The sequence below is a fragment of the Haemorhous mexicanus genome, chromosome 2, assembly GCF_027477595.1.
Source record: "Haemorhous mexicanus isolate bHaeMex1 chromosome 2, bHaeMex1.pri, whole genome shotgun sequence".
In the NCBI taxonomy this organism is placed as follows: domain Eukaryota; kingdom Metazoa; phylum Chordata; class Aves; order Passeriformes; family Fringillidae; genus Haemorhous; species Haemorhous mexicanus.
The window spans coordinates 82,965,064-83,096,076 of NC_082342.1; the positions used below are offsets into that span (position 1 = coordinate 82,965,064).

The following is a 131,013-nucleotide window of genomic DNA, read 5'->3' on the forward strand; positions in this document are numbered from 1 at the left end:
CTAAAAAATGTTAAGGAGAAACTATTGTGGTGGTTGGATGCTGCAAAATCTGAACTTCAGACACGGCTTCTACCACAGCCTAGGTGACTTGTCTTCGTACAAATGAAGAAAGCCTGTTATAGCTGTGATTTTCATTTTCATAAAACTGTTTTCAGGTGGCAAAGAGTTGGCAGAATGCCCTTATCATGCCCCATCAGAGTACCCTGAGAGCAACATAGTCAGAGACCATCTTGGCTATGGCAATAGCCAGGAGTATGTTAGAAGGGGTGTGAGCTTGTTTGGGTTTATGCTGAGTCCTGGAGAGCTACATTTGCATTCTTGATGAAGCTGCAAATTTCCAGTAACCTTGGGATCCCACCATAGGCTTTGCATGTGACTTCCATGGGGCAAAGGCCTCAGTAGATTAGGTGGCTTGGTTCTGTTTTCAAAACAATGCAGACACTGAAGTTAGGGTACATACAATTCACCATCTAAATAGTTGCCTAAACCCCATCACGTAGATAAAAGGCAGCAACAAGTGTCTCCAGAGAGACTTTGTTGGATCTACTTCAGCTGTCTGCCTTGGACATGAGCTGCTCTCTGCAGGTGTTCCTTTCTGACCATCAGTGCTAAAGGAAGCCAAATGCAACTGGTATAGATATGGACATCCATCTTTTAGATACCTAACTTTCCTCCCCTCTGCTCTCCTATATGAGATTCCCTCCCAGGCTGTAGCCTGAGGGGGACAAAAGTGTGAAACTAAAACAGGGATACTGATAGGACATGCTCATATCATACAATCAAAATGAATTTTAAAATCACAGGGTAGCTCCTCTTTTTGATAAAGTTGTGTCAATGAAGGCAGGACAGTGCATGTAACCTGTGCTCCTTACAAAACAAACATAGGATTGTGATCTGAACTACTCCATTGTAGTAATTTCCTTTGGCACTTTAAATTGATTTTTTCTGTGCTTTCCATTCGGAGATGCCCAATGGAATAAACTTTCTTCTGTTTTATACTCAGAAATACACATGAACATCACACCCTTGCCGTGTAGTCTTTGGGAGTCCTTAGATCAGGCCTGGATTTCATACATTTTTAGAAAGGAAGGGGGAAGAAAAAAATGTAGGAAAGTTACTCAAGCTAGTATTGAATTAATAGAATTCTGTGGATTGTTGACATATTTTCTACAGTTTAATATCATTAGGGTCTAAAGTATTTTACGTGTACTTCAATTATTTGACTGGTAAAATGAAACAGGGCTTCATATAATACAGTTTGTTGTCAATAAGCTTTTAACAGAAGTGTCAAAGAATGACTTTACTCAGAACTAGTTCTGATTCTAATATATAAAAATTTTACAGCACTTCAATTTACAGTTTTTAACATAAGATGGGAAAATAAACTGTAAGTTATCACATAAATTAATGAGAGGTCATATAATGTTCACTGACATCTAGCAGAATCAATGATTTGATTACTGTTAAAGTATATCTAAAGAGTATTGCCAGTTTTATTTGCCATAAGAAGCAATGTGCTTCTGAAAAGCCCCCTTAAAATGAAAATTTTTGTTGGAAAATATGGTAAGAATCCTAAAACCTGAAAAGTTTGGGTATTAAAATTGCTAGCAGAACCAGACTTGAGTTAACATTTTATGTACAAATATAAAACAAATAAGCTGTTCAAACACTCTCTTACCAACAGATGATGCGCTGTAGTCATCAGACACCAAAGATATGCAAAATGCATATTCAGTTTAATTTCTCTAGATATCAAAAGCACAATGATTTTTTTTAAAAGAACTGTTTTCTGTAGACAGGATGGTTGGCATACAGTGGACACTGACACTAAATTTCAGGGGATATGTGCTGTGATAAGAACAGCTACTATTCGTACTGGAGAACTGGTTAAGTGTAAGCTGGTTTAGGAGTCAAATTAAATATATGCTTAATTCTGTCAAAATAATTTCTTTCAGGCTGACCAAGCCTTTGCTTATACCCTTATATCTAGCTTTAATGATGCTTTTCTAACCTTGCCCTTCTCAGTGACATTCTTCCTTTTGAAAGTCTTCATTACCCTCAGTACACTTTCTCCCTTCTCATTGATTCAGCTGCTCTTAGGGTTGCCATAACTGTGGCAGTTCAATTACTTTATTTCTGCCTACCTATCTCCTTTTCTCCTTAAAGCTGAGCATGCATCTTTGAGAAGGAGCTGTTGCAGCACACTCCATGTAAGAAGGTACTCAGAGGTATGAATGAAACAGCTGACAGTGGTGATAGTCCTTGTGAAAGCTCTGCTTTGATGCCTGAAAGGCTGCAATGGCTTCCTATTTGTCACCACTTGTATATTGGCTTGTTGCAATTGGATCTTTAAAGTGCTATGTGGTCTGGATCCTGTTATTTACAATGCTACTTCCATCCCAGTGACAGCTGAGACAATCACATCTGCTTTGGTTAGCAGCTCTGATATTAGTAGGTGACTAAAATGGTAAAAATAGAAAAGGAAAAAAAAGCAAGAAAGGCCACCTCCAGACAGGTGTCAGGTCCTTGACTCAGCAGTTGATACAACAGAGTCCAAGGGTATGTCAAAGAAATGAATGTAAGTGTGGTTTAAAATGTTTGCTGTCATACTTGTGATAGCATGAGTTTCGACAGGGCTTCATGGGACAAATAGTTTTGTTTCAGGCAACATTGGACAGAAGCCAGGGCTGGTCACATCCACAACCAGATGAGGTCAGAAAAAAAATCCAAAAGAGTTATTTTGCTTTTCTTGCAATAACTGTGAGTCTTTGAAATGCTCTCTACAGATTCCATTCTTGGGATGCACGGTGACTCACAAAGGCCACGTTTATCCACTGTGCCTTGTAGGATGTGTGTGGATTGTCTACTCAGCATGAATGAAGACTGAGCCTGGCCAACTCAGTGCCTTGGGCTGCAGGGCCAGTCTGGATGGCTACAGGGCTACAGGGCCTGCATGGGTTAGATACACAGTGCACAACTCATGGTTGGCTGAATTGCGGGTCTGACTTGTGCACTTTATCCACTTAGGTGCAGAAGCTGCTTACTGACAGTCCCCAAGAGTTGCCAGCTGCTATGAAATACAGGAAATGCCACATCTTGCACAGAGCAATGCCAGAGATCCTGTGAAGTCTGCAGCAATCCTAGCCCTGGCTGAGTAGTATCACTGAGGGCTTGGGCCTGCCAACGTTACTGTAGTCTCACCAATCTTGATAAAAGCACCTTTCTCGTGGCAGGCATTTTATGCATTTCCCTCTTGCCAGAAGTAATCCTGTGGTTTCCCAATTTTGGAGTCAGTCCCTGGATGCCAGCCCTCTTGCCCACCCCCAGCTTTGCAGATGCTTGCAAAGCCATCAGCAGCAAGTAGGTAAATTCCCTCCAGGAATCTGTGGTCAGTCTTGCCGAGGTTACTGAACATTTCTGTTCAACTAGCCTGGCTCCCAATTCACCTAGACAGAGAGTGAACAACAAAAATCCATAGACACACCACTAGTCTCCTGCTTAAGGCCTTTCAGTGTTGCAGTCCTTGTTGCAAGGAGAGGGACTTGGATTTGCTACTACCATCCTATAGTCCTGGCTGAGTCTCTGACAGGCCACTCTCCTCAAGGTTGTGCCTCCCTCTTATTGATGACCAGCTAGCCAGGGTGTGGGCAGATTTTTTTCCCTTGCCAACCTTTTACTGCTGGAGATGTTCCCAAGTAGCAGTGGCCTTTGGTATCACACTGGCTCACACACCTGAGTGCAAATATCCCATTTGTTCTCCGAACAAAGCTTCCTTCTTTCCTCCCTTGCTCTGCTCACTCATTCATTCCCCTGGCATGCTGTACAGCACAAAGCATTCCTGTGAGCCAGCAGGGCTGCTGTCATCCCTCAGAGCTTGCTGAGAGCAACCTGCCACTGCTGGCAAGCTCTTGCTGAGTGATGTAATCCTGGGCAGAACTTACGCCACCATCCTGATGCCAGATATTGTGCTGGCTCGAGTTGTTTGTTACAATGTGTATGGCTCCTTAATTTTTTTTCCCCCCAAAGGCTTTGAAATTTGATTCATGTTTGTCTTTCTGATTCTTGGTTTTTCTGTTGGAGAGCTCTGAAATTTCTGTGTCTGGCATCTGTGGAAGGCTCTTGTCCTTCTATTTGTATGCTCCAGCTGGGCTAGGTAATTTCCTCTGTTTTACAAATTCTAGTTGTTTTGTTAGCATTTAACCCAAGACTTCCAGCTTTCCAGTCTTATGTTCCTGATCCAAATAGCCTTCTTTTGTTTGAGTCAACTGTTCAAAACAGTCAGCCTGAGATCAGTCAACTTTCTGTCTTTTACCCTCTTTACCTACCTCCTGATGAAAAGAGGGTTTTTAAAATGCTTAACTCCTGCATTTTTACATTCTGTAATACCCTTTCACGATTCATCCCCCTGGTTTCATGGAACAGTATCAAAGGTACAAAGTGCTTCAGCTCTTGCCAGAAACAAAGCCAGGACCTGGCTGGTTTCCATTTTGCTGCAGCTGTTAAATTGTTACAATCATTATCTTTCAAGTACCTGGGTGAGATAAATTTGTAACAAGAAAGGTAAAATGCCTCTCATTAATATGACTTTTTTACATATACCTCTCTGGTTTCTCCACTCAGATGAAGGTTAAAAATGTCCCTGCTTATCCTCTACATTTCCTGACATTTCAGCATTTAGGGACAATGTGCAGCTTCTCTGTCCTGCTCAGACATTTTCCTGGTTTCTTCTCTTCACTACAGTGAGTGTTTGTTTGCTCAGTGATGACTCAGAACAGAAAACTATGAAAGAGGTAAACCTATTCATTTCCCTCCCATCTCCTAAAGGTGCAGTTATCCACCCCAACAGGAAATTCAAGACTTTGTGAATGGATGTTCCAGAGTTATAGCAGCAAGAGAAGTCACTGTGCCATAGCCTGGCATGTATGCAAGGTGACTTGCATAAACCAAATAAATTAGATTAATTGAGTGGAAGTAAAAATCTTCCCTGAATTAAATACACTGAAAAGAGAAATAAAAACAGACTGTGCTGCGAGGAACCCCAAAAGATTTTTCTCCTCCTCCCGTCCCCTAAAACCTGTGCACTGACTCCAGGAAGGAGCTCACACAGGAATTCTCTCACCAGGTCCATACTAAACCCTAATAGGTTAGAAAGGTGTTGTTTTCAGGCTTTAAGTGTTACTAAATGCGACAATACTAACAATATTACAACTTGGTAGTTGCTTTGTAACATGGGAAAACAGAGACCTTCCAGCTGTGTTTTTAAGACATCTCACACACAGCAAGGCCTGAACAGTGAGGCACGCTGCAGAAATTACTGGAATCTCCCTAATCTGTCAAAATGCATGTGGATTGGGATCAGCAGAGCTCATTGAAGCAGATGTGTGCATTTCAGGATTTTACATATGCCCTTTGACTGCAAGGTTACAGTGTTGACTCAACCTCCAGTTTACTTCCTCTCGGATTTCCCCATCTTCAGATTTTGTTTCCTCTGTCTATTGTAGGAGGGCAATGTTACAAAACAGGCATTGAGATATAAAAATAAACATTGCTTTTGAGTAAAATTATGGATTAACAAAGCATTTTAAAATGATTATAAAATGATTAAAATCAGTTTTATTGGTTATTAGTTGGCAATAACTGAGACACGAATCTTTTTTTTGAGGATTGACCCTGATTTCTTGTTCATGGATGGAAGACATATAAGATCTTCATTCTGTGCTATTGACAGCTCTTTGACAACATTCTCTTCAGGATCATGCACTTACCATCAATATTCCTTTCTTGCAATCTGCTTCATGATTCATTAGAGTAACAAAAGTCAGAATTGTTTGACATCCAAGGAGCAGCCACTGGAGAAGTGATGAGTTTCTGTTTCCTCACTCCTGGATGAGATATGGAGAATGGTGAAAGAAAATTTGGAGCAGCTTTAATATGGAACAGCCAGGAGAAGAACGACTTGGGGGTGCGGATGAATGAGAATCTCAACATGGGCATTGTGTGCTTGTAGCCCAGAAGGGCAACCATATCCTGGGCTGCATCAAAAGCAGCATGGCCAGCAGAGCCAGGGAGGTGATTCTGCCCCTCTACTCTGCTCTGGTCAGATCCCAGCTGGAATGCTGCATCCAGCTCTGGGTCCCCAAGGTAAGGAGGGTGTTGGAGCCAGGAGAGAGGAGTACTACAAATGGAATCAAATAGCTGGAGCATCTTCTGTGAAGACAGGCTGAGAGAGTTGGAGCTGCTCAGCCTGGAGGACAAAAGGCTCCGGAGAGACCATGTAGTGGCCTTCCAGTACCTAAAAGGGGGTTCAAGAGAGCTGGAGAGGGACTTCTTACAAGGGCCTGTAGTTATAGGACAAAGGTGAATGGCTTTAAACTGGAGGAGAAGGGTAGATTTAGATTAGAGAATGAAATTCTTCTTTCTGATGCTGGTGAGGCACTGGAACAGATTGCCCAGAGACATTGTGGATACCCCGTTCCTGGGAATATTCAAGGTCAGACTGGATGGGACTCTGAGCAACCTGGTCTAGCCAAAGGTATCTCTGCTCTTGTCAGGGCATTGAAACTTGATGATCTTTAAGGTCACTTCCAACCAAAGCTATTCTATGATTCTAATATTCACAAATACCAAAATCACATTTTGAGGGTTTCAGCTGCTTTGTCTACTTAATTAATAAATCCTTACGTGACTGCAACTGAGTGACAATCATGTGGGGAAGGAGAGGCAGAGCAACTTGCCTGTGGCAGCACAAGTCATGGGTGGAATGAGGATGATGAGACAGGATTTCCTGCCTCCCAAATCTCTTCAGGTTCTTCCAGATCAGGCTGCCTCCCAAGCAGGTAATTACATGCATATCAGTCATGCCTCTTATAATGTTCTTATCTTTATTTATGAGCTGTGATTCTCCCACTTAACTCAATTGTACTTCACTGCATTAATTAGCTGTGCTTAACAAAACAACTCGGAGAAGTATTTAGTTAGTGTGTTCATGAAGTCAGTTCCAAGAGAGGTAACTAAGCTTTTAACAAGGCTAGACAAAAAAAAAAAAAAAAACCAAAAAAAAAAACCAAAAAAAAAAACCAAGCCCAATTACAATATATTTGAAAGTGCTTATTTCTCTGCCAATCAAATGTGGTAAAGACACTTAATCACCCACAACTCTGAGGGTGAATTAGTTGCAAGGAAAATTATAGCTGCACATATTGTTTGTGTTCAGGAAAGAGATTTGCATGCCTAAACAAAATGAACTTTAACACAGTTAAAAAACTCACACATTTTGTGAGATGGTTTTTGTATAAAATGATAAGAGGAAGCTCTATCTTTTCTCAGTTTTGGAGGAGGGAGAGGGCAAATCCTCAACTGCAATAAAATGATTTTTGTTTAAGGCAATGAATGGAGGGAGCTAGATTTTTTTAATCCATCTAATGATCTACATTATATGGATGACATAATATATGACACTTTCAACTCTGAAATTCATTTTGACAGGTGGGGAGAGAATGGCTGCTTTGAAAGAAATCTTGCCTACATATTAAAGAGACTGTTGGCCAATTTCATTAGATTTGTTGTTTTGTTTCATTTTCCATGTCATTGAACAATTCTGCTCTCTGTTCCAGCCATGAAGTATTTTGTCCTGTGAGGTTGGTGGGTTTGTTTTAAAAGTACCTCATCCTTTTGATATTTTATCCAAACTGAATTGCTTCACAGAATCACAGAAAGAATTATAGAATATTCTGAGTCGGCAAGGATCCAGAAGGATCCTTTAGTTCAACTCTTAAGTGAACAGCCCCTATGGGCAGCTTCATTGTTTCTGAAGAGTTCTTGCCTCTCTGTCTCCATTTAAGAAGGGGCACACGAAAAGCAGGATGTCAGCTGTGCACACCAAGACAATGGCTAGATGATATTGCCCAGAATACCTAGAGAAGTGAACATGAAGTCTGAGCACAGAGTTTCTGCATACATAGGCTACTTTTAATGTACACAGCCACAATTAATTTCTTATAATTAATAATTTTCTGGTCTGCTGCTTCTGACTTCTTCTGATGTCTCCAAAGAAGAGCAGTGTCAGTTAGCTGTGTTTGAACATCATTATCAGTTTGCCCAAGAATTTCAACAGAACAAAACAGAATCATCGCTCTATCCTTTGCATAGCTGGTCTGACTGAGAGAGCATTGCTACTTTTACAAAATAAGGGTAATAATGCTTTATAATTATTATTTTTGGTACAACCACGTGCATAGGTGAAGTAGGGCGGAGGTGACCCTACAAAATACTGCTAATTGCATTTTCCAAAACACATGAGTAAGCCTCCAGAGATAATAAAGTGCCTTTTACTAGCTTTGGTGTTTTCTTTCTGAATCTCTGGGCCAAACTTGAACCACATTTTTCAAATCTTTCTTTGCAATGTCAAGGCCTCAAAAGCCTTTCCTTTGGAAACATAAAAGCAGGAATTCTCTGAAAATATCTGGATTTCACATGAAAGAAGATCACAGAAGGTACTAAATCTCATAATAAAGGGATGCTGTAATACATCTGGGCTGCTTTTCCATTTTGCAGTGCCTGCAGTACTGAGGTAGAATGGCAAAGGCAGGTACTGAAACACATACTGCTACCAGCTAGTTTGTACATGTTCTCCAAACAAATATTTCTATGCTTCAGGGCTCTAAGCTGAGATGAGCAAAATACATGCATATGCGTATATGTGTGTGTATATATATACACACACACACACACACACGTATCAAAACAAAATCTAAAATCAAATTAACAAGAGAGGAGAATCAAACCTTTACCTTTGTATAATTTTTGAGTACTTGTCTACACAAGGGACAGCCAAAACTGAAAAGGAGGTACAATCAGCACATAAGCTAGTCATCTGAGTGCTACATTCATGGATCGTGTAAGACATGGAATAGCAGAGCAGGAGAGCACCACAGTGTTTGACTCCTATGCAGGGTAATGCTTCTCTTGGAGGTGGTATTGATGGAGGTCATGGTGGGCTGGGTGAGTGAGCACTTTAGCCCCATATTTGATTTCTACTTGTAAACTTGGGCTGGAGAGCAGCCTCTCTACCATCACTGCCTTGTTCCCAGCAACTTCTCGGTTGGTGAGCACAAGTTATGAAAAATTCTTTAAATGTGTTTACATGAAGAAAATTCTGAAAAAAACAAGTGCCTAGAAAGATGCTGTGCACCAAGTGATAGTACTGAGTCTCTTGCTGGCGTTTTGTGTGTGCAAAAGTTATTCTGTGATAATGCTAAACCTCAAGACAACTTTTCTTGTAAAATAGGAAAGTCTATGCAGAGGGCAGATATTAAATGATTCTTAAACTCTAATTATGTCTCATAGCTATTACACAAGAGTTTCCACACAGGAAGTCTTGAAAAAAAGTCACTTGACATGGAAGGAGAGTGGATGAGTTATTTTGCCCCTGGCATTTAAGTCATAGAGCATAGACTCATAGAATCATGGAATCATAGAATCATAGAATGGTTCAGGTTGAAGAAAAGCTCCAAGATCCTTGAGTCCAAGTATTAACCCAGCACTGCCAAGTCCACCAGTAAACCACGTCCCTAAGTGCCATGTCTACCTGTCTTTTAAACAACTCCAGGGATGGTGACTCAACCACTTCCCTGAGTAGCCTATTCCAATGCTTGACAACCCCTTCTGTGGAGAAAATTTTCCTAATAGCCAACCTGCATGTTTCTTCTACCAGCTGTGCTGTGGTGCTGGCAGCCATCACCAGAGAGATTGTAACAACCTGCTGCAGGGGAGCAAGGGAGAACAGTAATAATAGTTAAGTAATAGCCCATGATGGCACTCAGGATGAACTGTTCCATGACCTTCCTCAGCACTGAGGTCAGGCCTGTAGCTCCCCAGATCCTGCTTCCAGCCCTGCTTGCAGATGGGTGTTACATTTAGTAATTAGGGCATTCATTTGCTGACATCCAGTTAACCAGAACCTCTCCCCTGAGCCAGAGCTGCTGGTGAATGGTGGAAAATAGCTTGGTGACAAGTTCCACCAAATCCCTCGGTGCCCTTGGGTGGATCCCATCCGGCCCCATGAATTTATGTGTGTCTAAAGCAGTATCAGCATCTGAGGTCACACCTCCATTTTCATTCTTTCGAGCCCACACAGTTTAATTAGGATTCCCTGTTGCCAGAGAGCAGCATGGCTGATTGAAAGACCAGGTACCTGTGCAAAGAAACTGTGACAGAGCCGTATTAGCAGCCTGCTCCCTCATTTTTGGGCAGTGGGAATATGCAGCATCAATTAGTCAAATTATGAGAACTGTCACAGCAGGAAAGGATTAAATAATCCCTGTTGGGTCTGAAGACAGTTTGATTATGAAAGCTGTTGGCAAAGATTCCTAGGCCTAGAAGTGATCTATCAGTCAGGCTACCCCATTTTGTTATCATGCTGTGAAGACACTCATTTGTACACTGTGATTTAAGGGGGCAGGGTTATTGGTCAATAAAGCTTTATAGGAGACAAAACTTTATTGTTCTTTAATCATCTTCTCAAATAGGCCAAAATCTAGAGATCTAGAGTTCCTTTTAAACATACTTACTTTTTTTTTTCTTGGTTAAATTATTATTTGTAAATCTATTCAATTCTCTTTCATTCCTCAGATCTGTGGGAATGCCAGTCAGGGTGCTGACAGAGGGACCACAATTGCTGTGGTTTAGCCAAGACAATATTAGCACCTGGACTTTGGCAACGTTGTCTGTTTTTTTTCATGAATTCAGCTTACCTCTTAAATGTGACAACCCAGGAAAAAGAAAATAGTCCACCTTTACCTCTACCCACTGTGAAAGTCTATATGAATTTTTTTCTCCACACTCTAATTAAATCCTTGAAGTTCTTAATTCTGCAGTGACTAATCTACTACCCCTTTGGATCTCTATTCTGTTCTCAAAGTCTGAAGCATTCTTATCTTGAATTCAGGCCAATGTCTTTTTAATTATGGCTATGTCTGAGAAGATCATCTTTGTTGTTACTATATCAGCAAGACAAAATGAAGAAATCTAATATGTGATGAAAGACACACACCTTTTCTAATTTTCCACATCAATAGTGTTTCTCAGGCCCCACCCCACATTCTTACCATAGCTGGTTGCACAATGTCACTTGAATTAAGTGATCCACTTACTGATTTTCTTCCTTGTGCTTCTTTCAGAGAAGGGAGAAGCCAAGTTTCATGCTCCCTGGATTTAGAAAGTATTTGCCTCTTACTTGCAAAGAACTTTGAAACTTCCTTAAGAGTGCTAGTAGTAATCACTCAAACACCAGTGAGTCATCAAATTTCAGTTCAAAGTCTATAAAATCGAGTTTTAAATTATGTTAGGATTTTTTTCTTACATACCACAATGGGATCTTGTCCCATTTTCTGCTCACATCAGGGAAGGGTTCATTCTCATAGGCTGAAGCTGCTGATAGGACTTTTTAGCATGTGCCATTACTATGATATAGTCACTGATCAGCCCAGGTTTTCATTAAGTGTTTTCTATGACCGAAGTACCAACAGTAGACAAAATTACTTTTTAAACTGTAGGGGTTTTTGCTAGAGAAGTACCCTGATCTCTTTAGCAGCCTCCCAGCACCTCCTTAGTTTAGCTCGCAGATTATGGATTGTGTGTACTGTAGTTCTGTGTGCACACACATGAAACTTTTTTTGGCAAGTACTCTCCAAGAAAACTTACTTACCTGCACATTACTTGGAGGGTTTTGGTGTGTGTTGCCTACACCCACACTCACAAGGTCCCATAATACTTGCATTTTACACAGGAAAGACAGTTTTTGCACTTCTTTTGTACCTCCTGTGGAATGTGAAGTTACTCAGAATACAGAACACCCTAGTTAGTGCAGCTCAGAAAACCCTTTTGTTGCATCACTCACAGAAAAGAAGGAGACACCATGTGGATACCACTTACAAAGCAACCGGAGTTCTTCAACATAATTCAGTAATACTGCTTTTAGTATTTTTCTTTATCTCGTTTTCTTTTTCATCTTTTCTTTCTCTTTTTTTTTAAGTCATCATGCCACCCTGCACAGACCACGGGCTCCATGCTATTGGTGTTACCTTTCCTGTCAATCCCCCCTACCACTTCTCCTCCTCGGAGCTTTTTATGGATTCCTCCTCCGCCTGTGTCAGGGGTTAAGACCTGCCAAATTGCATAACCCCAAGTGCGCCTCTGTTTTTTTCTCCTGTCTCTTGCTCCACCCTGTGCTAATTCCGCACATTCCACCCAGCCTTCCTCTCGAACCGCTCCCTTCCTCTCTCTCTTTTTGTTCTCGCCTCACTATCTCCATTCATGCCATCGCCATCCATGTAGAGCAAAGGCGGCCTCCCACTGGATGTCAGCTCCGTGTCCTCCCGCTCCCCTCTCAGAACAAAGCCGGAGCGCGGCTGAGCCCATCTGCTCCCTGAATCATCCCGGCTGTGACGGCCACTTTCCATCTGCCCCAGCTTGCTGCTGCACTGGCTGCGGTTTGGAAGTTTAAAGTGCACCCATCTGAGCCTGAGTCTGCTGAAAACATAGCAGGCTTCTGGCTGATGAATTCAGGGCACTGTGAATCAGGCCATAAATCACCTGGGGCTGACATGATCTTTTTTTGTTGCCTTTTTTTTTTCTTTCCTGTTTTACAGCAAAATGTACTGACGCATCTCAAGTGTTGCATCAAATGCAGATACTTAAGCCCCAGATTGGTGCTTTTCCTGGGCATGGTGTCAGTCCACACAACGACCTTCAGAAGAAAGCAATTAACTTACAAGCAAGCAAAATTTCCGGGGTTTGTGTGAGGCAGCCTAGGATACAAAGGGTTAATTTTTGCCCCCAAATGTATGTGTCACCAGCAAAATCATTAGTGCTGAATTCAACTGAAAAGCTGCTTCTCCTGTATACACAAACATATCAGCTCTTACTCATATTGACCGCACAGTAAGTTCAAATAATTTTTCATTGAGACTTCAACCATGCTGTTGTGGAAGGACTAACTAACGTGAAATCTGGAATCAAAACCATAGGAGAATGGCTGAGAAAACTTTCTTCACAATTTACATTCACACTCAAAATTAATCAACAGCAGTGTCCCATCTAGTACTCATGAAGTATGTGTACTAACCCTTTCTTGTCACCTGTGTAACCTGGCTTATGTGGAAAATATATAGTTACTAGTATGAATACTCAGCAAATACATACCTAAGGAACAAATGCTGCAGTGAATGCATGTCTGGTATGTATAAATCAGTGTATTGACTTTGCTGGTTCATTTTTCTCCCACTTGAAAAGTTTGCTAGCTTAGTTTACAGTAGGGACAAAGCAATAAACTTGAGCTTTAGTATGAGCAGATTTAGTATTTCATTACTATTTCTTAAGGGCCAAAAACGGCTTCAACCCTTAGCACAACTGCCAGATCAACATATGAGCCAGGAGGACATGTCTGGGCTCCAGTTACCCAGCTACCCAACACTGCCTGTGCTCCCAGAGGAGTCTGTGGCAAGAGCTCCAACACATGTAAAATAGAAAATATTAAAATACTGAAGGAAAATACTCTTCAAATAGGGCCTTCCAGTTCCTCCTCTTGCAATGAATTCCCAATTGCTGTCTCATTTTTCCTCAGTGCAGCTGCATTTGCTTAGAGGAGCCACCCCAGAGCAGTGAGGCTTGCAGCCCAGACTGGTCTGTCCAGGCTGAAGGCCATGTAGGAAGATCCCCTGGAAGCTTCATCACCCAGACATTTTGGGGTGTACTTTGAAAATTGTGGTGACACGAATTGTTTTCTGCTTTAACACCCCAGTCAAGTCTGTCCTGGGAGCTCAGTGGCAAACCACTCTCACTCTGGTGCCAGCTGACCTGAAAGTGACACGGTCCCACCTCCTGGGTGAGGTGAGGAAGAGCCCAGAATGGCAGCTCAGTGAGTCATCATGCCAGGAAAGACTTCTTTGCCACTGTTGGTGATTTCTACTACAACTAGCCCCACAACCACAGATTTTTATAGTACCCCAACTTATAAAGCACTGTAGGGATTTTAGAAATGAATTAGGTATAATAAATTGTGTTCAGCAAGTCAAGCAAGAAATACTTCCTATGTGCAGAGAAGGCAATTATGCAGTAAGAATGCCAATTTTTGCATTTAATGAGTTTTATATTTCAGTCTCTGACTAGATCCAGTCTTCAGTTTTAGAAATGTACCTAGCAATGTCGGTAGCAACAAATAGATAATGGTCCATACTGAAAAGAACATAGCAAAGAATTAAGAATAATTGTAATAAACCATATTTTCTGTGTTTTAATAGCCCTACTATACCTAAACATTATTTATGAAGACACTGTTTTTTACACATTGTTTTTACAGTAGTTCCTCTTTCTGATGATGAAAAGCAGTTTGGTTTTCTGACGGCGATTTAAAGGATACAGCTGGGCAAAATTTTACACTTTTGTATGCTAAAGCTTTTTTACACCTAACTTTGCCATTACCAACATTTATGGAGGAGAAAAGAAAACCTGGGAATGCTTATTATCTGTAGGTGTACATATTTCTATTGCAAATATTGTGCAAGAATATTGCTGGGATGAACATCCTTTATTCTTTTGCAAGGTCTTCTGAGACATCACTGTATTTCAATAAAATTATATGAACACAAACATCTTCTGATTTCAGTAATTAGATGAAAAAAAGACAGGACTATTCCTTCACGTTCAAATTTAACTCAAACACAAATGAGATAATGAGAACTGCTTAAAGCTTTATTAGTTTTTTTAATCTCTTAGCAGTGTTATGCTACAGGCCTGATAACATCACGATGTGGCTCATCAGGCATTCCCTTAAACACAGATTTGCCTCCAAGTGTAAACATAGGTGATTAATAATCTTTGCACTGTGTGGAGATACACAGATAGCGTTACAATATGGATGTGAAGCAAGAGGGTGAGGATATCTGAGAAATATGGGTAGCTAGCAGGGAGAAGGAATGCCTTTAAAAACCTTGTAAATATCTTCTAACACCTAATTTTCAGAATAGGCAATTTCAGCACAGTTGTACCTGTGTGGAGCTATGCAAATAATTTTCTGCATCTTAAAGGCTCTAGTGTTTTTGCTATTACTGATAGTTATCTTGGGTAATTTAGCATATGCTCCAGATCTCAAAGGTACTCGTTGACATAAATTCAGTCTGAAATAGATGACTGTTGCTTGATCTCTTGTACGGATCAGAGAACACAGATATGCAAAGTACATTGTGTTATGCAATGCTATACATAATTATTTGCCCTCCTAATGGATTCCTTAATTGGATCTTCTGAGCACTATGCTTAAACATTATCATTTTGCTAATGCTTACTATGTTTCACAATTTACTTTGCAGTAAATTATTGGCCTTCAAATGAGTGATGTAAAATGCAGCGACAGCTGCTCAAACAAGGGCAGCCAGACCAGTGCATTTTTAATTCTCACAAGAAGTCTCATCTAAATGAAATAAAACATTAACATAGGCAGATTGATTCTGATGCTTCTTAATTGTTGATTTTAATCTGAGTTTTTAATATTCTATCTTAACCTTGCTTTCCCAATATGTTTGTATTAGGATCTGGCTCCTGGTTATGCCTGCCATATGTTCTTGTTTTTCACAGGATCTCAACCTTTACTGAAATAAATTTATTGAAAATAAATGTGACATAGAATTTAAGTACCTTTAGGCAGTGTTTTACAAGTACTTAGAGACCTAGCTGCTGATCAAGTGCTTGATGCTGCACCTTGAACACAGAGATGCCAACATCTGGGTGCATTTGGTGCTTAGGATCACATGACTGACGGTTAAAAGGGAAGTGATGGTTCAGACCTGCAGTGTAAAAGTGCATGTGGCTCAGCTCCAGATAAGCCAGTACCTTAAACAGTTACTGCTCTGTCATTGACTGCCATTCAGGGGGTCCAGCTGAAAAACAAGACCGTGATGTGCTTGAGTTACTGAAGTAATAGCTGCCTACATTCATGTTACCAGATGCTGACATGGCATTCGGGTTTAACATGGCATTTTAAGCTTTCCAAAAAATCTCATGGCTACCACCTTAAATAATGGAACATGTTTGAGTATTCTAAAATTTTTTATAATAGGGTGATGCAAAATCAATTGTAATAATAACCGACAAAGCCCAATATTCCTTCAGCCTATTCCATTGCTCCTTACTAATGGTACACCCACCAGCTCTACATGGAAAAAACTGAGCTAGAAAACATTCTGTATCTTCTAGCTCCAGTAAAAAACCCCAGAACTATGTAATAAAGTGATCACACTAGACTTTAAGAGGACAGGAGGTCTGCCACAGTATAAAGTCTTGTTCACTTCTGAAGGAGTGAAGAAATTCACTAATTTTGGAAAGATACAGGTCAAATCAGTCTGATTTCAGCTGAGTGAGTCTCTGCCTTCTGTCCTTCTTCCTGTTCCTACGCAAGCTGCTATCAGCAAGCTGCACTGCTGCTGAATTTTCCACTGCAGGGCATGTGTGCTGCACAGCTGTTTTCCTTAACATCTTCTGTAACTGAACACAAAGGTTAGAAACTGTAGGGAGAAGTTACTGAAATCATTAAATTTAGCATTAACCTCTCTATGTATCTGTCAATATTTCAGGTAATTGTAATAACTGCAAGAGCTACTATGAATGCCATGGAAACCCTAGCTTTCAAAGAGACAGAGAACATTTGCAATTAACCTGCAGAATAATTAACCTGCATTGAGTTTAGTCAGAAAATTCCTAAGCAAGGTGTTACATTTCCATCCTGTTTTACTCTGCTGCTGACCTTCAGTCTATACGCCAGAGGAGCATCTAACTGTAGGAGATTGATTAGTAATTAAGAATTGCTTCAGAAACACCACAAGTTCAGAGAAGAAAGCAACCTAATCATATTAGAAAATAGTTAGAAATCTAAATTCCAGTCTCCTGGGATTTTCTTTTGAGCAGGAAATTTAAATAACTTTCTTTTGACCATACCACATTGACCCCATTAACTAGATGTAATAAACAAATGGGAGATATTCAAGCTGACATTTGAGCAGTGTCAAAGCCTTCTAAGCTTGTTCTGAGTAGATTAGTTGATAAGTGCTAGCCTTCCTATTCTGGGATATGTTCCAAGGCAAGCATGAGGACTGATGATTTCATTTAACTCCAAAGTAGTCAACACTGTATACTTCAACAATGCAAATAATTTGCTTCATTCTTATGACACTCTACCAGTTGACAGCGATTTTTATCATGGGTGTTGTGATAAAAATACCTCTCTGCTTGGCACTCTATCTGAGGGCAAAAACTACATTTCCTCTACTATTCAATCAGTATGTGAAACTATAATTATTAGCAAGGGGTGTGCAGCTTTCTCAAAAATACATAGTGGATCTCATCTGCTGTAATCTCAGAAATATTGACATAAGGATTTTTAAAAAAAAACAAGGGATAAAAATGTCAGGGATTTCACAGACTCTGTAATGTATTTGTAGACATTTACAGGATAGCAGCAAATAGATTGAGAGCCAGCTGCCTGTATTCCAGCAGTATTGACAAATCTGCAAGGGTTTTGGTTCGCTGTTGGGAGAAGTTTGCCAGCTATTGCTACTCATCCAGCTTCGCTGTATCTGTCAATGATAACAAGTCCACAGAGCTGCTTTCAAAACGGCCCTTAAACGTTTCACAAATGTATCCTCATTGAGTGGAATACATGCCTAAGTCTCTAGTATGTTCAGTGATTATGACTTGAATCCAATTCCAGCGCCTGACGTTACAGAGGAGAATCCCTCTAATATGATTACCTTGCAGGACATCAATCTAGTGAAGTCTTCAAAAACAGAGCCTATAAAACAGAAAAATACTAGGTCTTGGCTCTTAGGACTGTAAACTTCTAAATAATGATTGCTCTGTCACTCGATTCTGTGAGACTGTGAAAAGAAAAAAAAGCAAGTTTTATCTTCAGCACTGAAAGAACATTTCTAAACCTATTACACAGGCAATACTGGAAAAATTCTCAGGTTTTATCCTCACCTATAGTAAAGCCAGATCCACAAAAAGGCTTAATTACTTTAAGTGGAGGTTAGTCAAAAAAGTTCAAAATGGTAATTAATTAAGCCAGGAGTACCTCAATTAGATCCCTAAAGCTTCAGGAGACACCCAAGCTTTTCCCAAAGAGGTTTCATGCTGGAGTTACTACAAGCTTTGCAGGCTTTGCACCTCCTTATTTACCTTCCATTCCTTAGAAATGAGGGTTGCCTGTCACTTTTGTGTGGTTACAGGCATTCAGCAGTGCACTGGTAAGACAGTTTGCATATGTAGCATGCACCAGCCAGAGTCATTTGCATTTAAAAGAGAGAAGGAAAATTTCTGTAGCAAATAATTTCTTCCAGCTGCGCTTTAACAGCAGAGAGTAAGCTGGTTGTCTGTAGCCAAAGACACAAAGTATGGATGGGTTTCATGCTGTGAATCCAATTTAGATTCTTTTCAGAGGAAAGAACCTCAGCTTGGGATAAGTCAGGATTTCCAATGTGCCATCTCTTTGTCTCTTCCTCCTGGCTGGTTTAGACATACCTCCTGCTCTGTGAGCGGATTGTGAGTCCCAGTCCCACCCGTCTGATGCAGGCCTTGTACAGAGAGGACAAGCGAGCAACAGAAATCTCAAGTTAGTGCTGGAAACTGGCCATTTTAAAAAGACGTGCTGATATGCTGATCTTAGCTGAAGCCTTTGTGAACCAAAGCAAAAGGTCTTTTTATGTCCCCTTGGCAGTGTTTAAAAGATTATGTTTACAAAGATTCAGGAACTCAGCATTTCTGAATGCTGGCTAATAATTGCTTTTGAATGCAAATATTAAAATGCATTTTTATGGTATATAGCAAAATGTATGGAATATAAGAAATATACGATTTACCTAAAATTTCTTACTATTGGTTGCCTACTTAAAAATTGTTACCTAGCTGACAAGTCACATTTTGCAGTTCCAGAGTGGCATTTGTTTTCAGTCTTGCTCTGCGGTAAGGTAAATGCAACTTTGAGGCCCACAGTTCCATCACCACTGTCATCACACGAACACAAAGCGCACACACTTTGTGCTGCAAAGCACTGTCACCTTTTTAAATGCCTAGCATGACTTATTTCAGTAAAGTCTGAGTTCTACATTTTCATTGAACATGTCGGTGAAATTTGTTGCCCTAATAGTTTCAGCATTATGCCACCTTACCTCCTATGAAATCAGGAATCCAGCTCACCTCGTATTGTGTGCCTGCCATGCTGTTAGAGTGCTGATGTGCCATCAGAGCTCATGGTGATCTCTTCAATGCAGTCCCTTGGTGGAGCCTGGGGAGGAATTAACTGGATCCAAAAGCAGACACCTTCATTCAGCCACCTGAAAAGCTCTCCAAACTCTGCTGTCTGTATTGGCTCTGTCTCTGTTAGCCGCAATGACAGCTCACCCACGGCTCCTAATGAGACATTTACCGGCTGGACTCCCCAAATCAGGGTGAGCCTCGAGGGCCAGAGTTTTCCCAAGGGTAAGGAGTCAGGCTTCCTCAAGGCACCTACGAATTTAAAATTTAAATCGTGTTGAACCACGAAATCACAGAGTAGTTAGGGCTGGAAGCGGCTTCTGGAGGGCGATTAGTCCAACGCCCCAGCCAAGGCAAGGTCACCTGGAGCAGGTGACACACCCAGGTGGGTTTTGAATGCCTCCAGAGAGGGAGACCCCACGCCCTCCCTGGGCAGCCTGTCCCAGTGCTCTGCCACCCTCAGTGGAGAGAAGTTATTCCCATTCCTGCAGACAGGAGTAATTACAGATAACACCCTCACACCGAAGCGCCGCCCGCGCCCCAGCTCGCCCGGCGGGCCCGGCAGGGGGCGCCGCCCGGTCGCCTGGCGGCGGCGTTTGGCCCATCGCGGCCGCCTTAGCCCTCCCCACCCCGGCCCCGGCCCCGGCCCGCCGCGGCTCCTCAGGGGCTGCCCGACCTCGGGGGCTCCGCCAGCCGCGCCCGCCGGCCGGGCCGGGCCGGGCCGCTGCCATGTTCACCAGCACCGGCTCCAACGGGTTCTGTGAGTACCGGCCCCGCCGCGGTCCGGGGAGGGCGGCGGCCAGGGGTGGGAGCGCGGGCGGCGCTGCCGCCGTCGGCCCCGGGGGAGCCGCTGGCTTCGGTCCTCTCTTGGCTGGACTTTTAAACTACGTGACGGCGGGAGGAGCCGCGGGTGTGTCTGTGTATGTCTGCGTGTGTATGTGTGTGCGTGTGTATGTGTCTGCCTCTCCGTGTATGTCTGTATCTCTCTGTGTGTTTATATGTATTTGCATACATCGATATAGTTCTCCGTGCCAAGATACGTATCAGAAAAAGCAATCAACCCCTCTTTTCTACATGTGAAATTAAACTTGTTTTTTAAAATCAATTTATTGATAAGGCAAACGTAAGGACTAGCGTGCCCCTAGCTCTGCTTAGCTTTATTTTTTCGCACAGCACATGTAAATAATTTCATGTCCCTGCCACCTGAACTGACTTCGCAGGTATCTGGGGTTGGCTCTGAGCTTGTTTTACAGGACACAGAATCTGCAACGTCTGGAAGCAGTAGTGAGGAGCTGACCTGGCTGTGGTGTGGACTTGGGCACCACAGTCCTAAGAGCAGGCGAGGACAAATGCTAAGTCAAAGCTTTGCTGACTAACTGCGTGCTCCTTACAGAATGGGAGGGAGTGTCCGTCTGCTGAAGGGCAGGAGTGCTCTGCAGAGCTCTCTGAACAGGCTGGATCAATGGGCCGAGACCCAGCAGCATGAGGTTCAAAAAGGTCAGGTGACAACTCCTGCACTTGGGTCTCAACCACCCCAGGCAGCACTACAGATCTGGAGAAGAGTGGCTGGAAAACTGCCCAGGGGAAAACGATCTGGTGCAGGTTGACAGCCAGCTGAACATGAGTCAGTGTGCCCAGGTGGCCAAGAAGGCCAGCGGCATCCTGGCCTGTATCAGCAATAGTGTGGCCAGCAGGACCAGGGCAGCAATTGTCCCTCTGGTGAGGCTACATCTCAGGTACTGTCTCCAGTTCTGTGCTCCTTAGTTCAGGAAGGACATTGGGGTGCTGCAGCATGTCCAGAGAAGGGCAGTGGAGCTGATGGAGCATCTGGAATGCGTGTCCTATGAGGAGTGGATGAGGGAGCTGGGGTTGTTTTGCCTGGAGAAAAGGAAGTTCAGGGGTGATCTTATCACTCTTTACAAGTACCAGAAAGGAAGCAAAGTGAGGGTTGCCCTCTTCTCGCAGTTAACCAGCGACAGGACAACACCAGAGAACTTAGCCTCAAGCTGTACCAGGGGAGGTTCAGGTTGGACATTGGGAGGAATTTCTTGACAGAAAGGATAATTAGATACTGGAATGGGCTGCCCAAGGAGGTGGTGGAGTTACCATCCCTGGAAGTGTTTAAGAAAAAACTGGAGTGAGGTACTCAGTGCCATGGTCTTGTCAACAAGATAGTGTTTGGTCAGAGGCTGGACTTGATGCTCTCAGAGGTCTTTTCTAACTTAATTGATTCTGTGATTCCATGAAATCAGTTTGAGTGTGAAAGCACCCTCTGACTAGGGGGAATAATTCTGGCATTTAAAAAGGAACGTTAGTTGTAGTTGTATTTTGTATGAGGAATCCAAAGAAAGGAAGAGTCTTTTTCAGATGGATCTGATAATACTGTACATTGATAATGTTGGGAGAGGAGATGGAAATGTAAAAATAAACATACCTGGTACATGGTATGACTATGAGATAGGGAAGCCAGGAAACAAAGGATGCCACCTTGTAAAAGGACAAAGATAGTTTGCCTCTGCTGTGGAAACTGTTTCTCTTATCTGGCGGAGCTGGTGTGCTCTAGAAAAAAGAGCCAGTGGCTCTGGGTATAGTAAGAGACACAGCGCAGACATATGCAAATGGCTTATCAGAACACTAACCCAGCTGAGCTGACTTGTCAGAGGGCATTGCAGTGTGCTCAGGGGGCATCCTGGCAGCACCTGACTTTAGGTGTGCTTGACAGGTGGGCTGAGGTGCCAGACCCAGGCTGGTTGCTTGTGTTGCAATCTGCTGGCAGATTCGGTCTGCTTACAATGCTGCTGAAACACTTGAGCAGTTCTGCAGAGGCTCACGTGAGTGTGTGAATGGCCTGGCTGTTTGCTTTACTGTAGTGCTGCTTAGTTTGCCATGAGGCTGCGTCCCAGGAGCAAAGTATGGTCCACAGGAAGGCTTTCCCTTCTAGGACACAAAGGCCTTACCAACAGTTTAAACCAGTTAGACCAACACGAAACCTTTCTGCAGACATTGTATTATCCCCTCCCAATATTCTTCATGCTGTTTATGTACTGCACAGGAGTCTAGTAGGAAAGTCTGTTAAGTCATTATTAAGGTAAAATTTGAGTCCATCTTTTAAACCATATGCACTTCTTACATCTGAAAAACATTTGACTACTGCACACAAGCTATTTCTTGTAGTAGGAGTGAGGAGAACCCTTTGAACTCACTAGTGCAACTTAGGCTTTTACCTCTGTGACCCTTGTAGTGCAGTGCTAGCAATTTGTTAAAAATCCCCAAGGCAAGAAGGGATCTCTGTGCTCCTCTGCTTGCATAACTGGCAGGACTGAACTCTGTTGTGCATAGGCGTTGGGAAAATAATAAAGCTATGTAAATTAATGCTTTGTGGTATGACTGAAGGAAAAATGAAGCATGTACTGAATACATAAGTCTTGTGCATTACAGTATTATGCACTACAGTACTATTTGGGAAAGCAAATTAGCTTGTACATCAGCATGCCACTGTGCAGCCTGATTAGTGTGAGCCCTGGAAGCAGCGCAGCATTGAAGGCCACAAAACTGTGGCTATTCTGCTTCTGCAGAGCTAGCTCATTTCATTTCAAGCTTGTGTGGGGATCTACACATGGTCTTGTGGTGTAGCCGTACCTGATATTTCTGGCAGTGTATACTTAAAAGCAGTATGGTAACACCTCTGTCTGGTTGGAAGGAAGAGAAGTTTGCTGAATGGGGTGAATATTTTTGATACTTTCAACCTGATTCAGTTTCTATTTCAAGTATTGCTTTTAGAAACAAAAGTTTTCTTTTTATATTTCCTTTTTTTTTTTAATAGTTTGTGACCTAGGCTACATCTAGCAGTTTTCTAAACAGTAAATGTATAGGCAAGTAGTTTGATTACAGTCTTGCCTGTGCCTTTAAAAAATAGATTTAAAGCATGATCACAGGTTTCTCTATTAACTTTCTTAATACTAATATTATTCACCTCTCAGCTTCTGGATTGAATTTAGAAGAACTGTTCCTGCAGTATACTCTTACTGTTTTCACTTGCAAACGAACATCACTGCTGGTTGGTGAGCCCCCTGCAGGTTCTTGGACAGGTCTTGGAATCCAATAGATTGATTTCTGCATGATGGTTTAATGCAGGAAAAACAACCACTCAAAATGCATAAGTGCATTTGGGAAGTACTGTGGATTCGATTGTGTATTAATTATGGTTTAATTCACAGATCTTGTGTATAAGCATTTGAAAACTGTTCTGTGGGTATTTTGTGCCATTATAGTAGCCCCCAGCAGTTAATTGTCTATTTGAAAGTGACATGCTTTCATGCCTTCCTTTTAACAGCTGGATTTGGGAAATTTGCAGGTGATAGTGGAAAAAGAGTTGTTACACAGCATGTTTTCTGCAGCTGCGTATGAGCTCAGTAGGGATCCCCACAGAAATTGCCCTGAGCTAATTTGAACTTCTGCAGCCGCTGCTCATCAGCTGGCTCATCACTTCACATCAGCCAGCAGTGAGATCCTCTCCCAAGTCAACTCTTGAGTCCTGAGCCTGGAGTAGCAGTCCAGGGGGTGAAGCTGTTCCTGCAAGAGCTCTTCTGCAACAGTAGCTTGGTCTGGCTGCCTGTTTTGCTATGCCCATCTGCTGTCTCTTCATCTGTGAGTAGTGAACAGGCAGGGACAGGAAATAATTTCAAAAACTGTAGCTGTTTCTGTATCTTCTCATTCTTGTCATTAGTGCAGTGCTGATTTCTGGAGCTGCAACTCGGGCAGTTGTGTTATAAACCTCCCCCTCTGTTTGTGACAGATGGACACCTGTATCCTTCACTATCTGTACTGTAAAAGAGGCACTGGCAACCAGCAGAGTAGTAGGTTGTGGAAGAAGAGGATCTGTGGGCTTTATAGTAAGTGCAGGAGTGGAATGTGGAGGCTTAGAAGTGGTTTTCTCACTTATGTCACATTTTAGGAGCAGCTTCGCATTGCACAGTTGATAGCATGAAGGTTGGGACACTTGCCCATGAGATTTTGAGAGCAGTTTTGGGGGAGAGCTTTTCTATTGCACCAGGAAGAAGCAAAGATCTGTAGTGGAAGCTAATTCCTTGCTCTTCATCATAGTGTGGGTGTATTCTGCTGGTTATTACCAGAATTTCTCTGGGTACTTATGTGGATGCTCAGTAGATGTGTTGCAGCACCAGTGTTATAACTGTCTGTTTTTTGAAAGAAATGCCACTTAAGGAGCACTTTGGGATCACAAATTTATTCCAAGATCCCTGAAGACAGTATTTGATATATTTTAACTTTCAAGGTCATAATGAGTGTTTAGCCTTTCATTCTTCTTTCTCTCTATGGTATAATGACACCGTGTTTTCTCCTTCTGGTGAACATTTGCATTGGTACTGCCAGCAGACTGGTGCCCTGGTAGGTTTGTGATAACTATTTCCATCTCATCCATGCTTGAACATTCATTGGATTAGAATTCTGCTTTCTAAATTTTACCTTTGCATTGTAAGTAAGGAATTTGACTTGGATATCAGAATGCTCGATTGTGCAAAATCTGGCATTGTTGTCATTTTTGGTCTGACAAGCTTGAGGCATTCCACAGTATTGGGAAGGTTGTTCCTTCCCCACGACCTCACAGCAGTCCCCAAGAAGGATCTATATGCTGCTGGGGGATAAAGCAAACTGCTACACTGTGCAGTGAAACACTGGGAAAAAGAATTTCAGAGGATGCATTATTATATTTTTCAAGTTCACCAGACAAGAATAAACTTCTCAACCACGATGACATTATGAGAAGCTGGAGAGTAGAAATTTCCATCACTCATGTGATGTTTCTGTGGGTGACAGTCAGATTCATGGGTTAGGTGCTTCTGTGGTTTTTGATTGGATGACATGTCTTATAATAAGTATTTTTTCCCTGTATCAGGGTTTAAAGTGTCTAAGATGAAAGCTAAAAGGAGGCTCTTAATAAAAATGTGTGTTCACACTTTTGGAGAAAACGGATAGAGTTCTCTTGGTAGGATATTTTTGAAAGCATTCAAATTAGGAATTAACTTGATAGGATGAAGTATTTCAGTGTATATTACCTGTAATGTAAAAGTGGTCTATTAAAAAAATTGCAGTAAAATCTACATATTAAACATGTATAGAAAAATATAGTCACGGTGGGATATCTAGAGACTTTGTTCTAATGTGTGTATGTGGTAATGTGATCGTTATGTAAAAAGTTTTATAGGATTAATTAGTTCTTGTGAACTAATTAATTTCGTAAAATTCATGAAATAATGTAAATGCATTTAGTAAAATATAGTAAAATAACAATTTTAATTTAAATTTAAAATATAGTAAAATAACAGTTTTTATTGGTTCAGAAATGTTTACTGTTGTGGCTATTACAGTCCTTCCGAATTAGGCTGTACTTCCAAGTATCAAAAATCTGCATCCTGATTATAAAATTGACCTTTTCACATTAAGAAATGTTAATTTAACTAAGTTATCTCAGGGAGCATTGCTTGAGGTTTCAAATGAATATCTGTGTGCATTGTCTGCGTAGTAGCTTTCAGGAAGCTCCAGCTTCTTTTTACTCCCCAGTGTTGTACAGTACTCTGATGGCTTCAGATGGTTTTGAAAAGCCCAACTAAATTAGAGGAATGACTAATTTTTAAAAAATGAATGTCTAAAGAATATAGACTTTATTTTTGGAGGAAAAAAAACAAAAAGCAAACCCAAGGAAAGATAGTAGATTGAAATGTGGACAGTTTTATCACATTAAAAGAAAAAAAAAAGAATCAGCTAGGCTTTCTCCTTGGGTGTATCATACAATCATGACAGTAGAGTTTATATTTAGCATAGTAACATCAACCTGTGTCAATCCAAGTCACTGCCTAATTTCTATAAAAGGATGGTTCTTCAAGGCCATGCTTGCTCAAATGGAAACTGCATGTTTAAATAATGAACTTAAAAGGTATGGGTGTGGACTGAATTAATAGTTTTAAGTACAAGTTTTCATTATGATACACATAGAGATGTTTTCTTCCCATGGTGAAGATCAGAAGACTGCAGACTTCAAGGTGGTGAACAGCTAACCGTGCCCATCAAAGTAATTGTTGATGTCATGAGTTAATACTTGGATGAGGATCATGCTTAAACTATCTTGCAAGAGCCATATTTTCGATGGCAGTGGGATTGTGCCATAATTAAAATCTTCTCTTTGGTGCCTATTGCCATCTGCTTTTTCTAGCAGTTCACTGTCCTAGTGTGCAGCAGATGTTGAAAAAATCATTCATGATATTCACTTTAATCTGGACAGGTAGTAAATGTTTATTGTATTATACTGTTTCATGCAGTTTTATTCCTGCTGTGTTCCTGCTCTTTACTCCCCATTAGTACTTTTAATATAATCTCATTGCTCCTTTTATTATATTAAGAAAAATGACAACAGAACTATGGATTTTTGTAGTACCCTCCAGAAACAGTTGTCTGAAAATAAATGGATTCTGTGCCATAACTGAGGTGTTGTAAATGGAAGTAAATGTGATTCAGGTTGCATTTGTGAGAAGGAGAAAAGTCATAGAATGAATAGTATTTCAGAGTCTCTGTGTTGGCTTGAGTTTTTGGGCAAGAGTTTGTGTTTTATTGCATCAACTGCAGCAACAGGTTAGGGTGAATTGCTGGCTATGCTCCTGTTGGATATCCTACTTGGTAGATTTTAGTAAATGCGAAATGTGTACTGCAGATTTCGCTGTTCTTTGCCTGCTTTCTTGTGAATGTCCTTTCTGAAAGTCATGGCCCTAGAGTGAAAGAAGTTCTGATTTCACAAACATCCTGATTCTAATAATTTCTTTATGAATAATTGTAATAATTGTAATGGGAGGAAGATGAGTATTGCGTAAATTGACTTAAATATGATTCCTTGAATGGTGGATCTAAGTGCAGTGGTGAGAAAGTCCATTTATTCAGGTGGTTCCTGCTTCATAGCCTCTAAGAAAAAGCTAATCTTAATCCCTAAGGCAAAGGAAACAGAAGTATTTAACTAGATGTGCATGTATATTTTGCTAGAAAAAAGAGCGATTATTTTATTTCCTGAAATGCGATTGAGCCTTAGGAGGGCAGTATGGGAGGACACGACCTCAGCAGGTGCAAAGAACTTGGGTTTAGTCGAAGCTAATTTCATGAGAGAGTGTTGGAAACAAAATGTCTGGGTAATATTTAACTGTCATTAATATCTCTAAACATTTCCTTTGATTAGTGTGTTCTTCCTATCGATTCACAAGTTTTTGAGAACTTGGGAAGTTGTTGAGCTAAAAAGTCAAGGTGGTGTCACTGCTATTATGTCTTCCAGTCACCTGTTTAAATATGTCACTTTTTGAATGTGAGAGACTTTTCACTAAAATGATTTGACTGTTTATTTGTTTTGTCTTTAAGATAAAGCGCCTTTGTCAAAGAGTTTGTTACTAGTCCCAAGTGCCATTTCGATTCTATTGACTCTGCTCTTCCAACATTATCAGAAGTTCTTTGCGTATAACCTGCAGGCTGTAAAAGAGGATTTTCAGGTAAGAGTCTGTTCACTTTGTGTGAAAAGAGACTGTAAACTGTGGTTTTCTATGCAATTTTCCCCCACAGTCTGTTTGTCCTCTGGTTCTTTCCCTTTGTACACTGCTGGAGATCAGCTCGTTCTTATCTTTTTTTGTATCACCCCAGTATGTTACTATTTGGAAAACACGAGAAAAACTGATCTGAAACAATCAATATAGCATTTCATTTATTTTTCTTATCTGGGAAACTACTTGGTTCCTTTTGTTTTTCCTTTCAGGCATTGGCATATGTAAACTTGCTGTGAATGAAGTATGACTTAACTCATTTAATAATACAAGTGTTTTGATATGAATTTCAGTATCTCATTGTGCCTAATTTTTGAGGCTGAAGAAGGCTACTTTGAATAGGCATGCTGATTATAAATTATTTATTTTAACGACGGAGTCCATAATTTTCATTCTGTAACTAACTGTTGTAGTTAGTTGTGGAAAACTAAACTTTGGCTGTTGAATAGAACTGCTGCTTCTAAATTGAAAATTCCAGATGATGGGGGAGTTTATCATGCTCTTCAGTAATCAGCTGAGTTGGTTAATTTCATACTCATTCCTGTTTCAAACTAAGATACTCTGTCTTTTAGGTATTGTATCTTGTAATGTTTTATTTTAAATTTAATTAAGGATCCTATAGTATCAGTTCTAAATGTTGAAATAATGCTCTTAAAAGTAATTAGATAAGTTCTGTGGGTATTTGTTTTGGGATGTTTTTAATTTTTGAAAGTGGCATACTACTGCTCAATAGAGAAAGGTTAGCAAATGCCTCTGTGTTTATCTTACCCCACAGATTTAACAATTGCATCAAACAAAAGGTATGTAGTCAAATTAATGTCTTTGAGGATGCCAGCTGTAGTCTGTAAGCATGAAAAGATTATTAGACCTCACTAGTGATGCTCTGTGCTGTTGTGGTCTCTGTAATCTTTCTTGTCAAAAACAAGAGCTTTGTTGTAATAATAAATTACAACTCTTCAAGAGCACTACTCATATTTACCAAGTATCTTGCTGATGCTGTGCAGGGAAAATACATAAATGATGTCTACCTTTTAAAAATGTTACAGCCAAGTGTTTGGGGAAGAGAATGAAAAAGTCTGAGGAACTAGTCCAGTTTTAAATGGAAATTGTGTGGGTTTGGGATTTGTTTATTTGTTTGTTTTGAGATTTGTCTTCAAAGGAATCCTCTCTTTCCAAATGTTTGATCTGCTGAAAAACAGTAGTAGCTGCATTTTATTCAAAGAGAACATCTCTACTGTGTCTTAACCATAAACACTTGCAAGTATCTGTAAAAGCTATGACACTTTGATTGTGGTGCTTTGGGGGAATTTGTGAGTTTGGATTTTTTATTTAATGAGATCGTTTCACTTATTGCCACAGCTCTTGGAGCAAGCTATGTACTATATCACTGAGTACCTCTGAGATCAGAGAGAACAGATTGTTTAACTCCTGTCTGGTGCTAATATTCAAATGAGAACTCTTAAAAGAAATTTTGTTTAGAATAAATTCACCTGCAAGGATGTGTTTAATGGAAAGGAAATTTTTCAGGGAATGAACAAACATTTTGGTTGTTGGATTTTAACACTTCTTAAAGCTGGTAGAGGGCACACAAATTAAAGTGAACAGTTGAAGAAGAGTACATTTGATTTGGAAAGCAAAATATATGCTGTCCAAAACCAAAAGGTCATTGTCTCCATACAGCGGGCCCTCAGAAGCAGTGAAAATGTTGTGTGTAAAAGATCTTTGTTACATCATATCTGTATATTTTAAGCTGGCTAAAGCAAAGAGCAGTAAGGCTGGAAGCCTTTCATAGTCTGTGTGAGAGCTGCTCAGTTAGTGCATGAAATATTCAGCTGCAAGGTCGTCTGGCTGGGATTTAAAACTGGGCATGTTGACGTGGGACAGTGGGAATGGTGAGTGAGGTGGATTGGGGCCAATACTGTTTAGTGTCTTCATTCATAACTTGGACAGTAGGACACAGCGTTCTCTCAACAAGCCTGTGGGTGATGTAAAACTTGGATTTGTAGTTGTTACACCTGTTAGTTCTGCAGCCATTTAGAGGGGAGAAGAGGGTCAATAGGAGCCTTAGTTCAGCAAAGGCAATGCAAACTCCTGCATCAGAGAGGAGTAACACTATGTGTACAGGCTGTGGGCTGAGCAGCTGGAAATCACTTTACAGGAATAGCCCTGAGGATCCTGGTGGGAGCTTGAATTGAACATGAAGCAGCAATGCAGCATTGTGGCTAAGAAGCCAAATAGCATCCCGGGCTGCATTAGGTAGGAGGAGCCTCACAAGGAGGCCTGGATGGTGATCATCTCTCCTCTCAGTGAGAGCAGTCTGAAGTGTTGTCCCTTGTGCTGGGCTCCTGAGTACAAAATTGACCTTGGCATGTTGCAGAGAGTCCAGTGGAGGACCACCAGGCTGGTCAGGGGCTAGATGATGTGGTGTATGAGGAGAAGGTGAGAGAGCTGGGATTGTTTAACCTCGGGAAGAGAAGGTTTAGGGTAGATCTTATCAGTGCTTGTAAATGCCTAATGTGAGGGAGCAAAAAAGGCAGAGCCAGGCCCAGTGAAAGGTCAAGAGGCAACTGGCATGAATTGAAATACAGGAAATCCCATTTAAAGGAAAAGGTTTTTACTGTAAGACTGATGGAACAGAGGAACAATTTCCATCCTTAGAGATGTTCAAGACTCAACTTGGCATGGCCCTGAGCAAGCTGACCTGGTTAGACCTTCTTAGAACAGTAATACTGTACTAGTTTGTATCTTGAGGTTGCTTAAAAATTTTTTTTTATAGTTCTAAATTCCCTAGGGTTGTGATTTACATTTGTATTTCTAAGCGTAAACTAGGAACCTCAAAGTGTATTTTGAGTTAATTTCAATTGTTTATTTATTTTAACAGTTAGACATCTGCTTTGAAAATATTTTAAAGATACTCTCCATAACATGCTACTCTCTGTATTTCCCTCCTTAACTGTGCTGTGTTTCTCTTACCTGACTCCAGTATTGCATTCTCTCTAAGTGCAAATTCTGTAAAGAATTTCCTTGAAGGAGGAGTGGCTTAACATGATGATATTAACCTTCCAGATTTGGAGACTTGTATGTGGAAGAACAATATGTCTTGATTTGAAAGACACATTCTGCAGCACTCTGCTCATTTACAACTTCCGAATATTTGAAAGAAGATATGGCAGCAGAAAATTTTCAGTAAGTTCAGTTTTGAGGGTTTTTTAGTGGAAACTTTTCTATACAGTTTAGTCTTTTACTCTTGGATGAGTACTGCAGTTTTATTTCTAGTGTGTTTTATAGAAATATGTGTTAAAGAATTGTAAAGATAATTTGGTTTTAATAAATTTAAATTTATATTGATAATACCTTGCAGTCAGTGGATTATTCTAATTTCTATTTGCAGTTGTATCGCTTGTAAGATATCAGACCCATCAAATTTAATTTTGGAAACAATCTTCCTCTTGATTCTTCAGTATCTAGACAAGCAGACCTGGAATTACGTTGTGTTAAAGATTGAATTTGTCTTTATTGAACCACTATAGAGGTTTTGTTATTTTTTCTTATATATAGAGGTATATTAAAACCTTATTTTGAAACTGCTGAATTGATTCAAATTACCTTTTTCTTTCCAGTCTTTTTTACTGGGCGCTTGGATGCTCTCAGCTTTGTTTGATCTTCTCCTTGTAGAAATCACTCAGTATATATTTGGTATCACCATCAACAGCTTGCCTTCTGGTTTGTAAGTAGCTTCTAATGAATTAGTTATTTTAGATATTGTTTCAAGGGATTGTTTTCTGAAGATTTGATTTTAAAAAACCTTTCTTCGTGTATCACTTCAAATTAATTTAATCCTCTTTTGAACTGAAGCATAAAGGTTCTTGGCACAACTACTGCAATTTCAAACATTTATTTCTTAGCTATGATTTGTGTTTAATTTATAATTTACCCATACAATGATTAGTTTCCAATCCATTAGTCTCATTTTCTCTGTTAACATGATTGCAGCATGGCTTGCCACACACAAATTGTTGCTGTATTTGTTCACTCTAAATTCTTTTGATCCATTCAATTTGTAAAAACTGGAATCAGGTTGTGCTGATTTCTGTATTAAATCAGAAAGGCAACAGAACTGTAAGTCATATGCTTTATGGTCATTTTTAAATGCATATGCATTTCATATTGGTATTTTGTATGTTTTTGAAAAATTGTGTGCTGGATATTGTGACTCTGTTTTGTACTTGCAGCTGAAGTTCTTACAGCTTTAAGGTGTTCAGTGGTTCAATTTTGCATAGCCTATGTTTGAGATTTCTGCACTTAATAAAATATGTGCATATTACAGTAGGACCACAGAGCTTACAACTCTTTGTGGTTAAACTTCTGGCAGGTGAGATCACACAGACTTGAGTTTCCATGTATTGCACACTCTGAGGTAATAATAAAAGCTCTTGGAGTAAGATTTTTAATATTAAACCCCATATCAGACCTTTTTTTTTAATATCTGCTTTTCCAGAGCATCTGTTGAAAGTATCTAAAGACTGATTTATAAGGGACAAAAAGCATGTGTTTGATATTATAAAAATACATTTTTTGTAGTTTGTGAGTATTCAAAAGAAGTTGAAAGCTTGAGTAGCTACTGCAGTTACTTGTATTTGTTACCTAGAGTTTGTTGCTAGGACGTAGGCTACTAATGTGTGTGGAGAAATGAATATTTTCCTATATGTAAAAAGGTACATTGTGCAAAAGTAAGGTGTCATAAATGTGCACATCATACCCACAGGTAGGTAATGAACAATTTGACCATTTTACCCTTTGATGGTATTTTTATGACTGCATAATATAGTCAATTACAAAGAAATCTGTGTCAAAGAAGTTTTTAATTAAGTAAAATATAAATTTTACCTACATATGCCTTCTCATTATGTCATTTGAATTTGATATTGAGAGAATGAAATTAATTTTAGAAATGTGGTATATACCATAGTTTCAGGAGCATTTGATTATGCAAATATAAAAAATTCATATATGCATTGCATCATAATTCTTCAGTGTTGTCTACTTTATTGTATTAATAGTCACTTTCACATCTGACAATATTCACAGTTGTTTGAGGTGATAAAAGCATTGGAAAGTTTAACACTGATGCTAGGTTTTAGTTCATTTCAGGTGAAACAACAAAAGATGTTGAGCAAATAAAAAGAAGTGCAATTATTATTCTGTTTCTGTCATATTTACAATGCAACAAATATATCTGTTACCTTTAGTTATAGAACATCTTTCTGTGTAGCTGCGTGCTAGAATTTGGAAAAAGAATCCCTTGTTTGCATTGTAAAAGTTCCCTGACATTTTTTTTTTTATATCATTTCACTGTTCATATTATTGAGTGATCTTACACTTCCAGTTCTAAAACTTTTCCTGCGCACGCTTCGAAGGTAATTGCGGTAAAGGATTACACTGATGACTCTTGCCTGGAATTGTTTGGAAACAATGTAGTACAGTATAACATCCAAGCACGTACTGAGATTCATGAGGAAGGTGGTGAAGGCTGCCCAGGGATTGTAACTTGTATTTTCATCTTGCAACATCAGAAGGACAAAGCAAATGTGGAAGGGTACAAAGCAGATGAGTACCTGAGCAATCAGAGTAACTATAATTCTTATGGATCTCTCCTTGGCCTTAGGCTTCAGTTTGGAAGTCTTGCCATGAATAAAATTATAAATAATGACTAGGTAACACCCCATCATGATAAACAAGGGGATCAAAAAGAAAAAAATCAAGCGACAAAAATTCAATGTATTTACTTCCTTTAAATGGATGATATCAAGCATTTTCATGCAGGTGGTGAAATTTGAGGCTTGGTCTGGATCAGATCGTAAAAACACCAACGGGGATGTTGTTGAGAGGGTCATTATCCAGATTCCAGTACAAGCCAGTAGAGCTTTTTTTGTATTTTTTAGTTCTTTGACATGTTTGGGCTGGACAATAGCCATAAATCTGTCTACGCTGATAAAAGCGAGCAGCCACAGAGCAATGGCTGGGTAAAAGACGGTGAAAGCCCCGAGGATCCGGCAGAATGTATCTCCAAAAGGCCACGCTTCTGTCGCGTGGTAGATTATCCGAAAAGGCAGGGAAAATATAAAAAACAGGTCAAGTAGTGCGACATTCATCATGTATACAGTTATAGTTGTTCTCTTCTTGGTAGTGCAGCTGAACACCCAGAGTGCAGTGGCATTCACCAGCAATCCCACTGTGAACACAAAGCTGTAGAAGACCAGTGATGCAATCCTGTATTCTTCTGGGTGGGAATTTTCTGGCGTCATAGTTTAATTGAACTTAGGAATAGTTGTTGCGCTCCATAAATCCCCTAAAATTAGATAAAAGATGGGAAGTTATTCTCAGTCAAATAAAATCTGTCTTTAAAAACAAACAGGAAGATTGTTTTAGGACAGTGTTTAGTGATGAAACTATTGTTTAGCTCTGAAATGTGCTAGCTTTGTTGCTTTTTCTGACTGCAAATGCATTGTCATCCTCTGAGGGAAACATATGTATTGTCAGACTTGTGAAAACAGTATTTATAAGCATGTTTGAATAAAATATTTTTGTTACTTACAGGGCCTTTTAATATAAGGAATCAAAAAGTCAAGATTGGCATGTCAGGTGTGCATCAGTAGCTGATAATTAGATTGAAATAGTTGTATTTGAGCTACGACAGCTACTTTCTAAAGAAAATATTTCTTCAAGCTGTCTCTGTTAAAAAAATTCTTGACTAGAACTAGTTATGAATAGAAACAATTCAGCATGGCATGTAGTGACATTTGGATGTGCAAAGAGTACTGACTTTGCCTTTTATCTGTGTAGGACCTACTTAACTCCCAAAAGAACAGGTGCTTGCTTATTAAAGACATTTAAAAAAACTCTTTGAGTGTCTGCATAGCTTCTAATACAGTGTTTAATCCCAGGGCATCAGAATCACCCACCCAATATATGAATAAAATTAATAGATTAGTAAACTTCCTGTTTTAAAAACTAAAAAGGGGGAAAGCAGCACGGTCTCCAGCCAGGCCATATGGGAACAGTATTTGTCTGGGGGGAAAGTTGCTGTCTGGTAGCCAGCTACCCCAGAGCACAGTTATGTTCCTTCATCCAGCTTCTTGGTCATAGGAGTTGCACATATGAAATGTCACTGTGCAGGCTGAGGTGATGAGAGCTGAAGGAGAGGATCCCTGGTTTTCTCTGGAGCCCGTGAGGATGGCAGACCTTACCTGGTGTTTGCATGAGTGCTTTGTTTAACTTTCACCCCCAGCACTTTCCTGGCTCTTGGTGTGGTCACAGTTTCATGACTTTATGTGGGAGGGTTCCTCTTGTCTGGCCTTTTACCCAGCCCTGTGGCAGCTTTGTGAAGAGGAGGAGGAGGAACAAGTTAGCTGTTTGTCTGATCTTCCCACTTGTGACAAACGGCCAAGGAAGTTCCACAGAATCTGTTAGGCACCAGAACTGTTCTCAAGAGCTCAAGAGCAGTTCCTGTGTGTTTTATCTTCAGAACTGAAGAATGCATTAAAACCCAGGTTTATTATTACTGCCCATCTGGTTAATGCTTTCTCTGTAATGTTACCAAATACTTTCTCAGTGCTACAGGAATGCATAGGGGATTGAATTGGGCTTTATTAATCTGGCATCCTGGTTGGACACTGGTAAATACCAGCTGCATTTGAGAAGAGTACCATGGAGTAACTAACTTAAATATGAACTGCTAAATCTTTATATAGGTTAGTTTCTGCCTTGAAGTGTAAAGTTTGGGCTTCTAATGTTCTTACAGTTCTCCAGTTTACAGATATATTAAAGTTATGCATAGAAATATTTAACCCTTAACTTCAAGGTCTTTTTTTCAGCTGCACAAAACAAAAAAAAGGTGTGTTTTGTGCTCAGATGAGGACATTAGAACATGCAACAGAATTTATGTTTTGTTTGGGAAAAGCCCCATATGTAATACAAAAAGGTTTGGGGGGCATCTATATTAAATGCCTCTCAAATTCCTCATTGCGTGAAGAACTCTAAAAATTAAAGAAAAATAAAATAATTAAATAATGCTAGCAAACCTTATTGAAGGTTAGATGGCATATACTAAAAAATGTTGTGCATGTGCTAGCAACATAGTTAAAATATTATCTGGCACACTGTTCCACTTTCACTACTGTTGCACAAAATTGTCCAAATGTTGCTTAATATACACCTCCCCCTTGCCCTTGTCCATTGTAAGTGAGTTTTCTTTCCTCTTTTGTTCTGTTATTTTTTCTCTCTTGCTAGTGGTTGTGTTTGACAGTGTAGAACTACCAAGCTCAATATCCGGAGTGATTTGGCAGGTGAATTGAGTAGTAATGTATAAGACAGGTAGAATAATTCACTTGAATACTAAGAAACATCATGGGTTTTAGTTTTGGTTTTGCTCTTGTCTCCTTTGGACTTGCAGTGACTGTAATTATTTCTGGTCAGGTCATGTTTTCAAAATAACCAGTAGCCTGATGTTGATGGGAAGAGAGGAAGCTGAATCTGTTGTGATCTGCTTTTCTTGCCTTGTTTGCTGGTAATTTCAAGTTTGTGACTGTTTTGAGATATACGAAGGAACTGACCTGCTGTAACAGAAAGGGTTTGTTGGGTTTTGTTTTTGTTTTTTTTTTCCTGGGTTTTTGGAGGCTGTTTCCCAACTTTGTGAGTTTAAATACATGCCAGTTAATTTTTAAGAACCTAAAATGTAGCATTTATTTAGGTAAGAAATACTGAGATTTTAAAAGCGTATGTTACCTATCTGCATTTATACACAATTGGAGATACTTTGCTTTTTTGTTGGTACTTGTCTGCATGGAGTTCAGGTTGATATCTCCCAGGTCAGCCCAAGCATATCTTTGGGTGCCTCTGGGCGGATGGTTTTGCCCTAGTTGCCATTTTTCATAGTGGGAGGATTTACTTATTGGTATTGATGAGAGCACTTGCTGAAGAGCCCTTGGAGTCACTGTTTTCTGGAAGACTTGTCGGTATTAATTCTGAATGATTCCTCTGTTGTTCGTATGTATGTTCTATCAATCTTTTAATTTTTTAAAGATAACCAACATTCTGAGTATCTAATGTGAATTGTGAAGGCCAGCTAGGTGCCCTGTGTGAGAACAAGATGTTGACAGCAAAATCACAATTAAATCTCTTCCTCCAGATTCTTAATGTGAATTAGGTAACAGTGGTTCCATTTAAAGGGCCATGTGTGTATCTTTCTTCCCAATCCCCCTTTTTACTTTGTCTGTCCCTTATATTTGGTTGCATTTCCCTGAGGACAACATTTTTTCAGTGAAGCACAGAGACACCAAATAATATGATCTCCTGGTTTTCATTTCATGAAAACAAACATTTTTCTTTTAGTGATAAATGTACTTACCAATGTTTTCATTTATTGCATACTCTTAAAATTTTTGTTACAATCCTAAACAACAGTATTTATGGTACTATGCTTTTACAAATGCAATCATTTTTCTTTAAATGTTCTTTATAGAATGCTGCTGATATTTTGAAAGTGAATTAAAAATTAAATATCTTTTCATTAGTTCTAGAATTAATGCCCATGTTAATGCTTCTGAACAAACTCTCTTAGTAACATGTATGAACCTCCAAATTACTTTGTTAGCACAGCATAAGGGATCATTACTCACCTTTTGTGCTCTACAAAATTTCTTCAGAGATGCTTCTTTCATGGCCCCAAATCTGTAGAAGATTTAGACTTCCTCTTCTTTGCTCAGCTTCGCTTAGCTAAAATAGCTCCTCAGGCAGGAAACAATGACGTAATCTCACTAGTATTGAGCTCTTTTATTGGTCATACTTAAAAGTTACTATTTCACATAGGTGTGGTGTGTGTGAACTAGTATTTCTATTACCTTTCAACTGTCAAACTTTTGTAATATTTCCAGTGTGGTCAGACTGGGCTGTTGTACTACATATATTTTCAACTTTTAAATGTTTGTGGTATAATGAAAGCATATTTTATGTTAAAGTTTCCATAAAAAGGTATCTGCGAGAACACACATCTTGGTTATGCACAAGTTTCTAATAAGCACAATGTAAATGTATTTTCAGTAGAGCATAGTCTGGTGGATTTTTTGTGGAAATCCCCATTTTGTTTACATTGCCTTGGATAGTAGTCAGTCTGAAAGTGACAGAAAGTCGCTGCATTTGAAATGAGAAGTTTGATTCACTTGAATACACAACTTTGTTTATCCTGTAATTACAACATTTTATTAACATAGCAGCAATATTTCTATTTTTTATTTGCTGTCTGAATTAATAACATTCTTATTTGAGAGCTTTGCTGAGAAATGCTGTATGAAAAGAGGTTTTAGCCTGTGCTAAAATGGAGTAAAATCTCTCAGCTGTGTCACTGCAACAGACATTTTAGGTGGGATTGGAGTAGTCACAAAGGTTTATAGGTGAAGAAGACTAACTTCCTGTGTTTCCTCTTGGTGAGCTTGAGAAAAGATCCACCCTTCAGAAAGGCAGTTTGGAGAGGGAGCTCATTCCGTATTCTCTGTAGAGTGCTTGTTGCTTCAGGTCTCTGGCTGGCAGTCTTTGGGAGGTGGTAGCAGAGAGCTCTGTGTTGAGTAGGGGAGCAGTAATGTTTTGGTCTCCACCTGACATGTCATCAAGAATTTGCCAGGATGTTCACTTGGTGCCAGAAGCAACAAAGTCCTGCAGTTCAGAAATTGCCAGAATCAGGTTTGTTTGTGGGAACCTCTTTGTTCACTGACTGTAAAACTAATGTGGTTACATGATCCTCACTTAGTGCTCAAGATAACTTCTGGGAAAAGAAGCCCATCTCTACTGTAGTCATGTAATTTATCTCAGCTGAATGGGTTTGGGTTAGCATGTAAGTGTCTGCATGGGTCAGTGGGATTGTTAAAGTAATTAGAGGGAGGGACGTGGGTATGATTTTTGGTGTGTAGATTACCTTTAAATATTTGGGGTTTTTTTCTGTTCAGGTGGGCTAATATGAAACTTGGGGTTTTTTATGATCATTCCAAAGGCCTTTTAAATGCAGTGAGCTGCAAATCCTGCCCAGATCACCCTAGCGAAATATAAATTTATTTTTAAGCACCTAATATTTTAGGACTAAGGAGTATCTTAAAAGGACTAACCAGTGCTGAAAACTCTTCAGTGGCTTTATCATTAGTAAAGCAACTCCAGAGCATGCTTCAGCAGAACAAAGCACGGTTTTCAACTGTTCAGTGAAATTCAGTGCCATATGTATATCTTGTGGAAGAGAAGAACTGGACTTTGGCACTCTCCCGGGCAAGAGTACTTGATTTTGGGAAAAAATACAGAATTGTAGAGGCACCTTCCAAGCTGAACTGCTCTGTGAATGCAGTTTATGCATTTATGTTTATGCAATTTATGTTTATGCCAAAAGAGGCAAGTGGACAGCCTGTTTTGTGCCTCCCTTAGCAAAAGAAGAGGTCCAAAAGTGATTCTGGGTTTAATGGAAAGCGAGCAGATGTTGAGTTTGGGATCAGAGAACCTATATGCTGTGAGTTGTCTCTTGGCTCATAGCCTGTTTGGGAGAGGGTGGAAAGTGTGACCTCTTGCAGCTGTGTCACTTTGTCTGAAGGGTGGCTGATGTTCCAACTCTGCAAGGGAGGTCATACCTTGTGAGTGCAGCTGGAATCAAATCCCACAGTTTACATGGGCGGCTAGCAGCAGTCCAGTTGAGTTTGCTGGCAGGTTAGCCATCCATCTGGTTTGCTGCAGCATGTCGGTGTGTTCCGCTTTCACTCAGGCTTTTCACAGCCTTCCTGGTGGAGAAGAGGCAGCCAAACGTCTCTGCTGCTTGTAGGCTAGCAGGCCTTCTCCCAGACATGGAGAGGTAGCTCTGTTTGGCAGCAGGAGGCTGAAAAAGGGTGTTTGCAGTACCAGCAGTTGCATACTCCTTGTCTAGATGCGCAGCTGCAGGGTGATAAGCATTTGGAGGTGAACACCCAAGTCAAAAGTTGCACTGCCTGTGGTTTGTGAGAGGCAGTGGCCTGCTCTGCAGTGCCACATTCCCCTGTAACTTTGGTTTCTGCTGTAGGAAGCACCTGGCTCTATTTTTATTTCCTTTGCTGTTTTATCAGCTAGAAATGAGTGCCTTGCATTGGTTTCCCACAGATGGGTGCGTACTTCCTCTGCTCCAGCTTCTACTGAATTAAATGCTCAGTTCCATCTGGGGTCTTCTTTTGCTATTCTGAAGTTTGAGCAGTAGACAAGGTAATTTTACTTGCATTTTGTTGTGCTAAAGCTGGTTTTAAGTAGTTAAAAGCTAAGCCAATGTACTTCCTGTCTGAGGATAAGGCAGAGTGCATGTGGTCTGTTACGGTGTCTTCACTAACTGGTAGTAAGCCTCAGAAGAAATGAGTTTGATCACTTGCAACAACCTCGAAGTGCAGCACTGAAGGGATTGCCTTCATGCTGTTGCTTTTGCAGAATTAATGTGCTGCTGGTTCTTTCAGTGGTTTAGTCATGGTACAGAAAGGTCTGGTTTTCCTGTTCACTTACTGTGTAATGTAAGCTTTGTCCAGCTGATACAGAGAAGTTCTGCTCACAGTGGGACAGAAGGATTACTACCCTCTGCCTCAGTTTGGTAGGGAACTGGCTTGAGCTCATGTTCTTCTCCTTTCAAACTTTCCACCGTTGGGATCTATGGAAAAGAAAGAACTGAAGCTTCTTGCATGGTTCACTGCACCAGTGGTGCAGGAAGCAACTCTCCCATGTCAGTTTGTTAACTTACTGGCTTGCTGTTGTGGGTGAGTTCACATGCACTTTTGGGTTACTGTTCTCAACCTTGATGAAAACTGGCCTCATTTTTTATTCCCATACTGTGTTCACCATAGTGAATACTGAAGAATAAACTACTGGTTAAAAGTTGGCACTGAATGCATAAAGTCATTGCAGTTGTTTCCAGTTTTGCTGTGTGTCTTACTCAGAGGCTGTGTCATGGCATAGCTGTCCCTCCTCTCCCACTCATCTTTCGGGGGGGGGGGGGGGGGTGTGTAAATGCAGTGTGCAGCAGAGCTGAAGTAATGGAAAAGGGAGCAGCTTAAGGGAACTGAGCCTACTTAGCTGTACCTGACATGTCTTATTTACTGTCATAATTTGCTTTCTCTTCCCTGTTTTGCTAATACATGTGGTGTATTAGCAAAATAGGTTTGAGGAAGGAGATCTTGTTTTTTCCCTTAAAAAAAAAATCAACATTCCATGTTTCTCCTGGGTTCATTTCGGTTTTTTTCCTACCCCTCCTCCCTTCCCTTCACCCCCCTGCACCACCTCTCGTACAGCCAGGACACACCCTGTATCGCTAAATAGCCTAAAAATATACAGTGCATCTGGTCTGTAGTTCATCTGTTTCTCACTGTCAATCAGCCTTTGAAAGAAATAATACTTCAAAAATTAATTAAAATAAAAGTTGCATCTCTGAGATGTCTGTGACAGTGGGGTAGTGGACTGGAGACAATGGTCTTTTACACACCAGCAATCTCAGAGTGTCCATAGTCTAATATTAGCTCATGGCAAATACCAACACAGCTCCATGCTCCTTGATGATCCCACATTGCCTTTGACAAATTCCTGTGTTCTGTTTTTTGGGAAGCAGCTTTCCTAACTCAAAAAATGCACAATTCTCATGACAGATATTTCATAGTTTTTTAAAACTGGCATGAATGCTCAATTTTTTATTTTCTTTTTTTAAACCTGCATTGTCAGGAACTAGTTAGTTCCAGTTTGGAAGTGTCTAGGAGAGGTTTTTTTTCCCCCAGTACTCTTTCCTTACTAAGTATGTTGTACGTGATGCTTTTACTATTAAATTTCTCTTAAAGGTCTCAGGTGCATAAGAAGTATTGTTCTGAAACTTGATATACCTCCCAGGAATAGAGTTAGTGTTTCAAAAGAAATGTCTTATTTGGAGCTGCATGTACTCAGATTCCTTTGATGAAGTCAAGTGCATGATTAGGGAGAGTTGTTCTGACTCCTCCAGAGTTCAGGAGTTTGGACAAGCTCTGTCAGTAACTAGCCCGAGTACATGTTATCAGAAATTAAACAATTAAAAATTGCTACATAGGCTTTAGCAGACCAGTGAAGGGTTTAATCAAAAGTACCTGAAGTGAGAGTGGGCTGTGTGAATTAGAATAAGCGCTTCAAATTCAAGGGTGCCTTACAGTGTGTTTCCCAGCTCTGGCAGGTAGCTTGCTTTGCAGAAGTGATGGTCTTCTAATGCTGTGCTGCCTGCACCATCTGTCCCTGGCACAGATGAACCAGCAGCAGTGTATTGGGGTTGTGAAGCCTGGTGTGCTGTGGTGGAGTTGAGGTGACACGAGAGGAGCATCGGGATGATAAAGGGGCTGGCATAATCCAGGCTGGGACATAGCAGCCTGGTGCCTGCTGCACACCACTGAATCTGGTTGGTTAGGAGCTCTACTGGGCAGATTTGCTTGGTGTGTAGGCTCAGCACTGTCCTTGGAGGGAAATGGCTCCTGAGTATGAATGTGCTCAGTGCACCAGGACAAGACCAGCTTGTGCTCTGAGCTGGCTATGGTGGACAGCAGAGCTGGCTGCAAGTAGGTAATTTCAGAATCATTGTCTTCAGGTATAGAGCCAAGTCCAGTCAGAGGACTCTGTATTTCCCAACTAACTGTTCAGCTACAAAAATTATATCTATTTTATACACACACACACACACACATTAAAGGAAGGGGCTGAAAATCCTGAGCTTTATCATGGCAAGAGGCCAAGGAGAGTAAGTCAGGGCATAAATCTGAAGTTCAATAATTTGAGCAGCTGTTTTCCTTATGTAGAGATTGTGTTGGTGAAAGTGGTTTTAAGATAGGATGGAGCAGTGAAACTGAACTGGGGCTTGTGTGTTCCATATTCTCTGCCACTTTTATCCTTTGCCTCCAAATCATACTGCCCGTCAATGCTTTTTTATTTTAGTCTTAGAACATCTGGGACATTGCCTTTATTTGCTTGTGACTGAGTCATGTGCTGTCTGATGATTGAGGCCACCAAATTCATATCACTTACCCAAATAGCAGAAATGAGAGGGAGTGCAAAGCTTGTTTTGAGCAAGGAACAGTGAGAGAAGAAAGGGCAGTAAAGGTTGCAGGATGTTGGACAACTATTCCTTCTTCTTTCAAATTTGGCAGCGTGTGGAGGTAAACATAAGAGCTGTGAACAGCAGTTCTGGCTGGCTCTGAACCAGCAGCCCGTGGTTCACAGCATTCATTATTGTCTAGATGATGCAGTTTATTTCCAAGGTAATGGGGCAATAAACCTGTCGCAGTTATTGAATGAGTGATTGACTCAGTGTCTTGTAGTAGTGATCCTGGATCTGACTTCTCTTTAACTGCCTGACAGTTCCTGGCCTAGTGCTTGTTCTGCCTGGTGTTAGGATTTCCCACTCTGGAAAATGGGGTTTAGCCTCAAATACAAAACAGTTGGGTGTAATGGTTTTGATTTGACCTCTGCCGTGGTGAGGACTAATTACTGCATCAATGCTGCCATCTGCGGATCTTCAGCAAGCATAGCAACTCATCTTTGGAACAGCAGAAATGGCTGATGGAGGATTAATTCCTTTGTACATCTGCACTACTTAGCCAGGTTTTCAGGAAAACTGATTATAAAGAATGAAAGCCACTTTGTCTCTCCTATGAAAGGGACATACCATGTGACATGGAAGCTGTGACTGTTCCCATAGTTGTGGAACTTCAATTACTGTTATTGCTCAAATAATTACATTTCATACAGATCTCCCCTTTGCATTTCTGTTTAATTAATTCTGTACATTAAGATACCATTCTGAGAATGAGTTGAAAGCAAAGACTTTCTTACTGTGCGTAGTCTGAGTTTACCCTGAAAAAGTGAAGAATTAGAAGACACCTAGTGGAAGAAGAGAAGAAAGACTGGAAACATTTACCATTCTTCTTTTGGCTTTGTTATATAGCACAAGGATATAAACTAATAATAGAAATTGAGCAACTCTGTGTTTTTAAGCTACTCTTTTTCTGATTTTGGTGTTGTATTTGTCTCATATGTCTTTAATAAAATAAGACACAGTAGCAACAACTTTCTTTGCACAGTGTTCCATTTTTCAGAAGGAGTGTTCTGAAAGTTTTATGATTAAATTATTTAATGAGAATAAACAATGCCTTCTTTCCTATGTGGGAATAGGGCCTCCTTTTTAGCTTAGCAGTTGATCCTTGAAGGTTATTTTCAGTCTACGTGGGTATGATCAATCTTTCTTTCAATCTTTACTGGCGGCTTGGGGTTTTTTCCCCCTCTCTTCTCTTCCTCTTTCCGGAGTTAGGAACACCTTGTTTGTTCGTCATGTTCAGCCATAGTAAAGAAAGACGGGGATGTGGAAGTCCCTTTGGAATTTAAAAGGAAATCCTGCATCTAATTGTAGATGTCTGTGCCAAACAGTTCTGTACAAGTTATCATTTCAGCTATTGTTTGCAAATTGGCTCACTGCAGTGCCCTCTGTCATTTGATCTTAAGGGAAACAACCTTAAAGTAGTCATTGCATCCTAGAAGCATCAGTTGTCTCCTGTCTAGTTCTGCTATGAACATAGATCGCTACATTTTGTTTTAAGGATCTGATATCCTTTCATGTAAATGATGTTGTCCTCCATCATCGAATGAACTGCTTCCATTCCAATGATGTTCTTTGAATCTCTTCCCTCTCCCTGTGTTTGTAGGGCAGTTAATTATTTGATTGCAGTGGAGGAAGAAGGAAGAAAAATGAATGACTAATTCTTCAGAGCAGTTAAGACAGCCTTAGTGTGAGGAGATACTCTGTCTGTTCTAGCCTTTTGCAAAATGGAGTGTGGTGCTAGGATTGCTGTCCTAGGACAGATGAGGAGGGTAATGAAGTAACTTCACAAAGGAGGTCTTGCAGTGTCTGATGCTTTAAAGAAACCCCTCTTGATTTACCAAAGTAATGAACAGAAATTGATTCAGTAACTTCAGTGGTATCTAAGAAGGTACAGTTGTATGACTGAGACTTTAAAAAACAAATGTGCATGAAACAGAAGATATTGTGTACAATTAGTAAAAAAAGTATTGCAGTTGTTTCTCTAAAGAATTTAGAAATAAAAGTGTCTCTTTTTCAGCCTTAAATGACCTTGAAGATTTTTGGTATAAGTAACAAGATCTTTTAAAATTTCCTCTTTGCTTTTATTTTATGCTTACTGAATATTCTCCTTTTGTTTAGTCATCACTTTGCTTCAACTACCTTGGTCTGTAGTTGAGAAAAAGGGTTATATGGTGGTCTTAATGGGGAAGTTTGTTTTGCAAAGAAATCACTTCTCTGCTACAGCTTTCTGTTTTGTTTCTGTTTTATCATGAACAAGCTAAAGAGTTTCCTGCCAGCAACTTGTGCCTTACAATACTTACTCATTGGAAAAGTCCAACTACAGTCATGAATCACAAGGAGGTGTGAATGGTCTCTTGACCAAAAAGCCCTAAAATGGTGGGAAGCATTTTAATGTTCAAGTATTGTGAAGTAAGCCAAACTGTGTGAATAAGATAAACATTAAAACCTCCCTTTACTAGTCTTCAGCCTTTGAAGTTATGTTATAATGTCTGTTACAATATCCTTATCATAATGTGGTTAGAAGAAATTTGATTTTTTTTACCAAGAGTACAAAAGTAGTTAAAAAAATGGCTCAGCTAAAACATAGCATAACATTTACCAATAATATTTACTGTAGAAGAGGACTGAGGAGTAGCCAGTAGCTTAATTGTTTATAGAATTATGCTTAAAATATTGAACAGGGAATATATGAGTCACATTCTGTATTTAGCTTCAACTTATTGTCTCTACCATGAAAATAGGTCATAGTAATTGAGGCAAAAATAGCTTGTGTGCTTTGCCACGTAGGTCAACATTAATTGCTCCACTTTGGCTCCACTCTGCCCAAGCATTATGCTAAATACAGATGCTGATAAGATCATTTAATGCTTGTATCAGATGGGAGCTGGGAGTGAAGACCCTCTTCCTCCCATCAGATACTCAGGTGTGGACTGGGTGATCTGGGCCATTTGTGGGATCAGTAGGATAGAGAGAAGCAGGATTTTTGTGCTGAAATGTTGGAGCTCATAGTGCAGTGAAGGATCAGATATCAGGAGATGGCAGGAAAGGCTACAGCTCTCATTCATGTGTGGTGCCCACCTCTCCCTCCCCAGCACAGGCAGTAGTCGTGTAGCCAGACTTGTCCATGCAAAGAATTCTGGGAGACTGATGCTACCCAGGTGGTTCTCTGCACTTCCTTTACTCCAGGAAATATTCAACAGGTGAAGCTATTGGAGCTGTTAAGTCAGGTAGCCTCTGCATGTTTTGAAAATATTTCTCAGGTGAGGTAAGAACAGCTGTGAATCTAATAATGTTGAAAAGCAAGTCAATGAAATAGTAACCCTTGAAATTCAGGTGTGTAACTTGCCAGGGTCTTGGATCACTACTTATCAAATATGTTTTCTCTAAGGCAAGAGGTTTGCAGAATAAAAGTATATGTATTAGAGTTGAAAGCTATCTCCATTACAAGTTGGATCATTCCCAGTATAAGGTTCTACTTTTGAGATTATATGTGTCTGAAGGGCCTTTTGAAGTAGATGCTTATCTTAAATGAGGTTGCCCGCTCTTCTTGATTCAGTAGAGTGCCTCACAAGTGGCAGATTACAGGAGTAAGTGTCAAGATCCTTAAGATCTGCTAGACACCTCTCTTTAGATTCAGAAAGATTATAAAAGGCTTGGCTGTCCCCCATAGAAGCATGAGTTTGCTTCCAGGCTATCCTTGTCCAGACCTGGAGGGCAGGCACTTCACTCAGGCTGGGGTGTGCAGCCTCACATCCTTCTGTATGTGAGTGCCTTCAGTGAGCCTCTTGGCGCTGTGTCCATAGGTGATGCTTTGCTCCTTGCTTGCCTTGCACACGGGCACAGTTTGAGAGAGTGAGTGTACAGTGGTGGTAAAGCCAGTGCCCATGGGATTATAGCCTAATGTCATCGTTACCAGGTGTGCAGTCTCAGATTTCTGTGGCCTAAATCAGGAACCTCCTGTGACATCTTTCAAGGAACAGAGACCTTGTGTCTTTAGTTTGTCTATCAGCTAGGCAGCAGCCTCAGGCTGGGTGGTCCCTTTGTCTGTCTAGGTACAGCTTAAAGCTGGCAGAACCATGGTGCATTACACAGGTGTGAAGGGTGAGCATCACTCTCCTGCTTTACAGATCATTTGGTGGAACTGACTTTATGTGTTGACAAATTATAGAGTGGGACTTCAAGGGCTTCAGTTGGGTGTGTCATGAGCAGGAAATCTGAGACAGTTTCTCAGAGCTGTTTTAAAAATGTTTTCCTCTGTTCTGGAACCAGTCAGATATATGGACACCTTTTCCAGTTTTCTGACAATACAGAGAAATTGGTCAGGATTAGATGAGTTATCTGTGATGACAGCATTCCATCTGAGAGGGAGCTTTTGTTCAGGACTATCTCAGCTAGCAATGCAGTCACACCATATCTACTTCTTTTCTTTTCGTAAATTTTTTCTGGCCTGCAGATAGCTTTTGGGCTTTGCATAACATGTCCACTAAATCTTTAAGTGAGAAACAGTCAAGAAGAAGCAATTACTCCTTTGTTGTTCATAAATGAGCTGATTTCCCATTAGAATGAGACAAAATACGTTTCTCAATTTTAAAACTTTTGTTCAGTTTTTTTACCTTTTTATTTCTGTGTCTTGTACACTTAATAAAATCAAATCCATAAAGGGATACTCAGCATTAATCTCTGTGCTTTTCTGTGGAGAGCTTTCCTATTTCTTGTCATCAGGCGTTATAGCAAGGGCTTGATGAGAGGTGGTTTTTTTTTTTTTTGCCTTCACTTAATGATCCTTTTTCTTAGTGAGATATTCGTTTGATGCAATCTTTCCTCACACCACAGCTCTTTGAGCCTGTGGTCACCAGCTTTTTTTACCTTTTGATAGTGTTTTGGTCGTTTTGTGCTCTGCCACAAGTTTGAAAGAAGATTGGAGAGATTGAAGTCTGTGTGGCTGAAACAGTAGAACATCCTGTGCTTTTCCTCTTTTCTTTTTTAAGATTTCCTCAGAATTCATCCCACATTCCTGTATCACTTGTCAGAAAATCAACCTGCTGGTGTTTCATTTAATCCCCTCTTTTTTTTTTAGAACTGGGGCATTCTTTACCTCCTGGATATTAGGTACTTTTTTCTTTTTATATTTCTAAAGTTTGTTCAGGAGTGTTTCTTGCTTCTTCAGTGCAATAACTGCCTCTGTACAGACTGTCATAGTGAACAGCAGACTGTGAGGTGACAGGGGAGCTTGGGGCAAACACAAAGCTGGGGCTGCACAGTGGGATCACTACGTTCCTTCTTCAAGTAACTTTTTTTTGGGCTGTGGTTAAAATAAGTGAGTGTTTGCAGTAATCACAGTGAATGTTCCTGCAAATATTCATTCAAAGGAAAAAAAGGACTTCTTGCTTATAACTGGAGACAGAGATGTACTATCTGTCTGCAGATCTCTATCTTCAGATCTGCGTCTGAACTCCTGTGTGTCAGAAGTTTGAGGTAAGCAAATGGAAACGTTAGGGTGTGTTTTGCTCCTTTCACACTATGTTTAACCAACAAGGGAAGTAGGCAGTCAGGAGTCCACCTTTCTGGCATAAAGCTGAAATGTCTTTGTCCTTAAGTGCTTAAGTAATGCACTTCTAGACTGTCACTGATTAATCCCATCCAAAAAAAAAAATCTTGCACCAAATATGTATAGCAGGAACTCATTTAAAGAAATTTCTGCTTAATATAGGACTGATTGTGAAAAGAACTGAAAAAGTAAGGGGACAGGATCAGAAAATGAGACCAAACCTATTTAGACTCTTGAGGGAAATAGGAAGATCTTAACATATAGGGCAGAACAGACAGAGCAATGGTAGAAAAAAATACCCATATCAAATGCAAAGTGGCACTTGGTCAGTGTAAGGGAGTCTGAGGCAACGGGACAGAGGGCTCTGACTTGCATTTAACTGATGGAAAGAGTGGAACTCGTTCAAACCATAACCATGGTTCCCAGCCATGTTCTCCACTCCTCTGCCAGTGCCTTGCACAGGAAGCAGCAAGAGCAAGCACACATGGCTTGGTTTCACCTGCTGAAGGTGCTGTTTTGTAGCAAGGCTGAGCTGGTTGAAGTGTGATCTGCTGCTTACAGAGCAAGCAGTTGGCTCTCACCTGTACTTTCCTATCTACCACTTGCAGCACGAGTCTTCTGACCTCTTTCAGGCAGTGGTTATCAGGAGATAATGTTTGAAAATAAAACATATGTACGCTTATGTTTTGTCATTTGGGATCATTTCCCACCAGCTAAAATTTTAAACCTGCTCACTTCTGGGGTGGATGCATACCAACACCAGAGCAAGGAAAGGGATGGAACTGGGCTTTCTCTTCCCATTGCTCTGTACCACAAGATGCACAGTTGATTACATCAGCCCAGCCTCGGGTGCCTGATCTTAAGACACACATTGCTGCAGAGTTGATAACCTCTGACAGAGGATGAGCGTAGATGAGGCAGAAGACCATAACCTCTGACCTGGGGTTCTTTGTGGTGTATCACAAGCCCTGATTTTAGTAATTGTGAGAGGAGTCATTATCATCCAAAAGCTCTGCCCTATACAAAGTTATGCCATTCACATTATCACATGTAAGAACAAATGCATAATCAGGTGGTTTTTAAGTGGTGTCAAGATTTGCTGAGGATTTTGAGGGTGATCTTGAGATGTGGCAATGCTCCATTTTCACATTAGTTAGGATACTTACCTCTGCCTTGCAGCTGGGATGTGAAGTCTATCTGATATTGCACCTCTCAGATAGGCACACTCATGTTCACTAACAGTATTTGGAGGGTGAAAGCAGTGGGAGGTAATTTGGCAAAAAAAAAAAAAACACCAATGATTGAATATGTCTGGAAACAAGATGAAACATCTTTGAAAGGCTTCCCTGAAATGACCTATGCTTTTAAAATTCAAGAGTATTGAGTGACATTTGTAATTGCAGGCACTCATCACTTTCACACTTACTGTTTAGTTGCTTTTGTTAGGTGGAAAATACCAATCATGGTTAGAGATCTGAGAACTAATTATTCCAATTGGAAACTGGTCACCAACTGAAACCAAGAGGGGAGAGCAAATTGTGATGTTGCCCACAGTGTTTAATTTTCCTGGTGTTGTTACCAAAGACCAGCAAGGGGGGTTTTTTGGGAACCACAGTTAAGAGTTTTCAAATAGTAAAACCTAAATTTTTATATTTAGGGAGCTTTTTGTTTTTCTAGTTTGTTTTGAACAAATAAAACACAAGTTTATTTAGCTTCTGATGTGTTTGTGAATTTTTTTACACCAATATTTAAGCTCTTACATATGAAGCACAGGAATCACTAAAAATTTTGGCCATTTTTTTCCCCAAATTCATGTAGCCTTAATTGGTGGTTTCATTTTTGTGTGTTTTTTACCATCGCTGGACCATAAATATGGGAATTTTTTCAAATTCATATTATAATTCCTTGATTTCTTACAACCACTGCTTGATTACAGTTTTTCTCAGAGAGCACTGCTTGAGTCTCTTACAGATTTTAAGATCACTCACTGTTTGGTTTTCCATGACTAGTAATTTGCTTTTGTTTTTTATTCCTTTTTTATTCCCACGAAGCCATATCATTAGTTTGTTTTTTCATTCTGCTCATAACAAAAGTTATTTTTTTTTAACTTAGTGGCTTTGGTCTTTCTGATTTGATAGAATACTTCTTGGAGAAAAAAAATTGCAACTTATCTCTTATCCTCCTGGCATTTGCAGTTGGAAAGCTGATAAATAAAAGACCAAGGAGTCTTTTGCACCAAGGAGAGAACTGAATCCCTGTTGTAAAAAAGGCACAAACACTTGCAAAGCAGATAACTGTTCATTAATAGCTTGGAAAAGCCAATAGCAAGTTATGAAATCCTTTATCTTTTCCAATGCTGGGAACAACAAGATGTTACAGCACTGGCTGGAGCTCAGGTCAGGGGCAGCACACAGTGCAGATCCCATCTGTGGTGAGATTCACTCACCACAGCTCGGACATCACTTGTATTCTTTCAGGGTCTTCTCATAGTACAGATTGATCAGTCACTGGCAGAACCCAGCAGGGAGTAAGGAGATGGCTTTCATGACCCCCTTGAGCAATATACACTCCTACATCATTAATGAAGCTGCAGTCACAAAACTGTTTCAGATAATAATTCATATGAACGAGACATTACATTGTTCACATATACTTAAGTGTGCATTGACTACACATTGGGTAATTATGTATTGACTGTGCATGTAGTGATTAATTGTACTATTGATTAGATGTGTCTTGATTAAGTAGTGCTCATGTAGTTTGCACGATCAGAGGCCTGCACCTCAGCTAGTAGTTATGTAGGTCACTGCCTCTTCACAAAATAGTTGTCCACTGCTGTCTGCTACAGTAGGTAAATCATTATTTATAAGGTTATTTCTGCAACTGCCACCACTTTGGTTCAAAATACAGATGATTTCATGTTTTCTTGTCAATTGAAGAAGTATTGCTGTTCTAAGCAGAGGTCACTTAACTAAAATAAAATTGTCTTTATAGTTCTGAGGTGCTCTGCAATTCTTGGTGTGTCTTTCTGGTACACCCTGACATTCTTCTCAGGCCAGTGCTGTCAGCATACTGTGTATGGAGGAATCCTGCTGCTAGCAGTTGTGTTGTATCATCAGATGAAATAGGGTATAAGTCATGATTCTTAGTTGCTTATACCTTTTTATGATGTGTTCACAACACTTTTAAAAGAGAGTAGCAAAACCTTTTTCTGCTTGTGGGTCTGTGGCCAGTAAGGCACACTTGTTTCCTGTTTTTGTTTGGGACTAGAAAGTGGCACTTCTTGAAAGAGCACTAGAATCAGATTTCTGAGAATTTTTTTTCCTTTTTTTTTCATGTTGTGAAGACCTTATCTGGACCATATGAAAATGAGACTTCATCTGTAGTTAAATACATTATGGTACTAACTCTTTATTGATGTCTGTTCCAAAAATTATTTTTGTGGGTATTTAAAAATTACAAATCCGATCAGTAATCAGTTAATTTCAGCAGGAATTTGCAAGCTGCAGCACAAGAAGGGCTGCAAAGGGATTGTGATGGCAGTTGTGCTTGACTGCTTGAATAGAGATGCTGAGCTGCACAGTTAAGTGGTCCCACACCACCAGCAGCCACACTATTAGGAGGGCAGGGCTGTAGCCAGAGGAATTAATTTTTCCAAGTTCAGCTTCCTCATGCAGTGGAAGAAATGTAGAGAGACCTTTTGTGGAGGCAGTAAAACCAATTCAAACAGGAGGAGGCATTTCCCTGACCCTGGGCTCTCCATCTGCCGTGGCCCTCAGCTGGTTGCTCTCAGCCATGAGCTTGGCCTCTGGGTTTGCCAGCTGTGGGCAGCTCTCCCTGTGCTCTTGGGTATGGCCAAGAGCCTGGGATGTGGGTGCTGGCTGAATGGCTGAAATGGTGCGGGAGAGCAGCAAGGAGGGGCAGAGGTGTCCTGGCTGTACCTGGAGTTGTGAGCTGCTTGTCTTGCAGTCACCCCTGGTGTTTGTGGTCATTAATTTTGCTGCTGACATCTGAGTATGCTAGTTGTAGAGCTTCTCTTCTAGCTTTTGGCTTAAAAGAAGTTAAAGTCTAAAACACCTTTGCTTAATGATGTTAATACACTGTAATCTATTATGTCAGTAATTTCAGATGACTTGATTATCCTGGTAGCTGCTCCTTGCACGTTTAAAATAGCTGGGTTGCCCCCATCTGAGTAAATGAAGTAAGGTTCTGGTGGGTGTTCTGGTTGTTTCGAATAGCTGGCATTGAGAATACACTGCATTGATTTTATTTGAAAGACAAAAATAACGAATTGACTTTATTGTCAATAAAGTTGTCTTTATAGTCTGATAACTTGTGAGGAATCTTCAGTTGTCTCTGTCAAAAATGCCTCACACATGCAGCTGACTGGGGAGGTTCATCTCTTCCGGTCCCACTGGGGACAGTGATTTATCATTATTATTTCTGGACAGAGTTGCTGTAACTGTCCATGCTTCAGAGTTGTGATACTAAGATATCTAGTACTTAGTCCCTTGGTATCAGTAGCTGCCAATAAAACACTATCTGGCTACTCTTTGCTGGTAAGTTGAGAATAATCAGTCTTCAGCATCTCTATATTTAAAGGAGGCTGCCTTGGAGTTAAACTAACCACAACTTCCCTTGAAAGTTACATGACACAGGAAGGATGAAACTGCTAAGCTTAGCTGATTAGAGGGAGGAACATAGCTCTCCTTTTGCATGGTGTAAGACAATGCATACTTTTCTGGAGGGGATAGGAGAACCACAATGTTGCTGCCTTCCAACAGGTGCAAAACTTTCTTTTTTTAGTTTAGTCCTTTGCACAACATCTGTCACAACTGAGGAAAACAAAAGAGGAAGAGGAGAAATTCATACTTTTGCAGTGAGGAAAAATGAATGCAGTTTTATGAAAAGAAATCTATGCCACATCTTGACCTTTCTTTTATTTTAGGAAGATGCTCATGACAGCATTTTGATAAGGGCATAAGCAGAGGACAAGACCAGAAGATTTTAAAGCTATGTAATTTGCTAGTTTTACTGCAAGGCCATTGAGTTTCATGTTGCTTTCCTGTCTAACTTGGACTAATTTGGTGGTTGTAACAGAGGCAAGTTGAAAGGAGCCACTGGGGATTATGTTGCCCAGCCCTGGAAGTACCAATTTCAGCATGGCTGTGTCAAATCAGGTTTGGACTGTCTCTAAGGACAGATCTTTCGAAGGCTTTCTGTGCTACCTTTCCTAATGTCTGACTAACCTCATGATGAAAAAGTACTTCTTAATGTTTAATTGGTCCTTGATGCAACTTTTGCCTGTTGCAGAAGTTGGGTGGGTGTTGCTATCTTTTCTGTATCCCTCCCCATTAGGCAGTTGCAGATAGCAGTAACATCTCTCAGTGTGAGCCATCTCAGTTTCCTCTGCCTCTACTCCAGTAACACATGCTGCAAACTCCTTCCACATTTTTGGTGGCAGTCTGCTGGGCTTGTTCCAGTATGCCAAGTATCTTTCTTCTACTGGGAAACCCAAAACTTAGTACAGAATTCCAGGCATGATCTCGTAAGTATCAAATGGAGGGGAAATAATTCTTTTTAAACACAGCCATGTTTGGCTATAAGGTTACACTATTAGCTCCTCTTTAACCTGTCTACCAGGAGCCCAGAATTTTTTGCCAGTCTGCTTTCTAACCAGGTCATGCCCAGCCTCCACTGTTGTGTGGGGTTATTCTAGCTTGGTTCTGCATTTGGCTTGCTGAACTTCATGAGGCTCATGTGAGTCCATTTTTCCAATCCATTGAGGTCCAGTTCTTCCTTATTTAGTGCTTTGGAACAAGGTTATCCAAATTTGTCAGTCATGTGGCAAGATCCTAGTTTAGAGAATCTTTATGCTAATATGGTAAGAAAAGTAGATCAGTATACTGTTGATCTCTTGTGTATAGAGGTATACACACAAGATACCCTGTTCTCAACTGCCACACAGCACAAACACAGCTGTTTGCTGTTCTTTATTTATACTTGCCTTCTTTCCTTCTTTTAGAGTTTGAATGAAGTGGTGAACAGCTTTTATCTGACTGTTCACAGGAGAAGAGATAAGATAATTTGAAGAAAGGGGATTTGATGCAGGTCTATAAAATCACAAGTATTGTGAACAGGGTGAATAGGGAGTCGCTGTGTTCATTCGTTTCTGGTACAAGAGGCAAGGGACTTCAGATGAAACTACCAGGTGTCACAAGTGAACAAAAATGGCTCCAGACACCATGGGTAGTTATCCTGTGCAGCTTCTGGCTCAAAACACTGCAATTGCAGATATTTTATTTGAGTTCAAAAAGGGACCAGACAGGCAGATGGAAGAAAACATTGATTGAGGGCTGTCATGTGCAGAGATGAGACATCTGCCTCAGGAAGTCCTAAGTTAGACATTGCAGGAAGCCAAGGGAGTATTCAGAGGGTAAAAAAATTGAGGAAATATATTTTGGCATTTACTACACAAACAGTAATTCCCATTTTCTTCAGAGAAGGGTTTCAGCTTGGCAGAGTTTTTGTATTTATTTTGTACCACAGTCTTAGTCTACAGGCTGCAGGTTAGCCAAGACTGTATTAGGAAATATTGCACTCAGATGAATTTGTTGTTTTTCAAGTAATTAGTGTGTCTGTTGACACACTGGCTCTGTATTGAGCCAGCACAGTGGGATACTGCTGAATACAAACCTTAGTTTATCTTCAGTTGTTCCCCTGCTCTATACCACAGACGTGGTGATAGAAGAGAACAGAGTATGTCACGGCTTTTCAGTTCCTCCAGAAGTGGTCGTATAAGGCAAAGCTTTTCTTCTCTTTCCCTTCAGCTGCATGCTATTTATTTTTCCTATGTTGCAGGCTGTCTCATTGGTTTATTGGAGTCTCTTCATTCCTTGCTTGTGTAAAAGCTTTTAAATTTCAGAACAAAATTTCCTTAAATGGAATATCTGTTTAAAAAAGCTTAAAACCTTCCTTTTATTTTTTTACACAAATTACATTAATTTGCTGATTTAAGAGGAGTCACTAACCACTTCTCAAGAACTGTGTTATTTGTGGTAGCATGTTTACAACTTCAGACAGTTGCTGTCACTGTCTTTTGCTAAATGACCATGCTGCTTACAGTTTCCTCATCTATACAGCTTTCAGAACCACAGACCACACAGTCAGACAGCAATCCTCTGGGAAATACCTGTCCTCTTCTGCTGGGACTGTAACCCACAGAAGACTGCCTTCTTTATCTCCACAGTTTCAGTTAGTCTTCAATACCTCAGAGTCCAAGGCAGCTGAGGGTACTTGCACTATTACTGTTTAGTTTTGTGTTCTCAGTGAAAGATGAAGGTACTAGATGCTCTTCTGCTGGAAGTGTGCATGTTTTGGGATTTTTCACATGGTGCACCTTTACTTGATTATATGTTTGACAGTAGATGTCTATCCAGCTTTCTTTTCTGGACTTGGACAGAGACAGCCAAAAGGTACCAATTGGCCACCGTCATAATTTTTGCTTCCTACATGCTCTGTCACATTCCCTACCAGCCAGGTTTTGAGAGAGATGTCAGCCATGGACATGCAGTGTTAGTACTAGAACTGGGACTCCACATAGTTGGAGTTCTCCTAGCAACCGCCTGGCCCGACACTCCAAAGTTTAGAGATAGAAGAGATTCTGTCCTTTTTTCAAGATTGTGTGTTTTGAGATCCTCACTAGACTTCACCCTCCAAATAAAGACCAAGTTTTTCTGAAATGCTCCAGTCAGATCCTCACAATGAGCATGCCATTTGAACCTATTGCTACTTGTCAGTTGCTTTATTTGTATGTGAAAAGCATGAAAGAGTCTCAGTTCTATGTGACCATTTACCAGCCTTTCACACAGAAAGGAACAATGCTTATTAGAATGTATGAAAAGCTTCCCCGAAACAAAAAGCTTATTTTTTCTTTCAAAGCTTACACTACTTCAAGCCCCAAGTTGGATAAGGGCATCATGGAGGAAACCCGTTGTTTGAGAACAGCTGTAACTTTTTCCTCTCACTGTTCTCATTTAGTCCCATGCAGCAGGTTGTTACCATCTCTCTGGTGATGGCTGCTAGCCCCATGCCACAGCTGGTACAAGGAACAGGACAGATGCTCTCTGAATGTTTTGCTTCAGTGCAGTGTCCCAAGCCAAGTGAATCCCTCACTGCTGCTTTTGGCAGATGATAGAAAAGAGTCTCCTCATTGACACAAGTGTGCTTGAGCTGCGAGTGCATCCTGACAAGGAGTGAGGAGGAGCAGTGGCATCAGCTGCCACAGATGTGAATTGTCATTGTCCATCTGTGTGTCAGTGCTTGCAGGACTTTTGTCAGGAAACTGAGCTTATCTTAGCTTTTAAAAGTTTTTTATTTTATTGGTTTCTTCTGCATTTGAGAAACATAGCTTTTCTCAAACCTTTATCTAACTGCACTCATGGTAGAGTATTTTGAAGTAAAGTTAGCTGTTTGGGAATGCTGGTGTGATTTGAAACAAAATCCAATATTGAAAATAACAGAATTGCTAATGTGAGAAAATGGGATAGAGAAAGATGTTCAGTAGAAATCTTCACCTAGAAAAGTGTAGTTACCTGCCATATGTGGTGTTTTAATACATACTTAAGTTATATTTTACAGACAAATATAAAAAAGGCTTCTTCTTGTTAAGATTTTATAATCACAGTTAGATGAAATTCATATTAAAAACTCAAAAAAGCCTAGGCATCAGTAGAATAAAATAAGCTTGTACTAGTGAGATGTTAACAATACATATATTTTATTTCTACCACTTCTAGGTATTCATGAGTGGTCTATGATTTTATCTGGTTACCATTTGCTTAATTCAATAGGAACACATTCTTAAATAATGTTTTAAAATAGTTTATTAAAAAAAGCTGACAAGAACAGAACCGCTAGAACATACAGAATTAAGTAGAACTTCTCCTGATAAAAGTTGTTCTTCTTACACTGCTTTTCTGATGCTGAATAGTGTCTTTTATAATTAGAAAAGAGAAAATTAGTATTTTAGAATTAGAAACTCAATTTTGGCAGTCTAAATGGTATGAAATATAGGGGGTTTTGTGGTTTCTTTGCCATAAAAAATTGATTGTTAATTTAATGCTTTTGTACTGCTTGTCAGGTACAACCCTTCCATGTTTGCAGGTAGGCAGAGGTCAGCATGTGAGAAGGGATGGAATTGCAGAATGACAAATGTAATATGTTTGTTTGACTTCCAGTACAATTTCAATGTCAGAGAGATACAACTGAAATAAATAACATTTGTTCTAACATCTGGCATAAGCCTTTACTGATGATTATCAGGCACTCTTTAATTTTCCATCACAGCCTTCTGGTTGAGTTACCAAGTTGTGTTGGCCAGCGAAGGCATACTAATAAGATAGAACACTAAGGAAAAGATAGCGGGGCCAGGAATAAAGTAGGGAAGGAAGCTGAAACGTGACGGAAGGGCACATCGGCAGGAACCCAGGGCTTACATCCTGGATTCTCAGCTGGTATTGAGCTGATTCCAGCAGGATGTGTTTAAGACATTTGGTCTATTTCCTGAGCCAATTTCAGCGTGCCTAAAGGGATCCCAGATACGCTGTATGAAGGCATGATGGGAAAACTTGTTCCTTCCCTGCCAATTCTGCTGTTCTCATTTATTGATCTCTCAGGTAAACAGTGCTTTAAGAGAGGTAGCCATCTCACACCATCAGAATTAATCCATTAATTTACTTTTTGAATGGTCTCAATTATGAACATTTATTCAGGTTTCTAAAGCATTTGTCTTGTGTCCATGTCTGACTTCAGCAGAAGTTCTGAAGAACACTGTATCACTGTTCTTTTTACTGTTTTCGTATTACAGTCTCTTGCTTCAATTCATGTTTATAAATAATCTATATACAACAGGAGTAGAGAGAACCTTTTTACAATACACACTAAAAAGGAAAAGGAGTAAAGTGATAATACACCTTGTGAAGATGAGTGACTTTACATACAGGAGATGTTCAGTGTTGGGGAGAACCAAACAGTTCATTAGCTTTTTATGTGTTGTATTTGACAATGTTTTCTATGTGAATTGTCCAATAAGGCATTTGTGCTCCAAATATTGTAAAATTTAGTTTCGCCTCCACAGAGCTATAAACTAAGTACTTGTCATAGTCAAATGAGCAAAGAAGTTGTTCATTTTATCTCAAAATTTTATTTCCTCTGTTTGTGTGACTGGGCCAACAAAACCATTGCAATAATTGGAGCTCAGCTAGAGGTCTTGAAATTTTTAGATGTTCTGGTTGTAGTTGGTCTGAATTGTAGGCTATGTTTGTGCTCAACCCTGTGATTTGGCTCTGCTTGAGTTATTAACATCCAGGCATATGTATGTGCAGCATGGAATCTGAACATCCACAATGGTGCATATTTCCTGGAAAAAATAAGAGATGAGTCAAAAGGATATAGCAAGAAAATTATAATGCTGAGTTTTCCTGCTGTCCTGTGACGAATCTTTTTCAGTCCATCACTCCTTGATTCCTTGACATCCTGAGAAACAGAATTTTACTTAAGCTACTGTAGGGGAGCACTAAGAGTTTTTGCTGTGGACCCTGGATTTTTAGTCTTGGTTCGCTGTGCTGTTCTACAGAGTTTATTTTTCAGGTAGCTTTCCATTGGAAGATTTAGCAAGTACCGTCATTTGCGTTTCTCCTGCGTCACGGGAGCTTTCTTCGTGATGTGACCTGGCAGCGCTTGAAATTGATACACTCACTTGTCGTCGCAGTATTTTCAGTACAGTTCTCTTGTATCCTTTGCATGCAAAGAAATAGATGAAAGGATCTAGGCAGCAGTTAAAATTCATCAGAAATACAGTATAGTGGAGTGACTTCTGGAAAATTTTCTTTTCAGTGCACAAAGGTTCTCGCTGAAGTTTCTTAATCATGTGTTGTATGATTGCAACATGATAAGGAGTAAAGCAGATGATGAACACTATAATTACAAATATGATTGTATTGATGGCTTTTTTGTTTATCCCTGATTTTTCAGTCAGTGGATTTTCCTTGGCTGTTTGAAAAAGTTTGCAGCTGATTTGAGAGTAGCAAAATAGAATAATTCCCAGAGGAATAAGGTACCCTATTAAACAGGCAGCAAGAAGTATAAGTGGTAGATGTTCTATTTTCTCAAAGTTTGGATATTCCATACATGTAGTCCTTTCATTTTCTTCGTGGGACATGGATTGTATAAGTAATGGGAAAGTTTGACTGAATACAAGAAACCAGACAAAGACACAAATGCCCTTGGCATATTTAATCCTTCTGATCTTGTATCGGAAGGGGTGGACGACAGCGAAGAACCTGTCGATGCTCAGGCACGTCATGAAGTTGACACCTGCGTAGGTGTTGATGTAGAACAGGAGCGCGGTGATTCGACACAGCGCTTCTCCAAAGGGCCAGTGGAATCCCAGGGCGTAGTAGGCGATCCTGGTTGGCAAGGCAATGCAGAACAGCAGGTCAGAGAAGACGAGGTTTGTTGAATAGAGGGTAGTGGAGTTGATCTTCTTTCTGTTTTTAAAAATGACAGTGAGGGCAATGGTGTTTCCAAGCACCCCAAGAATCAAGATGGAGCCGTAGAAGACAGACAGTAATATCCGTGCTGTGTCTTTGTGCTCATATAAGTCACAGGTGGAAATGTTGGTCTCAGAGGCTGTGAAAGGGTTCATTTCTGCCACCACTGTTGTTGCGGGAAGCTCAGTAGACCTAACATGAGAAAAAAAGCCAACAAAAGGGAACGTTTTTTAAGAAATGTAGATAAACTATTTCTACATAAAAATGGACAGCCTCTGTTGCAAAATAAGACTAAAAAAATGAAATGAAACTTCATTGCTGTGAAATACTTTTCAAGACCCTATCTGAAAACAAACAAACAGATGCCTCCTTTTGGCTTTTCTGTCATGTTCCCAATTGCCTCTCTAATAAAGAAAGTCAGACAGGGGCAGTGTAGTAAACCAGGGATGTAATATATTTGGAAGTAAAGTCTATAGAGGCTCAGGAGTTGGGAGACTGTTTAAAGCATCTTGAGAGGAAAAAAGAGTCTGAAGAAACTACATGATAAAGCATCAAATGAAGTCCCCAAGGATCAGACAAGTAGACAAAATGTTTTAAATGTGTTTTAGTTAATTTTAAGGGAATTGTTGTTCCTAACAATTCACACTGTGGTACTTTAACTTGTTTAGAGAAACTTTTTTTTTTCCTCAGCACTCTTATCATATTGATATTATAGTAGAATTAGGATTCATTTAGGTTGGAAAAGACCTTTAAGATTATAGACTCCAACCATAAAAACTTGTTTAATTATAGTTTTAAGAATTGGCTTCTGGAGTCTAATTCAAATATTTTTACATATGTAAATTCTTAAGACTACTACTTTAATCACTCTTTAGTGACCCTGCTAAAGAGAAGTAGTGCAGGTGAACTGTTTTACGCTTTGTCAATTTAGTAGATGTTAGAAATTGTTTCGTCTTTACGGTCATAAGTAGCATCGAAGAGTTACAAAGTGGCAGTGATTTAAGGGGCTTTAAAATGTTTTTAAATGATCCAGCAGAATTTCAGAAATGGAAAGAACCCCATTCTGTTGATACTGCTCAAGGTGCAAACATTTCCTAGGTCTGCTGTTACCTGACATTTGTGTAGTATAAGTGTGAAACTCAGAAAGGATGGGATATCTCATGTTATTCGTCAGGCAGCTGTTCTACAAAAGGGTGCCTCTTAGAGGTACCATTTATGAATTTAAACAGCAATCAAAACAAGATTGCTTCTGTTTTAACAAAGAATACTACCTGAAGATAAAAGCTGTTATAATTAGAATTTTGAGTCTGTCTAGTACCTTTAATTAACATGTCTATGTTATTTCTGAGGATCTGTCATTCAACACACAATATTTACAAGCAACTGTAGCCTGTTGCACTTCCAAAAACTCTTTCTGGGAAATACGTCTCAGTTTTAGGGAATTAAATCACACATTTTAGAAAGCATTCCTTATCCTTTTATTAACTTGTAAAAGCATTTAAAGGTTAGTATTTTCTTTCAGGATTTGAGGAGATTGTACTGCTTATTTCAGGATGTTCACAATTAATGGTTCTCTGTAAACGGTAAACCTGCAGATAGTGGATGATGTGTATTAAAATATGTAAATTAGTTATCTTACGTTTTTAAGGAAGAAATTTGACTTCCAGGTAGTACATTAAGTCTGTGTTTGCTGCATTCCGTAGACAGGAGGGAAGACAGGTGAGTAATTTCTGACTGATTGATGTACAATGTTCTGATTCTTAGGTATTTGTAAAGTACTGTCCCTCAAGATGTGGGAATACTGCATTCAGGGTTGTATGTCAAATCTGAATTGGGAGTTCTGTGCCTTGAATAAAGGAGCTAATCTGGTAAAGAGCAACTCCAGCTGTAGTGCAGGTTTAAGAATGTCAGTAATTTTGTTTAAATTAATTCTGCATTGTTCACACTGTCTTGGTGTTAGTGTGTTTGGTGATTGATTAATGCAGTGTTTATTACCCTGAGGATAGTTCTGGTATGATTTCCTCCCATCTTTTCCCTTGTAGGAGTGTTTAGGATGGATTTCGTTTTATCTAAGTGTAACAGGCTTTGCATAAATGGTGTAGGTTGGTGTAGGTACCTGTATATGAGTCAGTGAGGTATTTTATTTTGTTTCTCATATTTAAATGCTTCTAATTCTTGTTCACACTCCCAGCATCACATCTATCTTCTAGTAATCTCTTTCTTGAAGTTTAGTTAAAATAGTTTTGTCAACATATTTAGGAAAGGATAATCTAAGATTTGTGATAAACAGTTCAATTGCAGTAACTAGCTACAGCATACTAAGTGCATGGGTTTTTTTGCTTTAAAGTTGTAATAGTTTAGGTTCAAAAATAGTGCACATAATTGTCACATCCATTCATATGTCTTTCTATAAATATTAGTAAAATGTAAAGTATCTATTAAACAAACACATTGAACCATAGTTTGGGAAGAAACCTGTATATTCAGTAAAATATGTAATTTTTTACATCAAGAGTAGAATTTCATAAATTGCATGTTTCCTAACTTTGTGCTATGAATTTGGATCTTTAATGTAATAGATTAATACAGAACTTGTTGTTCAAAATAGGCTGTTCATCCTCACATAGAAGTGTGGCTATATTGAGAAGGAGTCATAGCTGAGACAAGTGTTTGTGTCTATCCATGGTGCTAGCATGGATATATATTGGAAGCAGTTCCCTGGCAGGACAAACTGGCCACAAATGGATGAGGAGAAGGCTGGAGGAGCACAGCTCATGGATCTTCCAGGGCAGTGTGCAGTCAGCCAAGCTATGCTCCTTGCCAGGCTCTTCTGCCTGCTGTGGGAGTCAGCCCTAGCGGCAAAAAGTATTCTTTTTGATCCTCTGTTATCCCCAAAATATTTTGACTGTTAATGTAGGGAACACATTTTACAGTGCTGAAGATTAGCATTAGTGTTTTGTCTACCTGTAGGTGTGTATGGGCATTTTTGAGAGCCACCAAGATGTTTAGGTGTTGCAGTACCTGAATATATTCATTTAAAAAAAAAAAAAAAAAAAGAGATATTTTATCTGGTTTGTGGCCCAAAGATATGATAAAGTTGATACCATCCACTATAATGTGCATCACCCAAGCTGTGGTAACTTCTCTGTACTTCTGAACTCTAATTGTTGTTGGATGAACTCCATTCACCTCAGCAGGTATTTCGCATTTTCTTGGCAATCTTGGAGAGAAGGGCTTCATTGAAAATAACATTTTCTTCCTGAAAGGTGTCTGGACCATTAAATAAGATAAGATCTTATTTTAAAAAAACCTACTCCTTGTGTCAGGTTGCTCTTTATTTCTTGGCAGCAATCCTGAGTGATCCACTTACACATACAGCATATGACATCCTCTAGAGGATGTGTCTATAAAAAGAACATTTTGAGTATTTTTTGTGAGTTTTGCATTATTGGAGAATAAATGGAGAGTTTTACATCCTTACTGCTGCAAACCTCAGATTAGCTGGACGTGAGTCTGTTTTAATGAGCTGTGTGCCTGAATAACTCATGAGAACATGGCCATTTACTGTCCCAAATCCAGATGCACCAATGAATTTACCCTCTGGAATCACTACTAAAACTTTTGCTCTTCTAGACTGCTAGATTAAAGATCCTTCCAGTGGCTTTCCAAGTTTATTAATGATACTACTTTGAAGTATATACTTGGAAGAAAGATAATATTAATATCCCTTAACAATTAAATAATTTAAGAAAACAGTACCAGAGGTCTTTGGCTTAGAGTTACATGCCCAAATGTTGAGGTATAAATGTCTGTATATCTGTATTGTAAGGAAGATTGTTCAGGTTTTCACATTTTCTGAGTCTATAACCACTCTGTGACACAGACCACTTACTCACTTAATGTAATCTTCTGTATAGTTCAGATCATATTATTTTAGTTATTCTGTAACTTTTCTTTTAAAGCATACTTTCTAAGATGCTGTTTGTCTTTGGAGAACTGAAGAGGAAGCAAATTACCCATTTGTACTCTGGTCAGTGAACCTCCCTGTTGATAATGTGTCTCTCTCTTAAATGTCTCTAAAATTAATTTGCAATTGCTGTTTTCATTGAGTCTCTTTACACAATCTCATGGTTTAGGCAATTCAAGGTAAGCTTCTCAAATATATCACTACAAGGTGAAATGATCCTGTGATGTCTGTTCTAACTGCAGCTGTGTCCCACACAGGACTTGGGATTCCAGATGCCTCTTGGTATTACTGTGCCTGGAGGCAAACTCACCACTCCATCCCTGCTTTTTCTGCTCAGTGGGTTATGTATGCAAGATAGAGTTGTGTAGCAGTGCACTGGGAGTTTGTGAAGTTAGTTCGCTGTGCTCCAGGAGTATTTCTCTGATTCACTCTGTCATAGGATATCTCCAGTGTAAGAGCATGGCCATTGCTCTCTGCTTTGACCTGGGAGGACTTTATGTCTGGGAGAGTTTAAAATTAATTTTAGTGTTAAATACTATGCCTAGGCTTGCAGCCAGTGCAGGTTGTTCTTTCCCTTGCCATTTTCAAGTCTTAGCACTATGTTTGCTTTTTTGACCAGCAAATTTCTTTAGTCAGTTACTTATGAGGCTTGTTAGCTAGGCAGCTGCTAGTCTATTCTCTGTGGTTCTTGATGTTTCACAGCAATAACATCCATCTGGGGAAAAAAATTTGCAGCACAATGGCAAGCTGCTTACAAAATCTAGCATGTCTGAAATCTGTGCAGGTGTCTTTCTGAACCAATATTGTAATCTCATCAAAGAAGGAAAAATAGCTTGAGTGGGAGATTCATGTTGTGTGAAAACATTTGACTGGCATCAGTCATTTGTTTCATGTTTATACATTTGTTTTGTGTTTAATCCCCACAGCAGAAAGTGTTTGATGAACAGGATGGTTACCTCAGTCTGGAAGCACTGTGTAATCCAAACCTCTGCTTCACAAACATGTTCATGTGTGATGAGCTTTGTATGTAGTACCATAATCGTACATACATTTAACTGTTAAGAAGCATAGACTTAAGCTGTGAGCCAGCAATTGCAGTGTTGCACCTTAGATTACATGGGTTGGGACTGCGTGCAAGCAGTGGTACAAAGCTCTCTCTGTATGCCAAATGAAATTTCTTCTTGTTCTCATCTCCTGCTTTTGCTGAGAAGCACCATCTGTCTTTTCAGCAGAACAGGGGGCATGTACAAGGCTTTTACTCTGTATTGTAATCTAATGTGTGATTTCTCTGTGTCTCATCATAATTTTCATTCTTTGAAGATGAATCCCTGGTCCATTTGTCCCTGATCCGGTTGCTAATTTAAGGATACTAATTATATTCATGGAAAGGCGCAGCAGTTCGTGACAAAGATCTCTCCTGGCTCACTATACATAGTATGGTTTTATCACTATGAGATGGACAATATTTCTTTAACAAATTGTATTGAGGGTTAATGCTGTTTTTCTATGCATAAACAGTATAAATTATTTTAAAGGAAGCTCAGGAAAGAGACTTCTCTTCTATGCAAGAGTCACTGATCTTAACAGTCCTCTATACATATAATCTGTGTAGGTCTTACATTGTTTTAAAACAGTAGAAGATGGGAAATATGCAGTGCTGTGTTTTTGTAGGTTTAATTTTTTCTTTAATTTAAAAATTCTTTTTTCTGTTGACCAGTTGTATTTACTGTTTGTATTTCTATTTTACTGTACAGGTGATCTCTGTTGTAGAGTGTTCTCTGTTTGAGAACAAGGCTTGATTCAGCTAAGTTATGTGTATTAAAAAGTGTGTGTGCTAAGTTGCATAGTAGAACACCTTGTTAAAATAGAAGGAACATATACCTAAGGTGCATAATATGGTGTGTGTGGACTGGCAGCCAGGGACTGCAAAAGCTGAGGCGAGAGACAGACATGTCCTAAAGCTTCCTCTTTCTTTCTAACACTTTAACACTCATGCTTCTAGTGCTTTTTGTTAATTTCTTTTCAAAAGCTGTTGAGTTTTGTGTTCTTAAGGCTGGTGTGTCAACCTAATGACCTGAAGATTGAGTCCTCAGGTCACAACCCACAGCTAATTTTGATGAGAGAGTTTCCAGGCTTGTGCTTTTATCCCTCTTTGATATAGATCCAAATTTGTTGGTGTAGTAAACCCAAATTTGTAACACAAACGTCAGAGAATCCCAAATCTTAACAGTGTCTTAAATTGTCTTAACAGTGGCTATAAAGAATTAGAATATTCTTTAGCTGCTTAACAGAATATGCAAGTGCACAACACTGTGGGATCTTTATATAGTCTATAGTCTATTATTATGGATTTTGCACGACAGTTGTATGACAGTTATATTTGGTGCTAAAAAATAATCGAAACTACAGTAAGCGAGATGGAAATAAAAGAAGTTGAGTTGAAGTGCATAACTAATTAAAGAAAAAGTGGAAGTAATTTGAAGGGTACACCCTGGTCTTATCTGTTGGATCTCTCTTTAAAAGGTTGAAAAAGTGTGACACCTATCTAACATAAATCATCTCTGCCAAAAACACATACTGACGTGAAGAGCTCTACTGATACTAAGATGATTAATTTTCCTTCAGTTTACACTTGCTTAGGTATACCAAATGTAAAAAGGAGAGAGCCTAAAACTAGAGCAAATAAGCAGAAGAAAAGTGCGAGCCACTGAAAATTACATTCTTTCTAGCAGAAGAAAAAAGTAGTCAAATGAGGATTTGTATTTTAGTACTAGAAAACATGCACACCTGTTTGATTTTGAGGGTTTTTTTGGAGTTACATGAAACCCATACAGGTATAGTATTTAATTTTAGGGTTATACAGCTTCAGATTACAGCTTCTGTATTAAGTTTATTATTCTCTATACATGCTCCTGAGTCTTTTGACCACAAAAAAATTATATTTGAGCTCTTAAATTTTCAATCACCTTGTCTCTTCAGGAGCAACCATGAAAATATTAGACAGATCTCTTGTATTTTATGCTCAAAGGCATGTACTCTCTCTTATTTTCTAAGATACAAGATAGTTGAGTTATTGTCTCTTGAACAGTCTGTCTTGTTTTGCCAGTATAATAGGAAAAATGTATCCTTTTAAATTGAGAAGGTATAAAAATCATACCACTTGTACTATATTTAAAGATCAGTAATAAGGAGAAAGATGTTTGGCATTGCAATTCAGAAGAATGCCTTCTAAAATCCTTGAAAAAGAGGAATTAGCTCATAAAACTTTGAACTCTTCAAATGCTCTGTTGCAATGTTCAGACATGAGAAGAGAAAGCAGTTTTCCAGCTGATAATAAAGGCTGTTTTCATAGACAAGAAATACATATGATAAAAGCAAGCTATGCATTCACAACCACAGTATGAATTTGTTTTAGGGCTCTCTCTTACTATTATTCTGTGATGTTCAGTGACTTTAGAGCTTCAGTGCTTCCCTTACTACTTCTACAGTAGTTACTTCTGCACTAGTATAATTTAAATTAGTATTGCTAAAAATTTGCCTAAGTTAAGGCACTATGAAATGTTTCCCTGTGATTGTCAGAAGGCTGTACTATGAGAAAGGAGTTGGAATAGCTTGTTGATGCTTTGGATCAACAGATCCTTCAAGTGGAAACTAACTAGCATATTAATATGGGAATATAAAATATCAGAGAATTTATTCCATGGGCCTTTCCCATACAAAGCTCATTTATCCTTACTACCAAATGAAAATATCCAGTATAATGCAAAAAAGGAAATATTTCTGGAATTGTTTGCTGTTGCTCAGTGGCAAAAGAAAAAGTAAGAAGTTAGTTCTTTTCTGTACTTACATCTCTGCAGCTTCTTGGATCCTCTGAGCAGTTAAGGGCATTAACAGGATGGCCTGACTGAGAAGGTTTACCCTTGCACATTGTTCTCTAGAGTGATTACGTGAGTCTTTTGTGGGAGGGGTAGGGTTTTTTCAAGTGCTTAAAAAAAACCCAGCCCTGTTTGTGTGCCGGTCTTGATTTGCTGCCTACTGTTTTATGGGATGTGAAAGCATCTATTTTAGACCCTTTTGCAATTAGTCTGCTCAAAGAGAGTAATTAGAAACAGCACTTCCACCTCCCCCCTGAAATTGCGCACTACTGACTTTTGCAGAAGGGACTTCGCCCAGAGGTTTACTTGACTAATTGTTGAGCAACTGAAATCCCTCTCATATGAGAAAAACTTTGTTTATATGCCATCTGCATTTAAAAATACCTTAATTTACAGCACAGAGCTATGTAATCAGTACATACTTAGAACTTCTTCTTACCAATGAGATCTTATGAAGCACGAGGAAACCTCAAAACTGAGACATACCGAGATGTGGTGTTAAAGCAGACGTCTCAAACGCCCGTGGACATTCCCAGCATGGTTTTAGTATCATAATGATGAGGATTTACAGAAATGCCTTTCAAAAATGTATGAGGGAATTAAAGAACTCTGTGACTTAGAGATTAGTAAGAATGTCTGCCTTTGTAAGCTGTTTATTACATTTTAAGCAGTGATAATAATAATGAAAAATGTAAGGTAAATACATGAATGATAAAAAGCTTCTAAAACACAAATCTGATTCCGCTAATAATATTGACAAGAATGAGTGGCTAAGGAGTAGGAAAGGAATGGGATGTCAAATTGTGAGTTAATCCATTTGTACCTGAAATAACCTTGTTTCTGAGTGAAGAACTTTTAATGTAAGAGGTAAACTGTGTGTTTGTTAAGAGGGTTTTGGAGTTCAGAGGCAGATGGAAAATCCTTTTGTTTGCTGTTAGAGGCTGTGGTTGAGAGCTACCTGGGCTTTTCCCCAAAAACTGATACTGATCATTCATGACTGCAAAGGACTGTTTCATGACCTCATTTGGTGGCCTGATTTTAAACAACCAACAAGGCATGATACGGCTATTTTTGGCAGGTCCAACCCACGCAGAGTGCAGGATGCCTCTTTGGAAATGTTAGGGCTGTGTTCACAGAACAGGTGTTGGCTGACATTGTAGTGGTGAAGGTGTGTAGAGAGATAGGATCTCTGCTAACACATCCATCTCATCAGAAAGCCTCAAGGAAACACAGATCTAATGACAAAGTTACTTTGTATCATAGGAAATGTTTTTCCTATAGCAGAACATAGAGCCTTGTGAGCTACTTTTTTACCTACTTGGAGCATTTGGTTGACACTGTACACTGATTTTTCTGGTGTTGAACTCCCACTGTACACATGACTTGATTCCCCTTAGATGTCAAAGGGCTCTATCTAAGGCTTTCAGCTCCTCAGTCTTAATGGAGCATTCATCTTCTAACATCACATTCAGAAAGTTTTTGGGAAAACTTACCAGTCTTATTCTGGATTTTTTTTCCTTACTTGGTTTTGAATAATTTTTCAATTATTCAGCTTCATGAGAGAGTAAAATTGCTTTAAATGAAGTGATGAGAATTCAGGACTGCTTAAAGGGAAATTGCACAAGGAACTGCTTCATATGTTCGCAAAGTAATACCACAGTGTGGTTCTGTGTCCAGCGCCTAAGGTCTACTGTAGAAATGGGAAATTTTGAGATACGCAGTCATGTCTTTGCTCAAGGGCTGATATTAGTACCCCAGCTTCTTATTAAAGGAAATGGTTGTTTCAGAATTGTTTTATCATTATAAAACAACGGCAGTACGTGTTTCCTGCTTTGATCTGATAAAATATTGCCTTCCTTTGATTAAGATACAGTACTAGATTGTACCCTTTGAGCCACACTGGTATATTAGCTACCAGTCCAGCCTAGCATGATGATAAATTAAATGGTGCAGGTTGCATTCTTTCACTAACTGTTTATCCTTCTAGCTGTTTGTTTTCTGTTCTGATACAGCTGCTGTTGGTCCAATATCTGTTTGACTGCTCCAGGATTTGAACATGTAAATTAAGAAACTGTTGTGTGTCAGAAGGTGTTTGTGTTAACCATATAAGTGCAGACATACATTTGTGTTTTCCATATATGTGCAAACAGTGTTCAGATTTTGGTGGACAAGGTGAGGAACATGGAACCCAGCAGGTTACAAAATATATTGTTGGATAGTCTTGGCATTAAGGATTAAAGCTTACTTTAGGATAGGTGTCTGACTTGTGCCTTCGTGAGGGGATTGTAAACTATTGGTTAGATGGTTAGTCTCAAATTTTCATGAGCTGCAAGTTGCAAGATTCTGCAGGGATATCCATGAACAGGAGGAACCTTTCTTTTCACCTCCAGATGCATTTTTAAATTTTTCTCTGCATTCTTGCTGCTTTCCTGTGAAATACTTGCATTAGCTAGTGAGTATTGGGTAACAAAGCCTAATGCTTTTGCTGCTGTTTAGAGACCTCAGGCAATGGGCTGTCCTGCTCATGTGTAGTGAAAGAATTGAGTGCAGTAGGTGAGTCCTTTGAGTCCAGGGCTCCAGCAGGTAGAGGAACACAACCATCAAGGGTAGTTACATTCCACAGAGTCAATTAATTTTAAGGAATGTTATTGTGAATATTTAGCATCTTCAGAATAAAGGCTGGAACCTTAAGTGTAATATGCCAGTGTTAGAACTGCCTGTAGGAATGCAGGTCACAGAAATTACTTAGTAACTTGAATTGCAAGTGCGCTGCTTGTGTGCCTGTATTATCTGCAGCTGTTTTTATAAATGATATTTTTAGTCCCCCCAAAAATATGTGGTTGTGAATTTGTCAGTTTAATGGTTTTTTGGAGAACTTGAATGAAGAAAAACAGAGCACAGCAGTTAGTAAGTGTAATGAGTCATTCTGAATAAAATAGGTTATTTCTGCAAACTTAATGCCACGGAACTTCTATTGACAACAGCAAGCATTTTTGCAGAAGCTACATTTATTTAGCTTTCTAACCCTTTGTTCATGCATTTTAGAACCATTTTTCCTCTGTTTTGTATCTATTTTCCTCTGTATTTTGTATATATTTGCTAGTGCTAATGTTTTATTTTAATCTGCATTTAATAGTCGCCTTTTTAGACTTTAAATAGTGCATTTCTCTTGTAAGATGTACCTGCCCCTGATTTTTTCTTCTCGGACGATTTTTACATCTCTGATTTAGTTTTTCAAGGGTATTGTTTGTATATGTCTTTTTTTATTTCTTTGTACAAAACCAATCTCATCGACTCATATGATGTAGAATGTTCCTATCTTGTCACTGTGTTTCTGTTTCACTTCAAATGTTGCAATTTAGCAGGCTCTTCAAAATAAGGATATAATTATTCTAGAGACGGCTATTGCAGTACATCTTTGGGATGGACACGTAGAATGTTCAAACTCTAGAATTCAGTTTTCAGGTTTCAGAGTTTTCTGAGTTGTTTGAAAATTTCATTTCCTAACCCATGTGACTAAAATTAACTTCCTAAATATGAAGTGGGCAAAAACTCAGTTCAAAGTCAGAATATGCTTGTGTCTATAGCCCTTCTTTGCATACAGACATCACAGATTTCTAGAAGTTAATCATGTCATGTGAAAGGGGGTTCCTGATATTCTCATAGTATAATGAACAAAGGGCTGGGCAAAGGTCTCTGCAAAAAGAGAGAAAGCACAGAAAAGGAGACTGAAAGAGAAGAGAGGAAAAGCAAATACAAGAGGATAAGAAAGAAGTGAAGGGAAAGAAAACACTGAAGTAGTCTTTCAATAAGAAAATGTTTTCCCCTTGTAGATGTTGAATCTTTTATATGGTACCAAACAACTAATTAACATAACTGAAAGAGTTAAGAGCCAGCCCTTTTATTTACAGTATGTGGATAGGTGTTTGTACCTGCCCAGTGAAATACAGGAACAGAAATTCCTCCAGTGATCATGAGCTTCAGGATTAAGGCTTTGATTATTCACAGAGCAATAGCGTAGCTTAGGTTTGACTGGATCTTTGGCAGTTGTCTAGTTCAACCCTGTTCAAAACATGTCCAACAAGAATGGGTTATTTTGGGATGTGTGTCCAGGCTGTATCTCTGAGGATGGAGATTGTAGCTCTGGGCAGCCTGGTAAAATACTGGACCATCATTATCCTGTCTGGAGTTGCTCCAGTATATTAATACCTTTCTTGAAGCATGAAGCCCAAAAGTGGACACAGTGATTTAGGTTTAGGCTCAGAAGTGCTGAGCAATTACTTCTCTTGGCCTGATGAGAACACATTGATAATGCTGCCCTGTATGTGATTGACCTTTCCTGCAAGGATAGAGTGACACTCAAAGGCTGACTAACACTCAAAGGATTCTCCAGCTCCTTAACTGCAAATCTGTTTTCTAGCCAGTCTATGCCACTGCACAGGGTTGTTCTAACCCAGATGGAGACTCCACAGTTTTTCTGTTGAACTCCCTCCCTAACATTCCTAATGTCAGCCCATTTCTCAAGCCCATCAAGGAATAGCTGAATGTGGTCCTGCTCTCCAGAGTATTGACTGCTCCCTCCAGTTTGATTTCACTCACCAGTTTGTTGGGAGGGGTCTCTGTCCCGTCATCCAGGTTGTTTAATAAAGACCATAAATAGTGTTCATCCCAGTGTGGATACCTGAGGGAAGCTGCCAATAAGTCGTTGCCATTAAAGTTGATGCTGCTGATCAGAACCCTTGAGTCCAACAGTGCAGCCAGATTCCCTCAAATCTGCTTATGCAGTGCATATCTTCCCTGTTTTTCTTTAAGGGCTGAAGAAGAAACCAAATCAAAGGCCATCCAAAAGTCAGAGTGTACAACATTTGCCATCTTGCCCTTTCTTATCCACAGCACCAGAGTCAGTCTTGGTAAATCCAGATGGTATATTAGCAGCTGCTTTGTCCATCACATAACTGGCAATGGCTCCTAGGAGCTTTGTTCTGTAACTTTCCCAGGGCTAGAGGTGAGCTTTCTAGCTATCAGGATCCTCTTCTTGCCCTCATTGAAGATGGGTGTGACATTTGTAATCACCATGGTGTTTCAGTGAGGTAGCAATGGCCACCTCCCTCAGAACCCTGAAGTGCAGCCTGTCTGGTCCTTTTGCCTCCTGTATGATCAGCTGGTCCCAAGAACCTCCAAAATGTCTTCCTTCACAGCAGATGTTGCTTCAGTCCCACAGGAGGTTCAGGGACCTGCAAGGCTTGAGGGCAAAACTAGCTATTGAAAACTGACCCAGAAAAGGCATTTAGTGCCCTGGCTTTCTTCTTGTCCTTTGTCACTAGGTCCCTTTTTTCACCAGTGGGTCCACATTTTCCTTGACCATCATTTTGTTGTACTTTACCGTGTCAGCCATATTCTAGTGTTATTCTGTGGATGACTTGTCTGACAGACCTGCTGTAGATAAGTAGCGACAATATAGATATTCTAAAAAAAGGCATTAGTAAACTATTGAAAATACTGAAGACAACAGAAAATAAAGGGAAATTTTCAAAGTACAAAATTAAATAAAGAAAGTTGAGGGTGAATGTTTAAAATGAACTGGAATGAATTTTCACACAGTGGAATTGCCTGTACAAATGAGTTTCACACAGCATTTTGAAGGGCACTATTGGTATTTCAAAAAAAGATACCTGAATGGATATTTGGGTAATACCTGTTTATATTAGATGTGAACTCTGTCTAAAAAACAAACACTGATTCCTTTAGGAGCATACCTCTGTAGTGCCTATGAACTTACTGTTTTAGCAGAAAAGGCCCATCACTAAGTTTCCTCCAACTCTGGGTTGTTGGGTACTGAGCAGTGTCAGACACTGGACTTTGAATTTAGCTGATAGCCACTCTGGACTGGGGTGGTGCTTTCTGTGGTCTCTGTTGACATAATTGGTGAATACTAACATTTAGGGAGCCTTTTAGCGTTCTCTAATCTCTTTTTAAAATGCACTAGCAGTCTTGGGAAATTCCTTTTTGTACTTTCCCATCTTATGATTGAGTGCACTCTTGCATGTGATATCTCTGTTTCTGAATCACTGTTTATCACAGGATCAATAAAACCTGAAAAGCATGCCACAGTTGTGGTATTCTCTCAATTTGGTCAGAGTAGAAAGAAATAATTTAAAATTACTTTTCTAAGAAGAGAAAAGAAATTTTTCTTTGTTTTTCTTTTGTCTTCACTCATAAAACCTGATTTATTCAGTGGATATTGTCTACAACGGAGGAACTTCAGATGAAGAATAATTTTTGTATGTTACTTTCTTATAGCATTTTGACTCTTAGAACTTCAAGGATTTCAGTTTATTTCAATAATGTGTTGTGTCTGTTTATACAGGTATATTTTGTTTGTGTAGAAAGGGTTATATACAAAATTAAGTGTCTGAATGAAATGCACTAGCTCATGTTCTCAAGTTCAGTCTAGGCTTGAAGTTCACAAGATCTGATCTGGCTTGAAGTCTTAGATTCTATGAATCTCCTTCCAGTGATGGTTTAAAAATTTAAAAAGCATCTTATGTTGTGATTAAGATGAGGACCCTAAAGGGAGTTTTATTTGTAAGGCCATGGAAGTCACTGGCAAAAGGAAGTTAAATCAAAGTGTCAGTATTCCTATCTTAGATGCTGTACTCTATGGCAGTCCTCTTACACATTAAGTCTGGGTAAATACCGGGAACTTAGCTTCATAAGTGAAGTGGTTGCCTTAACCTTTTGGGAAAGGTAAAATCCTTACCATTTGTCTATTTGAATCATATTTTGTTCTGATGTAGGAGATTACTGCTGTTCTTTTGTATGCTGTGCTTTATGGAAGGACTCTGCTATTAGATGAAATATGTTGCCATCTCTTCTGCTTCCAATCCTAAATATTGGGAAATGAAATAATTTTTGTCACTTGTTCTTATTTGCTGATGAATCTATTACCTAGAATGCCAGAAGTTACCTAGTTTGTGTTCCCAAGGAAGATCTTTGTTTGCAGGGTGGTGTAACATTTTGATTGTTATGTACTTAATTTTAACTCCTTTGGATTGTTTGACACTACTGTTGCTAGTATCATTCTTATAACCATCTGTACCTGCACCTTTTTTTTTTGCAGCTTGGGTCCTGTGTTCGCGCTGTTTGTTCCATTTTATTCCTCCATTCCAAGAGTGCAGGTGACACAGGTGTTGGGCCACTTTTCTATCACAAACAAGTCTCTGGTCTACATACTGGGTTTACAGGTATGGTATGTACTTGCTTGTTCATCTTTTAATAAATACTACTAATAATGTTGTTAGTAGTTAGTATTTCTGTTTGTCTATGAATTTTGATATTTCCAGGTGCATGATTCAGCCTACATTTAGCTAGTAACCATCCTGTCAGCTAAAACATAGAGAAACATGTGTTTCTAGTATGCTGAAGTGGTGAGCAAGTGGTCTGTCCTTACCTTGTCTTATGTGGGAAAATATAATAGACAATTCCACTGGGGTTTTTTTTGGTCAGTAAAATGAATTAGATAAAAAGAGATTAAAATGGAACCTGATCCTAAAGCACTTTTATCTTTTACCTTTCTAGTTTGCTTATATTCTTGAATTTGCTTTTTTTTCTCTTGTCTATTAGAGTTCAAACAAAGCTGTAGAATACAGTATTTTTTGTGGTAAGACTGTTAGTAAATAATCAAGGTTTTGGCTGAATTTCACTTTTATATAAATTAATCTTACTTGTATATCATGCATTACCATGTGACAGGTAATTTAGAATAGTGTAACATAGAGCACAGCAACATCATGTAGTATTCTGTGAAATATGACTGGAAAAATATAGCTACTTGGTATAGAAAGCCAGTAATTATTCAAAAAACAATTTTAAAACCCCAAAACCCAGCAGCCTAGAAATGTATGGACATTTGTGTCACAACCTGAATGATGAGATGTGCAAATTGATGAGAAATTAGGCTCACTTCTATATATTCTAGGGATTCAAAAGTAGCTCTGGCACAAGCAATGGGTAATACACCATAGGTATGTGAAATGTGGGAGAACATATTTTAGAATAAGTCGTCAGTTTCAGAATATTGACTTGTGCTCCACATGAACATTTCATTCATCCTCTTTCCTGTTCAGCCTTTGGTTTCCTTCACTTTCTGCTCCAGCACCTTATTTTCTTGGTCTCTCAGAAATCTTGTTTCCTCTCTTCTGAGCCCATCACTTCCACTATTATTGTAGTCTTTGGGAAAACGGTGCTAATGTGTGGGCTGTTTTCCATCGTGTCTTTTGCCTTTTGCTTTCGTGCACACAGCACGTCCAGCCTGGGCCAGTGCTGTCACTGAGCTCTGTACGTCTGTGGGACCTCTCCCTGCTGAGCAGCTTGCTGCCATCACACAGAGCCTGAGGGAAGACTCATTTGCCTTCTTCTCATTTATAAACTCTGCCCTTATCTCAAGTCACTGTTTCCGTAGTCTGAACTCTAGAGGGAAGGTGTTCTCATGATTCAGTCAGCATCAGCAGAAACATTTTAATAACCATTTTCAGTCCATTTTTCCAGTTGGTAATAACCTTCTCCAGGTGATTAGTCACATACTTTGCTAGAATCTATGGGCTGCCATGTTGACTTATAAGGATTTAAAAAAAAAATTTGCTCCAACTTACTTCTATGATTTCATGTCAGCAAATATGTCACTGGGTAAGAACTTTATTTTCCTAATTTTGATGCTGGTGCTTAGTCTGTCTGTGATTGCATGTCTGAGAGCTTCACTTGGAGTGCCTGCCTGCTTGGAACTCTTCTCCTCTTGCTGCTGAGTCATTTCCTTTGCTTCAGTCTGTCTTTCAGACCTGTTTTTCTGTGCAGCCTATAACTGACATCCTGTTATACTTAGTAAGCTATATGAAAATAAAATGTATTGTTCTGTAGAAGGAGAACAATTGTTGGATCCCTGTGTTTTTTCCACTTGTTCCTTCTGGAATACTTTTTTTTTTAAATGGTAAACTGAATTTTAACAAAGGTGAAAGTCTGACGTCTCCCATTGTCATGACGAGTATGTAACCTATATCATTTTTCAACTTAGTGGTTCATATAGCAAGAACTTTGTAAAATAAAAATTTAAATCCCTGCTCTTTTCTTCCAGCTCTTAACTTCTGGTTCCTACATCTGGATTTTAGCCTTAAGTGGATTGGTAAGTCTTACTGTTAAAAAAATCATATGTTGCTTAAAACACTCTGTTACGTGTGTGAGCAGCACAGTATATTTGGACTCAAAAAGAACAGAAATTACTAAGTAACATTCTGTGTTGGTAAGTAGAAAGTTTTTCTCTTCAGCTTCTAAATATGTGAAGCACTGACTAGTTGGTGATAAACTGATAGACAGCAAAATTGGTGGTTAGTATTTTCAGGGTGCCTCTGCTCCCTGCATAAAATTAATTTTGTTGCCATGGATATAGCTGTACACCCACAAGTATAAATGAGATTATTGAGGAAATGGTAGAAATGTGTACCCTAGGCTGAGGTTTGTTTTTCCAGTTTTCAGCAAGCCTCAGGCTTTGATTCCAAAACTCAGGTTTTAATAACTTTGCTGTGAGGGTTTTTCATGCTTTGCTATTCTCCAAGGAGATCTATAATACCGCTCTTTCTCACAATGACAATGGCAGCAAGGGCACAAAATCACGTTCATCACATCAGTCAACTAAAGGAGCTGTGATCTGTCTTTTTCCTTTCTGACTCTGTTGTTGGTAAAGTGCTTAGTGCTGGAACAGATTGTGCTAAATCTTTCAGATTGTTAGATACTGATAAGCTTCATTTTAAATTTTACAGACTTAGAAATTAGAAGCTCAGGCTGATTTCTTGGCCCAAAAGACTGTAACCTTTTTTAACAGTAGGAGTGCTGCCACTTCCAAGGGAACTCATTATTAAATTGATGGAGAACTCAAATTATGCCCTTGCTGTGTAGAACCTACTAATTTGAATTTGGGTTGAGCTCAGGAGGAAATGCTGCTAAAACTTAGTAGTTTGATCTCTTACCGTTTGCAGTGACTGTGAATTTTTAGGTTAACTAATAACAGGAGTGACAGAGCAGCAGACAGTGATGTGTATTCATGATTTGATCTTGCTATAAATATCGATGAAAGCAGTGCAACTAACAAATCAGAATCTATCTCCCCTGGAAATCAGCCCAAGCCTCTGTGCCCACTGAAGGATCTGTGACTTCCTCCAAGCACACTACCCTTCCTGTTACTCTGCTGGCTCTTTTATTAGCCCTTCCTTTCCAACAGGTGTTCATTAGAGAGGGAAGGAAAGGAAAGAAATGGAAAGGCATTTTAACTCCCTCTTTCCTGATGACAGAAGCTCTGTTTATACTTGATTATACAGACATATAAAGAGTAGCTCAATTTTTTTTTTTCATAATACATTATACAGTTCTTATTTTAATTCCCTCTTAATATAAAGTTTTATTATTCTATATAATGAAACTTGCTGAACTTAATCTTTTTTATAAATTATCTTTTTTTTTAATTTAAGATTGACAATATGTTTTACTTAGGTGTAAATCCATAGAATTAAATTGAGTTACTTCTGTGTCACAGGATGTCTAAAAAATCATTTCAAGTTTTCATATTGCTTCAGTCAGCATGAATTAAGTCATCATCAATTATGACAAGTTTTCAGTACCAATTTTTTTCTGCAGCAAGCAGAGAGCTGCCCTACACGACTTTGTAAAAAAGTGCTGCAGTTTGAAAAGAAATTCATGTTAGGATTTTCAGCCATTTCTTTTGCACAGCATATCTGCCACACTTCTGTGATTAGGAAGTCTCTTTTTCTGCTCTGTTAGAAATTATAATTTGGTGTCTTTTGAGAAAACTTGATAAAGGAATAAAGTTTCATGGTATATTAGATAATATGAGGAAGGATATGCAGCACTATAAAGGTGCCTTTTAGCACTACAAGTGTAGTTGGTTGATAACATATGTATATGTACAATTACAGAAATAGGTTGTCAAATTAATGTCAAGTAATTCTGACAATCTATGTTATGTAATTCTTACTAGTCTTAACATTTTTCTAGCTTACTACCTTAGTCTTTGTGGACTCAAATTTTCAGGTATTTGTACAGAAAGGATGAGTAAAGGCATGAACACCAAGTCAGATAGGTGTAATATTTAGTCACTAGTTCATTGCCTGGTAGACACTTCACTGTATTTTAAGCATTGAAGATCACTTAGGCACTCATATTGAGTGTATTATGATGCTGTTCTGTAATTTAGCTTTTGTTGCACTTCTGCTTATGTGGAATCCATGTTAAAATGGATGGTGCCTGCACAATTTCTGAGTTGTTATCAGTTTCCACTTTGTCTTCAGGGTGTTCCTGGTTTAGATTTATTTAAAATTCTCACAGTCTATATTTGAACATGACTAAATGGTATCTGACTTTTTAGTTACATCCTTGCAAGTATCATGAGACCTTCTTGTGAATTCTAGGCAGGGTATAGAGGTACTGGGAATTCTACTGCCTTGAGTTCTTGTTTTCAGTGGTTTTGAGTGATGCCATCATTACAGATATGCATGTATGAGTCTATGTGGGCAGGTGGGCATTGATGTAATGTGCCTGGTGATAGGGAATTTTTGACAATTTGTAGTTTTGATGGTGAATTTTTCTCAGGTGCAGAAATTACAGCTCATGTTTTGTTATTGGAATACAGAAGGTCTGCTGTGTCTGTCTTTGTGATAAGGTATGTCTTGCTAGATCTAATTTTAAACCAGCACAGGATTACGGTCTTAAAGGCAGTTTCTCTACTGTCCACATAAAACTGGACAATCAGTTATTGTACTTTTGGTATGTCAGTTGCTGGTATGTTGTATAAAACATGCTGTTTAAATACATGATGCTTATGTATAAGGAAGAGAAAATTTATTAAGTAGACTGTAAAGAAATTCACAAATCTGATGTAATCAGTAATCTGTAATCATCTTATGATTGATAAGACTAATTTAGTTTCTTGTGATTTATTTTGCCAGGAATATATGATGTCTGGTGCATACAGACCAAATTTGTTTCTTGTGATAGGAGTTTTTTGGGGTTTGTGCCATAAAATTAGGAGACATACTAGAGATGCCCAAAATTCTTTCAGTAGTTGTTGACAGAAGTGTTTCCGTGTAGTGCATATCACTCAGTTTAGTGAAGACTTGAAACAGTTACTTCACTATTTTTTTTTCCTTTAAAATAGTCAGAACATCTTAGGAAGTGGTATTCATGTTTCATTGGATGTAGACATCTTCTCTCCCTTTTTTTCCCCCACCCCTTTAAAATCTCTTGGATTACCACTCTACATTTTTCCTCACTATACTCTTGTAGGATGGAAATTTGAGAGGTGTGTCAAGGCTCAGTCATAGCTAGAGCTCATCTGCTTAAAGAAGTCAGCTCAGATTAGTGACCAGCAGTAGACATGTCCCACGAACACATGCAGTTCCCTCCACTTTCTAGGATAATGTCGTCAGACAGATCGCATGCCATGGGTTTTTCTGAGTAGCTTAGGGCTATATTTGATAGGGGTAAGGTATCTTTCAGGCCCTTTCTGTGATTTTCGTGTTCTTCTTACCTCATGTTAGTTTTTTATTTGTTTACAAGATGACCTGCAGTGCACAAAGTTCAAAATTTGGAACCCAGCGAGTCTCTTGTGAGTTGCCTTGAATTTATGTAGAGTTCTGTTAAAACCTTAGGAAACTGAAATTGAGAAGTTTCTAAAACCATGCTTGACTTGGAGATTTCACCAAGCTGTATGCAACAGTTTTCTGCATTGTTACTGTGCTACCCTGGAATTTGCTTTTCTCAGATTGTATGAAAAGTTGTGCTCTTTATATTTAGATACTGGAAAATGTAGAGAATCTGTAATTTAGAGCTTGTACTTTGATGGCTTAAGGTTAAGATAGAAAGTTCAGACAGGGTTGAGTGCATGATTTTAATTTCAGTTCTTTTTTTTTTTTTTTTTTTAGTACATTAGTTATTATTCATAATTTTGAAGTGGCTAACTTAGTTTTACATAGAGTACAGATGCTGTTAAATGCTCCCAAGTATACTTGGATTGTACTTTTGAGTTCTGTTTGTTAAGAGCTTCATCCATCCTTTCTGTTAGTTGTTCATCCAGCTGAGGTGTTTTTGTATAGTGAATTCATGTCCTTTAGAATTGGCATATATAGGATAAAATGTGAGTCAGCTGAGGGAGCAAAATAATTAAACCAGACTTTCATTGTTTTAGTCTTTATGTAGCTAATATCTGGTCAGATCTGATCTGATCAGCTGATCAGTAATCATTGATTTTCTTGTTGTTTTTCTTGCTCTTTCACATCTTTCTTAAGTGATTTTGAACAATGCATGCTGAATTCTTTGTTGTTATAAAACATGTTTTAAAACATTTTGTATTTGCATTTGTATTACCCCACAGTATAGTGTTCACACTTAAAATATCACCCCTTCTACATACTTAATATTAAAAATGTGCTTTCTCAAAGAGAATCTTTGGTCAGAGTCTGTTAATGTATGCAGTTACCTCCACAGTTGTGTCCTGCTGTGCATTGTTCTTCATCCTCCAGTTAGTCTGGATATCCTTTAGTCATCCACATTCAGTCTTATGTAGGACTTTAGTTGAAGTATGATATTTTTTGAACACTTTGTAACTGTGCTTGTAAATGGATTCAGGTAAATGTTTGCTAAATGTTGGATCTAGTTAATTTCTAAATATCTGACATTGGTATTACAGTATAAATATCAGTAGTGTTGCTAAGATCAATGAGACTACTCATTTAGTAAAAATTCTGCCTATGCTTAAGTACTTAAGTTTTTACTAAGTAAAACCATGTGCTTTGTGTGTAGCAGATGTGATTCCCCTTTCCTGCTAGAACTACCCACCAAAGAGCATGTACTCAGTTCACAGAATCACTGAGGGTAGCAGCTGATCCAGCCTCCCTGCTCAGGCAGGGTCACCCAGAGCAGCTTGCCCCAGGACCATGTTCTGATGGCTTTTGAGTATCTCCAAGGATGTAGACTCTGCCACCTCCCTGGGCAACTTGTGCTAGTGTTCAGTTAACCTCACAGTGAAAAAGCGTTTCCTGATCCCCAGAAGGAGCCTCCCATATTTCAGTTTGTGCCCATTTCCCCTTTTCCTGTTGCTGGGAACCACTGAGATAAGCCTGGTTTTGTCCTCTTCATTTCCCTTCAGGCATTTCTTTACTTTGGTAAAATCCCCTGGGCCTTCTCTTCTCCAGGCCAAACAGCCCTACTTTTCTCAGCCTCTCCTCATGTGAAAGATGCTCCCACAGTCCTTTGATCATCTCTGTGACCTGGGCTTGCTCCAGCAAGTCCATGTACATTAACACTTGTGCTGAATCCTGCCCAAAACTAACGTGCAGTATTTGTGTGTGGACAGTGCTCAGTGTTCAGCTGAGTGACTGTAAGTGACTTGGTCTGAGTGCCACCACATTCTGCTGACTTTATTGACCTAATGCTCCCTGTGGTGAGAGCTGAGACACCCTGGCCAATCAAGGTGTGAACACATGACAACTGACTAAGCTAGCAGCACTTATTCCTGCATCAGGTAATGCATCTGAGAAAAAACGGAGTTGGCTCATCTGGAATACAGGGGACGTTGGTTTGGAAGTGAGGTTGTAATTGTCTGGGGAGGAGGGAAATGCAGATATTTCCAGCTCTGGAAGAAGGAGAAAGTAGTGAGAAAGGACAGGAAAAGGTAATAATATGTCGTAAAGCGCTTTCTCTGTAATATCTGTGGCTTCTGTAGAAAAATGGATATTGGTTTTCAGTTTGTATTTAATTTCTAAATTTCTCTTCGATCAGCGGAAGAGTCTCTGTGTCCAAAATATGGTCTTTTTGGTCAAGTATACCAACTGGCTCACTAGGAATTAGATTGTTCTATCAGTATTTGCTTTTTTGGCAGCAATGTTGCCCTTTTTCAGAGAGGAAATCCATGAGAGTAATTCAGCTGTGTGTGTACTTCGGAGACATCTGCCAAAGGATGAGTTACATCCCAAGAGTGCCCATTTCTCTCTGGTGACTATGACACTAACTTTAAAGAAGCAGCTTATTAAGTAGGCTTTTAAATTACAGATATCTATGTTGGTCAGATTAATCAAATCCTGATCTTTTAATTAAAGAGATTTGGTTAACAATGTGTTAATCATCACCTGCAGAATGCTGGCAGAGACCAAGGGAACCTATGCTTAGGACACCAGTACAAGTTAAGAGTAGCTGTACTGTGCTGAAATGGTAGTACAGTCATGCTTGCACATACACAATGTTTTTTAGCTGATAATGATTCCATCTGACCAATGAAGCACTGATGAACTCTGAAGAAAAGTGTTTCAAGGTATCTGGAAAATTCATGAGCCAAATCAATGGGAAACCAAATTGAAGAAAAATATTTTAGTATCTCTATAATCTTATTTTTCTCTCAAGGTAACTCTTACAAAAGGCTGTTTATATTATTTGCAACAATTTCCAAAAAGGAAACCCAAACAAAAATAATCTGTTAGAATTATAACATAGGTTGAAAATACATGTGTAGTGGGGTTTATTTGCTGGGTAGTTTTGTTTCTTGGGTGGTTTTCACCAATCCCTTTTGGTTTGATAAATGCTGTCTCTAATGAAAATAAATACAGAATCCTGACACAAACTTCAACCCGTGTTTTGATTCTAATTTTTAGAATTCAGAACATGCTAAGGATTAAGCAGATAAAATAGGTATAAAAATGTAACTTCACCTTAAGAAAACTATTTACTTTTCATTTGTTGGTATCTGAAAATATCCAAGTCTTGAGTACCTATGATGAATGTATTTACATTTTTCAGAACAAAATAATCGAGTATTTCACGTCAAGTTCTGTTAGTTAAAATAATTTTCAACATAATTCTCTACACCAGTCTGTCTACTTTATTTCTGTTTGATTTCTTTTTTGTAGGGAAAGTATAGTGAATTTAAATATTTAAATTTTAAATACTATTCCAGCTACTTATGGAGCATATGTGTCTTTGCAGTGTAAAATACTGGAGAGCTTTCCATGTTTGGTTTGCCTTATTGCAGAGAAACTACAGCTGCTTCCTTTTTCTCAAAAATTTACAACTTTGGAAGGACATGAGGGAAGGGGAGGGGAAGTCAGGCTTTATACAGGGGCAGGAGGAGGTTAGGAAACTTCATGAGAAGAACCAGTAGTAAGTCACGGCATTAAGAAACTGAAAATATCTAAGCACACTTTTATTCTGCAGTGTGACAGAGAATTTCCAGCATCCTCCATTTCCTCTTCTTAGCACTGTGCCACATACAATATGGTGGAAGATTCTGTGACTAACAGAAATTAAGGTGCACCTTATGTTTCTAGCCACAAATTCTCCATTTTAACAGCGTGAACATAACCACATTGGTTTTTTGTGTGACTTTTGGTGGCTAAAATGCAGTGGAAGCTCCTCTGTTTGGGGGAAGTAGCCCTTTAATCTGAGGAACAGTGCTGAACTTGGAATATGATGAGGTTATTTTATCTTCATTGAATAAACAATGGTGCTTTATGTTCTTAAAGACTAGAAATTCACTCAAAGTCAGTAACAAAAACAGTGTAAAAAGTTGCTTTTTATTTTGTCAAAGCTTATGATTTTTAAAATTATATCTATCAAGTTCTGCATATGAACCAGCTATAGAGGAAGTTCTTTGGAAATACTTGACATTAAGATGAGAGTATGACACTGAGCCAGACTGAATCACAAGACCTTTTTTAACTACAAATGTCTCCATTCTGGGCTTATTGGAAATATGGAAATAGCTACCTTGTCCTCACTATTTGAAACTTATTATTTGTTATAACTGATCACAACGTTTTAAAGTTTCTTATACTTCCATACAATAGCTCTTAATTTTAGCATGTCCGTAAACTTTTAACCTTATAAAGCCTTTTCTTCTGGTTAAGTGCTCTGGAATCACTTGCTCTCTACAACTACCTAAAAGGAGATTGTACTAAGGTGAAGGTCAATCTCTTTTTCCAAGTAAGATAAATGGAAATGTCCTTAAAGTTGTGCCAGGGAAGATTTAGATTGAATATTAGGACAAAATTACTCACCAAAATGTTCATCAAGCACTGGAACAGGCTGCCCAGGGCAGAAAGAGGTTGAGTCACCATCTCTGTGTTTAAAAGACATGTAGATGTGGCACTTAAGGACATGGTGGACTTGGCAGTTCTGGGTTAACAATTGGACTTGATGATCTTAAAGGTCCTTTCCAACCTAAATGATTCTACGCCCAGCCATCTCTGCCGAGAAAAATACAAGAATGCTTTTACTGATGTAGCTGCTAATTGGGGCTTGCAGTATGCCTTCCCTTCTGAGACAGACAAGTTCCAAAGTACTAACACCAAAGATAGGCTGCTGTTGTCTCATTGCTCTATTTTCTGTCTTGACTTGATAAATAATGATTCTCTTTGTGGTTAGTATATTCAGACACGTGTCAAGATTTGTCATATATTCAGGGAGATGTAGATTTTCCTATCACCGCTTGCTTTGTTTTCTTCTTGTGACTTTTTGAACCCGTTCAAGGTTTTTGAAAACATTAGACCTTTTCAAAGGTGGTAGGAGAGAGCAGAGACCAGTATCGAGGAGGGACATCTGAAAAAAGTGAAGGAATGTTGCTGTGATGTTGGACAAAGTATTTTGAGTGGGACGTTTTTCCCTGGCTAGTTAACACCTGTACAGTCAGGTGCAGAATCCCTGGAACAAAAGAGGGGTCCTGGCTCCATAGGCTAATGATACTACCTATACTTGCACCTAACAAGGTGGGAGGAAGGGAGATAATTTGTATGTTCTGGTGCTGCTTGTGCATTTTGCATTGAAGAAAACATCAGATTAAATGTGTATGTAATATTTGCAATCTGGTTCAGTAATTCTTGCTCCCCCAAAACTGCTTTTTCAGTTACTGTGCAATTTAGGTTTTCTAGAGTGAGGGGCCTATCTACCTAACTCCCTCAGGATCAGGGGGTTTGCTTCTGGGGGACCTTCTTGCTAGGCAGACACCTCAAGCAGTACATACCAAAAACAGGTGAATTGCAGAAGTGATATGAATTTTCTTCCTTTTGTGTTTTTGGTGATTATAGCTATGCCTTAGTTTCCAGTTGATGTGCACAGTTTTAGTCATGAGTTTGTAGTCATCTGGAACAGTTTCACTAGAGCTGAGGAAAGGATCTCTAAGGTCATGAAAAAGCTTCTGTTACAGTGCCCTGTCCAGTTAAGACCTTCCTTTGAATACAGAAAATTTTAATTAAAGGCAGCCTTCACTCTGATGTAATTATGGCCTTTATAGCATTTACCTCCTTTCTCATAGCATGACTGAAAGACTGAAGAGGTTGAGAGTAGTTTAAACTGTTCTTTCTCATTTTAGAATGACAGCCCGAGCTTGGGCTGTCAAGCAACGAGCAGCTTGGGCTGTACATCCAATCATGAGTCATAAAATGAAAGTAAAATAAAACAAAAATCATTGTTTCCAAAAGCAGAATGTGTTTTTGTTAAAAGTCTCACTACCTCATTGGATATTTGCAATAACCTTGTTAATAATCTGAAAAATATCCCCTCTCCTAAAGAATGTTGGTTTTTCCTATAGTGTCTCCCTTTGTATAATCAGCAGTGCATTTAGTATTTTTATGCAAATGTCAGTGAGATACAACAAATAGCCCCAAATCAATAAATAAATAAATACATCAGATTCAGAGTTTCTACATTGCTTTCCACATAATTTCATTTCTGGGGTATATTTACAGATTTGTTGAGGTTCAGATCTTTTCCGGTTCATTTCACTGTGCTGTGACAGCATAATTCTTGTGGCGTAACAGACAATAAAGAGTCACAAATGCTGAAATGTGGCATAAAGCAGAATGCAGATGGGACCGCTTTGGGCTCAAGTGCTGTGGCTTTACAATGGCATTCAAAATAATGGCTGAGGGATGACTGTAATTCCTTTTATGGGGCACATGATTTCTCTTTCTCCTGAGGAATCTGAAATGAAATCAAGCCCCAAGGCAAGCACGAACACAGGGAATGTGTTTTTTTCTTATGGGTAGGAAAAGGGCCTCACAAAAACTGGCTTTTTCAGTATCACAGTTTTTAATGACTTGGTTTTCAAATGGTTTATTTTCCCTCCTATAAGGCAGGTGGACTTCTTTTGGAATGAGTGTGTGCATAATCTCAGATCTAACTTCAGTTCCGCTGGTTTGCTTTTATTTTTACTAGAAGGAGAGATTCAGGTGATGGGAACAGAAGCCTTAAGAGGGTTTGGGGTTTTTCTTGAAGGGGTGTTCAGAGTGCTTCAGCTTCCTCAAGAGCCGTCTTTATCTTCTCAGGTCAGTGTGCAGCATACCCTGACCAGCTCTTTTACTAGAAATTAAAATTTTATTTTCATTTTGACCAGTTTTAGAAAGGGTCATTTGGCTTGGGCTCAAATTCCAAAACAAACAAAAAACGCCTTGCAACTTTATGAGTCACAGGCAATGCACCACACAGATTTAAAAAAGCAATTTGTTGTTGTAGGGAAGTAAAGAAATCCCCTGTTCGTTCTTTGATTCTTGACTGAGAACTGTGAGTAAATACTTTAAAAGTGCTTAAAAAACCAGAAAGACCAACTGTTATCTGCAGCCAAATTCAAAGTAAATGTGGTGTACTTAAGTTTTTTGGTTTTCAGCGTTTTTAATGTTTTGTTTTTGATTTTAGATTTCTGGGATTTGCTACAATAGCAGCATGTTAAAAGTTCATCGAATTCTTTGTGTACCCAGATGGGTAGCAAAGATATTTTCTTGGACTCTTGAACCAGTCTTCTCATCTGCGGAACCAACGAATGAAGTTCGAGTGGGAATGGGAGCCACAGTTGACATCCAGAGGCAGCAGAGAATGGAGTTACTGGATCGTCAAATCATGATGTCTCAGGTTGCCCAAATGAGGCGGCAGCGACAGCAGCAGGTACTGCTATACATTCTGTAAGGATTATCTTGTTATAAGAAATACATTTTTTTGGTTTGTAGATCTTGCATTGCCCTTGTTTCTTAAATGTAATGTATTTTAAAATTTTTCTCCATCAGTCTTTCACACACCGTTGTACTGCTGATAGCCATTTAAGTGGTTTGTATAGCTTTATATACTCAAACTGCTGCACAAGATGGGAGCAAGATGTCAGAAAATCTTGTGGGGATATCAGTACTCCTGGCATTCTATCACAAAAAATGAGGCTGAACGGTAAAGTGATTGCTTCTTGGTGGTCTTTAGTGAAAGCCATTGTGTAAAGTTAGGAAGTCAAAATGCTCCTCACTCTTTTAGTATCTGTCTGGTCAGCAGCCTTTTCAGAGAGCCTGAAATTTTTCTATGAAATTCCTTTGTTTGTAGGTGTATAGGTTGTTTCTTAAGGGCAGAAATCAAATTCTCTAACTTACAGAGGTAAAACACAAGTGACTTTCTGTTTGCCATGTTTAATCCTCTTGGTTTATTTCCTTATTGAACAGAATAGCAGAGTCTTTTTATTTTCTCTGTTTTATATAAACTAGCATATCCAGATATTCTCAGACTTTGTGTTGTAGGGCAGCAAAACAAGGCAGGTGGTGTCTCAATTCCTGTGTCTTAGATATCTTCACTGTCTTCACTGAGTTTTCTTTGCCTGAAACAGCTCTGTACTGATACACAAGTTCTTTTTGTGTTGGGGGTAGTGTAGTGCAAACAGATATAACTGTGTTACCCTTAATGCATTCCCAGAATAAGAGGTGTGATGGCATAAAGCTTTGGCCTGCAACTGGAGTATGAATCTTTGTTTCCAGCCCCTGATAACATCACTCTGTTTTTCTTATTTCCTTAACATTTCAATATGATGAAATTATTCCTCAATCAGAGACTTCTAATCTATTTTTCTCCATTCCTATTAGAACACTGATCAGTTTTAACATAAGAACTAAACTAGAAATTACTCAATTCTTGAATGTTGCCATTGTAATAGAAAATGAATTGAAACTGTGTGTTTGACTATAAGCAGCTATGAGGAGTGCAGCCGGGTTTCTTCAGATGTGAGAAAGAATCCACTTCCAGTTATGAAGGACAGTCTTTCTAATATCTCTTTAATTACAAAAAGTGGTAAATAAGTTCAGAACGATAAATGATAAAAGAACTGTTGATAACGTTTTCTTCTCATCTTGTCCTTTCCCTGGGCTATGAACAATGAAAGTGGAAAAATGTCTTTTCATGTTTGACTTCAAATAGAATTCTTTAAAAAGGTGGAGGGGTTTGACTAAAATGCAGGAACACTGTTTGAACATCAGTAAGATGCTTCCCTTTACAAGTTGCTGAAACACTTTCAAGTTACCTTCATGTTTAGCCTTTAACTTGAGCACAGCATTTATTTAACTGGTCGTGCTAATCTGTGAAACCTGTGATCAGAAGGCCATAGGATCAATGTATGAATGTTCCATAGAGGCTCTGCAGAAAAGGTGTGTCATGAAAGCTTTTGACCCACCTGGTGTTTTTTAATGACTCACTCACAGAATTTACTGGTCATCAGCTAAATCGGAAAAAGTATCACTCACAAATGTTGCTGTGTAGTGGTAAAAATGAAAAACAGACTATTTTCAATCTCAAAATAGTATTTGACAAGTTGAAAACTGTCTTCTGGATTGGTGTACTTGGGCAATTCTTTTGCCTTTAGAAATTTGCTAAGGTGTAATTTAAAGACAGTGAAGTGGAACAGATCATGCTACAGATGAAAAGAATTTAGATGATAATTTTACCTGTGGGAGTGAAGCTATAAAGAATGCAGATCAGTTTCTTAGACAGCTTTTTTTGTGAAATTGAAAATGATAAAAACTGTGAAGTACATGTCAGTCATCAGATTGGGCTTTGAATTATATTCTGGGTAAATGTTGTGTGGTTTGTGAAGTCCCAGTATGCTGTCTGTAGGTAGTATGCCACAGGTGGGATAAATTAACATTTTCTCTCACACTTTCAGCTTTGCTTGGTGAAAGAAGTGAAATTTAACTTTCTTCTCTATGCCATAGTGCAACAATTTTGTTCAGCTGCCCCTTGAGAAGGTGCTCTGCTCATTCATCATACTCCTTTACTCTTCAGTTCATCTGTTTGAGAAATGAGACAGTGCAGTTTCCCTAGATGTTGGTAGCGTTATGGAAGGAAAAGATCAGTGCTTCTGATGGGGCTCCATTGTCTGGGCAATCTTGGCAGACTCTCATAAGGGAGGCCCTTCTCTTAAATAGATGCTTTTTGTAGTAAGTTTATTCTTTGAGTCTTTACAAGAAATTCTGAAGAACATGAGCCTGACAGGTTATGCAAATCAACACTGAAAAGTTAAAAAAAAAAAGGGCGGGGGGGGGGAGGGAAGAAACTGGGGAAAAAGCCTTTCTCAGAAGTTGTTTGTAGTATACCTCTGTGATACTGAGATATAATTAATTTTATCTTTTTTGTTTTGTTTTGTTTTCCTGCTGTTCACTAAGCCCTTTATTCCAAAGCAGAATTCACTTTGCATGCTTTCTACAAAAAGGAAAAAGCAAGGAACAATCACCCCAGAACTTCTTTGCTGGCATTTCTTTGAGCTTTACCATTCCCAGCCTTTTTCTAGCTGAAATCTTCTGGTCTGGAGGAACCTGAAGCATGGAACTGTGTGTGAGTGCTGGGTTTTCAAACACCCTTGAATTCAGTGAGTGGATTGAGTGTGTGGAAATATTTGAAAATAAACTCACCAAGTTCATTATTCGATGTACCTCATTGTAGCTCTTAAATATTCAGGGGGCACTGTGTCTGAATATGTTGCTAGAAACTGTTATGTTGATCGTTTCTCAGGGGAGTGTGGTTAAATGGTGACTGGTTTTGTGTTGGTTTCTAGTTGCTGTGGATACAGCCCTTAAACCACATGGTAGTGTTCATCTAGAAAACTTTCTGGATCTTACTGTGTTCTTTATTTGCTCCTGTGAATATTGCTGAGAAATTACAATCTTGTCCCAAATGAATTGCATAGCATCACCTACATTCACCTTTAAAGGCAGTAGAATAAAATATGTGCCATATGTGTTCATTCCCTGACAATACCAGCTTGCCATTTTGTTGCTGCTTTTTAAACTTTGCTTTCATAGTTTTTTTCTTTCACACTCTTTTGTCTACCCTATTTTGCAAATAGTTTGTCCTGTTTTTCTTTTTTTCCCCATATCTGATCTTCTGTTCCCCTTCATATCACTGTCACATTTTCAAGCTTCACTATGCCATTTTCCTCCTACATTTTTGCCACCTCTTCACCTTCATCTCTCTTGTTTCCCATGCTTTGTATTTGCTCCTATATGAAATGCTTCTTCACTTTGGGGGCAATTCTCTCCTGTCATGTCTGACCACCAGTAATCATTTGCTATTTTATCCTTTTGCTACTGTAATATTGATAAAAATTGGTCTTCCTCTCCTGATGTTTCTATTTCTAGTTCTCTTTTATTTCTCAGCATTTTTCTAAAGTTTATCTTTTTTGTAACACAAATAAAACCCTGGTGGGAAAAGGGAAGCAACTGCAGCATCTGTGCACCAGTGTGAGTATCAGGGTGTCAACTTGACTTTCACTTCCCATTGAGAATGTGGAGGGAGGCTGGCAGAGAACCAAATTGTGAATAGATAGGGAAGATTTCATGCCTAAGTGGTATTGGCTACTCTGATGTCACTACAGACTGTTATGTGGAAGTGGTGGAAGGTTGTAAAAAGGTGGAGAACACCTTGTGTTGGCATTAAGTACAGCTCCTTGGAGCACTCCTTGCTGTGCCCATTCGGGATGGGTGGTGTTTCTACCTCAGTCCCTTCATCTCGAAAGAATGGGTTTTGTATCTGCAGAGCATTTTTGCTGAGCGTGTTAAGGACATCATATTGCCTTCTTCTTGGATTCTCTTAAGTGCCTTGTATCAGGGAAGAGCTTCACCAGGTTGCTCCAGACTGTAACAAGCCTACAGCCATATATGAAAATCTTCATTTCACTGCCTCTCTTTCTACCCTGTTGGCCACTTCAAGCTTATGCTGTCTTTTCCCTGCTGTATTTTTGTTCTTCTCTTCCAGCTGCCATTAATTTTCACCGAGGCCAGAATCTCCTAAGATTCATGCGACATGGGATCTCATATGTGTATCTCATCTTCATCATATATGAGATTCTGCTGTTTGCAAAGACCAGACTTCTACGACAAAGGGGCTTCCTCTAATTGTTCGTTCATTAGATGTCTTTCTCCTGGGGCACAGGAGAGATGTTCTGTGGGTAGGCACACTGAATGTCTTTACTATTATGGGGAGCCTCATATCCTGAACAATTTGCAAGTTTCATATTTTGTCAACTAAGGACTGTGTGTCTAGATTGGTAATTTACCTTCTGGTTATATCTAAGCAATAAACTCCTGACCTTGGAAAAAAATAGATTAATGGAGCAAAGGTTTTCCTGTCTCAAGAATTCTTCCTCAGGAATGTTGTCCTCATTCAGGAGGGTAGAAAAGAAATCCCCCAGTGAATATACTCCTAGACAGTCCAATTCTCCTTTTTCAAAGTGAAGAGCTAGACTTGGGAATACTTTTTAGTTCTTCTATTGGTACTGAGGTGGCACGTCAGTGAAGTTTTCTTGAATGACTTCAGAAGTTTGAGTACCAGCAAGAAGTCCTTCCAACAGATATTTTGAACCATGAAGACCTTCTGCAACCTTTATATATTGCCAAGTCCACAAAACCCCTTGTTGTCACAGCCAGGACTTCAGATGGAAGCAGCTTTTCTGTTTTGTTCCACAAATTTGTGTATCATTGTCAGGAAGGAAACTACCAGACTGCTTTACCTGAATAAATGGGTGAGACTTTCAACCAAGTGTCACACCAAGTTTTTTCTCTAATTGGGTTTCCATTCCAATCAATCTGTGTTACTAAGGCTTCTTTGGGATTTTGTGACATATTTGAGTAGAAACCGCCTTTAGCAACTTGCATAAACTCCAAAGACAGTGATATGTAGGGTACCAATAGGATAAAAAAGCTTTTGTGCCTAGACTCCTGGGATATGTGTGCCCAGGATTTGACATCATATTTTTAAAGAATTCTGTTAACCAGTGAGTGATTTACAGATTCATTTCAGCCCATGAATGAAGCTTGTATGCTGCAACAGTAAGCACTGTGGCTAAATTTAGACTCAGTATTCCATCACTCTTCCCTTCCTCTGCATGCCAATGTACACGTGTGGACACATTTTCAAATAACAGACAGCTTCCATTTTTGTAACGAAAACATTATCTTTTCCTTCAGACCTGTGCGTCTTAAACTCGTCCTTTGCTTTTTTGTGTTCTTCTGGCATTTTTCAAGCCTTGGTTATTCTCTGTAGTTGTTTAAAACTATTTTCTTTGTGTTGAAAATAAACTTGAATTTATATCAAGAGTTTATTTGGTGTAAAAACTGCATATGCTGCTGATGTTGCCATGCCCGAACTCTGGTTTTTAACTGTTTCATTTCAATAATGTATTTGTAACAACTGATAACCCACTGCTATCTAGACATTCTGGATTATTTTGCTGTATGACTTCTTTCATGGATTCTAGGTGTGAAATTAAAAATGTTGAATTTCCAGGTAATGATCAATTCATGACTATTTCCTCTACAGACTACTGCCAAAACTTCAGATTTCTGTCTTTTTTATGGAAGTTGGCAATTCCACAAGCTGACAGAACCAGAGCCAGCAGATAGTAGTACAATTATAATGAGCTGATTGTGTCTCATTAACAACCAGCTGTCACAATCACAAGATTGAGTTTCTCTATCTCCTACTCATTGGTAGCACCCTGCTTATGTAGTGAACAATCCTTTTTTCTCTTGGACAGGAATTAGGAAATTCTCTTTCATTTTGACTCAGCTTTTGAGCTATAGCCTTTGAATTTGGTTTAATATTTGTAATCAGCTTCCCTAGAGAAGCAGTGATTGGACAACTTCATAAAGCAAAACCACTGTTTTATTTAAAAGCAAATAAATTGTTTGGGAAATAGAATGTTTTTATTCTCCTATGTGAGTGGTCTATATTATTTTCCTCTGGCAATTTAACTAGAGGCAATTTCTTATAAAAAGCTTATGATATAACAAATTGCCCCAGACATTTCCAGAGTAATTAATTCACTGTTGTTGAATCAAGTTCTGTTTACAGAAGACAGGGATGTTTTAGGTGTAGCTGTCTCTTAATTTCTAATGAACATTGGGCAGATAAGGCATCTGTTGTTTTGAGGCAGTCACTAATTGGATTCCAGGTCTGCTTCTATTGTCCTTCCAACCTGCACTTAAGAAGTCTTGATGGGCCATTTCTTCTTCCAGAGTGCCATTTAGGTAGTAAAAAAGAAGCCTGTGGTTCAGGCAGTACATGGTCCTCCTTAATGTGTAGGTTTTCTGGTTTGAACTCTGATGCTTACACATAACAAGTGCAAGCTGGTTCCACCCTTGTTCCTTAATGTGCTGCTGTGGTGGCTTAAGCCCAGCCAGCAGCTAAGCACCACACAGCCACTCTCACATCCCCTGGCACCCCAGTGGAGTGGTGAGGAGAATCAAAACTAGATTGAGATAAGAACAGTGTAATAATTGAAACAAAGTAAAATATAGTAGTAATAATAATAATAATAAAAATAGTAAAATTTTTAAAACCTGCAAATATGTGATGCAAAATACAATTGCTCACCACTGGCTGACAGAGGCCAAACCCCATTCCCTAACCTGGATCAGCCCTCCTTTTGGTTAACTCAAATAGTTGTATATCCTGGGCATGATATTCTATGGTGTGAAATGTCCTTTTGTCCAGTTCAGTTCACCTGTCCCAGTTATGCAACCTTTCAGCCTTTTTTTGTGTACCTCCTCACTGGCAGAGCATGAGACACACAAAAAATAATCCTTGACTTAAGATAAATACAGCTTAGCAAACCCCCAAATATCAGTGTGTTGCCAACATTATACTGAATCCAAAACACAGCACTACCAGCTGCTGAGAAGAAATGAACTCTATCCCAACTGAAGTCAGGACAGATACCTTAAGAAGTGCTACAGGTGTGAAGTGTTGACACCTGGAATATTGCCTTTGAGATATTAATAAATGGAAGCTAATCCTGTTTGCAGCCTAAGACAACCTTTGCTTCCCAGAATAGGATTCTGATCTGTTCTTTTCCCTATGTCATCACAGACTAGCCTTTTATATATTAAGGGGCATATATTTACATTATGTAGTATTTGTATGATTATGTAGTATTTTGAAGGATTTAGGTTTGCGTTTCCTTTGTGCCAAGGGTTTGTTATCTCAGCTTGTCAAATCAAAACTATTTAGAGCTCTGATTTCTCACTTTGGTTCCAGTCTCTTCGTATTCCTTATTACTCTTTGAAAAGGTTTTTGCATAGGAGGTGAGTGAAGAATTATCTATCTAGTCATCATGCTTCAATACCAGTTCAGCGTCACAAGTCCAGATCCAAAGAGCCGTGGGGTAAGGATTAAAACTGACTCTGTTTTGTGTAAAATGTCTAATACAGAGCTAAAGTTATTTCCTCAAGTACAGACTCCATGCTCATGCTGGTGGACCTGCCTTCAGCAGTTGGAACACTGGACCCTCGCAGTGTCATGCCAGTGCTGAAATCCCTTCCATTGTCTCTCAGGCAGCTTCAGAAGCCACATTAAGGTGTTCCTTCTAGATTTCAAAGGAAATAGCTGATCAGGCTTCAGAAAAGACCACATGTGGATTTCTGAACTTGTGTGACATACGAACTCCTCAGGGACAATGCAGGCATCAAAGTTCAGGATGCAGAAACTAAGAGCTGGAGACAGAGCCTTTTGGCTGAATAGACTTGTCTGTAGGATAAATTTCCTGGAAATTAGAATATCATTAGAAATTGCTGGAGTGCTTTACTTGGTGAAAAATTCTTTCTGTTGTGATGAACAATGCTTACAACATTAATACTGTTATCTTTCTACCCCCTTTTAAAAGAGGGAAGTTATTAAAGTCAGAGGAAAACAAAACACCAAAAAAGTCTCCCCAAACCACCAAAAAACAGAAGAGTTTTATCCTCACAAAAAGAGGCAGGCTAGACTTTGAGTAAGTGTACTGGAAATTTCACCATTTTTCTCTCTTATGCAATGTTTAGGGTAGCAGATATCATGTCATCCAAGACTATGCTTTTTTTTATTTATATCATCAGTATATGGACTTTGGAGTCAATACCTTGTTGAAAAATTTATGCCAGAGAAGCAAGTCAGTGTTTCTTGTTTTCAGTAAATTTTGTTATGAAGCTTTATATAAAAAAAAAAAAAAAAAAAAAAGACAGTATTTATGTCTTTATCAAGTAAAGGCTTCTATACAGAGTGGAATATTTTACAAATGTAAACTTTAAAAGGTGAAATGCAAAGCAATTTCCTTTTTATTTTTTCTCACTGTGGTTATTGTGTTAAGAAAAGGTGAACAGGACATATCAGGAGGTGCTTCCTGTTTGTGCAAGTAGATGACAAACTGGCACTAACCATCTGCAGGAGATAACATTATCAAAATATCTTAACCACGTGCATCACTTTCAAGAGGATTTTTTAAAAGCCTTTCATTTCTTTTGAAATTAATGTAATTAAAATACGTGCATATCTGAAGGCTGCATAACTGGATATTTGTTAATTATCCATAATTCAACACTTTCATTGTGAAGCTTTGGATAAGAAGTGCTTTTACAAAATATGCCATGGCAGGTGTGTATGTGGGAAACAGGTTGAGCTGTTTTTCAAAACAGAGAAGAAGGACATTATCTGAAAAGTGGCGTAACTACGTTTTAGCAGGCTGTACAATCAGAGACATTTGCTAGCTCTAGATATTTCTTCCTTATTCTGCAGGAAAGGAGGATACTTCTTTCCTGTAAACAGAATTGTCCCAGGCACCACTAAAAGAAAACAACAACAACCCAAATTTTAAAAAAGAAAAACAAAATCAAGGATGTGACTTCAGAAGGCGCAGCTTCTGTACGTAAAGCCTTGGCAGCTGTCCAGGAGTAAATCATCAATATGGCATTTCCTTAAAACATTTTCTGTAATGAAGAGCTGCTATTTTCCCCGTTTCTTTAGTTTGCTCCATTCGTAAATCTCATTCTTTGGTCATCTAAACTGGTGACGAGTTTGTTGTCTTCCTGTAACGGAAGTTTCAACATCACCAGTGCTCTCCTAATCCATTTCCAATAGTGATTTATTAGAGACCAGTACAATTACTTCCTTGGTATATTTGTCTTCTGTTAAAATCAACTGATTCACCCAGTCTGGACTGCTAAACAAAAGGAAACTTCTGACTTTTTCTAAAAAATTACAGCATAGGATTAAAGGGAGAAAGTCTTTTAGACTTTCTTTTCTTAGATAGGCTTTTCTTAGGTTTGTCTTGTCACCCTTCTAGTCAAATAATTAATGAAGCAGTGCTTTTGTCAGATCTTTTTCCTGATGGCATGGCAAGGCAAAGACTGAGTTGGGAACAGAGATAAGGGCCCAGGCACCAAGTTGGGCACAGCATTTTTATGAATCATGGTCTAGAATTTTTCAGTGCTCCTGATTCTATAGCAGAACACCTCCACTGGCTTCTCCCCGACACCAAAGATCAGGACCAAGAAAAATGTTGCCTGAGATAATCTCAGTGCAAGATATCCCAAGTCTGTCAGTTGTGGAATCTAGCTCTGGATAGAAGAGGTTGAAGGCATCCTCCTTACCTAGTCCTGGGTCATGTTAAGTCTCAGCCCCCAAACCATGTAGAGTTCAGCTTAATTCTTTTTATAACAAACTGCCAACCGCAATCATAGAAGAACTGCCTGGATTTCACTAAATGGATTAGACTGGCACACTGAAAGTGTTATCACTGAAAGTGCTGCTCGGGAAAGGAGCTTCCATAGTGGACCCTGGAGCATCCCCACTACTTATTGCTTTGGACCACTCCAGAGAGCTCTGTTGTCTGAGACAAGGCTTCTGTGGAGAGTGAGAAGACTGGTGTGAGCTCCTCTGTGCTGTTGGGTGCTGGTGCTAAGGGTCAAGTATGATGTGAAATGCTTAAATACAGTTGGCTGATTTCCCAGGAGGGAGTCTCAGATGGTTTAGAAGCATCACTTACATAAATTATTCAGACTGGATATCTTCATGTGAAATCTTCTTGACTTCTCACAAGTAAGTCTGGTGGCACAGTGTAAAACCACTGCACTACAGAAATTATCATGAAATTATGAAGGGGAGGTCTGCAAAATAATTTCTGTAAGGCAAGAATGAATATTACTTTGGAAATCTCCTTCTGTGCATTGTTTAAACTGGAATTTGTGATATTTACTTGATATTAAAGACGTTATTTGGTGCTTGGTATGGTTCAATTTAAAACAGATCTTCATGTTTCTGCTGTGATAGTTAAGGTTGTCTGAAGGTCTTTGCACAGTCACCATCCATACTGTAAATCCATAGCCTTGATCTCCGTCTTCCGTGGATTTAAGACATTAGCTGCATTTCCCAGTTTTCCCTTACCTTTATCAGACTGACCACATTACCAGTCCCATAGTTCCTGCTGCAGTTCCTTGAATCCCTGCTCTTTTGAGCCTGACCTTGTGGATGTGTGTCATCTAATTAGAAGCAACACTGTGAAGGGAAACAATTTTCTTTCAGTTAAGATAAGTGATCCTAAAGCACCCGGTTTTGGTGAAGTTTAAAAGAGTACACAGATGAGAAGTGCACCACAATGTCGGGGTTAATCCTAACCATCAGTGTTCACATACCATTAAATGTTGGATGTTTTCCTCTCATTAATATAGTTAAGAACTGATACATTATGTTTACCACAGTTTCCAAAGGTAATTGAAATACTCAATTTTGATCTAATTTGTCTAGTCTGTTTTCTCTGAGAAGGGGTCTTCACGTGAAACTCTTTTGAATGCTTCAGTCAACATCTGTAATTTATTAAGGTATCTGCTGTATACCTTCAAAACTAAATAGTTATATTTGTAAGGAAATGGCAGTTCTTATTGAAAAGAATGAATTCTGTGTATGTCAATGCAAACAAACTGTAAGCTTAAGGTAAGGGAGTAGACAAGTCTGTAGTGTTAGGTGAGAGAGCACAGGACAGAGAGGATGCAAAACCAAACTGGAATAGGCAGCTCAGTATTGAAGCTCAGGGCACTGCTGGAAAGGTACATTTATTTTGGTCTTCAGATACACTGAGATAAAGGTAAATTAATGTATATTGTAGGTTTTGTATTTGATATACATTATTGTGTATGACTTACGGTGCCTCAAAGGGATGTGTCATAATCCTGTTAGTATTTTTACCAGTTCAATGTGAATGACTTGTGGCAGCATTACTTTCTCCTCAAGTCGTCTCTAAATCGTAAAAACAGGTAAAGCAGCATTAGTGCAGTGCTCTCACTGAACTGTAGAGCTTAGTAGACTCTGAGAAATTCAAAGTTCAACGTTCAAACTCAATGTAATTCTGAGTTATGGGAAATTATAGATGGGGAAGTACAGGACGCGATTCCCCAAGACCACAAGGTAGTGCAGTGGTGTCAGTAGAAGATCTGATCCCTCGTTCTCCTTAGGCTTATGCTCCAAACCAGTTCTCCTTTTTACTACGCTGTGCTGTTTGACTAACATGAGACTTACACAGAATCCTTTGGTCAAAACCTCATGAATGTTAAGCAAATATTTTATACAGTATGGGAAATGTAGACACATACTTTTTAAATTCAAATTCACTAGCAGTGGGATCTATGTCTTGCAAATGGGTGATGGCTATTTCACATCTTCACAGGGAAAAATGTACTCTAGTATAGAAGGGACTAGAATATTTCTCAAGCTGATGTTTCAAGTCTCATGACTCTTCAAATGCTTTTTTAAAGTGTGCCATTGTACTGCCCCCTGTGGTGTCTGGGCTGGTTGGGTCTCCTCTGGACAGAACGGAAGGAAACAAAGGAAAGGGCAGGAATGCTAAATATTTTTTTTTTGTGAGCACATTTAGCTGTTGCTGATCTGATTGAGCAGAGGGTATTTAATGCTCTAAGGATACATAAAGGCAGGAAGAGCACTCTGAGAGAAGAAAAGAAAAAGCTCTCGTAAGAGGAAGGCCTTCTGAGAAACAACGTTATAGAACTAAAATAGAGCAACTAGAGGAAGGAAGGCCATGTCCTATATATACAGAAAGGGAGGGGGAATCTCCATAGTAACAGGGAGAGCAGGGGAGGAGGGAAAGGACAACACAGACTGATAGTCTGCAAAAGATGTTTCAACTATAGAAAAGACAGATTGGGCTTTGCTCTTAACCTGCTTACGGGATCTGTGGGCTTTGTGTGATACAAAATCCCTTCAAAAAGGTCCATTTAAGCTAATGAAATGAGGATTCATTATTTCTGGACAATCATAAAGCTTATATTTTAGTATTTCTTCTTTATGTTCCAAATATCTTACTATTACAAGAGTTGAAGTTTGGTTGTTAAGAGGAAGTTTCAGTTCTGTGATTTGCACCATACCTATGTTACCGCTGTGTATTTGCATTATTGCTATGTAGTTACAAGATGTTTTGGTACTGGAACAGGGCCAGGTTTTGCAAAAATATTTCATCCACAGAAGTTAGGTAAATGTGGTGGGTCTACAAGTCACACTGATGTCACAGAAGTAGTCACTTGCATGGAAGTCCCAGGTGTCCTGAAGGTTGGGTTTATTCTGAGTTTCCTGATGTAATTTTACTGATGCATGGAGAAGTCCCTTTTGCTTTTTTCCCTCACTTATTTCTTGTACTCTTTTTCCCTCAGTAACTTCAGCAGCAATTTTGTAAAGCACTTGCAGGACCTGCTGTTGCACCTCTTGCCAGGCAAACCCCTGTTAGTAAAGACAGCTGTCTTTCAGCCTCAGAAACCTAGCACTGTACTAAACCAGATCTATCCCAAAGGATCTGAAACATCCTTTCCTCCTTCTGTTAACACTTCTCCTTCGTTTGCAGTTATTTCTTCAATCAACAAGTAAAGAAGTAACCAGTCCAATTTTTGCTTCATAGGAGACTACAGCAGTTTTTGTTATTTAATATAAAGTACTTTACTTAAACATCTGCTTTGATATAATGTGGTACAGATGATCTTTTTGTTTAAAACATTTGTAGTTCTTTTTGCAAAGACTGACAGTAGTGTCTGCTTTCAGGGTGGGATGATTAACTGGAATAGACTGTTTCCTCCTTTACGTCATAGACATAATGCAAATTATCAAGATCACCCATCTGAACAAGGCATACCTCCACCTACTGAGGTTTCTGAAGAGCAGGTAAACACTTTCTGTTTTAAAATGGCATATTAAATGGTTAGGAATTAATCTCTACTAATTTTTTATCATCTGTTTACACAGTTTCTCTAATGGTTTCTATAGCAGCAAAAATGAACATATAAGGTAATGGTTGCAATACAGAGACAGTGTATTGTCATTACTATCCAAACCAGAGTTACAGAGCTACTTGAGAGTTTCTACTTTTATGTGTAACTGCTTGTATTTTGTATTTGAAGATGTTGATAGTTTCAGTAGTGGAAACTATTCAAATCTGATAAAATAAATGTTTCAAAGAAAGAAGAATGATAAATAAATTTCATTATTTGTCATGTAGAAATCATCTTCACTGAAGTCCTCAGCTTAAGTTTCCAATTCAGTCATTTTGGGGTTTTTTAAAATAAAAATGTTATGCAAAACACACTTGGGCTAAAATTTGGATGTTTCCCTCAATAATGTGGTCGACTAATTCCTTATACTGATGCCACATACAAGATTGAGTCCTTTCTCTCAAGTATAGATTTACACTTCTAGACTTTTTTCTGATAGTTTTATTCTCAGAAGAGATGATTATTTACTCAGAAATTTGAGAATTTAAGATTAGTCTTATTCCTGCATTCAGAATTTATTGCATGCAGTCAAGTTCTCCAGGTTGTAGCCTGCAGTTAGCTGTATTGGCCATTTTATAGTTTAAGGTCTCTGCTGCCCTTGAACAGGATTAGGTTTCTTCCTCTTTTTCCTTTTTTATAAGGAGATAAGTCAACACTTGGTAGCAGCAATGTAATTTTTAGTTTAAACTGAGCTTCTCCCAAACAGAAGTCTTTTCTGTGATCTGATTTCTAGCTTTGATTGGATGTTAGATTGTGTTCAAAATGTTCAAAACTTTTAGCTGCACTTTTGACTGCAAACCTTCAGGGCTACATCTAGAAAGGGGAAAAAAAACCACCACCACCAACAACAAAAAAACCTTCCCAAAAAACCAACAAAACCCCAACTAACAAACCAAAAGAAAATAATAATAAAAACCCCACACTCAAAAGCCCGTTCTGAGGCAAAGCCCAGAAACTTAGTTTCGGCTGTCCTGAAAGCCTACTTAGTGCCAGTATGGGATGAACCAAAAGGGTTTCATCTGTTCATCTCATTAAAGTTCGTGAGCATTTCCAATGCTTGTGGTACAAAAATCTCTGCATTTCTTGTGGGGTTTTAGCACCTTTAGTTACTGTTGCCAGTTATACATGGTTTCCTGGAGCTGGATTCATTTCCTGTGGTTAAAATGCGCTCAGATGAAAAGAGGATTTTGTTATTACTATTCCCCGTGGTGCTTGATGAATATTTCTGCAAATAGGAACGTTGCAATTCCATCCACCATTTCTTAAAGTTAGAATTCATGGCAACTGCAACAAAAACTTTACTTCTGAAGTGTGTTTCTGTGGTTAGCTTTTATTCCACTGCTTGCCCTTTTTCTCATAAAAAACCCACAATCTTAGATGAAAAATAAGAGTTACAGGTTACAAAATTGAGTTGGGACTTAAATTGTTGCTGCAGAAGTGTCGAAAGTAACAATTCATTTCTCTCTCTACAAGAAAGTGAAAAAACGTGGCAGTGGATTGTAAGGTTGATGTTCTGACGTCCAAGGTAGCTGTTCTCAAATGTGTTGTGGGGGTGTATTTATATTAAGAAAAGGAGGACCTGTGCCTCTGGGCAAACTTGGCACTTGTATATTTCTCAGGAAGTCACCAAAGCAGAGATGACTAAAAATACTGAAAGTTCTGGAGGTGTCTTAGAGGAAAGAAAAGCTGCTTTTGGTGGCAACTTTCTTTTAAAAATACTTTCAGTGCTAGTGCTGCACATTGGTCTTGCACCCTGGGAAAATTCCTCTCGAGATGTGTACAGCCTCCTTTGCCTTCCTGCTTCACTCTGCTGCTGCAGGCAGAGGAGCAGGAGTAGCAATAGGTCTCTGACAGCTTCTGTAGCCCAGGATTTCCAGGTTCAGAGTTGTGGTGTCTGGTCATAAGACCCTTTGAAGCAGGATGCGGAATGCTTTATGCTGGCAGCAGCCACAGTTACTTTTACATGCCATTCCCTGCCCTCCCACACATTTTTTATTCCACTTCTGGAAGATTAATTATAAAAGTGAATGAGTTATATTGTGACTTTCAGTCATACCGAAGTGAGACTTACAGATTTTAAATTAACTCTAAATGGGTATTTAACCATAAATTAAATTTGCATTGTCTTTTTACATGTGGTGCTTTTAATATCTGTTAACACAGAGCACAAAGGTTAGGTGTCAAGTATGTGATATTATAAAGAGGACTGGTCAAGTGGTTATTGATTTAACAAAATCACTATCTTAATGTGCCCTTTTCCATGTTTTTCTTCTATCAAATGTCATTGGTTTTTGCTTTGCAGAAGTTTTTGGCCAAAAAAAATGCTTTTTTGAGTATATGTAGAAGCCCTCCAAGAATTTTCCTAAACCAATTTAAGTATCATACTTCCTCTCCTTTAGGACTAACTTTAAGGTTTATTTTAAAAACCCCAACACCTGGAATAAATAGTTTTGAGGGGGTTTTTTATGCTCTCTGGACGAGTAGATCTTTTCAAGGAAAAGAGCTGAAGATTCATTCTGGATCGGTTTTCTCATCTACTCTATAATTCTGTGTTTTGGTCAGTGTTGGTTTCTTGAGATCCTTTTCTTGTTGAGAGCAGCAAGCCCCCAGGTTAGACTGTAATTGTCATGTGTGGTACCAGACTTTGGATTTTACTCTTCTTTCAAAACTGGACCAGCCAGGAAAATGCAGGTGTGGCATTTTCTGCAATCAGCTTTGAATTAAGTGGTAGAAAAGTTTTGAAGCAAAGTGGCAAGGTTTTGAAGCACGCTGTCTCTGATAGGTATTGGATCAGTGGAAAAGTGATTTCTGACATTATTGACTAATGTGCACACATTGTGAATAAAACTCTGGTTTTAAAGTTGTGTTACTTCATTTCTTTTCCAGGTTGCACGACTTATGGAAATGGGGTTTTCCAGAGGAGATGCTCTAGAAGCTCTGAGGGCTTCAAATAATGACTTAAATGTAGCCACTAATTTTCTACTGCAGCACTGATGGTTTTGTGTGTGAAGGAGCTTCACCTGATGGGTTTGTACATGCCTGGGAGAGGATCAAAGCCACCTGCTGGGCAGACTCACCAAGGTCAGCCTGCAAGAGCGAGAGAGACACGGCTCCACGTGACAGGTGACTCAGAGCGATGCTAAGAAATGATGAGAACTGTTCCCAAGCCTTTGGATCACTTGGTGGTTTCTAGTCTGGTTATCCTTTTCAAATTAACTTTAGTTTCTACTTGTTACTGGATATCACCTAAATTTATTTTTAAATAAAATAGGTGGGTTTTTTCTTGTAAATCTTTGTTAGACATTATCAGACTTAATGACTAGGGAAAAAAAGCTCCAACAACTACAACAACTAGATTTACCTGTCAAGAAAAATCATATTTTTTTCATTTACAAGTCTAATTTCTCTAGCTTAAATGTTATTTTACAGTACTTGATTTTTTATTACAGTAATAAGAGGTTTGAAGATCACTTAATTTTCAACTCAATAAAGGGTTATGGGACTATTATGTCATTCTTTGCAAAGTTTTGTTAATGCCTGTGATATTTTATTTCTCAAATTTCATTTTGAATAAAAAGTTGTCATTCAGCACATCATAGATAGGGTGAGAGAAAATTCGTGTGTGTATGGTGAGCTATGGCAAGTGACCACTGTAAATTTGAATTTTTACAAGCAGAGTGAATTGCTGTTCAAATACGGGTCCTGAAGATACTCACTGGAAGCAATAAAGGTCAATTGAATGATGCAATAAGATCAGAACTGGAATGATGTGAATGACTTCCATGGCTAACTCAGAGATTACTTCTGTAACAATGGATCTATGCGGTGTTCTATGTGCTGCTTTCCATTTTTTCAGCTGGCTACATACTGTCTTGAAAAGAAATTACAAAAAGCTAACTTTTCTACCTGTAAGTCTAGTTTTCTAGTGTCAGAGATGAGGATGGCCCTGCATTTGCTGAATCCTCACTCTCAGGTCAACTTCGTGTTGACCACTGGAACATTAACATCCGGGGTGATCCAGGCTGGCACAGGAGGCAGCAGAACAGAAGTGCCAAGTTTGTGCCATGTTGGGTTTGAAGCTTAGATTCATTGAATCAGCTTGCTTGGCTTGGCTCTCAGAAGTGCTCAGTATTATCACCTTAGGAGTTGCAGGAGGTGGGGTGCAGAGAGGGGAACATCTCTGTAAAAGCAATCTGAAGGAATGCAGGATTCCAGAGTGCAACTCCATGAACCAATCTCCACGTGTATCTTACACATTTCTTGTATGTTTCTGTCTGTACTTGTGTGTGTGTGTGCAGCGTGTGCATATGTGTCTGTTTATATACACACAGGCATCTTTAATACATGCATACATTGAGAATAAGGCATAGGGCATAAGAAGTGTAAGAGAGGCAATTACAGGTGCATAGGGGATGTTTTGGAAATCCAGATGAACACTGTGTACCACAGCACAGATCTTTGCAGTCTCACTTGGCCTGGAAAACATATCAAGAAATTGCAGGACAAGATTTAGGGGGAGGGAGACATACTTCTCTTTCCTTCTTTAATTGACTGATAAAACTGAAAAAAGTCCTTTGGGCATACAAGTCGTTATCTAGAAATTGCATCAAATTTGTGCAGCTTTCAGTACATGACATAATTTTTAATTAAGTCAGCATTCTGTATGTATTTCTTTGTTATTTTGCAGTGGGTTCAGTAAGGGGGGTTTGGAATGACAGTGTTTTTTCTTGGGGTTTGATCAATCTCCTTCAGGGTTTAGCTTGTTTCTGTGATCATATTATTTAGGGAGGGTCTGCTTTTTAAAAAAGGTTGAAAGGTTTTGTTTGTGTGAGGCTGAAGCTGTCTGTGTGTGTAAACTACAGACACTTCTGTACCCAGGGAACTCTGGAAACCTGCTGTCTTGGAAAGCAAAGCATACATGTGAGAAAAAGAAGTCCTGCCATAATCTGTATATGCAGACTACTTAAATGTTTTGAAACAAATACAGGTTTTAATTTTGAAACATACTGATTCTTCCTTCACAAATATTTTATCCAAAAATAGCAATAAAGACTGGAAAATAATTCATAAATCAAATTTTGTCTGTAGGAAATAAAATACCTATCTCAGAGTAAATAAACATGCCCTTTTCAGACATTGCCCTGCTGTAGGGACAAGCACAAAGAGTATTCCTTGGAATTTTAAAACATGTTGAGTGGCATATGGGGTATGTAAGTGGATATTCTCCAAGTCTAAATCCTTTCTCACTATTGCCTGTACAGGGAATATTCAAATGCCATGGTTGCTTAGAAAATTCCATTTTGCTGGGCTTTCTGCAAAACATGGTTAAACCTAAGGGGTAAAAGGCAGGTCTTGGTGGTGTCAGTTGAAAATTTCAGTTGATTGTGAGAACAGTTTGTGTTCAAAATGCTTCCAGAGTTGTGATTTCCAAATTAAAAAAAAAAAAAAAAAAAAAAAAAAAAAAAAAAAAAAAAAAAAAAAGAAGTGGTAAAAGAAGGGTCTGAGACACTGTTGAAAACAGTTCCTGTTTCATGCAAGAACCATAGAAGAAAGATTCACACTTGAGAGCTGGAAAACAACTTAGTTTCCATTTGATGGTAAAATTTTCATGAACTGTTTCTGGGAATGTGAGGAGTGTGTTCTCCACCCAGCCTACGCTGGGTTTGTCTGATACAGTTTTGAATGTCTCATCACACAGTTTCTAATCTATGTGTGACACAAGCCATATTTTTTTGGCACCATGAAGAAGGCAGAATACTTTTCTACGTATTGGATTTCAAGTCCCTAGAAAATTCATTCTAGTTCTAGTAAAGCCAAGATTTGATATTTTGAAATAAAAGTAGTAGCTGCTGTTAAAATTTCCCTAGTAGACAGGGAATATCATCTCGTGAGACAGCACTGGAGTAACTTATTGGGGGACTTTCCTAGGCAGTTACATGACACTTTGAAACACACCCACAGTGAGGTTGATATTTGTGTAAATCTACCTGATAAGCCACCAGGCTCAGGTTCTCAAGCCTTAACTTTTTGCCAAGATGGAGATTGATTGGTCTCAAGACCTACCAAAATCATTTTCCTCCCTCAAAACAAGCATTAAAGGCTGCCTGTTACTGAGAGAGCACAGGGACTGTCGCAGCTGGTTCACACACCAGCCTGTGCTGTCTAGCACTTGCCAGTGCCTTTTGGAATACATGGTGGAGAAAAGATCTTGTTATTTTTGTCTGGAACAGAAGAACGAGCCAGAAAAACTTACTGCAAGGCACTGGGCAAAGGGCAACATTTCTGTCTCTCCTGTTTGTATGTATATGTATATATATGATTATATATATGCATATATGTGTGTATGCATGTGTATATATACAGAGAGTGAGTCAGAATATTTATGTATTGGTTCAATGAATTTAAGTGGAGCTAAGAGTTTGTTAAAACAAAATTAAAAGTCTGTATTCAAAGACCCCCCTCTTTCAAACGTGTGTGTTTGGAGTATCTGTGCAGTTGCATAGGCACCATGCTTTGGAAACACCCCCAACTACAACTCCCATGCTGTGAGGGGAACTGCATCTGTTTGAGGATAAATAAATCCACAGCATTCATTTGAACTGATAGAGGGATTTGATACAAAACTGCAATTAAATTCTTGTGTATTCTTCCACAAGAAAAATCTACGTGAGATTAGCTTTCTGTAACTGTGTGGCCAGAGTAATCAGTATTTCATATAAATGAGTATGTTTTGAACAAATTAACTATTTTACTAGGAGAGTCACATGAACACACAAACTGTATGTGTTTATATATATATATGCACACATACATGCATATTTATTTATATTTATATATATATGTAAAATGTGTGTGCCTTTACTTAAAAAACACTGGTTTAATTTTTAGTAGGATTACATTCCTCCTGTTTCCATATAAAAAGGGATTCTTTCACCACAGAAAGTGCATGCTGAAACTCAAAGAGGGTGTGTGCTTCCAACAGTGTTTGGTGCAAATATGAGATGAGACACCAGCGGTGGGAGCAGAGGAATGTTGGAGCTGGACAAATGGGTGTGACTGTTGAGAATCTCAACACATTGGTAGTTCAGCTGTCATCATTTGTTTTCCAAAGGAGAGTTTTAAGAGGAAGGAGAAGTTAGTTTGACTCACACCTGTTTGTAGGAGGCTGTTTCTACACCTGAATGGTTGCAGTGGAGAAAGCAGAAATATACATCAAAAATGGGTGAAACATTCCAGGATCCTGGCTGAAGTGAAAGCAGGATCCGACCTTTTGACTGAGGATATGTAGGAACCATAAGTGTCATGTAAGATTAGCAAAGGAAAGGACTTGAGAGAGATGAGGCAGGTGGAACTGAGCAAACCCAGAGAGTTTAGGAAAGAGGAGCAAAGTAGAACTGAGGACAGAAAGAGATGACCTGCTGAGAGAAAGGGGACAGAGTGTTGCATTGCACTTAGTTCAGTTTTAAAAGAATTCGCAGGATTTCATGCAGAAAATGAAAATATGCAAGGTTATGGCTAATCTCGTACTGAAAATCCACTCTTTTTTTAGGGGTGTCTGATAGGGGAATCCTCACATTTTATTTGGTCAGTTTTGCAGGAGGTGGTACATGTGGCAAGTGAGAAAGCAGTGTAATCCCAGCAGCTGGGCAGTGCAGCAAACCCTGGAGCCACTCGTATGTGAGAATGCAGATGGTTCTGGCTTCCAAAGCAGTTAACCCTGCCAGCCTGACTTCTCCTGGCACCTCTCCATCCCAGCTGTGGAGAGACCTCCTCCAGAAAGGACACAGGTCTTGCAGCATTTCCCATGGAAGTTGCTTTATAATTCCCTGTTCCATGAGAGCACACCACCTATGTCAGGGAAGTGGGTGGATTGAGAGCTTGTGCTTGCCCCTCTCTGCTTCTGGGCATTTGCCTGGGGGCGGGCAGAGGCACAGGTGCACTCCAGGAGAAAACAGTTGTCCACATCTCTGCCTGATCAATCACACCAGGGCTTGTTACTCGGCCTTGAGAAGCTTTTATTTTTAGTAGATATCTGCATAATTACATCACAATATTTTACTGGCTTACACAGCTGACTTACAAATATATTATGTGTGACATGCAATAGTTTCAGTTCAGGACAATTTAAAGCACAGACTGAAGAGGTGTGTAAGTTGGGAACCACTGCTAAGGGAAAAAAGCTGTTCTGTTTGAGCTCTCTCCAGCCCCCCTGCCAAGGGCAGGGACACCTTTCTAGACCAGGTTGCTCAAAGCTCCATCAAACCCAGCCCTTGAGCACTTCCAGTGATGGGTCATCCACAGCTTCTCTCGGCAGCTTGTTCCAGTGTCTCACCACCCCCATGTAAAGAACTTTGTCTTAATATCTCATCCAAACCTGCGCTCTTTTTGAAGACAGTCCCCCTTGTCCTGTCATTAGAGGCTCTTGTCAAAACAGGCCCTTGTTAGAAGTCCCTCTCCAGCTGCCTTGGAGGCTTTAGGTACTTAGATTTTCAGTGCTCTGAGGTGTCCCTGGATCCTTCTCCAGGCTGAACAATCCCAGGCTCTTATCCTGTCATCAAAGGAGAGGTGCTTCACAACCTGGATTATCTTGGTGGCCCTCTTCTGGACTTGCTCCAACAGGTCCATGTTGTTCCTGTGCCGGGGAACCCAGATGCAGTATTCCAGGTGGGACTGCACCGAAGTTGAATATAGGGACAAAATCATCTCCCTTGACCTGCTTGTCATGCTGCTTTTGACGCAGCCCAGGATATTCTTCTGATGCAGAGAGTATATATCCCGTATCTGTGCATGTATTACCTATTGTTGTGTGTCCACAAAGCGTACTCTCTGCCCTCAGATAAAAGTGCAATCTTCTCTTAGAAGACAGCACAGCACCAATAGGCTGCAGAAAAGCAAGAATTACCCGCATACTGTGCAGTTACACCTCTCTGCACGGAACGCCTTCGATCCCAGTGTGCTGCCCTGTGCCTCCCGTACGCGCCACCAGCACCCGGCTCACGAAAGGCGCCGCATCCCTGCGCGGCAGCAGACGCGTGGGGGAAGCACAGCCCCATCTGTCACCGTCCTCTTAGATTCGTGGGCATATTTTTAACACTGAGCAAAGGTTCCGACTCCCTCTTTTGGAGGGAACCGGCGCTGCTCCTCTCGCCCGGAGGCACCGTCGGGGCGGGCACTGCGCCCTCGGGGCTGCCTCCAACACGGCTACCCCCAGCCGGGGGTCTCGGGGGTCCGCGCCCCGGGGGAGCCGGGGCAGGGCAGGAGCAGCGGCCGTGCAGAGCCCGTGGAGAGGTATTTAAAAGACAGGCAGGTGCTGTACTTGTGGACATGCTTTAGCAGTGGCCTTGGCAGTGCTGGGCTAATGGATGGTCCCAATGATCTCAGAGGTCTTTTCCAACCTAAATAGATTCTGTGCTTCAGTGTTTTTGTGATTCCAAGGGATCGCTGGTGGGTCTGGGCTAGCAGCGTACAGCAAGAGCCATGCGAGGAGCTTGGACTGAACAGGTGAACGACAAAGGGTAGGAAAATGTTACTGTGCCTCTAGACAAAATGCTGTGTATGGTTTCTCTTCAGTTTTAGAGAAATGCTCCTTTTTCAAGCAGACAGGGAGCACCCACAGGTGGGCAAGCTAGTCTGGGCAATGGAGGATTCTTTAGAGTTCTTCTTTGCCCCGATTCCTCTTGACCCACTCTGCCCAAGTCCCTTCCTTCTCCATCTCGTGGATGTTCCCTCAACTCCAGCTAATTGCCTGCTGTCCCCAGATTGGTACTTCCAAAAGCAAAGTAGCCAAGGCTGGTGTCCATCCAGAGGAGGAAGGCCAGATCCCTCCTGCATTGTGCAGCACTACACCCAACTCTTCAGCTATTTCCTACTCCAAAGGCTCCTACTGGTGGCAAGAGGTGGAGGTACCTTTCTTAATAAAGTACTTCTGAGAAAAACAGAGTCCAGTAAGGAGCAAACAAGGTTATGTTTATACTTCACCTTCTCCTGAGGAGGCTTGGTCGCAGACTGGCTTTTTCTCATCTGTGGGCTGCAGCTTGACAAAACATCTCAATGTCTTGATCTTGAGTAGGAGGGTTGGCCACTGCTCTGGTGCTCACATGGAAACCAACAGCTACAAACCACTGGCAGCCCCCAACACAGTCCTGTGGAATTTGAGTTACAAAGATGGCAGAGCCAAGCTCTTCATGGCACGAGTAGGTGATGTTAGGGGCAACGGCCACTACCTGTGGATGGGGAAGTTCAGACACAACAGTGGGGAAAATGGTTTTATCCAGAGAGCAACGCAGGGTGGGAACTGTCACCTCAGCAAGGGGACCCACCTTGCCTGGAGTTTCCAAGCCTTGTCTGCATGAAGCCACATACAGCCTGACATTGAGCCAACCATAGTCCTGCTTTGGGTGGGCTGCTGGATGAGGTGATGCAGAGATTCCCTTCCAGCCATCACTTCCCAGACATATTAATAGGGCAATGTAACTGTACAGCAACTATCAACCTAGCCAGACTCCTTCAAGGGTGTTCAGACCACTGATAACTTGATATTATTGCATCCCAGCTATTTTTCTCCATTGTAATATGCTTTTCAGGACAAAGGCCTTCTGCCGGTCAGCACTGAGGTTAAGCCTGCTTTAAGGAGGGCTCAGCCTCCAGAAAGGACCTACTGGAATCTGTTTCCCACCTGAGTTGTTTTAGGCATCCCTCTTAGTCAGCCTTCAGCATGCCTTCAGCCTTCAGACCCATACCAAAAGTAAAACCATTGCTGTCCAAAGCTCGTTCATGTGCATTTAAAACAATGAAGGGCTGCATGTGACTATTATTAACTTTCTAGGCATAAAAAAGGTTATTTCCTGAAAGAATTATTTGTATTAATCAAGTGTCTGTTCATGAAACATTTTCAGGTATACTTTTCAGTAAATTAAGTAGATTTTTTTTCCTTTTCATGTCTCTGTGTGTGTCTGTCCCTTCTAACTTCAAAGAAAAGACTAGACATGCCAGGAACTGTGAAATCCTATGTGTGGGTTTTTTATCATAGTCTAGTGATTCCGGCAAAGAGCTGAGGAGGCTCCTGCCAACTTTCTCCTTGTCTGAGAGGCACAAACCTCAGCAGGAACCTGATGTCCCAGGTTTCCTTCTCTTGCTCTGGATATAGTCACAAGTAAACTCCCATAGAAGGGCTCTTAGACTCCTCAGGGCACGAGCTTCAAGGTCAGTCAAGGTCACTAAAGGCCACTCTCAGTTCTTGTTCCTATTTCTCTGCAAAGGACTAATGGGAAGGTTTGCCCATGAATACATCCAGGGCAGGTTTGCAGCCTTAGAGCTGGGCTGGGATCCAGGCCATCCCCACGATCCCCTTCCTGGCAGTGGGTCCCAGGGTGACTGCAGTGCGGTCAGGTGGGGAAGAAGCAGTCTTCACCCTGGGGAAGAAGCAGTCACCCAAATGGTGAATGTAGGCAGCAGCACATCCAGGAGTTCTACAAATTCACATCCTCACACCTCTTCCTTGGGAGAGGGCTTTTTCAGCATCTCCCACGTGCCCCACACTTACTGCTTGCCCCAAGCAGAGCCCTGGTGCAGGAGCAGGATGCTGGGCAGGCAGAGAGCAGAGCTGCTGTTTGTCGGTGTGGAGAAGGAGCTGTAGGCCATCTTCTGCATGCAAATAACATCCCAGCCTTTCCCTGGAGTGCCCTGAGTCCATCTCCTCATGCTGTCTGCCCTGAAGCCTGCAGGGATGCTGCTGTAGTGCTCCAGGGGCAGTGCAGAGGAAGGGGGCAGAGGGACACCCATGGTGGTTACCAGCCCGCCCCAGCCCCACAGGGGTGCGGACAGGCACAGGAGAGAGCTGCAGTGCAGTGCTGGGACACCTCCAGCTGGGTGTGCCAGGCAGAGCAGCTGCACGAGCTGCCCCCTCTGGGGCTGGGATGAAAAGGGGCCTCTCCGTGCTCCTGGCTGGCAGGTGCAGCAGAGCCAGGCACGCAGAGCCAGGCAGGGCTTTGTCCCTGCCGTATTGGCTTTGCGAGAGCCCCTGACTCCAGGCAGGGGAGCGATGGAGCCTGTTGAAGGTGCTGGACCGGCAGCTCGACTCCGCCTCCGGCCATCAGGGATGGTCCATAAGTCACAGGCCAGGGCAAAAGGGAGGGGCTAGTGCTGCTAGACGGAGCTGGAGCCGGGTGGCTGGCTGTTGCTGTTGCTCTCCGAGGGGGTCTTGGCGGTGGAGGAGGTGGCCAGGGAGCCGCTGTTCCTGAAGATGCGGAGCAGCCTCCGCTTGTAGCCCCGGAAGGCGAAGAAGTAGATGATGGGGTCGATGCAGCAGTTGAGGTTCATGAACGCCACAGTGACTTGCAGGGACATCTTGAAGGCTTGCTGCTCAGGGCAGGATGGCTGGTAGAGGATCTTCCTGACCATGAACTGGACAATGTTGAGGTGGTAGGGACTGAAGCAGAGCAGGACAGCCAGCAGAACCACCAGGATGACAGTGAAGGCCCGGTGGTGGTGCCCATTCTTCACTGTCAGCGGGTTCTCCTTGGCCGTCTGGCAGAGCTTGAGGTTGATCCTCACGTAGCACACCAAGATGATGCCCACAGGCAGGAAGAAGCCAAGCATGCAGGCCACCAGGAGCAGGTAGGGCAGATTGGGAATCTCCTCAAAGTTGAAGTACTCCATGCAGGTCAGCTTGTCTCCCATCCTGCGCGTCATGGGCCGCAGGAGCAGCGGAGCCGTCTGCAGGAACACCAAGGACCAGATGAGGACGCAGATGCCCCTGGCACGGCTCATCTTCCGAATCCTGCCGGGGTGCCTGGTGCGCACCACGGCCACGTAGCGGTCCACACTGACGCAGGTCATGAAGTAGATGCTCACATAGGTGTTCATGTAGAAAATGAAAGCTGTGATCCGGCAGAACCAGTCCCCAAAGGGCCAGTCAGACTCCAGGATGTAATAGGCGATCCTGCCCGGCAGTGCCAGGGTGAAGAGGGCATCGGAGAGAGCCAGGTTCACCAGGTAGAGGTCGGTGGAGTTGAGTTTCTTCTTCCTGCGCTGGGAGGTGATACAGAGGGCCAGGACATTCCCACAGGCACCAAACACCAGCAGGATGGTGTAGAAAAGGGAGAAGGTGACTTTGGTCGAGAAGTGGTGGTTGTGCACATTGCAGCTGCTCTGGTTGCTGGAGGTGAGGTTGGTGGGCAGGAGCACGTCCTCCACAAGAGCCATTTCCACGGTGCCTCACGAGCTCTTGCTCTCTCCCTTGGAATAAGAACAGATGTGAAACTTGCAGTTTATTGATAACAGGAGTGGCACTCTTAGAGCTGGCCCTCATCACAAAGAAAAAGCCCTGTCCCCTGCTCCAGTCACCCCTCTCAGCAGTGTACAGCTCGAGTCATTTGGAAAAATGCTTCTCTTGTGATTTTGGTGAGAGCATCTCAACAGTGGCTGTGAGTCATTCTCCTTTTCTTATCACGAGCTACTCTTAATTTTGTTTTTTCACAAGTCCAATCAATATGAGAAAAGACTGGAGGTGCTGGGAGGGGGAATTGCCTGTCACACAAGGAAGGTCTCAAACTCATCTGGTGGCAATTATATCATTTACTCATTACTGCGAGGGGAATGGGGACCTTCATTGAGAAAACGCCCAGGAACTGGAGGGGCCCGGGACAGGGAGGGCTGGGGGACCGGCGGGCAGAAGTGCTGAGGATCACTTTCGCAACCCTCGGGCAGGACCAAAGCAGCAACAAAACTGAAGAAATTAGAAGGGAGGAAAAAACCTAGCCTTCCACAAAAATCCCCCAATCTTCCCCAAAAATCCCGTGACCCATGCTCGTCCGATCAGGGAACTGGGAACACCCCGGCACCGAACCCCCGCTCCCCGCATGTCCTCCCGCCGCTCGCCCCGCTTTGGGCACGGGCTCCGTGCTCGTGGCTGGTGACAGCGGTGTCCCCTCGGCTGCGGGGTTGCAGCAGCTCCCGGGACGCGTCTCCCGCCCGGCGCTCACCGCACGCTGCCGCCTCCCGCCGCCGGGCTCCGCTCCGAGCACCGCCGGGACGGGACGGGACGGGACGGGACAGGACGGGACGGGACGGGACCGGCGCGGAGCAGCGCTGCCTCTTCTCGTCCCCGGCGGCGCGGACCCCGAGAGGCTGGGATGCTCAAACCCACAAGCACGAAGGGAGGTCAGGGACTCCAACCTGAGTGCCACGGTGCCGCCGCCTTCTTCTCTTCCTCCTCTTCCTCCTCCTCCTCCTCCTCCCGCCCGACTTTTGGGGGGCAGCGAGCGCGGAGCCTCCTGCCCGCGTTCGGCACTCGGGCGCCTCGGCAGTGTGAGCGCCTCCCGGGATTCGCTCACATTATAAAAGCACCCTGAGATTTGGGGTTTTTTTGTTTGTTGTTTTTTGTTGGGGTTTTTTTTCCTTAGGGTTAGTAAAACTGTGTTCTTTCTGGGTGGGGCTTTTTTTTTTTTTTCTTTCGGTATGTGAGAGGCACGCTGCAGCCGCGGGGGACATTCTCAGTAGTGGCTGCTCTGGAGAAGATAAATGACTGTACCTGCACTACAATCGCTCCCGACATCTGAGCCGACTTGGGGTTTTACTCTGAAAACTTCTACAAGGATGCAAAATGCAACTGAACGACGAAAACATCTTCAGCTCTGGTTCACGTGCGGTCCAGAGTGCTCAGCCCGGGCACACGCACATGGCCACGGCAGCACGATCGGACAGCAGCAGCTTTTACAATAAGTTGTGGCAAATGTTCAAAGGAGCTCATTGTGCCTGTGGCCAGTGCAAGCCATGCTGTGCCTGTGGTGAAACCCAGGTTTGCTTCTCACACACACATAGAGACATCGCCAGGCACGGCTCCTTAGCGCAGAGACTGAGTTGAATGAAACACTTTGCCCTCAGTGGAAATATTTTTGTTATTAAGATGATACATTGTGCCGTGAAAGTGGGGCAAAGCCCCTTGTCCCAGCTGGAATTCTCACGGTGGGCTCTGTCCCCACAGAGTGCTGAGCAGTGGAGGGCTGTGATTTATTCCTCAGCCCTGTGTGTCTTACAGCATGGAGAGAGCACTTGCCTTCCCAGCACTTTCCAAAATGTTTGCAGAAGTGCAGCCTGCCCTGTGACCAGCAGGATGGCCTTCCCCATGGTGGCTTTTTTACTGGAGACCACTAGGGTTTTCAAATCCCAAGAGGAATTTTTCTGCTCTTTTTTAATGGTTCTAGGGTTTGGGGGTTTTTTTTGTGGTAGTGGTGATGATCTTGCTGGTGTCTAGTTTTATCCCTCAAAAAAATTCCTAATAAACCAGGAAATTCCCATCATAGGGTGTTCAGGATGCTACTGAAAAACTGAAGCCAAGAAATACAAAGGTTAAGATTACAGTTAAGCTGAACTTCCATATTTCCCTCTGGGTCAGTAAAGCTCCACTAATTATTTAATTGCATAATATTTCTAATGTTTTAAAACAGTGGCATTAAACTCAGTACTAATCTGTGTACTCATGTACTGTGAGTCATCTGTATAGAAATTACACATTACGGTCATGAATTTACTAGAAGTTGAAGGTACCTAGCAAGAGTAATAATGAAAATTGGCTAACAAGCTTATCTGTTAATGGAGATACTTTTGTTGCTCGAGGGTTTACATTACACGGAGGGAAAGGTCAGCTAATAACAGAATAACTGCTGAGTAAATTATTAAAACTATTCCCTACTAAAATAGGGGTTTTCTACTTGCACATCTGTCAAGAGTTAAGCTAATCAGACTTGCGTGGGGCTCGAATGTTCTTGAGCTGTTTCATCGTGATGGTGAAAACAGCCAATGGATTTAACATTAGAGAAGTGTTACATCTGCAGAAATGCTGAGCCCACACCAGCGGGTGGATCCAGGACCATCCCTTCCCCTCCCTCAAGCCCTGCAGGACAAACAGCTGCAGCTGAAACAAATACGGCTCTCATGGATTCGGGGCTCCCTGCGGCACTGCCGGTGCAAAGCTCCTGCTCACCCTCATTACAGTCTCCCCCACGAGAGTTTTATCTGCGCAAATTAACACCGTCGAGGAAATAAATCTGGGTGAAGCTCAGCAAAATGCCATTGGCTTCCACGCAGGAGCCCACAGCGCCTCGGACCGGCCGGGATCACCAGTGCTCGGCAGGGATGGACGGGGAGGTTTGTGATGCAGATTCGTGCCCGGGGATTTTCCGAGGCGCTTTGTCCAGCCCCACCCGTCCCCTGGGCTCAGCAGGCACTAGAAGCAGAGCTGCAGATGCCAGGAGAGGAATCATGTGCTGATGGCCCAGAGCTGCCACCTGCCTGGGGATGGGGGGCTTCTCATGGAGCCCGTGGCAGCAGGAAGTGCTGGCCCTGTGTAAAGGGGGCCTGGATACAGAAGGGTCGGCAGGGTCTTAGCCTCTACTCCCCCAGAGGAGGAAGATGACCCAAGTGGCAACACCAGCCTCAAAAAGAGATGGAAGAGCCCAAAGTTCTGGGTGACAGCCGTGTCCTGGGTGACAGCCGTGTCCAGGGTGACAACCATGCCCAGGGTCTTGGGAATAAAACAGAGGGAAAGCAATGCTCTCCACCTGATTTTATTTTTCTTTTTGCAGTGCAGAACAAAGGAAGTGGGTTCTTCTTTTGTGCAAAACACGCTCCTGCCCTGTGTGCAGCAGGTGCTGTGCTACAGGAGTGCAGCCCAGCTCCACCCGTTTGCACGGCTCCAGCAAGCCCAGCACGGCTGCACCTCCCCACTCTGCACAGCAGGCAAGGCCCTCTCAGATGGGGCAGGGGACTGAGGGGATCCTCTCCCCACCTCTGGGGATCCACTCCCTGCCTCTGCAGCCCTGGATGAGCTGAAATGGGGTCTCCCCTCAGACAGGGTGGAGAAGCCCTGTCCAGCCCAGTCCGCAGCCATCTCATTTAAGAGACACTGCCCTTGACTGAGGAATGCAGTGTGGGATTTGAGGAGAGAGGTTCAACTTCAAAGCTGGGTCTAGGCTTTCTTCTCTTGTGTCCATGTTTGCATAAAGACACTTCCCTAGGCCTGGCAGGGAGCAAGTAGAGTCCCACAGCCCAGGTATCCAACCCAGGGTGAGCAGGACCTGCTGTCCCAGGGTGTCCCTGCTGCCAGGGACCAGCCAGAGCACAGGGGACACCACTGGGGGAGTCCTCTGCAGACACTTGGCATGGAGGGTCTCTCTCCTGAAATTTGCACCATACCATGGCATGTCTCCAGCCAGGTCCCTGCCTGGCCGCCTCCACATGCTTTCTCCAGAGCCAGATGTTGGGTATTTCAGAACAGATGTGCACCTCAGAGTCACTGTGGCTCTTCTCACACCATCCTCTGCCATCCCGCTCTCTGCCATCCCACGAAGGCTCCCTGCAGCCTCCTTTTGCAGCTGGAGACCTTGCCATGGATGTTGCTTCCCAGCCCAGCAGGAGAGCCAGGCTGCAGCTCCTCTGGGACCAGGTCCTTGAGGCCATCAGCCGAGCCCAGCCGTGGTGGAGGCTGCAGCTGGCGAGGGAAGCTCAGAAGGAGCCGCACCTGCAGGCACGTGCTGGGAGATCCATCACTGTGCTTCCTCCAGGGCTGCTTCTTCGGCTGCAAAGCCACCCTCAGGTAGCTGTTTACACCTGCTGGGATTTCCCAGAGTTGAGAGATGATTGGGAGCTGGACTTTCTGAGGGCAAGGCAGCACAACAAATGAGGTAACAGACAGCAGGAAGTTTGAGCCTCCTCTTTCCATTGTATCATCATCTCCTCTCCCTTCTTGCTTTCCCCACTGGCTTTGGTCACATTTTCTGTCTTCTAGTGCAAAACATTTTCAGGAAGCTTTGGGTGTAGACACAAAAATCTCCAGATGCTTTCAGTTTTGGTGCAACAGGCAGGGATTTTCCACAGCTGAGCCCCTGCATCCCAGGCCACCGTTACTCATCTGGCAGTAGAGCAGAAATTAGGAGAATCCCTGGTTTTGACATTCATCTGTCCCTTCAGTAACAGCATCTACGTGGGGAGGACAATGTTTTAGAGGCTTTAACTTGATATGATGGGAATTGCAGAGGAATAAAACCTGAAGGTTCCTACCAATTTGTGATAAAAATCTGAAGAAAACAATTACTGGAGTTTTGATATGTTTGAAAGCTAATCTGGTCCTAAATCTAAGTGGGAAATACTGAATAACAAAGCAGCTGAAATCTGCTTCTGCGTGATATGACTGATTTTGTTTTGCACAGGCAGCACCATCTCTGGAAATGATGGGGCAGCACCAAGTCAGGGGTGGCACAGCTCATTTCAACATCCCAAGCAGCGGAGCACAACATGGCAGCAGCTTTGGGAGCCACTTCCTTCCACATTCCTTTGACTCCAGCCCCAAAATGTGGGCATGGAGCCCTGTGTGTGGGCCATGCAACCACCACCATTTCCATGTGCCTGTGGCTTTGTTAAGCCTGGCTGCAGAGAGGGGGTAGATGTGCTAACAGGGGCAGCTTTTAGTCAAGAGGGTCAGGGCACCTTAGCAGGAGAAATATCAGTGAAATTCACATTCTAAAATAACTTCCTCCAGTGAGCATGAAACACACTTTCTCCCACACTGTGCTATGACTTAGAAACTCCATTTTGCTTTTGCAGGAATAAGATGAAAGTTTTCTTGGTATCTGATTTCTGTGGTTAAAAACAATGTTTAAATGCTCATTAAAAAAACACAATCGTAAGGCAAATTTGGAGAACTGAGGTCCTATTTTTATCTGTTTTTTTCTTTTGCCAGGGCCACAAATGCTATATGTGCACACACAAATTTGTAACGTAATGAATTTGTAACAGCTACAACATGAGCAAAAAACAACCAACGTAGAAGATGATCACAAACCACAGAAATGAGTGTTCGTGATAGAAAAAGTGCCAAAAATGCACATCTTCATTCAGTCTGGACCTCTATGATCCTATACAACAATTTCTTTGGGCAGGACACCCTCGTATTTTGTGACTGGTGAGTCTTTTCCATTTGTTCTTTACAGTCAATGTTTAGGCCAGGTTTTGGCCATGTTTAACACATGCCAGGGAAATCCTGTGGCAAATCCATGGGCATTGCCATGGGGTGCTCTGTTCCTTGCACCAATGCCTCAGAGAATCACAGAGTGGAAGGTTGGATGGGACCTCTGAGGAGCAGCTGGTCCCACCACACTGCTAAAGCAGACACCCAGACTTGACTGCCCAGCATTCTGTCGAGACATCTTGTGAATACCTTCAAGACACATCCTGTCTGGGCAATCTGTGCCAGTGCTCCGTTGCCCTCACTGTGAAAAAGTGTTTCTTGATGTTCAGACAGATCCTCCTGTGTTTCAGGTTGTGCCTGTTGCCTCTGATCCTGTCACTGCACACCACTGCACAGAGCCTGCCTCTGTCCTGCTTGCAGCCTCCCTGCAGGAATTTATAAACATCACTGAGATGCCCCTGAGCCTTCTCTTCTCCAGGCTGAACAGCCACAGCTCTCAGCCTTTCCTCTCAGACAAGCTCCAGTCTCTTCATCATCTCTGTGTCCCTTTGCTGGACTCTCTCCAGTATGTCTGTGTCTCTGTGTACAGCAGAGCCCAGAACCAAACCAGGATTCCAGCTGTGGCTGAGCAGAGAGTAAGGATCATCTCCCCAAACCTGCTGGCAACACTTGTCTAAGGGACCCCAGGATGTCATTGGCCTTCTTTGCCACAAGGGCACATTGACACCTGGTGTTCAGCTTGGTGTCCACCAGGATCCTGAGGTCCTTTCCTCTGCAGAGCTGCTTGATCCACCAGGATCCTGAGGTCCTTTCCTCTGCAGAGCTGCTTGATCCACCAGGATCCTGAGGTTCTTTCCTCTGCAGAGCTGCTTTCCAGCAGGTTGGCCCTCAGCCTGTACTGGTGCCTGGGGTGTTCTTCTGTAGGTGCAGGATTTTGCATTTCTCCTTGCTGAACTTGATGAAATTCCTGCCAGCCCATTTCTCCAGCCTGTGAGGGTCCCTCTGGATGGCAGCACGACTCTGTGGCATATCAGCCACTCTGCCCAGCTTGGTGTCATCAGCAAATGTGCTGGGGGTGCTCTCTGCCACTCTGTGTCATTAATGAGGATATTGAACAGGACTGGAGCCAGTACTGACCCCTGGGGCACACAAGGAGTTCCTGGCCTCCAACCAGAACCTGTCCTGACCACCCTCACCCTCTGGGCCTGCCTATGCACTTTCCAACCCACCCCAACACCTCAGCTTTGTCTGCTGATTTATCTACCCAGCATTTGCATGTGAGAGAGCAGGGTGCTCTGTGCTTTATTGTGGGAAAGGAAACCTCAGAGAAGTTACGTGAGCAGTGAATAGCTGGAGATCTTGGCACTTCATTTCTTCATATTTTTTCAGAGTGGTTTGTTCTTGCTTGCTCAAAGGGTGCCTGCAACAGGTGCAGAGCCAGCCCCAAGCACTCAGCACCTCAGTGTATTTCCACCTCCAACCCCTAATCCTGCAGAATCCTGCGGCTTTTGGGAGAGGATGGGACCAGCTTGTTGCGGAATAAAAACATTTGTAGATGAAAACCTTTCCTAACAAAGGCCTCCCTTACCAGTGGTGATCAGAGCAAAGTCTGGATTTGTGGCTACTGCTGCCTAGACTCGGTGAAGGCAGAGCCAAGAGACAAATCTGTTTGCACCACAGCAATGATTCACCCGCAGAGCGTGGCCCACGCGGCGCCGGCACGAGCAGGGCGCAGTCCCAGGAGGAAGCAGGCAGCAGTCACCCAGCCAGAGCTGTCACACACCCCTGCATGTGCTGTGTGTCTGCACGGGACCTGGGCTGCCTTGGGACAGACACTCCTCATGCAGGAAGGTCTTAATTTATAGGGCCAGAACTTCCACATGGCTCTTGGGTGTTGTTTTTGCTCCTGTGCAGGGCCTGGGTTTACATTCCTCTGCAGCTCCTTCCCAAGCAGATCTCCCCTGAGTTTCACTTGCCATGGGCAAGGGACTTCACCAAACCCTCCACACCTTCTGTTCCTTTCTCTTTGCTGTGCTGCAACTCTTGGCGTCTCCACAAGAAAATGTACGGTGTAAAGCAGATTGACCTAAACCTAAGCATCCAATGAGATTGAATTTTGGATATGCTGTAAAGGTCTGGATTATATGGAAGAATTTGTTTTGCAGCCATCAAATTTTACCTTTTAGGGCTTACTTGTAAGACCAGACAGATCCTTTCCACCTTAAATAGTACTTTTCAAGGTTCATTGACTAAATATTGTTTTAATATGTTTCTTACATGCCTTTGCTTCTCCAGTCTTTTCTCCTGAGTTGAAGTTGAGGTTGGTCTCCTCCCTTACACACCTGGGAATATATTTTCCAAATTCTTTCTTCATAGAGGAAATTTTGCTTCTTGGGGTTTCACTCACTTGTAATGTATTCATGGAGACTGCAACATTTTAGCTGCTAATGTTTATTGAAAACACTTGAGTCTCTGGGCTGTCCTGTAGCTACAGCTGATGCTTAATGCTTTAAATGATTTGTGATCATGAAGAGCTTGATCTGTCAGCATAACTGCAAGTGGAGAGACTTCTAAGCACTCCATAAAAACCAGAAACCAAATGGTACAAACTTTTTGCATTTTCAGGGGAATTTTTAATGTACATGGGAGATTAAGAAAATTTGCCTCGAAACAAAGCTTTTTTTAGGAAAAAAACAGATTCAGATCTTAGCTTAAGGGAAGATGCTTCCACAAAACAGCAAACCCCCTTCTTTACACATAAAAATATAGCCTGCTCAGCATCACATTCAGCCACCCCACAAAGCCATGAGCCGTAGCTCAGCCAGGCCAAAAGAGGCCCCTGCCTGACCTCAGCACAGTGGGAAAAAAATTGCCTTTTAAGGTCCCATGGCTCTAAGCTCCTTCTTATTAGGAAGGCTTTGCACAAGTGGGAAGCCCCAGTACTTCCAAGGCAGTCACTTGCAGAGGCAGGGATAATTTCCCTCCATCAGGAGCCAAGTATCCCCCCTGCTTACCACCCTACCATTTGCAGAGATTTTACCTCTGCTGTGAGACACAGAGGAATGATTTGCATCTCATGGACAGGGATCTGAGGCAGGGAATTAAGTGGTATAGATTGGTTTCTTTACAAATTGCAGTTGTATGGTTTAGCATCAGGAAGCTAGAAATCCCAAAGTGGGACCTTGCCTGTAAGCCATGCTGGAAACATTTAGGGGCTGTTAAATCATTCATTTGTTATTCCTCTGGTATTTTACTTCTGATGTTTGCATATTGTGGAAACAAATTTCTGATTATTTGTGGTATTTTTGGGGTTCCTAGATGAAGGGAGGAAAGGATTAATCTGACTCCATTATAATAAATTAGCCTTTTAGAAGGCTAATTATTATTTTATTTTATGATACTATATTATAATATCATAATTATTATTTATTATTATTTTATGATACTATATTATATTAAAGAATGCTATACTAAACTATACTAAAGAATAGAGAAAGGATACAGACAGAAGGCTCAAAGATACTAATGAAACACTCATGATTCCTTCCAGAGTCCCGACACAGTTTGACCGTGATTGGTCATTAATTTAAAACAATTCACATGTTGCATAAACAATCTCTAAACTACATTCCAAAGCAGCAAAACACAGGAGAAGCAAATCAGATAATTATTGTTTTCAATTTTTTCTGAGGCTTCTCAGCTTCCTAGGAGAAAATCCTGGGCAAAGAGATTTTTCAGAAAAGATGACAGTGACAATTATTATTTTTTAATTTGTTGTTGTTGTTTGGTTCTCCACTAGCATTGGTTGTCTGCAGCAGCCCAGGCACTTTGGTGCTGTTAAAATGTGTAATCTTGAGACGTGCAGTCAGAGAGAAGTGTTTGGTTTTTCACACCCACAATCAAAGTCTGAGCTAGAAGATGTCTAAAATCCTGCTACTTTGAAATCATTTTCAAGCGCAGGAACAGGTCTCTTTCCTCACCCAGCTCTTACAACAGTGCTACCATCACATGTGGAGCACCTGGTACCACATCATCCACTGCTGGCTACCCTCAGGCAAGCAGGAATTCAGCTCTCCTCCTCCTAAGTGTGTCTTCAGCTGCTGGCTCCCCATAACCATGTGAATGTCCCTGATCAGGAGGGGAAGTGACTGCTGTGGCTGCAAATGGTCAGTGTCAGAATGAGTTAAAGCTTGGCTGATAGAAAATGGGAATAAGGAAGAATATTTCTAAAAGGGCAAGAAACAAAGGGGATTTTTTTTTTCAAGAGCTGGGGGAAATTTGAGGGAGACCAGTAATTTCCCATCTCTCCAGTGTAGTAGTCATCTGATGACTTCAGCTGGCTTTGACCATTAATTATACAATTCACAAAGAGAGCAAAGACACCTCTTTGCAGTGGTCTTATCTGTGGGGTTTTCTGTTTGGTTGGATTTTCTTTTTGGTTTTTGGGGTTTTTTTTGATTGTGTTGTTTTAATGCATTTAATTACTCTGGGACAATAGAGTAATCATTCTAATTCTATTTAAATGCCAGCCCTGTGAGGAATATAATTAGCTATTTACTAGAAATGGAGACAGTGTAGTTTCATTTGCCTGACTTTGATACTCCTCGGAAGGTGTAGATAAGGATTTGCACAGTCTCCCCTCCCACACTTGGTTCATGAATTAATAGCCTGGCTATGGCTGGCAGACAGAATGCCTCGAGGTGAAAAAGCAGTTTCTGCCTTCAGCTCTTTCTCCTAACAGGGAACAAAAGGTCTGGTCACAGCCATGCCAGCCAGGCTGCCAGAGGGAGGCCTGCTGGAGGCTGGTCCTGCCATCCTCCCCCAGGCAGACAGGATTCCCATTGCTTCCCAACACTCCTCACCACCGGCCAAAGCTGTGCTTCACTCCAGGCTCTGCATGCACCAGTGACCCACCAAAGCCTCAGCTGCCAGGTTTGAAGCCAGACTCACCAACATGGGTGGGCATCTGCCCACTGGCTTCATGCCGCTGGATCACCCAACACCCAAATCATTCTCAGTTTCACTGCTTGCATGCTTTTTATTTTGCAGACAGTTGTTCCCAGTATTTGATTTGTATGGTTGGCTTGTTACTTAAAAACCACAAACACGTTTTCTGGTGTGATGTGTATTGACAATGTGATTAATATTTGTAATGTTTTTAGTGGCTGACTGAAGTGAGGATGAGGGGGAAGGTGGTTTTATGCTCAGAAACACGTTTTCTTCTTGAGATGTGAATGTTTTCATCCTGTTCTTTGAGGTGGAGCATATCTGTGGGTAGATTCCCCGTGGCTGGCTGGGCCAAGGGATCCTTTACTTTCACATGGAGTTCTTGTGAAAGGAGAAGGTCTTGTAAAATGTACTAAGCTTGACAGCTCATACCACTTGGATGACCCAGTTTTCATCAGAAACTAGTCCAAGGTAAAAGAAAGGTACCACATTGAGGCCCTTGAGTAAGGTCCACTAAGCAAATGCTAGTTTGATGCAAATTCATGCATGGAGTGTGGGCTTCTGTGACAGAAATAACCCTGAGCAGACAGATCATGCTCTCTGAAGGGCCACTGGAGACTGGGTCCAGAGGGCAGCTTAAATGAATGTCTGCTGAGCCACCCAGCTCAAGAGCTGGCAAACCATGTCCTTAGAGCAATCTAAATATTTACTTAAGGATTGTTTCCTGCAGGGAAACCTTCCCTAAAATGCCTCTGTGCAGCTGGGTGAGATTGCTGTCCTGCCTGCCGGTGAGGAGCTGGGTGACATGGAGCAATGCCATGGTGGGATGGCACACTGGGATTCCTTTCCTTCCTTTCCTCCTGGAGGAAGGGAGATTGCCAAGGGGCAAGTTCCCCTTTCTCAGGTGGTGTTGAACTTTCTCTGGCCTCCTGAGGGTGCAGGGTGCCTGCAGGGCCTTGGCACTCAGCCCTGAGCAGGGTGATGCCGGGTTGAGCAGGCTGATGTGATAACTAACACCTCCAGGGCTTCCAGGAGGCACAGGAAGGAACCCCAGCCTACCACAGCCACTGTGATGCTGCTGTATAAGATATATATATATATATATATATATATATATATATATATATATATAAGCATCCAATGCAAGGTGCTCCAGAGGCCATAGGGGAAAAGTCACTTTGCTGTCACTGCTGTGTGTGCATGGTGCAGCAGGGAAGAAATGCTGAGTGACTCCTGAGTTTCTGATGGCAGACATTTCTCCAGGCTTGAGCTGAGGAGGGTGAGCAGAGCTGTCTGCAGGTCCTGGTGTGGATTCACAAAGGTGGTGGAGGGAGGAAGTGGTTGCTCTCATGTCTGCATGACTGCTGCTGCACACCAGTTGTGAAGCCTTGTATGGGGCTCATGACAGAGCCTGCCCTGCACAGGCAAGGCAGGATGAGGAGTTGGTGAAAAATCCCCACATTTAAGGGAAGAAAAGGGATTTTTGTAAGGGGGGAAAATGCGTCATCCCACATCACCTGTGGGTTTGAGACAAGCCCTGCTTGGTGCAGATGGAGCGTGGCAAAGGCCAGCTCAGGCATTCCTCCATGCAGCAGCCATTGGCCCTGGGACCACAGGGGCTGCTGAGGTGACAGCAGCTGGCCTGGTGGCAGGAAGCCTCCTTGCCCTGTGTGGAAGATGTTGATGGGACAGGGGCACATGGGACTGGTTTCTCACCCCAGGATGCTCAAATAGGAGATGAGGCTGAGTTCATCAGCTCATTTTGGCCCGGGAGCTTGGTTTTGTCCAGGGGTCTGGCCTTGTGTGAAAGTGTCAGCAGGGTGCTGGGAAGAAGTGGGAAGAAGTACAGGAGAAGGAGGGGACTCTCTTCTCTTTCTGGGCCTGTCTGGAGCAGGGAGGGGACTTGGAGGGAAACTGAACTTCTAAGCGCTAAACCACATCTTCTCCATAGTCACAGATGCCAAAGAAATGTTGATTTACAACAAGAAATTAGGAAAAAGGAGAGAAAGTAAAAATAGATTTTAATCTTCAGAATCTATTTTTTAGGATACCTAGAGGTGAAATCTGCTGCCCACTGTCCGGGGAAGCAGGCTCAGTATCGGGGAAAATATCCTCACTACCCACCTCCCACAGATCACAGGGACCGGCTGTCTGCGCACCTGGGTGCAGAAAGCCCAGACCCGGAGCCCGTTCTGCTTCCACCTTCATTTCCTCAGCGGCAGAGGTGAATGGCGGCAGCTCCGGGGTGGGTGCCCGGAGGAGGAGCGGCCCGGGGCCAGAGGCGGCTCCCGGTGCCACTAGAGGTCACCGGCACTACGAGGGAGGCAGCGGTCCCGGCGGGGCGGGCGCGCATCCCTCCCAGCGCGGGGCTTCACCGGGGTGCGGGGCCAGCTTTGTGGAAGGGGACAGAGTTAAAACAGCCGATTAACGTAAAGAAGGGGGGGAGAAATCAGATAGAAAATGCCTATTTTTATTTTCTTTCTTTGTTTTCTTTTTTTTTTCCTTTTTTTTTTTTTTTGAGTTTTGAAACTCTAGACGGCTTTTTAAGCATGCACGATCCTCTGCAAAACCTTCCCTACCACAGCGCTTGGAAGCTGATTTTTTCCAAAAGCTTCAGTGCCAAGTGTCTCCCACACTGGCACCTCCATCAAACATGTCGTCTTCACATTTCCTCACCTCCACCCAACACCGAGGATGTGGGCAAGAAATGGGGTCCCAGCTGCTGCACCAAAATCTTTGGTTTAAAATCTTTGCTTCTTTGTGTGTATGAATTAAAGACATTTAAGAAAATGAGGTGTTAAACTTGCCTGAGGGAAATACCTACGATTTCCCTAGAGCTTCCCCCATGTCCTTCCTTGGATGTTTGCTCTCCTGCCTGAAGTGAGCTTCAGCCTCTTTGGGCACAGAGAGCTCTCATTTACCTGCCTCAAATGTTCCTGGGTAGGGTAACGTTTAAAAGTAAGTAACCATCATGGTTTTAGCCAGGTTTCACTCTGAATCACCAACATACCTCAAAGCAAAACTGAGAAAAAGCTCTGGGCTAACTCTCGTGTTCTCAAACCCTGGACTGTTGCACGTCTTGACTTTGCATGAAATTATTCAGAGCTGATGCTGACAACTATTGCTCCTGTTAGAAACCAGACAAAACCCCCTCAATTTCAGTGGTTTCGGGATTTGTTTTCAGTGGCTGCCCCCATATTTAGCTGGCGGAAATGCCGGCAGCAATCACCAGTGACACGAAGCAAACTCACTCTCACTTTCCACGCTCGCACCCTCTGCCAAGCTGCTGCTCTGGTGACACTGCTTTGGGGAGGACTTGGACCTCCAGCCCTGCTCTGGACTGGGAAATACCACACAATAGGGAGAACTGGGATTTTTGGCCAGTGGAAGGTGATGGGTGTAGGGTGTCCGGAAGCAAAACCTGGTCAATATAGTGCAGCCACTATTAAACATCTTTCCTCATAAACGACAACAGCCTGCAAGGCTGTGAGGGTGATGACCTCAGGAGCTCTTCCCATGAAATTTTCCATAGAAAAATGCATTTTCCTTGTGCTGTAAGGTTTTGATAGAAATGTTTTGCCTCGATGTTGCCACTATATGCAGATACCATAATGCTGGTGGGCACCTCAACTGGAGGAAAAACCTTCCCTTTGCAGTGTGTAAAACAGCTCTGAGTGAATCACAATGGTTTGGGATGAAAAGAACCTTAAAGGTCATCTTATTCCCACCCTCCTGCCATGGGAAAGGACACCTTCTGCTACACCAGGTCACTCAAAGCCCCATCCGACCTGGCCTTGAACACTTCCAGGGTTGGGACATCCACAGCTTCTCCGGGAACAGTTCTAGGGTCCCACCACCCTCACAGTGAAGAATTTCTTCCTGATATTTAACCCAAACCTGCCCACTCTCAGTTTAAAGCCTTTGCTCCTTGTTCTATCACTACACATCCTTGTAAAAAGGTCACCAAGCTCCTATTTACCAGACACTTCCTCAGCTGTCTGGGCTTGCAGGAGGAGACGGAGAAAGAGGTTCAGGGCCCTGCAGTGTGGAAGGCTTGGCTGGGAGGATCCTGCTGCAGGGTGCTTTTGGACCCTTATGTCTCTCTGTTCTTCTTCTCTGAACTCTGAACCCCAGGCACCAACAGGCATTTCCATGTTCCCAAAGCATATTCACAAGTTTTTGCAGGCACATCATAACAACTTTTGTTTGTGCAGGGAGTCCTAAGGACTTGTGCAGCCTTCCAGCTTGCCAGCAGCTCCTTGGCACACGTCAGGGGAGGGAATATTGTTTCCTAGTAAAAATAAGGGCACTGGTGTAGGTGCTGCAGTTTAATTTATCTTCAGAGAGAGCCCTCCTTACACAAGGCCTGGTGTGGGGAGGAGGGAGGAAGAAACCAATGGGAAGAAACAAAACACCCTGAGAGCAGTGAGGCCCTGGCTCCTGGAGGACACCTAAGGGTATTTGGCTTTTAAGGGTGTCATCTGTCATTAGAGCCCATGTGATGTGGGAGAGCCCCAGATGTCACACCCCTAGTCAAGGCTGGTGCATTTCCTAAGGTGTGGAGGAGGTCTCGTAGATAGGGCACAAAAAGCCAAGGCAGGGGAAGGTTCCCCCCAGTCTCAGCTGGAGCAGGTACCACCTCAAGCTCAGAACACTGTTTCCCTCATCTTGCAAGGGAATCTCCTGCAGAGGCTGTAGAGAATCTATAAGAAAACTTCAACAATAAGCCCTGTGGTTCACTGGACTGAAATTACCAAAAGCCAGGGCAGCTTTAGTGGGGGTTTTGTCCATTTAATAAAATGTGCTTTCCATCTTGCTCTGGAAGCACATGACCCCAGAGATTGAAAGCAGGCCAGGAGAAGCCCTAAGGAAAACCCCACTGTAGGTATGGGATAAACTCCAGTACAGAAAAGTTAGGTGCTGATTAGAGACCATAAACACCTGAATAGAAAACACAGGGCCAGCCAAGGTGCTGGAAAATCCATTCCTCATAGGAACCATAGGAGAAGGTGAACTGCAGCTGATAGAAGCCTCTGTTTGGCACCAGATGGCCATGGAAGGCTCCTCCGTGTGCCATTTATTGTAGAGGGGGATCTGGGGACTAATTCTTAAGCCAACATTTAGGCAGAGCAAGAATCTTGGTGCATTTCAGCCTTGTTATTCAGGCATTACGTGAAAATCTGGAAGACATACATGTACCCAGAAAGCAAGTTTCTGTGGAAAAAATTTTAAATGACAAGCTAGCTAAAACAAAAAATGTACAGATTTTGGACATCCAAGTTAAAAATTATTTCCACCAGTGCTGTCTTTATGTGTTACATACTAAACCCAAGAGATAAATGCATGTTATTTTCTAATTTGGTGATCAAATGGTCAGTCTTCACTAGTATTATCAACTGCAGCTTGGGTTAGGCTGCTGTAAGACCTATTCCAGCCTTGCCTAACTTTTGCTGAGAGTTTTTAAACAACATAGATTGACAGAATTCAATTACTTAGAGGCAGGTTCTAAAGCTCACGAGCTTGCTATCAACAAGAAAGTTAATCCTAGTTAATACCTCAATCAATCACAAAAAATTAACAGCCAGAAAAAATCAAAAGCTCCTCCCAGAAGTCACTCAAACACTTTATTCTTCTTGGAGCAATTTTTAGGGCTTTTGAGTCTACCTAGGAAAATGAAATTTGTGGCATTTTGACAGATTGGGGAATTTTGAAATAATTGACATT

At 40.8% G+C, this 131,013-nt stretch overlaps 4 protein-coding genes and 1 long non-coding RNA gene across 6 annotated transcripts; 1 reads left to right on the plus strand and 4 right to left on the minus strand.

Annotated features, from left to right (window-relative positions):
- Window positions 1–14,125: 14,125 nt before the first annotated feature.
- On the minus strand, window positions 14,126–19,903 carry LOC132323728 (uncharacterized). Its single transcript, XR_009485421.1, has 2 exons — window positions 19,243–19,903; window positions 14,126–17,924 (listed from the first exon to the last, which is right to left on the minus strand). It is a non-coding gene; the product is annotated as an uncharacterized LOC132323728 (long non-coding RNA).
- On the plus strand, window positions 19,901–105,137 carry UBAC2 (UBA domain containing 2). The gene is made up of 9 exons (XM_059839280.1): window positions 19,901–20,059; window positions 27,712–27,839; window positions 30,954–31,073; window positions 31,508–31,614; window positions 75,083–75,206; window positions 77,090–77,137; window positions 87,700–87,945; window positions 101,152–101,271; window positions 104,265–105,137. The coding sequence occupies exons 1-9, from the start codon at window positions 20,029–20,031 to the stop codon at window positions 104,370–104,372; spliced, it is 1,032 nt and encodes a 343-aa protein (XP_059695263.1). The 5' UTR covers window positions 19,901–20,028; the 3' UTR covers window positions 104,373–105,137.
- GPR18 (G protein-coupled receptor 18) lies at window positions 32,914–37,659 on the minus strand. 2 transcript variants are annotated; one of them, XM_059839282.1, is made up of 3 exons: window positions 37,565–37,639; window positions 35,135–35,264; window positions 32,914–34,236 (listed from the first exon to the last, which is right to left on the minus strand). In XM_059839282.1, exon 3 carries the CDS (start codon window positions 34,190–34,192, stop codon window positions 33,227–33,229), a length of 966 nt encoding a protein of 321 aa, XP_059695265.1. In that variant the 5' UTR covers window positions 34,193–34,236; window positions 35,135–35,264; window positions 37,565–37,639; the 3' UTR covers window positions 32,914–33,226. The 2 variants fall into 2 exon arrangements, with proteins under 2 accessions (XP_059695265.1, XP_059695264.1); XM_059839281.1 differs by lacking the exon at window positions 35,135–35,264 and having other exon boundaries at window positions 37,565–37,659.
- On the minus strand, window positions 57,436–68,096 carry GPR183 (G protein-coupled receptor 183). The gene is made up of 2 exons (XM_059839278.1): window positions 67,935–68,096; window positions 57,436–60,312 (listed from the first exon to the last, which is right to left on the minus strand). Exons 1-2 carry the CDS (start codon window positions 67,973–67,975, stop codon window positions 59,208–59,210), a joined length of 1,146 nt encoding a protein of 381 aa, XP_059695261.1. The 5' UTR covers window positions 67,976–68,096; the 3' UTR covers window positions 57,436–59,207.
- A 4,232-nt stretch (window positions 105,138–109,369) lies between the features above and the next one.
- On the minus strand, window positions 109,370–115,676 carry LOC132323725 (G-protein coupled receptor 183-like). The gene is made up of 2 exons (XM_059839279.1): window positions 115,554–115,676; window positions 109,370–114,614 (listed from the first exon to the last, which is right to left on the minus strand). The coding sequence occupies exon 2, from the start codon at window positions 114,579–114,581 to the stop codon at window positions 113,523–113,525; it is 1,059 nt and encodes a 352-aa protein (XP_059695262.1). The 5' UTR covers window positions 114,582–114,614; window positions 115,554–115,676; the 3' UTR covers window positions 109,370–113,522.
- Between the last annotated feature and the right edge of the window lie 15,337 nt (window positions 115,677–131,013).

Bases quoted from the DNA above. Each gene is read 5' to 3' on its own strand.
- UBAC2 (XM_059839280.1), top strand. From the start codon at position 20,029: ATGTTCACCAGCACCGGCTCCAACGGGTTCT. The intron at 31,615-75,082 runs GTAAGTAGCTTC...TTTTTTTTGCAG, and splicing joins AACAGCTTGCCTTCTGGTTT to CTTGGGTCCTGTGTTCGCGC. The intron at 75,207-77,089 runs GTATGGTATGTA...CTTTTCTTCCAG, and splicing joins TCTACATACTGGGTTTACAG to CTCTTAACTTCTGGTTCCTA.
- GPR18 (XM_059839281.1), bottom strand. From the start codon at position 34,192: ATGACGCCAGAAAATTCCCACCCAGAAGAATACAGGATTGCATCACTG.
- GPR183 (XM_059839278.1), bottom strand. From the start codon at position 67,975: ATGCCCTTAACTGCTCAGAGGATCCAAGAAGCTGCAGAGAT. The intron at 60,313-67,934 runs GTAAGTACAGAA...TTCTCATGTTAG, and splicing joins ATCCAAGAAGCTGCAGAGAT to GTCTACTGAGCTTCCCGCAA.
- LOC132323725 (XM_059839279.1), bottom strand. From the start codon at position 114,581: ATGGCTCTTGTGGAGGACGTGCTCCTGCCCACCAACCTCACCTCCAGC.